The 144,179-nt window shown below is 39.0% G+C and overlaps 2 protein-coding genes across 4 annotated transcripts; one reads left to right on the top strand and one right to left on the bottom strand.

The window, feature by feature from the left end:
• Positions 1–18,179: 18,179 nt before the first annotated feature.
• Positions 18,180–21,183, top strand: LOC131230908 (high-affinity nitrate transporter 2.1). Its single transcript, XM_058226930.1, has 3 exons — positions 18,180–19,310; positions 19,594–19,709; positions 20,145–21,183. The coding sequence occupies exons 1-3, from the start codon at positions 18,501–18,503 to the stop codon at positions 20,809–20,811; spliced, it is 1,593 nt and encodes a 530-aa protein (XP_058082913.1). The 5' UTR covers positions 18,180–18,500; the 3' UTR covers positions 20,812–21,183.
• Positions 21,184–29,111: 7,928 nt separating this feature from the next.
• Positions 29,112–94,846, bottom strand: LOC131231036 (SNF1-related protein kinase regulatory subunit beta-3). Of its 3 annotated transcripts, none has more exons than XM_058227115.1 (4): positions 94,752–94,846; positions 45,602–45,636; positions 29,644–29,730; positions 29,112–29,561 (listed from the first exon to the last, which is right to left on the bottom strand). In XM_058227115.1, exons 3-4 carry the CDS (start codon positions 29,668–29,670, stop codon positions 29,241–29,243), a joined length of 348 nt encoding a protein of 115 aa, XP_058083098.1. In that variant the 5' UTR covers positions 29,671–29,730; positions 45,602–45,636; positions 94,752–94,846; the 3' UTR covers positions 29,112–29,240. The 3 variants fall into 3 exon arrangements, with proteins under 3 accessions (XP_058083098.1, XP_058083096.1, XP_058083097.1); XM_058227113.1 differs by lacking the exon at positions 94,752–94,846 and adding an exon at positions 46,077–46,322; XM_058227114.1 differs by lacking the exon at positions 94,752–94,846 and adding an exon at positions 45,921–46,012.
• Positions 94,847–144,179: the final 49,333 nt, after the last annotated feature.

Here is a 144,179-nt window from a genome sequence, read left to right on the forward strand (position 1 = left end):
GGTTGAACTGTCGGCCTACGCTGGGGTGACGAGCCTCCCCCTAGTGACCAGTGAACAATCCAGACTCGTGAGCCGATTATGGTGGTATGGGATACTATATTCGTGCTGTCGGTCTACATTGATTGGTGACGAGCCCTTTGTAGTGACCTCGAGCATACCTTGATACTGCATTGAGGCGACGAGCCTTATTGTAGTAACTAAGGTATGATTAGGCATGCATTGATTGGTGACGAGCTCTTTGCAGCGACTTAGAACCATAATATCGTATGAGATTGTCTAAGACTGACGACACTAAAATAGATCACCGTTTGGGAATTGATATAAGGAAGGTACCTTAGCTTCCCAATCCTGCTGTATGAAAAGGACTAATAACAACTTGGTAATTATGTTCATGCACCGCATTGCATGTGCCTTGGCGTTGTGGAGCACTGCGGGAGGTTGTCATGTGTACTGTAAGATGAAGACACTGAGGGAGTGCAGGCGAGGGCATGCATCATTTCTACATATATCATTGCATTAACAAGAGTAATTAGGATATGTTTAATTGTATTGTCTTATCATTATTGCTTGATTGAATTGATCATGTTAACTTTCACTGTATAGTTCCACTGAGTTGATCACTCACTCCCACGTTCTGGGACGGTGTTTAAACACCAATCAGACTCTGTCTTAGATGCAGATGATGATGCAACCCATGAGGCAGAGCAGGAGTATGAGGATGACGAGGAGGCGTTCTCCGTTATGCAGTTCTCAGGCGGGTTCATGTGAGCCGTGTCCTGAGCTACGGGGATTCAGGGTTATTGTTGAAATAGTGTATTTCATTTTGATACTTGTATTTTGAAACAAACACTTGTAATTACGACCTGACAGAGCATACATATCTTAAGGACTTATATGTAAGACCCGTGTCCTAATCCTTACTGTTCCGTTGGCTTCCGCGTCCTTCCGGTCAAATTCCGTCAACCTTCGTACCATATCCGGTGTTTGCACACGATCCTAGGCCAGGTTCCGCGCACCGATGACGGCTTGATCTGAAAGTGGTATCATAGCGACCGCTCCGTCGCTGCGGTTCCAACGCCGCGTCTTGTGCGTCAAACCGACGCTTAGATCATAAGTTGGGGACTATGCATTATAATGGCCGTGGACCGCGTATTGCGGGGCCCACCTATTCCATGTGGCACTAATCTCTAGGAAATTATGAGAATGATGACATCACCCTACCCTAGCTATAGCCACCCTACCCTAACTATAGCCACCCTACCTACCCCTATCCCTTCTTACAAGCATTTAATGCTAGCCACCCTCTCTTACAAGTCATTATTACCTACCTAAGCTACTCTCCCTCTCTCTTATCTCTCCCTCTCTCCTTTATTTTTTTCATTCCTTCTTTTTTTTTTTCAAAACAACAAACCCATACGTATGAGACCCTCTCCCATTTCTCCCAAGCTACTTGTGTGGCCCACCTTTCCTACCCCTTCATCTCTCATCTCAACCATCCATTTTTCATCTTCCTCCATCAAAGAGTAGCACAAGGAGCTAAGGAAGCCAAGGGAGCAAGAAGATCAAGTGGTGGGTGTCTTGATAGGGTAGATTTCGATATTCTTAAGATGGGCCAAGTGAGGCCAACCGATCAATGGTTTGGATCTCACTTTGGACCCTAAGATGTGGCCAATGGCCCACTTGGATCATCATGATCATTCCATGATGGGGCCATTCTCCATGGACCCCATCATGATGTTTATTTCTTTACATGCTTAGGGTCATCTAGACCATCTAATTTAGTGGAGAAGGGATCTCCACCGTTGGATCAAATTTTAATAGACCCACATGTAATGGGACCCACTTGATGTATGATTTAGTGCAAGGGAGGGCCCATAGTGCCGGGGTCCCTCCATCACACGGTCTCACTCTCCATCTCTCTCCCTTTTATCTTATTTATTTTTATTTATTTATTTTATTTTTGTAATAATCAGATTATGTGGCCCACTAGAATGGACCCCACCATGAGGTAGACATTTTATCCAAATCATTTAAAAGTGGGGCCCACTTTCTATGTGTAAGTACCCTGCCATCCATCCCCTGGTGGCCCACCTAAGCAGGGCCCACCTCCTAAGTACATGAAAAGTCCAGCGTCCTTGGACGCTGGACGTTGCTGGAAGGAAATGTAAATAGCATTTCTTCTCTTTTCTTTCCAAACCTTGGAGTGGTCCATTCATGTAGGCCCCACCTTAATGTATGTATTAAATCCACGCCGTCCATTCCGTTCTAAGCCTTAGGTTAGGCGTTGAACCAAAATATGGTGTCAATCCGAGGTCCTGGTGGGCCATACCGTGGCAAATGGAGGTTTGCACCATTGAAACCTTTCCTAACCCTTTTATACGTCGAAACAGGCCCAATATTGGGCTTGTTTTGATTGTCAGAAGCTATGGAAGGCCGTTGGACGGAATAGATCGGCTCGATGTCGACACCTCCTGCAAAAACCACTGAAAAACAAAAAAAAAAAACAAAAAAAAATATAATAGCAGCAGCTGCTGCTGCTGCTGCGTCAGACTGGCCGCCGTACAGCCCAGCACGGCTGTAGCCGTGGGCCCCACCTTGATGTTTATATGCTATCCAAACCGTTCATATGGTGGGCCCCTATCTGACGTGGGCCCACCCCAAAAATCAGCTCGATCCAAGACCCAGGTGGCCCACACCGTATGGAATAGTGGGATTGAACCTCTACCTTTGAAACCCATTTGGGGTCCACAGAAGTTTTGGATCAGGGTGAAAATTTCTCCCACCCTCTATTTAGGCCCATTGGCCTTATCAATGGGTTGGATGGCATAGAAACATTTCGGTGGGCCCCACATGGAGCCCACATTGATGTATGTGTTTCATTCCCACCGTCCGCCTGGACGGTGGACGTGGAGCCACTGTGATGAGTGTGTGGGCCCACTGTGATGAGTGTGTGGGCCCACTGTGATGTGTGTGTGTGTGTGTGTATATATATATATATATATAATATTATATTTCATATAATATTATATGTATTATGTGTATATATATTATATACTATATATATGTTATATACTATATTTTATGTATATATTTTTACCAATGTTGAGGCCCGTGATTGAGGCCCACCTTGATATATAGGTAAGGCCCACCTCAGTACTTGTGGCCCATGGTTGAGGCCCACTTTAATGTATATATAGAGCCCATGGGTCGAGGCCCATTTAATGTATTAGGGGCCCATGGGTCGAGGCCCATTGAGATGTAATGTGGTTAATGGGTTGAGACCCATTTGATGCATGTATGGGGCCTAACTGGCGAGGCCCATTTGATACATATAAGGCCATAAAATTAAGCCCATTTAATGTATTCTAAGGCCCACGGGTTATGGCCCATTGCAATGTACATAAGGCCCATTGGTGTGGCCCACTTAATGAATATAAGGCCCATGTGACTTGGCTAATTTGATGTATTTAAGGGCCCAATGGATGTACCTAAGGTCCATTGCAATGTGTGATCCCAAAATAACTTACGAAATGATATTTGTGGCAGTCGTGCCTTGGGAGCAATGTTGGTTTGACGTCCACATTGTAAGTGTAGTGTGGTTAAATGTCCGCATTATGACTTTCCCTTGGGCCCACTGTTAGGCCCATATGTGTAATGTGTAGGCCGTCTAGGCCCACCTTCGTTATGTACATCATCCATCCTATATAGCATGTTTAATTCCATGATTCATGATCATATGCATCATACGTATGCTTGATATGAGAAATGACTGATCATAGCATATGCCTTTGGGCAGATTGTTTAGGGGCTCCCGTACAGGGGGTGTTGCCCTACATGAGCGCATGATACGCACAGGATTGCTGTATGACTGGATAGTGTGATTCATGCATTCGCATTATGTGATATGGTTACTATACGCCCTAGCGACATCAGGGTCGTAGCCTCCACAGATGTATCGTGGTTGCGGGATTGAATACGAAATCGTTCTACATGGGGTGCGATAGATATCCTGGGTGAAAGTCCCTAAACCCTTATGGTACCGAGGAGGTTGCTCCAACGCCTAGCCGAGTGGGTGCATGAGCGCCGAGTGCCGATTACCGGATGGCTCCCTCCCTGTCGTGGTCGGTTGGAAGGGGGTGCGGCCTTACCCGCCAGAGTAGGGGGCATTGCTAGTCTTCTGACCGCTCGAGGAATGGGTCCGCATTGACCTGGAAGGCGGATAGTGAGGTCTTTTCCACTCACCTTATTGCGCGCGATGGGCGGCAATCGCTTGGAGTGTACTAGACCCTGATAATTCCAGATTTGAGCCGTATTGATATGTGGACTTAGATGAGAATTTGTATGCTTGACTTGCATTTCGCATTGCATGGCCTTGGTATGGCCGACATCATTCCTTTGCACCGCATAGCCTTGGTACGACTAGTGGGATTCTTAGCATTCATCAGCATGTTCCGCATTACTCTGATACTGCATAGCTACATTATCACCTTGAGCATACACTTTCACCACCCTCTAAGCTTTCTATAAGCTTATGCACGACCGTTGCGTGCAGGTGACGTTGGTTCGCAGCAGCGCTGAGGCTTGGGCGCGTAGCTGATCTTCTTTTGGAGCTTTTGGTCTATCTTCATTGTATTTCCCTTATGCTCATTATACTTGTAAAGTTTTTTTATTATAGTGGAAATGTGATGGAGTTTTTGGTTGTTGTTTGTGGGTTATCCCTTTGGTTATGCTTATTACGAAACAAACTGATGTTGAAAATCCTCCTTGTAGCATCCCAGGATCGGAACCTGGCGAATGGGCGCTGGGAGCCGAGAATGGGGTTCTACGGAGGCTGTCGGCGCCAGATTCGGCGATCGAGAATTTTGTGAGCCCGGTTTCCGAGTTTGGGGCGTGACATTATATATATATATATATATATATATATGTTTCTTCAGTCTTCACTTGTAATAGTCTCTTTAACCTTGCATATTTCACCTGTCCCTGGATTATGTTTGCAATTTGACTTAATCTACTCCATGTTTTATGCACTAATACAGACAACATACATTCATCATTACATATGTTGCATAAGTGATGTTTTGAAACTCGGGAGTTGAGTTATGCTCGACCCCCAAATTTCAGGGCGTTACATATGATTAGTGTCTTTTATGCTTTAAGGTGAAGCAGATGTTTGGTGGAGATCAGCTAAAATGATGGTCACAACTAACCATGTATGGACTTTGAGAGAATTTCAAGGCAAATTCAATGAGAAATACTTTCCTAAGGCCTTTAAAAAAAAAAAAAAAAAAACACACGCACACACACCCCACACACTCATGCTAGTGGAATTTCACCACCTATGGATGCTCGAACCCTTGACCGAGTGTTGAAACTCCTGAGAGTGTACCACCCGAGTAACAGTGAGGATCCTATGGAATTTCACCACCTATGAATACTTTCCTAAGGCCTATCGAAATCAAAATAGCAGGGATCGATGACAGTGGCACAGTATGAGGCGAAGTTCGTTAAACTATCAAGATATGTCCTGAAGATTATGAAAGATGAAAAATATAAGATCACAAAATTCGATGAAGGCCTTTGTCAAAATATTAAAACGAAGTTATGATGTAATGATATTAAAAAGTATTCTGAAATTGTTGACAAAGCACTTCGGCCTGAAAGAGATAGTGAGTAGTTATTGAAGTCACGAGTACAAATAAAAGAGATGGAAAGTTAGATCAGGACACTTTCATGGCCAAGATGGACCAGAGAAGGCCCAATTGGAGGCGGAAGTAATCAGGACCATCAGAACCTTAAAACAATCGTATCTTGCATACAAGAATGAGTTTTTCGATGTACCTTATAAGATTTTGGGGTAGGAGAAGCTACTTTAGCCAACCAAGCTGCTATTCTAGGTTGCCCAAGTCGGATTTGCAAGATTCCATCTGATCAACGGTCGAAAGTCCATTTTATGTCCATTTTTACTATAAATAGTATTTTTTTAATTCAATCATAACTTTTGATCCTTTAAGCTTTAAGAGTCGTGCTCAACATGAAAGGCTTCTAATTAAAGAATAACGTGGTTAGGGGAAATTGGACACATACTATTCTTAGTTGAAAACTAAGAAGTCTAGTAGGAATTATAATTGCCTATAAATAGTAAGTTTACTATTTATAGTTTGTCACATTTTTTAGGGACTTTGAGTCTGAAACTTTATCCTAGGTTTGAGTTATTATTTAAAGGATTGTCATTTCATTGTTTTTTATCATCAACCAATTTATTTCAAATTATTAGAAATTATTTCTATTTTCTTCCCTTGTGGATTCGAGGAATCTCTATGAGGAATCCAAAGAAGCTCCATGGATTCAGAGTAGCTATCCCTGAGGAAGACGGTGATCAACCTCATCACATCCTTCCTATGTCAATTAGTATCAAAGCGAGGACTCCCCTCGAATTGATGGCAACTAATGATGTTATGGACCAAAATCTTATGGACGGTGATTCAGGGATTCGTTATTTATTTAAAAGAATAAAATATTTCCACCGAGAGAGTCAGTTGACCATGCAAGGGCTGCAAACAACTCTTGACCGTATTGCAAATACGCTAACTCCACCTCGAGCCCAAGGCAATGCTCAACCGCTTGTATCACTGTATGACGCAACCCTAATTTTCTTAGAGCACTTTCGAGTGAATTGTATGGCTAGCCTAGATGCATCGAGCTTTAACGACTAGGACATCGATAGAAGTTTTGCCCAACGAACGGTCCGTGGAGGCGATCGGGTAGATCATGCTGAAAGAGACTATTGAGGTAAGGTTAAACTTTCCAGTTTTAATGGCTTATTGTGTATAGAAGATTTTCTTGATTGGTTAGCTGAAGTAAAATGATATTTTGATTACATGGACATGTCGAAACATAAAAAGGTGAAATTAGTAGCATTCAAATTAAAATTCGATACTTCTGCATGTTGGGAGCAATTACAACTCTCACGTACCCGACAGAACAACGCGCCCATCCAATCATGGCCACGGATGAGACACCTTTGATCACGATTCCTCCCCAATGATTAGAAGCGGGTATTGTTCTAGCAATTGGTAACGCAGAATGACTTGTCGGAGACCAAATTGCATATGGTAGCATGATGCATATGCGGTTTATGATTGATAATTCAGGACCAAGTTCAGATGCACCCAGTCGATACCGTGTATAAAGCGATTCAGTTGGCAGGTATGGTAGAAACACAGCTTGCAAGAGTCCCTACTCGGCCCTATCCTTTGACTCGGCCCCCCATAACGAGCCCCATGCAGGATTCAGTGTTGTCCAAAGGAATGAAACCAGTAGGAGGACATCCTCAACCTTTTACAACCGCAAACCGTGACATGAGGAGCGATCCGTTTAGGCCTCAAAGTGTAGCACCCACAACAAGGGGTCCAAGTAGGATTCCAAATCCTTATGGTCGACCACAAGCAAACAATTGTTACTGTTGTGGCCAATTGGGCCACTTATCAAATGCCTACCCACAACACCCTGCAACCCACTTCACCATTAACAAAAGGGGCACTGAAGGTGATGCAGTGGAAGAAGGCCCTTGATTTAATGAAGATGAATAAGATGCTGTGGAATGAGCTAGTAATGAAGAATGGTTGGTCAAGGATCATGGCGAATCCTTAGTTATGAGGTGATTATTGTACACTCCAAGGAAAGTAGTGCACCTGCAATGACACATTATATTCTGTATTTTATGTACCATCAACAACAAAGTTTGTGATATAATCATAGACATTAGGAGTAGCGAGAACATCATCCCAAAGGTGATGGTGGACAAGTTGTGACTACTTATGACAAAACATCCTTCCCCGTACTCGATTGGTTGGATAAAGAAGGTAAACAAGACCAAGTAACCGAACAATACACTGTCTCATTTTCAATTGGTAGGAATTATAAGGATCAAGTACTTTATGACGTGGTTGACATAGAAGCATGTCATATGTTACTCGATTGACAATGGCAATTGGACTGTGATGCGACCCACCGAAGACAAGACAACGTTTACCTCTTTGTTAAGGATGGTTGAAAGATGATCCTTGTCTCTATAGCACCAAAGAACCACCCCGAAGCTTCTAAAATATATACGAGCTCCCTCTTAACCATTCAGGATTTCGTGGATAAATCCAAGGAAATCGAAGAGGTGTACACCTTGGTGGCAAAGGGCGAGGAATCGAAACCCTTAGACATTCCTCCAAGTTTAAGGTCATTATTGAATGAATTCAAAGAAATATGGCTCGTACATTTACCCGATGGATTACTCCCCATGCGGAACATCCAACATCACATAGACCTCATCCCTGGGGCTAGCTTGTACAACCGCCCACACTATCGGATAAGTCCAAAATAGTGTGAGATACTTCAGGGGCAGGTGGAGGAATTGATCTATAAGAGTCTTCTGAGAGAGAGCATGAGCCCATGTGCCATACCAGTGTTGTTAATGCCTAAGAAAGATGGGAGTCGGTGCATATGTTTCAATAGCTGGGCAATTAACATGACTATCATTAAATATCAGTTCCCAATATCGCGGTGGGACGACATACTCGATATGATAAAAGGTATCAAGGTGTTCTTTAAACTAGATCTGATGAACGGGTATCATAAGATTCGTATCTGGCCCAATGATGAGTGGAAAATGGCATTCAAGACTAAGGAAGGATTGTATGAGTGGCTGGTCATGCCCTTCAGTCTATCGAACACACCAAACACTTTTATGCGTCTGATGAATCAAGTGTTGAAGTCATTCATTGGCTAGTTTGTGGTAGTATATTTTAATAACATCCTGATATATAGTTAGAGTGAGATGGAGCACATGGAACATCTCATGCAGATGCTACAGGTCTTGTAAGTTAACAAGTTGTAACCCTAATCTATAGCTCAAGTGGTAGACTGAGTGAAAGATACTTCGCTTCAACACTGAGGTCTTGGTATCGATTCCCTAGTGGGGGGTGGCTAACAGTAATGTGTGAACTGACAGTGGGGTGTACTAACTAGCTAACAAAAAGAAAATTAACAAGTTGTACCTCAACTTGAAGAAGTGTAATTTTTTAATGGACAGCCTGTTGTTCTTAGGATTTGTTATAGCGTCCACGGGCATCCGTGTGGACGATGAAAAGGTACGAGCCATCAGGGAATGGACGGTCCCGATAAACATTCATGAAGTGAGGAGTTTCCATGGGTTGGCGACATTTTATCATCGATTTGTGCAGAATTTCAACACTATAGTCGCACCAATTACAGATTTCATGAAAAAATGCCCGTTTCAGTAGACCAATAAGGCTAACAAGAGCTTTACTAAAATGAAGTATCAATTGTCCACAACATTGGTCTTGATTTTTCCTAGTTTCGATAAGTTGTTTGAGGTTAAGTGTGAAGCTTCATGCGTCGGAATTAGAGGAGTCTTATCACAAGAAGACAGGCCGGTAGACTTCTATAGCAAGAAGCTCAGTGAAGCCCTACAAAAGTGGTCGACATATTAGCTTCAGTTATACGCAATTGTTCAAGTGTTGCGGCATTGGCGGCATTATATGGTTCAAAGAGAGTTTGTTCTCTACACTGACCATCAAGCCTTAAAGTTTATTAATAGTCAGGCTAATATGAATCATGTGCATGCTAGATGAGTTGCATTTTTATAAGAATTCATGTTCATTTTGAAGCACAAGTTAGGGCATCAGAATAAGGTGGCTGATACACGCCATCGTGCATCACTACTTGTTAAGATGAGCAATGAGGTGGTTGACTTCGATTGTCTCAGGAGCTGTATGCTAATGGATGAGGTGCCAAGAAGGTCATCCCAATGACCTACATATGTAAGATGATTCTCTTCAAAGAAAATTGACTTTGCATCCCCAAAAGTTCTCTGAGGGAGCAAATTATTCAAGAGCTACATGGAGGTGGCCTTGGTGGACACCCTAGGTGAGACAAGATGTAGTCTCTTATTGAGTAACAGTATTACTAGCCTCAATTGGTACGTGAGGTGGGTAAAGCAATACAGCACTGTCATGTTTGTCAGACCTCCAAAAGGTAGTCTCAGAATACAGGTCTCTACACTCCGTTACCTGTGCCTGATGGCCCTTGGGAGGACTTATCTATACACTTCGTGCTTGGTCTCCCATGAACACAATGCAGCATGGATTCAATATTCGTGGTGGTAGAACGTTTTTTAAATATGGCATACTTTATCCCAAGTAAGAAAACCCTCGATGCAACACACATGGCAAATCTATTCTTCAGAAAGGTTATGCGGCTATACGGGGTTCATAAGACCATTACTTATGACTGTGACATAGAGTTCATTAGGGCCTGTTTGATTTTCTAGCTCAAGTGTAATTACCACGTAAATGGGTAATAATTATTTACCTAGGTAATTACCACATCTTTCTCAATGCAGATGTGACAACCTACTTTTTTAACACTTTAATCGAGAAATTTACAACATTAATGTGGGGCCCATCGTGATGTATGTTACTTATCCACACCGCTCATTTGTTATGCCAACCTAAGTTATGGCACGAGGAAAAAAATGAGGCAGATCCAAAGGTTAAGTGGACCACACCATAGGAAACAACGGGAATCGAACGCCTACCATTAAAATCTTCTTGGGGCCCTTAAAAGTTTTGGATCAAGCTAATATTTGTGTTTTCCCCTTATCCACTCCTATGTGACCCTATGAACGGCTTAGATGATGAAAAAACCTCAATGTGGGCCCAGTGAAGAAAATAACTTTCAATGGTGCCACTGTTTCCTTTCGTGTGGGTCATTTGAGTGTTGGATCTGCTTCATTTTTCGGTTCGTGTTCCAAAATGTTCTAATAAAATAGATGGAGGGTGTGGATATATTATATACATTACAGTGGGGTCCACATATTTAAGTCAACACTTTTGTTTCGATTTTCGGGGTGAAATTACTCTCATATTTTCAAACATGGTGAAAAAGTAATAATTACTTGTTTACCGTGATTTACATGTATCATGGAAAATCAAACAGGCCCTAGCCACTTCTGGCGGAATTTGTGGAATCAATTCAGTACACAACTTCAGTTTAACAGCGCTTACCACCCATAGACCGATGGGCAGAGTGAAGTTGTGAATCGCACGTTGCGAAACTTTCTTTGGTATATTTCAGATGACAAACAAAAGTAGTGGGATTTGACCTTGTTTCAAGCGGAGTTTGTATTCAACAACATGGTAAACCATTCAACAGGAAAGTTCTCGTTATAGATTTTTTTAGTCGAGTGTCCCACCACACACTTGACTTGGTCCCTTTGCCCAAGCTCTCGGGCATAGGCATTGCAACATAACATATGGCAGACTGAATCATGAGAATTCATGCGGATGTGCAAGCCAAGTTACATACTACGAACTACAAGTAAAAGAAGCAACCTAACAAGCATCGGTGACAAAAGCTGTTCGAGGTGGGCAACCATGTTATGGTCTATCTACACAATGAGAGATTTCTGAATGGGACTTAAAGCAAGTTAAAGACAGAGAATATTGGACCGGTACCAATCCTCTGAAAGATCAACGACAATGCTTACGTTGTTGATCTTCCGGATGATATAGAGATCTCGTGTACTTTTAACGTCGTGAATCTGATCGAGTATGATGAACCGAAGCGTGGCGCAGGGATGAACGTGATGAGGATAACTACTCTGAATCCATGGAGCTTCTCTGGACTCCTCACAGAGACTTCTCGAATCCACAAGGAAAGAAAGCAGAAAATAGAAATAAATTCTAAGAAATTCGAAATTGATTAATTGATGAATAAAAACGAGTTCACAACCCTTTAAATAGGGGTACCAAGCAATGGGAAAGAAATCAAAATCAAACTACAACTCAAACTCCTAGAATTCGCGACTTACTATAAATAGTAAACTTACTATTTATAGATGGTCGTGATGTCTACTAGTGCGCAAGGTTTTCGGCCAAAAATAGTAAGCGTCCTATTTGGCTTCACCAAACCGTTCTCCTAATTATTTTAAGCTCTTCTCACGTTGGGTACAACTCCTAAAGCCCTACGGATGAAGGGTTATAATCAAACTAAAACTTACTATTTATAGTAAAAACGAAATTAAAACAGGGAAACAACCGTCGATCTAGGGGTTTTTCACAATTCCAGGCTACACAACCCGGCGTAGCAGGGTTGGTTGGCTTCAGTAGCTCGTTCTACCCCAAAATCATATATTTTACGTCAGATAACTCATTCCAGATTGCAAGATACGCCCGATTTAAGGTTCGATGGTCTGGATCACTTCTGTCGTCGACCGGGCCTTTTCTGATCCATCTTGGCCATGTAACTGTCCGCAACCCGCTCTACATCAAAGCGGGACGAGAACTTAATGACGAGTTCTTTTAAAATGGAGGGGACTGATGTAGAGCAAGTCACGGACACTTTCATGGCCAAGATGGACCAGAGAAGGCCTGATCAGAGGCGAAAGTGTTCAGGACCATTAGAACCTTAAAACAATCGTATCTCACAAACTGGAATGGGATTTTCAACGTACCATATATGATTTTGGAGTAGGAGAAGCTACTTTAGCCGACCAACTCGCTATGCCAGGTTTCCATGCTGGATTTCTGAGATTTAATCAGATCGATAGTCGAAAGTCCATTTTATTTCTGTTTTTACTATAAATAGTAAGTTTTAATTCAGTCATAACTTTTGATGCTTTGAGTTTTAGGAGTCGTGCCTAACATGAAAAGGGCTTATAAAAATTAGGAGAATAACGTGGTTAGGCTAAATTAGGCACTACTATTTTTGGCCAAAAACGAAGAAGTCTAGTAAGAAACATGACTGTCTATAAATAGTAAGTTTACTATTAAAAGTAAGTCACTCTTTTTAGGGAGTTTGAGTCTGAAACTCTATCCTAGGTTTAAGTTCACTATTTAAAGGATTGTAATTTCATTTATCATTAATCAATTTATTTGAATTATTAAAATTATTTCTATTTTCTTCCAAACATCTGTGAGGAATGTGGGGAAGCTCCATGGATTCGGAGTAGTTATCCCTGACGAAGACGGTGATCAACCTCATCACGTCCTTCCCTGTGTAGTGAATTTAACTATCACTTTTTTGTCACTTATGTGTGGTACACATGATAAGTCGCCTAGCCTCATATTCGAGGGTCCTGTTGAATGGCCCACATCTCTCACAAATGTGCCAAACTCTTGCATATATGCTTGGCATATCCTAGGAACGCCTCTATATTAGCAAACTCAATTACCATAACTTTGGGATTTAGACAACAAGAGAAGAAACAAACAACAATAAAATCCCTACTCAACGACTCTCTTCGTCTTTATCCTTATAACTTACGCGTGTGTATACCGTCTGATATAGACAAGGCCCCTATGCAAGTTCCCATATAATAAGAGGAGATAAAGGGGCCATTCCAAAATTCCAACCGTTGAATTTTCAAATCCCACCAAATCCCAACACTAATAATCTATGTATTGTTGTGTGCAGCGTGTACAATGTTTCGGGGCCCTTTGGCCACAATCTAAGACACCCAAAAAAAAAAACCTTCGGAATATGCGAAAAGGTAACATAGGCAATATGAAAATGGTTGTGTCACAATCTCCAATTGGGAATAAGGAGATCGGAGTTCATTTCTACGTATTGGATCACTTATTTTGACTTTGCATGCATTCAATTATTGTTGGATTTAAATTAAATAGTGATAATAATGAGATGGAAGTGTGGTGAAGAGTCGTTTGATAAGTTATTGTTTTAAAATATCTTGAAAGCAATTGGTCATGTCGGCCCTGCGGGTCTAACGGGTCCCACCCGATTCTCACCGGAGTGGCTGCCAAGCTAAATGGGTAGTAGGTGGGGCTCGGGTCAGAAAATGAGGTTGATTTGGGTAAACAGCATCAATGGGTTTAGGTCAGATGACTAGATTGATCTACTTGAAATGCAAATAACATATGTATATTGAGTTTTGATAATTAAAAAAATAAATAAATAAAAATTCAAAGGTTGCAGTACTTATTGCTTCAACAGGAGGAAGTGTTGCAAATGCTTAATTCATTTTTTTATTGGACTAATAAACCAAAGAACTAATGGATGAATATGAATACATCTTTCATTTGAACAAGTGGGGCCTATGGTTTTGGAATCCAAACCATTGGTCCACCACTCCTCTTGTGGATGGACCAGGATCATACTCCTAAAGGGAGTCCTAGTTAGGATTTTCGGATCTGGGTATTCTTGCCCAAGCCTATATATCCAACTGGACGGTTTAGATTGATGATGACACCTTTTTCTCTTGTAAATAATTGGATAAGAATACACTTCAAGGTGGACATACCTTTAATCCCATAGTGTATTTGTAAACTTGGGTTGGGTCTGGTCGGATCAGTTGGACCCAACTGAAATTGGACAGAGGTCAAGTGGGTTACAGGTCATGCCTTTTGGAGTGATGGGTCTTGTGTGGTAGTAGGTGATGTAGAGCGGGTCGCGGACAGTTACATGGCCAAGATGGATCAGAAAAGGCCCGGTCGACGACAAAAGTGATCCAGACCATCGAACCTTAAATCGGGCGTATCTTGCAATCCGGAATGAGTTATCTGACGTAAAATATATGATTTTGGGGTAGAACGAGCTACTGAAGCCAACCAACCCCGCTACACCGGGTTGCATAGCCCAGAATTGCGAAAAACCCTTGAATTGATGGTCGTTTTCCTATTTTAATTTCGTTTTTACTATAAATAGTAAGTTTTAGTTTGATTATAACTCTTCGTCCGTCGGGCTTTAGGAGTTGCGCCCAACGTGAAAAGAGCTTAGAATAATTAGGAGAACAGTTTGGTGAAGCCAAATAGGACACTTACTATTTTTGGCCGAACACCTTGCGCACTAGTAGACATCACGACCGTTTATAAATAGTAAGTTTACTATTTATAGTAAGTCACGGATTCTAGAAGTTTGAGTTGTAGTTTGATTCTAATTTCTTTCCCATTGCTTGGTACCCCTATTTAAAGGGTTGTGAACTCGTTTTTATTCATTAATTAATTAATTTCGAATTTATTAGAATTTATTTATATTTTCTGCTTTCTTTCCTCGTGGATTCGAGAAGTCTCTGTGAGGAGTCCAGAGAAGCTCTGTGGATTCGGAGTAGTTATCCTCATCATGTTCATCCCTGCGTCAGTAGGTAGGGCTGATAGTGGGGATTGGGTCAGGTTGGTGCTCAACCCTAACCCAACCCAAGGTTCCTATACCTCAACTCTAACCCAAGCCAACCCAACCTTAGGTTGGGAATTCTCAACCCAAGCAGGCCTAGTCAGATGGATACATGCTAATATTTTTGTCATTACATTACATTATTATATTTCAATACACGTCTTATTTTTTTATAGCTATGATTGGATTAATTTTATATATATATATATATATATATATAGTTATTTATCATAAAGAATTTCATTTTTTCTAAACAAACAAGCTAAAATATAGGACTACTTTAAAAGTCATATTGTGTAGCACACAATCTATTTGGGAGAGAAATCTGGCATATTTTGTTAGCTTGAGTCATCGGAAATGGCACTAGAATTTTTTGTGCCTTCAACGTAGACGATCCACACACTCAATTATATTTTAGAACTTATATATCAATCAGGTTCGGGCTAGGTTGGATAACCCAAGACCTCAACCCAAGCCCAACCCAACTTTTATCGGGTTGGTGTTTATATAGCCCAAGCGTGAGACCAAACCTGATACATCATACCCAAGCCCAACCTAACGCCGGGTCGGTCGTTTTGAACCCGCCTAACTTTCAGCCCTGTTAGTAGATGTATCTTTCAGTATCTCAGGTACATCTTGTGTGCACGGTATTAGAGTTACAGTTACGGTATACGACATAATTATTCTACCACTACCCTTTATTCCTATCTAACTGTTGTTCCTCACCTGAAATCCATGCATCACTGACTCCCCAGCTTCCTTGCTCCCGAAGGACAATCATTTTCCTCGGATCCAGTCCCAATAACCAGATCCTATATCTGTGGATGAATATCTTATACGATAACATACTCTAAAGATGGGTTAAACATATACCAGCATTCTTACCTGTTTGTAATGGGTTGGGCTGACACCAACCATAGACTGTATGTGACATTCATATGCAACTCAGCTCATATAGCTATTTCTGGGAAGCGGATTGGCTGGTATATCACGCATCAGCTATCTGGCTGGTGTGGGTACGTGTCGTGCGAGGACGAGCGCTGACGCTCCTCGATCTCCGAGTTGTACGAACGGTTGAAAGGAGAACAAAGTTACATGGGACCCACAATGATGTATTTATTATATCCGCACCGTTCATCCATTTGGAGAGATCATTTTAGAGTATTATTCAAAAAATGAGTCGTATTCAAAGCTCAAATGGAACACACAAAAATATCAGTGGGACAATAATTCTCACCGTTAAAACATTCGTAGGGCCCACCGTAACGTTTACTTTCCGTCCATTCTATTCATAATGCCAAGCAGACCTGATGAAGTGGAAAAACAAATATCATATTGATCCACGGCTTCTGTGACCCCCAAAAGGATATCAATGGTAGAAGTTCATTCTCCCACTGCTTTTTGCAGTGTGGTCCACTTGATCTTTGGATCTGTTTTATTTTTTGGCTCAAGACTTACGACGAGCTCTCCGAATGAACGGACAGTTTGGATATAACACATACCTCATGATGGGAGCCACAGAACTCGGTGACATCAACACACTTGCCAGATCGATCGTTGGTGTGTGCTACACCAGCCAATCCGCTTCCCTATTTCTGTAGCATGTGGGACATTGAACATGAATAAGGTGAGATCCACAAGAAGACGATCGCCTGTTCAATGGATCTGATCTTGGCATGAACTCGCTACATTAGCATATATGTGCACTTGCACAACACAAGGGTATCACACCAGGAGATGATCAGCTTCTTGTGAAAAGATTTACATACAACTACAAGCATCCTACTTCAACTGTTCATGTGTTGAAAACTCAGCGACGCTTAGTCCGGGTCAGGACTCAGCCGAGTTGAGGGTGGCTCGTCTGTCTTGGGCTGATTGGGTGTATTTTCAACACGACTGGTGGGTGCTTAATAGGGGTGCACATGGAACCGGTAGAACCGGTAAACTGGACCGAACCGACCAAACCGCATGGTTTGGTTCGGTTTTGAGGTGCACCGGTTCTGAAAATCCAAAAACCAATAAGTTTGGTTTAGTTCTCAGTGTGGGGTTATGTAGAACTGGACCGAACCATGAACTGAACCTTGGAACCGAACCTGAAATCAAACTTGAAATTGGACCATCCTAAGCAATAAATATTTGAAAAAAAAAAAAAACATAATTTCTTAATTCTCTTCACGTCGCCCCTGCTGCCCCCATTCCATTCTCATCTCTCTCTCTCTCTCACAAGATAGCCACCGGCTGCCCACCGCCTGACGCTCCACCTCACCCAGTCAACAGCCACACACACACTCTCTCTCTCTCTCTCTCTCTCTCTCTCTCTCAATTGGGTTGAATTATAAAAAGCCCAAAACCGTAGAATCGATCTAGAACCAAACCGGTTTTTAGGGTCCGGTTCCGGTTCAGTTCTAGGGTGAAAAAGGTCCGATTCCGGTTCCAATTTTTCTGGAACCGTTAGGAACGGTTCAGTTTTGGTTTCACCCTAGAACCAGACCGAACCGACCCGTGTGCACCCCTAGAACTGCTTAATGGTATCAGAGTCGATCAAAACTGAGTTGACTTGGCGAGTCGCATCCAAATAGATAAGTCGGCAATCCGTGGTTCCACCATGCCCTTGGATCAGGAGATCAGAGCCATGCAAAATAGAAGCCACACCATTTTCATCACCTGTGTGACTCGGACCCGGTTGGATGATTAGAAACCACCAGTCCCCTGACACGGGCAACTCGGGCTGATTCAGCCCCAACTCAGGCGAGTCCCAACTTGACTCAGACCGAACGAGTCGATTCGAGTAGCTTGAGTGTTTTAACCATGGTTACAAGGAATACAAAAGTCATTTAAGTACACACAAACAGAGAGATATTTTAGTAAATAATCAGATGCGTGGGCCATGCAACTCCAGCTTTATATCATCCTTTCGTAGATGCAATGAGTCCCCATCTCTTATATCACGAGATGCGGCGCCAAGGTCATCCTACTTTTTTCCAAAAACAACCGTTGGAGATCTCCTTTGGCTATTCAAATGTCAACGGCTACCTAATATAAATACACATCCCAATCCCACCCCTTTAACCCACAAAACCGTTCCCTCTCAAATCTTCTCATTTTCTTCAATCTCTTATAATCCCAACATCTTTTTATTCCTTCTACAATTTGGGTTTCTTTCCATCTTACATACAATCTCTTTTCCTTCTCAATCTCTTCTCTTGATTTCTAAATCTCTTTGAGTTCTTGCATTCATCTAAAAAACCCAAATATATATTCACTCTCTCCTCCTTAGACTTCATAGAGAGAGAGAGAGAATGGGAGAGGAAATAGGCACACCAGGAAGCTCCATGCATGGAGTCACAGGCAGAGAACAGTCCTTCGCCTTCTCAGTCGCCTCTCTGGTGGTCCCCACCGACACCACGGCCAAATTCGCTCTCCCCGTCGACTCCGAACACAAGGCCAAGGTCTTCAAGCTCTTCTCCTTCGCCAACCCCCACATGCGTACCTTCCACCTCTCTTGGATGTCCTTCTTCACATGCTTCATCTCCACCTTCGCCGCTGCTCCACTAATCCCTATCATCCGCGACAACCTCAATCTCAAGAAAAGCGATGTCGGCAATGCCGGCATCGCCTCTGTCTCTGGCAGCATCTTCTCCAGACTTGCCATGGGGGCCATCTGTGACCTCCTGGGCCCACGCTATGGTTGCGCCTTCCTCATCATGCTCTCAGCTCCCACTGTCTTCTGCATGTCCCTCGTGTCATCGGCCAGTGGATACATAACAGTCCGCTTCATGATCGGCTTCTCTCTTGCAACGTTCGTCTCATGCCAGTACTGGATGAGCACCATGTTCAATAGCAAGATCATAGGGCTGGTTAATGGCACTGCTGCTGGGTGGGGCAATATGGGTGGTGGGGCCACCCAGCTGTTGATGCCGTTGCTCTACGATATAATCCGGCGAGCTGGAGCCACGCCGTTCACCGCCTGGCGTATTTCCTTCTTCATCCCTGGGTCGCTGCATGTGATCATGGGAATCTTGGTCTTGACACTAGGCCAAGATCTTCCTGATGGAAATCTGGCTAGTCTTCAGAAGAAGGGAGATGTAACCAAGGACCAGTTCTCTAAGGTCAGTTCCTTATTTCTCTCTTCCTAAATAGAGGTGTAAAATGAGATGGCCCACCTAATCGATGCCCCACAAGTGTTGGAAGATTTCAACCCTTCCCCTTCAATCAGTGGTCATGAAAGGATCTTTCAGTATGGAAGATTTGTGGGTCATCCTTTGTTTGCTGGGGAGATCTAAGATCAACAGCTTGGATTAAACATGGGCCCACCTTCTTATCATCCACAATTTCTGTATGCACCAAAGTAACATTTTTTTGTTTTGTGGCCCAATTTTTTCTATGGTGAAGGTGCTGTGGTACGCTGTAACAAACTACAGGACATGGATATTTGCACTTCTATATGGCTATTCAATGGGCGTTGAGCTTACTACTGATAATGTCATTGCTGAATACTTCTATGACAGGTTCTTTTTTTCATCCTCTTTTTCTTCTTGGTTGGTGCGTTTGGATGCCTAATTGAAATGAATTACAATTCATCCTATTTGTTGTATGAGAATGTGACCACTATTGGGGTGGCACCATTTTACTCCATATGGATGGTCAAAATCAAATCCCTGATTGCAAATTTGAATTTGGGACAAATTGCAATTCAAATCAATAGAGTCTGGATTACAGATGGGATTTTCTTGCATTTGTTGCATTTTGATTGGGCCACATCATCACAGACTGCATTTAATGTAGCAGTACTAACAATGTCAGTGACGACATGGACAATTACAATGCGGAAAAAATTTTCTATTTGTGGCAAGTAGAGGATCGTTTCAATTAAGCATCCAATTCCTCAGTTTTCAAAGTTAAAAACACAAAAGAAACTTACACCAATCATTGTGGGCAAACAGGTTCAATCTCAAACTACACACGGCAGGCGTCATCGCAGCCACATTCGGGATGGCAAACATCGTGGCCCGCCCGTTCGGAGGCTACCTATCCGACCTCGGAGCCCGTAGGTTCGGCATGCGGGCCCGGCTCTGGAACGTTTGGATCCTCCAAACCATGGGTGGGGCATTCTGCATCTGGCTAGGTCGCGCCAACACCCTCCCGATCTCCGTCTTCGCCATGATATGCTTCTCAGTCTGTGCACAAGCCGCATGTGGGGCCACCTTTGGAATCATACCATTCATTTCACGCCGATCCTTGGGCATCATATCGGGCTTGACAGGGGCAGGTGGGAACTTTGGATCAGGCCTCACACAGCTATTGTTCTTCACAAGCTCAAAGTACTCAACTGCAACTGGTATATCTCTAATGGGGGTGATGATCATGGCATGCACATTGCCAGTGTGCTTGGTCCACTTCCCACAGTGGGGTAGCATGTTCTTGCCTCCGTCGAGCGACGTAACAAAATCGAACGAGGAATACTATTACGGATCTGAATGGAATGAGGAGGAGAGACAGAAGGGATTGCACCAAGGAAGCCTCAAGTTCGCCGAGAACAGCCGATCAGAGCGGGGCAGGCGCATTGCGTCGGCCCCAACACCGCCGAATTCAACACCGGCCCATGTGTAGAACAAGGACAGCTACAAAGGGGGTGGAATAAGGGCTGTTGTAATAGCAAATTAGTGTAGTTTTGGAGTTCGGATGGCTCATGTTAGCTTGAGCTATTGCATGCATGTTAGTACGCATAGATGAAAACTCGGAAACTTGGACTCAGTCTCTAGCTGGGTCGGGTCTACCCTATCGGGTCTTCACTTCACCCGACTAAGTATTTAATAATTATAGCTTGAATGTACCCAAATTGAGCAATGATCTTGTAGGATATGAGCATCTGGTTGCATTTGGACTTGTCGCGGTTCGCGTTGCCGATCTGGACCGTCCATTAGATATTTGTAGTGTACTTTTCTTTTATTAATGTTAAAAAAACAACACCAATCAAACGTTCCTACGTATTTGTGACTTCGACCTATCTTTAATGAACAATCTTGTCAATTAATCTACGCAAGCCACTGATAGGACGGTTTGGATCAATCCATTTTTTCAATCAAGAGCTTTAGTGGACTTAATGGATGGTGCAATAGCTGACCTGGCTGGTGTCGGGAAGACGAGCTCTGACGCTCCTCGAGCCGAGCTGTACGAACGGTTCAAAGGAGATCAAAGTTACATGGCCCCACAATGATGTATTTATTATATCCACACCGTTCATCCGTTTGGAGAGATTATTATAGATCATGAGCCTAAAAATAGTCACATCCAGAGCTTAAGGGGTCGTTTGTCAACGTGGATTTGGGGGATTTCAAATCGCCTGGTTACTTGGCAGCGTAGCTGGGGTTTCAAATCCAGGGAGTTTCAAATCTCCTCAAAGAAGGGTTTCAAATCCAGGGTGAGAGCTTGAATTACACCGAAAATCTTCTCAATAATTATATGTGTAGTATGTGTGTCACAATACTATTATTCTTGTTGATGCAGGTTTAATCTGGTTAGCTTTTCTTGTACCTTCGGATGACTACATAATGGACGGACAAAGGAAGCCTTGGCTAGCATAGGGGACAATTCAATGCCTAAGTTAGATAGGAAATCTAAGTCTAGTTGAATAAGAGGTTTTGGGCTAAAGATCGTGCGTACCCTTCACCATTGGAGGGACTCCTATTTATAGGTGAGAATGGGCGGTGGCATGGAGGAAATCTTCCTATTTACTAGGACATGCTGTAAAGGGATTCGGATCCCGAATGCGCGAGAAAACCTCCGAGATCCTTTGTAAGATGGGGCACGACCCAAAAATCACATTATACGGACAATTCTATCCGGTCGAATATTAATTGAAATGGAAAATATTCAATGATCTGAATTCAACCAACAAATGTCCATCCAGGCATGGCCCATCTCAGTGGGACCCAGTATTTGATGGTTTGGATTCTGGTCTATGTAGATCACCGTGCACAATAGCCTATTAGATTCAAATTGTCTGACATCAGAGCTGCTCATCAGGTAGATGCCGAACGTGTGTCCAAAATATGTCTGATGTGATCATCAGATAGGTAATGCTTGTACAAAATAAATGATGGCTTAAGTAAAAGTAACCGATGGCCCAAATTCGATCTATATGTAGGGCCCATCTAATGATCTGATTTGTATGAATTTTCAGATATGGAATCTATGCACTGCAAATCGTCTGATGAGTGGCTCCGATCTGGCAAACAGATTCTTAGTTTCTATGTATGGAGTGAGTGCACTTATCATTTCTCCCTCTTGTTCACACGCACTCACTTACCCAAAAGACACGTGGTAAGAATGTGTATGAAAACCTTCCTATACACCTATTTGCATTTGGACTTGTTAGCATCCACATAACCTATCTTGACCGTCCATTAAGTCCAGTCAGTTCTTCTTTGCACTTGTGCTCCAAAAAAAAAAACTGTAATCTGGTCGTCAATGACTCGACCTATCTTCAGCCAATGATCTTGTCCATTCAATTTTTCATGTTGTTTACTAGACAGTTGGTAATGATGGTCTGAATGGCATGATTTTTGCAAGGAAGCCTATGATGAGAAATGGACGGTCCAGATTAGTGATATGGGTTGTCCACATGTCCAGGGGCAACTAGTTGAATTGTATGGTTTCCATGCACTTGGTCTGGTGGTCAGGATGCCTACCATAGGTTTTTGTGTGGGGCCTACATCATGATGTACATCGTTCATCAATTCCTTTAATCAGGTGTAACTCACCGGTATGAAGTGAAGATACAAAAATCATCCTGATCCACAGCCCAGATGGGCCACCCTAGTTTTAGGAGCAATTTAAGATTGTTTCGATTGGTGTGGCACATCAGAATTTTTTTTAATCAAGCTTATATTTTGTATCTACGGTTCAAATAAGGGTGTCCACCTGATGGACGGAGTGGATTTCCATATACAACATGGTAGGCCCAACAGAATTTGGGTTTTTCGAAGCTGTCCAAAACAGGTGTTATGGATTAATCTGGTTCGTTCATGCCGGTTTAAGCCAGTTTTAGAGCTTTTCTAAAACTCGATTTTTTTAAAAAAAGTCTCCAGACACATGGTTCATATCATACACGTGTCGAGTAGGCCCACCCATCAGATGTTTCCACATCCAAGATTCCGTTGACAAAATCATAAAGATCTTTTCCAACCATTGGTTGATCTCACACACATGTGAACGACCCAGTAAACAGACCGTCCTGATTTTTGGGCTACGACATGCTTGTGGCGGACCACAATTGATGAACGGGCAGGATCTGCCATTACATATAAGTTTATGCAGATCGAAACCTACTTAGCCGTTGGTTTTTTTCCTTCTAGTATTCGAATAAAGACGTTCATATAAGGTACGTTGCCTCCATGCACCTCCATGCATGGATGTGATCGTAACCATCCATTTGCCTAATGGGCCATAGACCAAAAATCACACTGTATGGATGATCCTTACCGTATAAAACGGGGGCATCCACGTGGAAGAAACAAGATCAGCAACAACTGACGTAGTGTGAGAAAAAAAAAAAAAACTAAAAAAAAAAAAAAAAACACAGATGGCCAGGATGATCTGATCAAAGCAATTTTCGGTCAGTGACCGGTCAATGGCGGAAGCTGCAGGATGCACAGATGGGATCATCATACACACGTACCATATGTACGGTACATGATATGAGCACCAATTTTCAATGTACATGCATGCATTACATGGTACACATGCAAAAGATCCAGACCTTCTATTCGGCACTATGGTCAATGTGACATGGCCCCAAAATTTGTATTGTCCGGATGATCCTAGCCACTGAATTGATGACTCTCGTACAATACAAATGAACGGTTAGTTGGGCCAGTTTGGGAGCGTGGATTTGGAACCCCGGGATTTGAAACCCTTGGATTTGAAATCCTCCCAGTGTGTTTGACACCCTTAGAGTGTAAATCAACTTTTATCCAAAAAGTACCGATGCATGGTTTGAATTTAATTACTAAATCAACTTTAATATCTCTAATTAGTAAGATATGTAATTTTTTACACAATGGTTGGGATAAGCCCGATGAAATATATGCTTTGCCCGAATGATGAAATTTCAACTCTTGGATGGGCCACAAGCACAAGATCATGTCTGAGTGACTAACCAACGATTTTTAATTGTTGATTTACATGGACAATGTTTGGACGGTGCTGATTTACATGGACAATGTTTGCACAGTGCTGATCATCATTAGTGGGTCATGTACCCAATAAAATGATAGTGTATAGTAACATACATGTTACACCCGCAACTATTGAAATGATTTTGGGTGTAATCCAAGCTCTCACCATAGATTTGAAACACCTTCAAATTCCCTCCAATCCACGGTGCCAAACGACCCTAGGATCTTCCCATAAGAGTGATTTTACAGCATGAGAGTTCAAAGTGAAAACGACATTATGGACGGTCTAGATCAATGAACTGACCCTAGTACAAGCATTATGGTCCATTCATTTCCTTACCTATTTGTGGATCACTACAAACTTTGCTCATATGCGAAACATCTAATCCATTCATTAACTTAGCCATATAATATATATTTTATATTTGAGAGTGGTAGTTGATCAGGTAATAAAGTGGGCCACACTAGTTATTTTAATTTGGACAGTTTTTTAAAAATAAACCGTGCACCACGCATGATTTCCAACTTGTGAGCCATCTTTCTAAAACTCAGTGACTTGACTCAAAATCCATCACATTGACAGCCCCAAACAGACTGAATTCTTGATCTGATAAATGGGCCCTATGGTTCCACGATCAATTAAATGGCTGGTTTTCTACTTCTTTTTAACCGTCTATTTTTAAGCCAAGAAATAAAAAAGTTAGGATGGTCCGATAAAGGAGATTTTCAAGACATGGCCAACAGACCAAGGATCTGGATCACCTAGAATGGGCCTCTTTCTCATAACTGAGAACTCCAAATACATTTCGCAATGCCTCGTGAGCTGTACACGAACCAAGTTAGTTTGGTTAACTTGACTCAACTCAAAAAGCTCAACTCCACTCGGCTTGAAATTGAGTTCAAGCTGAGTTGAGTTGATTTTTTTTAGCTTGAAAAAATTTAGACGCGAGTCCGAACTAGACCGAACTCAACTCGAAACTTGAGATTCAACTTGGATCGAGTTCACTTTATATATATATATATATATTAAAATCTTAAAACCTAAACTTAAACTCATCTTGTAGACTTGATCTCGGCTCAAAAAATCCAGCTCAAGTTCAGCACAAGCTCTCCCAAGCTGCTGACTGAGCCAAGTCAAGCTGAGCTGGCCAGACAGGCTCAAGGACCGAGCTGAGCTGAGTTCAAGCTAGGATAGCCTGCTGGCCAAGCTCATCTCGGTTGTATGCTGCTATACTCGTACCAAGGGTCCTATAATTCCTCTTTTCCACATTGCCCACATTGTACCACCAAATGATCCTAGCCATTTGATCAATAGGCTTTGTGGATACTTTAGCCCCAAACCCTTTGTATAAAAGTATATAATTTAGGTTGTTAGCCTGTCTGAGAGATGAATGATGGGTTGGATGGTCTAGATTGACTGGTGTATGGAGCAATTTGTTAGAAAGAGGGGGACCGGAATCTTCAAAAACACTCATTTTGTGATCCTCAACAATGATAAATTTCTGCAATCATCATGTTGCCTTTGTGACATCCACTTCGTCCATCAAGTGAGCTTCTCCATGCTAGACCCTGTGGCCAAAATTTTATCCATATATACAACTCAAGTGGGCTGCACCACATTATCACATCTATATCTTCAAAAAATCTAGCCAGTTTTCTAATTTTTTTGTGATGTTATGGTGATATTAATGCAAATTTTATTTGTATATTCAAGTTATTGATTATATTCATGCATTAATAATTTAAAAATATTTATTAATGAGAAATGCTCCAGTGCTCTTAGAGTAGTACTCCTAGTTGCATTGGTCCACTTGGACAGTCCAATTGATTGATCTGAATTGTCTATTAGGTCCAAAACATATTTTATGGACTAACAAAATTCATACTCCACACCACCACCACCACCCCCCCCCCCCCCCCCCCCCCTCAAAGGGAGTAAGAGCCAGAGAGAGATGAAAATTTTGAGGATGTATTCCTATCCAATCCATCCATTCCATCCCAACCGTCAATCCTAGTCAATACATTTATTCAAGCCGTCTTATCTTGTCCGAGTCAGGTCAAGATTTGAGATTCACAATCTTCTCTAAGTAGTGTCGTAGCTCTCATTACTCCTCTCAAATTTTCCACATGCATAAGCATTTTTTAACCATTTATTTACTTGTCACACAACTCCTTTCTCATACAAATGATGATCATCTATGAACAAATCTTTCAAGCATATCCTTTGTATTAATCAACTTTGTATTTTTCTTTAAATAATTCTCCTTAGCTATCGCAGTCTCCTAGGTGGTGATCAAAGTTACGCATCAGGTTTAAATTCAAAAATCTCCAAATTTCCAAAATTACACAAAGTAAAGACCACACACAAGTGTGGGCAGAGAAGGATGCCTGTCCTTTTCCTTCTTCATCACCGAGATCCTTACTCAGAATTTCTAGCTGCTTTGATTCCTCAATCCATTTGATTCTACAATGTCTAACAGACCACATTCTAAGATCAAAGGCCGGTGGCGACGGTTAATGCGCACGCTTATCCACATAAGCAGTCCATGATGGGCCCTAACAAATATGTGGATCGAATTATTGATTGGACCTATTTTGTCTAAAGGATCTTGACCAACCATATTAAAGGCCATCAATCAATGGTTAATATTTGTTGGGTTGGTGTAACATTTGCACGATAACCCACGAAATGTGTTGGACATAATGATTAGTTTAGGTTAGTGAATTGGACCGTAATTTATTATGCTCTAAGAGCATTAAAGCATCTCTCTTTATTAATAAATAATAAATATTTTATTTCCAGCAAGATTTCCAAGACAATGAAACAAATATTTAAAAAATCTCTCGAGAAAATCGAGAGCCAATAAATTACCAGTGGTCCTAGACCGTGTTCCAAATATTGATGATATCATCAGTATCCCTAGATCAGGGATATCAAAACTGTTGGAAGTATGAAAATTTTCAAATATTACTGATAATATCAGCAATATTTATCGATATCAGCAAAACTTTGAGAAAATTCTCTTATAAAAATTTCTTGACATCGGTGATACCATCAACAATATCCTAATACCAGCGATAATATCCTAGATACCAGAGAAACATCCAAAAAAATAAAAAGACAGAAAATTAGAAATTTTTTTGAAAGCCCACAAGCAAAATCTTTAGATTTTAAGGTTTCTTTTTTGTTTTTTGTTTTTTTTTTTAAAGAATTTTGGTCCTTAAATGATTTTCACTTTTCTTGTTTTTTTATTGAATAAAAATTTAGATTTGGGAAAAAAAAAAAAATCTCAACCCAAAATGAGGCTGGACTAGAATTCAAAGATGGACCAAAAATCCATAAAAATTCATTTTTTTAAAATGTCAACATGAATTGTAATGAAAATCCATGTCTATTAATTCTCATGAATCGACATGGATACGTGCCAAAAAATTAACAGTTAAATGAAAAATATGGGAAATTGAAATAATCCTAATTTTTTCATTTTTATATTGGATTATGTGTTCTTCACTGTTAATTAATGCGAAAATTTTATAAATTCATAAATTCATGTGTTGGCCATTCTATTGATTGATTATAAATTTTGCATATTTATTTTATACTGATTCTTTCGACAACACATATTTAAGCCCCTATAAAATGAAGCTACAGTAAAAAATTACTTTTTCCCAATGTTTCCCACAAACAACCATATTTTTACGAGCAACAGTAATAATATCCGCAATACCGACATATGTTTCCATATCCCCGGTCATCGATACATGTAACGATACCGGTACTCTGAACATGAAACGATATCGATGCTCTGAACATGTAACGATATCGATGCTCTGAACATTAGTCCTAGCCCATGGATGTGTTAATGTGAACAAGACTTCAATGCCCACAGTGAGCATGAAGAGTGAGTGCACCCATTCTCTCCAAACCAAAAAAAGAAAAAGATAGTTGGAAAGAATTCAACAATCATTTCAAAATGCAAATTTTCAAACAACCATTTTAAAATCCCTAGATTCCCGCACACCATCAGCGGCTGGTGATAGAGATGTGCTGCACACCTTTATGCATGTTAGGAAGGCTTCATGCACTATCCATGCCTACAGTCCTGCTGACAGCACTCACACAAGTTAGAGAGAGAAGGGACCTCGCAGGCACATGATCCTAGCCTTCATCAGGCAAAGCTCACAGGTCCAGTCCGCAGTCCGCTCATTGGGTGGGCCACACTTGTACGAGAATATCCATGCATACATGACGCTAACGAACATCCACATTCGCTTGTACTAATTGCCTCTAAGCCCTGACATGGCCCAGTGAAAAGGCGCCACCTCTGCATGCAAAATGGGAGATTTCCTGCAAAAAATCACAATTTTGCCCTTTTTACTGTCCCACATCTGACACGCACAGGTGGCACCAGTTCATTGGGCCACATCAAGGCTTACAAAATTCGCGTCCACACACAACGGATCCCACCTGATGAACGGCGCAGACCTCACACGCCATAAAGGTGTGGCAAGCACTTTTAATTTCACACACTCACACTCCCCATTTACATACGGCCGAGTTCGAAAAATACAAACATCATCGAGACCTCTACAACGCCAATCTTATACCCTCATCAACGACTGAAAAACCAAGAAAAATATAAAACCGGCAAGAACTAAAAACCCCAAGAAAACCAACTCACAGCCATTCAAACCATATCCAAGATCAGTATGAGCCAGCGACTATCAGACACTAAAACCTTTTTTTAACTGCATTTTCCTAAGTGGGTCAACCGAACCCCAGCGTTCCATCACAAGAGTTATGGATATCATTTCCTACATTAAACCAAACACATGAGAAAGGGAAGAATGCACACCTCTTCAAGTTCCCCCCCTGGGGATCGGTTTATAAAGCACAACAGTAACAAACTTCGAGCGGAAGCGATGAGTGATCCCGAGGGCCACTACCGATCGTGGGGCCTCCCTGTTCTCTATGTATAGATGGTTGAGGACCACGTTCTGAGGTAAAGGAAGGTCACCCGAGGAAGCCTCTCTGATCGGCGGGAAGCTCAGCAGCGTGTGTTGCAGGTGGGGTGGGACAGTCGGTGGATCCCGCCCTTCGTCTTCGATTCCCGGGAACGGGTTGTTGTAGCTTGAGTCAGGCGACCTCGGGACTTCAAATCCCATGATGTTTACTTCATCCTGCACAGTGCACACGGATTTCTTTTACATTCAGACAGGCGCATGGAAATAGGCATATGGACTTTGGGGGATTATGGCTTACATGATCCTCACTGTATGGATTGTCCATGGTTTTGCAAAGTGAAACCGTCTAAGAGTGGAAAATCATCAAAAGCGGACACTCCAAAACCTGGAAAAAAAGAGTTCCATTGAGATCAGGATACTGGTTTCACTTTTGTAGGCATCCAAGGATTATGAAAAAATAGAAGAAAATGCCATGCAAGTTATCGACCATAGATATTATACAGCAGGCAGTTATCAGATCGGATTGCTTGATGGCCCATCTTCCGTTGGTTTGTACCTTCTTCTTTTTTTTCATACATTCCATTTCTAGTAATAGAGGATCAAGAAGAATTTGTGGTCATCAGCAATGGGACAGTAGACGGTTCTTCATTCTTATAAGCTGGTTCACATGGGCCACAAGCATTGGGCAGATTTCAACCAATTTATACAGTACCTGGTTAGTTAATGACCCAAGACAATTGGTCGTTGGTCACTGTAAGTTTTGCTGGCTACATGCATGCACGAATGGTGCTTGTTTTTGTTGCCAGTAGACTAAGGCTGCATGTGGAAGTACCTACCAGTATACGGTTGAATTTATCAGTGGGCCACTTCGTTCCCGAAAACAAAGCCTGATTAGGCAGGTGATGAGTTTTCCAGTTCTCTGTCCGGAAATAACAATTTTTCCCATTTCGAGGAGTCCTACTTGAAATAAACAAGATATTAGTTTGTGGAGAGTGGTTCTTGCCCGCCCATGAAACCTGTACGTACTCCCAAAGATACCTCCCCAAATCATGCCATTCTTGACTACTTGCTGCATGTAATGTTTATAAATGCAGAACCAAAACAAGATATTTTTCTTTTTCTTTTTCTTTTTCTTTTCTTTTCTTCTTCGTTTTTTATTTTATTTTATTTTATTTTCTGAAAGGTATCAAGAACTTTATTGAAAAGGAGAGATACTTGATACTCTCGTCTGCATAGGGCGGTTGATACGCAGGCACTTAGAAAGGGTACACATGGCATATTTTATCTCAATAACTATCGCCAAGTTACAGCCCAAAATTCCAATTGGTTGAATAATCCTAACCTCTGATTTGTGGACAATTGTTCATTGAAATAAGACCATTGAATATTTTTCATTTTTAACTGTCCAATAAATGTTAACCAATCTGATAGCCAGATAATCAAATAAGCGTAGTTTTTAGTCCACAATACATCTAAAGCAGTGAATATAATTGGACAGTTTAAGTCAAATTACTTGCGTGACAGGTGTACAATTTTAAAGTAATTTCTAAGTGTCTGCATATCATCCATCACACTCTGCAGAGCATCAAAGACTCTATCCAAAAAAAAACAAAAAAACAAAATGGCAATACATCAACAGCAGCGGAGGGGAGCCAATTCTGAGTTAGCCTCTCATCACACCTTTCGGCAAGAGAATCAGCCAAACTGTTTGCAATCCTAGGACAATCCTAGGAACACATTCTAAAACAACCCTCCTATGGGCCAAAATGGATCTGATTCAAGAGAAAACAACGATATTTCCAAGGACCATTATCCTTGGCCATTCTATTGATTGACTACAAATTTTGCATATTTATTTTATACTGATTCTTTCGACAACACATATTTAGGTCCCTATAAAATGAAGCGACAGGGAAAAAATTTACCTTTTTCCCACAAACAACGATATTTTTACAAGCATCGGTAATAATATCCGCAATACCAATATATGTTTCCATATACCCAGTCATCAATACATGTAACAATACCGATACTCTGAACATGTAACAATATCGATGCTCTGAACATTAGTCCTAGCCCATGGATGTGTTAATATGGACAAGACCACATTGCGCATGAAGAGCGAGTGCACCCATTCTCTCCAAACCATAAAAAGAAAAAGATAGTTGGCAAGAATTCAACAATCATTTCAAAATGCAATTTTTCAAACACCCATTTTAAAATGTCTCTAGATTCCCGCACACCATCATCAGATGGCGGTAGAGATGTGCTGCACACCTTTCTGCATGTTAGAAAGGCTTCATTCACTATCCATGCCTACAGTCCTGCTGACAGCACTCACAAAAGTTAGAGAGAGAAGGGACCTCGCTGCACATGATCCTAGCCTTCATCAGGCAAGGCTCACAGGTCCAGTCCACTCATCAGGAGGGGAAATATTGGAAATATTGGAAAAATGATGGATTTTTTCAATGAAACTATAGGAGGTGTTAAAAGAGATGATTACACACTTACAACTCAAAATATTGCTAAAAGACAACAATGCATAATAAGTTTCCATTGTATATGGTTCCTAAACTATGTGTTGTCTGACAAAAGTAATGCACCTATTATCCAAAAAGAGTTCATATAATCAGTGTTTTAAATATCGACGATATCGGCCAACATATCCCACGATATTTCTTGTATCCCACCTGTGCGATACAAAACGCATAAGTAATGGGATATATCCCACATGTTCAATTCAGTGAGCAATTTTTTATTTTCGATCCTTTTTTTCTGTAAATCATGTTAAATCAGTGTCAAATTGTTACAAATCCATGATTTTTTCGATTTTGAGATTTGGAAGACGCAAGTTGCGGAAAATTATTAAAAAGAAAAAAACAAAAAAATAAAAAAAAACAAAAAAACAAAAACAAAAACAAAAACAAAATTTTCCCAATTTCTCGCAAATCGGTTGCAACCTTTGTGTCCAAACATAAAATCAAACATGTATGTAACCTGATTTAGGAATTCTTCTTTTGCTTTTGAATGTATTGCTTGTGTTTCCACACGTCTTCTTACATTTATAAATTATATGAATATACTTGCATCAATTTAGTTAGACAACACATAGATTAGGACCCCATACAAAGAAAACATATTATGTGTACTTGTTTTTTTGTAATATTTTAATTTGTAAATGTGTATTGATGTTTTTTTAACAATCACTAAAATTTTATTGAAAAATTCGACCGATTTCCAATGTTTCCCCATGTTTCCAACATCAGCGATACATTACGTGATACAACCGATATATCCAATGCGATAACCCATACGTATCCATATCCCAAGGGTGCGACACGTAACACGATACCGATATTTCGAACACTGCATATAATTCATAAATCATACAATATACATACCAAAACACGAACAATACATCCAAAAAATATATTTTTTCTTGCTATTTTTTAAATAATTTTTTTCAAAAATTCAAGAAACCGTCTCCAATCTGTAGATCAGCCTACGAGTAGTGTCCATTGAGTTTTTGAGACCCTACTAGCAATTTAAATGGGTAAAAACGGAAGATTTTTGAATTTTGTCTAAAATCTTTCGTCTTCTCCAAATTCGAAAATTGAAGCTTCAAATCCATGATTTTGCATGAAAAATATGCATAATCATGATTTAGTAACTTATTTCTACCCAACATTTTAAATAGCGAATAGTGTGCAGCATAACATTCAACCCTCTGAGGCATTACACTTAAGCTACTACGCGTGTAGCGTAAGCTACACACTACTTCTAGATTTTTAATTAAGGTCGTGTTTGATTGTGCCAAACAATGTTTCAAATATCACTCGTAGTGTAGCAGTAGCATACACTATATAGCGTAGCATAGCCATAGCACTGCGGAGTGTAGCCAAATAGTGTAAATCCCATATAGCATACACTATAGGGGTCGTAGTGTGTAGCGTTTGTAGCGTACACTATAGTGTTTTTTTTTTTTTAATTGTTTTGTTTCCTAAAAATGGTGTAAAACTCATGTTATAAAAAAACTTAAAATGTAAAGTTAAAACCAAAGGTTTCCTTGTTTACTTTAACTTAAAATGGTGGTGATCCTTTATTAAAGTTGGTGTCAAACACATATGCTAAAAACCTTTAAAACTAAACTTAAAAGAAAAATGATTTCGAAATAGGGTTTTCAAAAAACCCCTCTTTGTATAGATGACATTTGTATTGTACTCAATCAAGGTGTTTTGTAACAGTAACGTTGGTCGTAATGGCCACCACCGTTACCGTTATGACACCGGTTTTTTTATTTTTTGAAAAATGTTCTTCCTGGACCGTTACGGGTCTGTTACGGGACCGTTACGGCCCGTTTTTTTGTAATGGCCATTACGGCCGTTTCAACCCCGTAACGCGTAACGGTTATGACCGTTACCGTTACGTAACCGATTTTGAATACCATGTACTTAATACTCTAACTTATGGGATTTTTATTTCTTTTCATACTTGTGAGTTGTAACTTGTGGTTTCAATTAGACATTATTAATTAAAGTGGTTTGCTTAGAAAGTTGTTGATGTGATAATTATTTGATTTGGTTTATGACTTTATATGTGTATTGGCTTTTGATAAGTGATAATTAATAACTTATTTGAACATGCTTATACTTGAAAAAATGAATCATCTTTTAGGCATTTTTTATATTTCTTTTTTCTTTTTTCCTTAATATTTATCATATTTTTTTAAATTAAAAAATAGAAGTATCGTGTAGCTTACACTACACGCTCCGCTATTTACGCTATATGCTATGGAGGGATGAACGCTACACTATTTACACCACACGCTATAGAGGAATGAACGCTACGAAACAGCTATCGCTATTTAAAACACCGGTGCTAAATATCAAAAAAAATTATGATATTTTGCACCAAATTAGTCTGATTAATAATGAAATTTAATGACATTTAGTACAACCAAACCAGCCTAAAACATGAGGAAAAATGGGCAAAGATTAAGTGTAAAGGTAAAAAAAGAGCAACCTAAGCAATTTAATAGTATTACTTATATGATTTTACTAAAATTATTGAAAAGATTAACTAATTTTATTTAAAAAATTAAAAAATGTAATAAATCATTGAAAACATTAATTGATTTTAATGTTTTAGTGAAAAATAACTTATAGTGTTAGCTACATAGTGTATACCATAGGCTATGTAGCGTGCAACATATGCAAAATTAGCATGTAGCGTAGGGTACATGTGACTTAAGGCGTTAAGTCCAAGTTACACTACGTAGCGTAAGCTACACACTACATAGTGAAGCCATTTAAAACATTATTTCTATCAAATTTGAGCAAAAGAGTTAAATAAAAACAACAAAATCACAAAAATCTTACGGGGGGGGGGGGGGATCCTAAATAAAGATTTATTTCATAATTTTTTAGATTTTCAGAAGAGGGGTCACTGTCTTGATATCATCGATACGTATCGCATGTATTGACGTTATCAAAGATATTTGTAAAGCAACAATGTGATATTTTGCGATATATCCATGCATCGATGATACATGCGATATTTATGTCAATACAAGGGAATTTTACAAATCCCCCTATGTTTTGTATTGGGCCCATGCAATAGGCCAATACGTTGGTTGATACTATCAATACTGCAAAGACTACCTAGGACTAATTGTAGGGGTAAATTTCTCCAAAGGCTACTCGCATTATATTTAGTAGAGATGAAATCAATAAACAAGAGAATAACCAACCAGCCCAAACGAAGAAAAGAACCCAAGTAGTCTACCAAGCTAAGAACCATGTGACCACATGGATTTTTGCCTATTCAGTCTTCCCTTGGGCGTTGTATGATTGTTAACCTATTCAATCTAACTTACAAAGAAACTTAACAATGTTTGCCTGGGTAAATTCCCAAATCTTAGGTATAGATGCCTCCTTACCTTAACCTAAGATTGTCGGTTGATAGCCTAAGGGGTACGTTTTTGCGCCACTCGCAATCAAAGTGTAGAAGTGGGCCCCATTTCTAAAAAATCAGCAAATGATGTAAATGAGAGGCAACCAAAGGGCATGATGATGCGACAACTCAAGGAGAAGCTCCATTTTCAAGAAGCCCCCCTACAACTCTTAAACGCATGTACTCTACAACTTCAAATTATAGAATAAACTAATCTCTTGTAAATGCTAGTTGACTTTTGGAGGAGCACAATCAGCTTACGATGCCTAGGCCAAAAGTTTGCATACTACCACTTGGGTTTTCAATTTGTACAGGTCAGACACATGGTTGGGTGATCCAAACCGTTGTCCATGGACCAAAACACCTCCCAGATGGAATATACAAATCATTCGATTGGTGGTTATGGAAGAAAATACAACAACAGTTTACATTCAACAAACAAAAGGAAAAATATTGTGTTAGCTAGGATCTTTAAATCTGGGGGAATTTTGGTGCATGGGCCATCCATAGTGAGGCGCATTATACCAACAGTTTGGATCACTAAACTATGAACCACACTCGAACAAACTGAAAACCCAAACATACTGCACAAGCTCTCACCTTAGCATTGTTGAATATACCTTATTCTAGTTAACTCTAGCGGTGCAACTACATAAAATCACCATGTCAAAAATCAGGAGTCCCATGTTGAGCTGCAGAGCTGCACTACAATGGGGGGCCAAAAAAAAAAGACACTTACAATATAGTGATAGGGGTATCCTAAGAACCTTCGCAATAGTATTAAATCAAATTAGCTTTAGCGAACCTGAAAACTTTTTTCAGACTACTGAAAAGTCATTGATCCTTTTTTAAACCAAATGAAGATTATCTTTTCAATTGGAAGCTTGTCTATGGGGTTTGGATATTGAATCTCAGAATCATTTCCAACCACTTGACTTTGAACTGGCTATTGAACGTCTTTCTATCTATTGAATGCTCAAAAAATCCTTCTAAACCAAAATGAACATGGTATTTTAGTTAAGTTGTGTATTTCGGGTTAAGAAATTGAATCTAAGAATTCTATCCAACTGCTTGATTTTCAATTGATGATTGAATGTTCCTTTTTATGTAGTGTAAAACAATCTTCTTGTTACAATAGCGCAGTAATGTAGCAGTTCACTATAGCACAGTATTGTAGCAGGCACTGTAGCAAGTGAAAGAAGAGAAGAAAAAGAGCAGAGAAAAACCCATTAACATAAACAAAAAATAATAAGAGAATAAGAGCTGTGTAGGCCTAGGTGGCCTATATCCACTTCCATTAACACTCCCCCTCAAGTTGGATCATAGATGTTGTCAATGCAAGCTTGAAGAATATGCGTGTTAACTGAGTATGACCAAGAGCCTCGGTGAATACATAAGGAAATTGACCCTCGACCGGATATACGGTGTAGAGATTTTACCATTGAAGACCTTCTCACATATGAAGTGACAATAAACTTCAATATGTTTAGTTCTCTCATGATAAGCTGGATTATTTGCAATATGGGATGCAGTCTGATTATCACACAACGATTGCATCGGTAGCTTCACTGCAATCCCCATCTCCTGTAATAATTTCTTGATCCACATTAACTGACACATAGTATAAGCCATTGCTCTATATTTTGCTTCCACTCTTGATCGCGCCACAACACTCTGCTTTTTACTCTTCCACAGCTAGATTTCCCCCTACAAACGTCCAGCACCGGCTGATTCATGCACTGAATCGGTGAACCAACGATTCATGATTCTGGCTTTTTTTTAAGACAGAAAATGAAACGATTGATTCCTCCACCATACTAGGATCAAATAAGTTGTGGTGTCTGACCCGCACACGTACCAGAACTTAGCATCCAAATTATGGAACCCATTGAAGTTGGAACTTGGAACAGCCTCAAATTTGCATTGATCCAAATGATGTTGACCGCTTGATTTAGCTTGTTCCAATGATCAATGATTTCAAATATCTGAATTCACTCATTCAATTTTGATCTTTGATTATTTTAATTTTACCCCTCCATTTGAATAGTACAACATACCTAACGTCAATTAATTGGGATAAGGCTTAGATGATGATGATGCTGATGACGATGACTTGATAAGCACCAATCGCATGGTTAGCTTGATGTAGAGTGTGACTTTCGGACTGCGCTTCATCTATAGAAGACCCTCAAATAGGGGTGTCTCAATTGACATGCATGTATGCCACGCATAAAGAATAAGCCAACTGTATTTACTATCACATGAGATGATGTCAAGATGGGAAGATCATATCTAGGAAATATTATATTGTACTTATGCGAACCGTGATGATACCTACAATAGCACTTCACCAATGCTACCTCCCTTCCTATGGTTTTTGAGCACCAGTTGTATTTTTCAATGAATGCAGTCATTGCATAAATTTCCTTTATCAATACAGGATTTCATTAAAAAGAAATGCCCAAAACAGCCAACCAAAACAAACTCTCATAATATACGAACACTAAAACTACCACATTACAATATAAAGTCCTCTCTCCCCATTAAATCATCTTTCCTATAACCCAAAAGCCCCTTAAGAACAAGAACCCAAAAAAGAAACCCTGCCCTTCACTCTATCAATCCCCTGCTTTGGACTTTCACTTTTGCTAATTTAGAACATTTGTTAGAGAGTCTTTGGATAGCAGGAATCCAAGGGAAAGAAAAATAGCTTTCCCTTGACAAGATAGATGGGGTTGTTTAGATAGTAAGAAGACCCAAAATTCCAAAAAGATAACCATTACACTTATCCACCCTGGCACAAGATATGAGGTGACTTTTGTCTAATGAAATTGAGATTTCCACTTGTATCCAAACAGGACCCCTATTTCTGGAATCCTAATTTCTACAATAATGATGGAAACAATCATTGCATAATTATTACAATTTCCTAATCCACACCTTGGATTCCTTGTATATAAACACGCCCTTAGTCCGTCAAACAGTTAGGAAAGAAAAAACAATATATGGGTCATTCATCTATTATATAGAAGAAAGCAGTAGAAGGAATTGAGAGATCTCTCTAATGGTGTTAAAAGTACATCTAAAAATCATCGTCGTTGTCATCATCATCATCTAAGCCTTATCCCAATTAATTGGGGTAGGCTAAATAAATCCTATTCTGCCATGCCACTTCTATTAAGGGTCATAACTTCAATTGGACCATAGGTCATCAAGTCCTTCCTTGTTGGGCCTTTCCCTTTTGTCCTTTCATAGCCTTCAACTCGTACCAACTCACTCCTAACCCATGCACTTCTTGGTCTCCGTTCCACATGACCAAACCATCTAAGTCTACTTTCCCCCATCTTATTACCTGTTATTGATACTCCTAAGTTCCCTCACAAGCATTCATTTCTAATTCTATCCTTCCTCATCTTGCCACTCATACATCTCAACATCCTCATTTCAGCTACACTCATACTATGAACACGTCATTCCTAACCAACCCAACATTCTATTCCATAAAGCATGGCTGGTCTTATAGGTACCCTATAAAATTTCTTTCAGATTGAGTGGTAAATGGCAATCACATAAAACCCTAGAAGCACATCTCCATTCCTTCCACTCAGCTTGAATTCTATAGGCAACATCATTCTCAAACTCTCCACTCATGAATTATCTACCCAAGATACTGAAAGTGGTCATTTTGTGATTCTTGGTCGGCAACTTAACTAATTCCTCGTTTCCACTTCTACTATAGCTAAAATTGCACTTCATATACTTTTTAAAATATGGCAACAATTTCATTAAAACAAAAGGTGAAACAGGAAAACAATTGAGAAGCATGACTGACGCAGGACATGAAAAATTAAATATAATATGCAAGATTTCAAGCTTAGATCCTACCAATTCAGAAACAATCACACAAATTCCACATCCCACATGAAAATCCAAACATTCAATTAAAAAGGAGAATCTATGCGGGTCCAAGCCGACACAGGCTAGGACTAGACCAATAAAAATTATAAACTAAACAATGTCAAATGGAAATAAAATCAACTACTCATGCATAAAAATCAATCCCTAATCCAAGGGATTCCCTAATTTCAATTCAAGGAACCCTAAGGTGATAAAAATGGGCAAATCAATTAGGGATCATGTAATATAGGGTTAGGATTCATGAAAAACGGCTATGAGAGGATAAAAACTTGAGCCAAAAGATGATCCCGCGTGTGGACAGCAACAATGGGCCAGACGGACGTGCGTGTGATCTCGGCCGCACATGTGTGGGGCCCACTATTCAGAAAAAAGCCACCTTGGCCCTGGTCGGCCAGAGATGGACTCCAAAACCCCCAAATCTCAGCTCGATCCAATGTACGGTTTGTGCGTGGTGTTCCGCCGAAGTTTCAGCTCGCCTGCGAGCCGAAATCTGGAAACCTGCTGTAATGAAGAAATCTGATGCAACAAAAGGACAAATTTGAAGTACGGATGGTGGGGGAAGATGGAAAAAAAGACGATGGAAGATGGGGGTGAATTGGGATCGATGTGGCTTCGCACCACGGTAGTTAGCCCTTCGAAAAGGGAGGGCTTCGCACCCACTTTTGAATTCTTCTACAACTCACGAAGAGAGCAGAAAAATAAAGCAGGAATTTTTTTTATAAACTTCAATGAATGAAAAGAACTACAAGGGGTGCCTATTTATAGGAAAACCCTATACCCAAAACTCGCACAATGTGCGCAACCTATTACTTGCCGATGAAGTAAACTAAAATAAAAACCAAACAAAGAAATCTAAAGCGTTCACGATGTTCTAAATAATAACAATAAGCAAAACCTAAAATATGAAATCAATCCGACTAGCGGGCCATAATCATGAGATCCCATGATGGGCTTTTCTTAATTATCGGGCCCATTTTTTTGAACAAAAACTCTGTTTCTAGCATGGGGGGCCTCCTTGGATATCGTCATCGATTCAGATCGACGTTTGGGCCCTCCTTCATGTGTACATGCGTAAGGGGCGGCGTGCGTGCGCGTGATGTCCCCATCAATGACCCTATCATCAATTCATAGTGCCAGCTAAAAGAAAAAGGCAAGCAGCAAAAAAACATTGGCCCAGAAACATTATCCTCGAAGGATATTTGCCTCTGCTCTTAAGGAGGGAAGAGATGACCCTGAAAATTCCAGGAGGGCAAGGGCCCACCCCAGGACCAAGGAGACGATGCAGAAGGACAAGGACTTGATGGGTAGAGCTGTCTTCAAATATTCTTGCACTCCTCTCAGTCCAAATCCCCCAAATAATGGCAAATGGGAACATAGTCTAGATACATTTACCTTGATTTGAGCACAGACCACAGTCCCAACCTGCAATAATGTTAGCCAAAGACCTCTCCAAAGCCCAGCACACCCTAAAAGCTTAAAGAATTGATCCCAAATAACTGTGGCAGCCTGGCAATGAAGGAAAAGATGATCAACAGATTCCCATCTCCTGCAAATGATACACATATTGGTCATTGCAATATTCGGCTACCCACATGAATGCTTGAACCCAATGAGGAAATAGAGCTTTCCAAATTTAAGCACATGGGTAGGGAGGGTTGGCCAGATTCATTAAGATTCCCAAACACGAATCTGAAAGAGAATTGTCAATCGGTCGCCCACTTCCAATACTTGGTATCATCACTCAAAAGTATCAATGTTAGCCTCATAAAGGATAGTCATAAGGGCAGCAAAATCCCTTTATTCATTGTCATTCAAGTTTCTTCGGAGAGCAATGTTCCAAACCCTAGAACCCCCCAAAAGTTCATAGCAATCCTCCACTTTTGAATCTTTGTCCAACGCAAGGGAGAATAAGGGAAGGAGTTGGCCAGAGGCGACTCCCCAAACCACACATCCTTCCAAAATCTTATTCTAGAACCTCTTCCTGCAGTAAATTTACAGCCCTCTTCAATCAACATGCCCACTTTTTTGGGACGCTTGCACCAGTCTTTTACCAACACGACTAATTTCCCTCCAAACAAAGGATCTGACGGGATTCACCACCCTATTAGGAAACCAGCCACCACTCCCCGCTTCACCATATTTTTGAAGAATAACCTCTTCCCACAATGCATTTGTGTCATCTCCAAAGCTCCACCATCATTTTGCAAGGAGAGCCCAATTTTTCCCTTCAACCTCACCATCCCCAAGCATCCTTCTTTGATCTTTGAACCACCTCCCAATTGACAAGATGGGACTTCCAGCGATCTTGGTTGCACCAAACATCATGCAAGTTTGTTAAATTTCATTATTAATCGGTATAATTTGGTTTAGAATATCATGAAATTGGTGTAACCAAGCACAACCTTGAATAAAAATCTTGTAGTGCGTAGCATAATGTAGCTAACGCTACACGCTATGTAGCTTACACCTCATGCTTCAAAGTAGTGAGCGCTATGCTACACGCTATTTGTTATTTAAAACATTACTCTCAACTGGTGGTCCTCACATTTGTGGTTGCTTCCTCATACATATCCTTAATCATGTCAATATATACCCTTGAAACTCATTTCTTGCCCAACACCCACCAAATTAACTCTCTAGGGACCCTATCTTATGCTTTCTCTAAGGGCCTATTTGGTTTTCCAATTACAATGGTAAATGGTTGTAAATGGGTAAAATGATTATTTACTCTTGTACTCGTGTGGTGACATCACTTACATTTGACTGAAATGATGATTTTGATACACTGTCTGTTTCCCTCGGAAATCACTATAAAGATGGTGTGAAAATGTAATGATTACAATTTACTTTACCTAGTTCCTTGAGAAGTGTATTTGATTCTCGATTTATGAGCCATAATTCCTATTTAAACAAACACTTGGAAATGATAATGATAACTCATTTACTTTGCATTCCATAGGAAATTAGAAAACCGAACAAGCACTAAGCCAATAAAGCCCATGTGGAGATCCTTCCTCCTCTCCCTATATTTTTCCATCAATTGTCTAAATAGAAAAACAACTTCAAAGATATACCTCCCTAGCATGAAACCAACTGATTTTCTAATAAATTTGTCTCATGCCTTGGTCTTTGCTTAATCACTCTCTCCCAAAGTTTCATAGTACGGCACATAAATTTAGTCCCACAATAGTTAGTGCAGCTTTGTTTATCTCATTTATTCCTATAATAGGCACCATGGTACTTTTCCTCCATTGGTTTGTATGTCTCCTTTATTCTTATAAATAGGCACCAAAATAACCCAGTATCTCCCATACACTTCTAAAGCTCTATTGGCATACCATTTGGTTTGAGGACAAAGCATAACTTCCACCTATGAATGATAAGTAACATCAAAAACGATAAGTAACATCAAAATAGCTCATTGTATTTCATCTACATCAACAAGTAACAATGGAGTCTAATTCAAACTCGACCGTTGGCAATCCGAACCATGAGACCTTATTGTTGTTGCATCCAGTCCTTTAGAAAGTTCTGCCATGCAACCTTATTAAATCAGTACGAGTTCCTATATCTGCTAGATCAACAGCACTCTACCAATCTGAAGTTATAGATACAGAGCAAAATACCAGTATACTACAAGTTGTTGTAAACCCGTTGGACCAAGTAATCTTTGAGACCAACCATGTGCCACCCAATTGATGATCTCACCAGTTCGTGCAATCCCTATTCACCTCCAGCATACACTATCTCAAAACCCATAGCAAACCACTCTTAAACCACAATAGCCAACCCAAGTGAACAATGATTCCTCATTAGGTCCAGTTGAATTTATGTGAAAAATATTATGACAACAGCTACATTCACAAGGAACCTGCTCCAACAAAGGGGCATTAATTCATATGTCCCACTGAGGTCATTTGTATGATTGTATCTACTCACCCACCACCCTAATCTGATTCTAGCACTCTTTAAGTCTTAACCAAATCGAAGCCCACTCGGGCATCAAACATCACAAGGCCACACATCAGCTTATTACATCATTAAAGAGGAAGGGCATTAAGGTCAAGGTTCAAAATATCAAAATCAATGCACGTCCCAGCCAACACAAAAGCTGGTACAAATCAGTGCATATCGATCATATTGATGCCCATATCAGCCGAATGAATGGCTGTGAATTTTTTTAAGCAAAAGAATATCAAAAATAGCAAATACATCCAAAAAAATGATAAATGATTTTTTATCTCTATTTTGTTCTTCAGGATATTTTATGCATGCCTTGGTCCACTTTATGGTATGTACATATGACCATGGCTGTTTGCCTTTCCAATGTTGAATGTTGAGTTTTATGTTTTTCAACAATCCTATCGACTTTGGTTTTAAAGTTCTAATGTATTTGATAGTTTGTAACTCAGCTAATGCAAATAACATTGTGTAAGTATATGTAAAGGTGAAGCACATAACGTAAACATAATACAAGTCTATAACTCTACAAGATTACGTATACGACTATAGAAGTCTAAGTCTATAGCCAATAGATCATTAGAAGGATAGTTAGATGAACCATATTAATGATATTGGTTGATCACTAATAAGTATAATATAAGATTGGTAGTTAGTTACATGAATCTAAGCTTAACTACGTAGATATGCATATAATATAATTAGGTGTATAAGAGCTTTGCTAAGTGCACACACGTGCACGGTAAAGCTCGTTTGCACACCACATGTGCCAGCAGCATGGCACAAAGGTGCAAGATCTGATCCATCTATCAGGTTGGTCTGACATTCTACACATTTTCACACAAATAAATCTGGTCCACTCAGCATGTGGGCCATAATATTGGCAACAAGTGGATGGAAACAAGTGGATGGGTTACAAAACTTCAGCCAAGTTTCTTGGAGCTGTACATTTGTTTTGCAAACTGTGGCCCACTTGACCAGTGGACCAACCTAATTCTTGGGCTAGGTCATCATATAGTGGTGCCTTTCTAATGAATGGATTGGATCTTGGAGCTATCATGCCATGTTGGTACATGCGTGGCGTGTGCATGAGTTTTATTGCACACATGTGTGGGCTTAGCAAAGCTCATCCATCAGTAGCTCCAAGAAGTCCTCACAAGATCCAATTATCCTTACACCATTTCCCTTCCAGCTGCTAATCTTTAAAGGTGGGTCTTCATATTACTACATTTGCTTTGAGTGGAATGGCTATCGTGCTCACTTCAGCCACTAGCCACATTGATTTCACTGGCCATTATGATCCAGTTTGACAGCTTGTCTCCGATGGGCGGAAAGAGGAATGCCGTTTCCAAGGTTTCCAAACAAAAAGCCTAATTATAAATCCAACGCGGCGACATTTAAACTTTAAATAACACCAATGCGTATTTGTGCTCTTTCCAAAATCAGCCAAAGTTTATGATAGTTGTATGTGAGGCATGATCACTAGAAGTGTGGGGATGGTTACAGGTAAAATAGATGCAGAAGTATGAAGAGAAGGGAACCTCAAGGACATTTGCACTCTGAGACTTACAACTACAAAAAGAAATCATGGAATGGAATATAAATATGTAAATGTCAATTATCCCATTGCCGTTAATCCTTGTGGACCTAAAGTATGTGATCATAATAAATTCCCTAACCATAGAATATTTGACAGTCCAATAATATTAATTTCTTTATTTCCTATCAATAACAAAAACAATCAAATAAGCCTTATAGAATATTTATTTCATTGAACAAAATCTTTTTATTATTTCAATCGATGTTCCTCATCAGAAGGGAATAAAACAAGGCCAAGAGCCACAACAACCCACCATCTGCACTTCACCGAGAACCAGATTCCCAAGTTTACGGCCTATAAATAATTTGTTGGGTTTCAATAATCAGAGAAAAGATAGAAAAAGTAAATTACCAAAATCATACTCATTCTAACCCAAAAGCACAACAAGGACATATACAGTGTTTGATCAGAATTTGGATGTACAGACAACCTTTCAATGATCCAAACCGTCCATATAATGGATTGCATGGTGGATGGGAGATACCCAAAAATATCTCCCCACCAGATGATTTGAACCATCCAATTGCCCCCTTCAATCCACCCCACCAATATTACTGCATGTCCCAACCCATCGTGTGGCCCACCACATTAACAATTTACCCCACATGCACCATTGCTGGATCAAACAAACAAACTCCATTTCTCTCAATCAAGCATCACAAGCATATAATATGACCAAAATTTCAAGGTTTTTGTGGCTTTCAACTGATAATGAACATTGAAAAACATGTGATTGATTGAATTTATCAAAAGATTCCACAAAGCGAAAAGAATTCTAATAAGTCAGATAATCGCTCTTCTGATAAGAAAGAGGGGAAAAACATACCTGATTAGCTCTCAGCTCTAATCCTCCACAAACTCCTAAAAACCAAAAAGAAAATTAAAAAAATTAATTAAAAAAAAAAAAAAGAAAGAAAAGAAGCCCATGTCAGAATCTTGTCTGCAGATATCATCCAATCAAAAATTTTAAAAAATAATAATAAGAAGAAAAAAGAAATAAACCCCAAAAACATAACAAAACAAAAAAAATACTCACCCAAAAAAAAAAAAAAAAAAACATTTCAAAGAAAACCCACAAAACAAAACTCAAACAAATAACAGAAATAACAAAACCAGGAAAAAAGAAAACCAATATTCCCACCCACCCTATTGATTTCCCAAACACCCATTTCAATTTTCTGGTTTGGGATTAGTACAAAGTGAAAATGGGAGCATGCAAAAATCAATCAGGGAAGCTGCCCTAATTTAAAAAAAAAAAAAACCAAATGCAGAGCTAATGAAAAAAAACAAAGAAAACCCACCAAAATATGTCCTTGGAGAATCCAAACACCAAAATCTCTGTAGAAACAATATCGAATCTGACAAAGATAACTCCCTCCAAAACCCCCCTTTTTCTTTTCTCTCTTTTTTTTTTTTTTTTTTCTCTTCTTCTCTTCAAAAAATAAAAATAAAAATCCCAGAAAAGGGAAGAAATCAAGAGCAAAAAGGAGATTTGCGGAGTTTCAAAATCATTGGTTTCCTGAGAGTGGGACAAATCACAGGCGGGGATTGAAAAACCAACGATGCCTTTCTCTTGTATCCCGCGTACTACTGAAAATGAATCCGTAGTCCGCTAGTTAAGCAACACGTGTGAGTGATCTGAACCGTTCACAAGTTGCTCTTCCTACTTATGGGTCATTTTGAAACTGTAATATCTATAATCGATCCTTTCATTTTAATCTATGGACAGACATTAGAAGCTTTTGACGGTTTAAATTCAACTCCATTTTTTAAGATGCTAGGATCATTATTTTAGAGAGGAATCGGACCGTTAGTGGCATATCCATGATGGGCCCTACCGCATGAAGTGGGTTTTCCAATCATCTGAACGGCCCAGATGGAGGACTATGATTTTAATTCAGTAGTCCGCGGACTACGTAGATTTTACCTAAAAACAACACCCCTCCTGTAAGGGGAAAACCGATAGTCTCCTAATCATTTCTTTCGTTGTAAAACTTAAATGACTATTTTAACCTTATCTTTTGTAACAATGACTTGATGAACTCTGAATGGGGTTTGGTGGGATATGTTATCTTTATTAGAAAGAAAAGGGTATTTTGGGTTTTAAAATCTTTTTCCTTTCGCCCGGAGCACCTGATGGGAGACGAGAAAGTAGAGTATGGTAGAGCTTTACCTGTACACGAGCAGTCTTACTCTGGTCCTCACTAAACTTGGAATTACTCCACTCGACATGAGCTTGTTACTCGTTTTGATTATAAGCAGAGTATGATTTAGGAAATACTCATATGGTGTTAATTTATTATTATTAGTTTTTATATAAATTGTTAATATATTTCATAAATTGATATCATATATTATTGATATATGTCAGAAATTATTAATATATATTAATATAGTTAATATATGTTAATATATAAATTATTAATATGTTAATATAGAAATTTTTAATATGTTAATATATGTCAAAAATTGTTAATATGTTAATATATGTTAATATAGCTAATATATGTTAAAATTGTTAATATATGTTAATATAACTAATATATGTTAAATTTGTTATTCAAAAACTCTACTCGAATTGAGCTCAAATTCGGATTCAGAGTTGAACTTGACTCAAAAACTCAGACTCGACTCGCATCGATTTTTGCTCGTGCTCGGACGAGTAGAGCACAAGCAGAGAATCCATGCTCGATGTCCGAGTAAAGCCGAATACGAGTATGACTTGGGTAGTGCGAGCCAAGCATGAGCTGAGCAATACTCGTTTCGGCTCGACTCATGTACAGCTCTAGGTAAAGCGATAGCTTTTGATAGCGAATATGTCATATTATTTTGGACTGTCAATTTAGTTTCCTCTTAATGGATTGAAAATGGCTCAAAATACAAACAGATGAAATGATCCTATCCATTGGATCAGTTTACTTCAAAGAGACGGTAGAAAATACATGCTATAATAGTTGGAAGTTAGTGAGGGTATTGAAGAAAATTGAGTGTTTTAAAGAAATGATCCATCCATTGTAGGATCCACTTGGTGGACGGTTACGTATTGATTCACCATCATCTTGCCTTTATTTCCTCAAATTAGACCAATAAACGGTGGGCCCCACTTAGTCAGGTAACTACCAAATAGTACATGTTGCTACCTGACGCATTAGTGGACATCCAGTGACATCCAGCGGGTTGTTGAGTTGAAAAAAATCCAACGGTCAATATTGAATAAACAACAATATGAGGTTTGAATGAAGGAGGCGGTTTGTCTGCTGACCCCAGCACCAACCAGCTATCTGGTGTCAAAGCTCTTTAGGTCACACCATGATGTATGTACTTTATCCACACCGTCTATCCATTTTCCCATACCATTTCAGGCCATGAGCCTAAAAATGAGGTAGATCCAAACTTAAAATGGTTCACATCACAGTAAATAGAAGAGATTGAACGCTTACTTTAGAACCGGAGGCCACAGAAGATTTAGATCAAAATGATAGTTGTATTTTCCTTTCATCGAAGGTTGTGTGACAGGTTAAAAGGCAAATAAACATTACTGTGGGGCCTCAAGAAGTTTTCAACGGTCAGCGTTCAATCTCCACTATTTCCTATGGTATGGATCACTTGAGCTTTGGATCCGTTTCGATTTCGGGCTCATGGCTTAAAACGAACTGGCGAAATAGATGTACAGCGTGGATAAAACAGGATCCGGAGAGCTTTTACATGAGCTAGCTGGCTGGTGTTTGGGTCATCAGCCAAACCGCACATACGGATGCCTTGGGAACGATCACCGAGCGCATGAGTATGACTCTCGTACTCCTGCAGCCTATGGAATTTAAATCTTTTTAAATGGTCACTGTCCACCTGCCATGCATGTAACCTCAATCCAAACCGTCTAAATAATGGAACCCACTGATATGGGTTGTCTACTAAAAGTCCAGATCCACTGGACGATCCTAACATGTTATTAATTGATATTTATGTGTTCGATTCGGGACTAGCTACTAATTTCAAATCTGACCGTCCATTAATGGCCATTTGTTGGACGTTTATAACTATCCTTACATGTGAAATTTTTTTCTGTGACCTATCTATGTCGGGAGTGAATATTTGAACAGCTTGGATTGAGTTACATGAATGCTAATTGTACTTTTCCAAGGAGCCTGAGTATGGATGGTGACACTCTGCCAGTATAATAAAAAATAATAAATAAATAAATCGTCATCTGATAAACCTGCGGTTCTGAGCATTCTGACGGTCACGGGAACTTTTCGGCCGGACTTGAGAATAATGAGAAAAAACTTTAATACTCTGACAGACGTGAAGTTGATACTCAGGCACTACAAAATTGGATAAGTAGCATGCAAATAATTCTAAATAAACCATCCAATTTTGGTCCCACCATGAAGATGTACAGTAAAGAAAAATGTATAGTGATTTGATTATCCAAGTAGCCGATTGATGGAGATGAATTCAGCAAAGATAACTCCACTAATCAGAGGTTTTGATTGTTGAAGCACTATGATTCTCGGATGATGACCTATTCAGAGTGGGTCCCACAAATTGGACGGTTTAAATTGCTTAATTTATAACATGTTTAAATTTTTTAGTGTGTGCGTATCAACCTTGATACTCTGCTAGGGTGTACGCAAGCAGAGATGACGACCATACCCAATCACAAAAAATCTGTATTAGTGGCATATATGTAAGACAATCCAAACCGTCCAAACATTTTAACCAGATTTTCAATTAATATTGAATCAAATTAGCTTTTAAAAACCAAAACTATTTTGACTGTCCAATTAATGGCCACAAAAATGTCAGCTAAAATGAGAAAATTTTAATGGTCCTGTTTCAAAATTAGTGTCAGTTTATAGGAGATCAGACTCGTCCAGTATACCCGATTTCCAGAGTAACAGGTTTAATAGATTGGAGTCATGGATTAATGTATATATATGTGCCACGTGTAAACAGATGTGTGCATGCATATGGACAATCACTCTTCCAGAGTATCAACTTTCCTCTTGTCTAGTTTCCATGAAATTTCAAAAATAGAAAAAGTTAGCACCGTAACGCTCACCTTTTATGCAGTACGGAGAAACTGTTTTTGATGAAAATACACCTGCTTTTTAGATAAAAGCAGCTAAAAAAAAAAAAAAAAAAGTATTTTCTTCTTTTTTATTTGTCCTTATGAGTAGGAGTTTAAATTAGTGAGGTAGGTTATATCTGAGTCAAGAAAAAAAAAGGTGTATAAAAGATCACGTGTACAGTAAAAAATTACCCTGGAAAAAATGTAAATAGCTTGCCCAACTTTTAAGAGGAAGTTACATGATACTCAGGTAGCGTATGACGATAATACGCAGCCGCTTAAAAATTGTACACGTGGATGTTGAAAAAGGACCGTTGGTCTTTTTTTTTTCTTAATCATTTTCAACCGTCCTGTAGTCAGTTAATCATATAAGTGTAATTTATGATTCAGATGCATCTACACTGGGAACCACGAATTGGACAATTCGTTTTTTGACTAGGCATATGCAACTTATAAGTAATTTCAAAATGCCTGTGTATCATCTATCACACTCTGCCAGAGTATCAGATTTTTTTTCATTTTTATAATGGTTGTAAGTCATCTACTACACCCGTGGTACACATGCGATGATCTAGACCGTCCAAATCAAGTGGCAGATTATAAATGGAGTATAGTCCAAAATTATATATGATCACTGTCCATTTGGTGGCTATCAAAGGACATGCATTAGGTCGCTATCATTGAGTGTGAATCAAATAGTCAAGTTCATATTATCAGTTTGATTTTTAGACCATAATCCTTCTAAACGGGGCCAGAATCATGGTGACAAATCTCATTCCGGGCAATTTCTCATAAGATTTTTAAATTTTAAAGTTTAACTCTAGATATTATAGGGAAAATCTGGCTGAAAGTAAAAATATTTAAATTTACTTATTTTAGAAATATTTTTTACACATTTTTTTTTTTGGTTCACTTGTTAGTACACCCCACTGTCAATTCATACGTCACTGTTAGCCACCCCCACTGGGGAATCAATACCAAGGCCTTAGTGTTGAAACAAGGTATCTTTCACTCAATCTACCACTTGAGTACAATCTCAAAGACTCCAAATTTAATGTGGAAAAACCCTTGTGAGAAAAACTTATTTTAGAAATATTTTTTAATATATATATTTTTTCTTGTTAGCTTAGTACACCCCACTGTCAGTTCACACATCACTATTAGCCACCCCCACTAGCGAATCGATACCAAGACCTCAGTGTTGAAACGAGGTGTATCTTTCACTTAGTCTACCACTTGAGTACAATCTCAAAGACTCCGAAATTAACATAAAAAAACCCTTGTGAGAAAAAATTATGGCTCAAAGTAATAGTAATGCACATAAAAGTAGAAATTACAAGAAAACAAGATAATACCTGATTCAAACAAGCCTCGAATCTCCCCTTACAAGCCCATTGAAAATCCTAAAAATGAATTAGAAAGCTCTGAGATACACCCCAATCCTGATTACACTCCTCTATATAGCCTTAGAAAGAATCACAATTGAAAATGAAAACAAATCACACAGATATGCAAATCTGCATAATTCTGTGAATTTCGATGTCATTGACAAACTATCGATGGCATCGAACCCACTTCAATGGCATCAAACTAATACAAAAACACTCTAGTGATAAATCATGGATTTTTTGAATTTTTTCAATAACATCGAGCAAGCTTTTGATGTCATCGAAACTAACTTCGATCGCATCGAGTAGGACACCGAAGTGTCCAGCGACTAACATGGAAAATTTTAAAAATTCCTTATGGCATCAAGCAGGACTTCAATGTCATCAAAGTTTGTTCGATGGCATCAAACTAGCATGTTAAATTACAGATTTAAGACATCAATCAATAAAAAGCACCTCTCAGTAATTTCAAATCATAAAGACATTATTTACTCATTTTAAATTAACAAGAATTTGATATAAAAAATCTTAATTAATAAATATTTTAATTTTAAATATTTTTATATAACAAATTATTTAAGTTTTTTAGTATTTTTATAATAATTTACAACAAAAGTGCAGTTAAAATTTGCCAATATTTTGAAATCTAGTGATAATATTATTTTAGTATACTTTATACAATGTTATTAAAACAACTTTAAAATTTCCGTAATATTTATTACATTGCTTCAAATGTTATGTATGAACCTCATCACTTTAAGGGTTCGTTTGGATCATAAGTCATTTTGTTTTAGCTACTTATGTTCAAATAATTAATATCGATATCTACTGATTCAACAGATAAATATATATGGTAAATAGTATACTTATTAACCAATCTCTTAGTCTAAATCTCTATTTCCCATCTATATCTCTCTTACTCGCTACAGTGTTAACCACTAGTGATGCAAAAAAAAAACCCCAACGTTAAGAATAAATAAATAAAATGGTCTTAAATATAAACTTACGTAACTTAGAATAAACAATCAGCATTATGGGTTCATGATGAATAAAAAACTATAGGTTTAAAACTCCAAATTTAAAATAAATAAATAAAATCATTTACTTATCTCATTTTGCTCCTCAAGGACCTAATTAGCAGGTCCACTAAATAGGGGGTGAATCAAGAGATGGAAGAGAAGATTGTTAAGGTTTGAGAGGGTTATCATGGCTATAGTGATAATGCCCATGGCTCCCACTACTGTGGTGCTCCTGATGATGGCAACAAGGTTGTTGGTGTCATGGTTGTAGCAGGTGTGGTGGCGATGGTTGTCATTGCCATGATTAGTGCTCATGTCATTAGCAGAGAAGAAAAGGAGAGGAAAGAAAGAAAGAGAGAGAGAGTGAGAGTAGAAGGATAAAGAGAGAAGGAGAAAGATGCAGATTTTCCAGGGGGTAAATTGTAAACAAAAAAAAAAGTTAGGGGTAAACTATAACGCCCTAAAATTTTGGCAACTTATGAGTGGGATGTCATTGGGCATTACCTTTGATTTCTTAAATTGTGTGCATATCTGTGCATATATTCACATGTTTTTAAGACCATAAGGAATGATTTTATGTCCACTAAAACTGCTCGACCGAGGAAAAGTTAGGAGTTTTGGAAAACATTGACAGACCCTCGCAGTGCCATAGTGAAATCCATGGTGCCACCGTAAAAATTGAGGTTTTTGGGGCAGTGAGGCACGGTACCACCGTAAAAAAAAATGATTATTTTGTTAGTAATAGTCGGCGGTGCCACTGTGCAACCTACAGTGCCACTGTCACTCTTTATTCAGCAATGGACAACAACATGCAGTTTCAGTTTGTTAACTTATGAAATTCTTATCTTATTCAATACAACTCCGATTGAGATGATTGAAAAGTCAGATTGAAGCTTAATGAGTCTAGTTTTATAATAATAATAAATAAATAAAATAATGTTGATTTTAGGATGTCTTGAAAATTATGCAGAAAATCATTTATTTCAAACAACCGGTAATTTTAGAATTTTTATAGAACTTGAAATGAATAAAATTTGGTAAGTCTAAATTAGACTTGATGATGAACTATAAAAAATATATAAAAATAATTCAATAACTAAAAGTGTTAAAAACGTTATAAGCAATAAACTTATTAAAATTGAAATTTTCTACAAAATGTAAGTTCTTGATAGACTGGACGTATCTTTTTCATCTTAGAGTTTCAATATGTAGTATCTTCGTAAGAATTGCTTCAATCATGTCAAGAATCATCCAGTGTGATTAAATTATACTTTTCTATTTTTTATAAAAAATTTTACCATTCTTGATAATTTACAGTTTAGTTGAATCGTCATTTCTGCTAGTTATGAAAAGTACATGTTGTGAACTTAGCTAATCCAAACCCTACTTACTGCACACAAAAAATTTCACAACCTAATTCATTCCAGAAATACTTTGATCAACCAAACTAACTTTAAGCCTCTCATTAGTGAGTCAATAGACTCGAAACTATAGGAAGATGTTCATGTTTTTATATTTCCAAATAAATTCCCTATTTGGCCTTGAAATTATGTTTCCCCCCCCCTTTAATCCGTTTCCGGCCAAAGGGTAAGACCAAATTAGGTTCGTTGAAAAAACAGGTTTGCAAACCCAAGGAAAATAATAAATCCCATCAACCCATCACCAAGAAATATAATGTAAAGTAAACCCCATAACAACCCCAAAGTCAAATCTCTTTCATAAATACCCCTACTCCTTAAGGGGCGTCATTCATGGCCAATATTCCAAAGGTTGAACAGGCAAATAGATTAAAAAGCTTTGGGCCCATTACCCCATTAACCAAAATATTAAATTAAAAACATCCTTCTTTGTCCAGGGGAAAAGGTCCAAACTAAGGGGGTGATTTTAGGTTTTTTGGATTTTGGTTTGAGGGACATTTGGGCCCATTTGATATGGATTGTTCAAAACCCTATGGGGGCCCTCCATACCACCAGTTTTCTTTTTTAATTTTCCTTTTCTTTTCTTTGTTAAGTGGCCCAACAAAAACAAAGGGGGGAAAAAAAAAGAAGGAGGTTGGGGGAGGGGGGCCCCCGGTATTTTTAAACCCGGGTTTAGGGGAATACCCAGCCTATGATTGGTTTCCCAGGGCTATTGGGGCTATTTTTTGGGTATCGGGGTAAACACGGGAGCCTTGGTATTGGCCACTTGGGGCCCCACCCCGGGAGGTTATTTCCCCCATTACCGGCGGGTTGGATTTGGGCCCACCGGTAAATTTTATTGGCCATTTGGAGGTTCCATATTGATTTATTTTGGCGGCGGACTGGGGCCTTTGGTGGGGAACCCAACTCCTTTTCAGATGGCCCAAACCAGGGATTTCCCTAAATTATTTTTATATCCAAATTGAGCAGTGGAAACCTAGTCCAGTTTAATAAAAATGTGATTTAAGGGGGGGGAATTTTTTTTTCCCCACCATTTAATTAAATTGATGATTTTGTGCCCTGGTTAAGGACCTAATATTATCTCCTTAATGTACCCTTAATTAGGTTAACTTTAATGGGACCCACATGTATTTTTGTATAACCCCCTTCACTGGGAGGTCTTGTGAACCCTTTGAGAAGGGCTTTTGGGGCGTTTCACAAAGGGTTTAATTTATTCCCATAAAACAACCGGAAATTGTTGTATGTCTTTCCAGTGGGAAGTACGTGTGTTTAATCCAACCCTTTACTGGGACCCATTAATTTTTTCCCCCCAAAAGGGCCCCAATTCCCATTTGTGGGGAACCCAAATAAATTGTTATTTGGGCGGTGGGGTTTCCTCATGGGCATCGGGGAAAATTGGGTTAAAATTTAAATTTTAAATTTTGGGGGGTATTCTTGATCCAAATCATTTGGCAAAATGATTATTTCTCTTTTGACTCATTCTCGCTTGCTAACTCTAATTAAAATTAATAATTAAATATAAAATATTAAATAATGTTAGTTTTTATGTTGGGCCCCATGGGACCCATTTGGGGATTTGATTTCCAGGTTAGGCGACCCACCATCCTTTGTATTCGGTGGGCCCTAATGGGCCCAACCCCAAAGGGGTTTTATAGTAATTTCCTGGTTTGGGGTCTTCATTTAATTCCTGATTACTATAAATCCCAATTTTTTTTTCCCCCAACAATTTTGATGTAAATTATGGGAAAGAGAAAAAGGAAAATGATAGGGGAAGTTGGAAAAGTTTGGGAAGGTCTTTGGTTTTAAGGAAGTTGATCTTTTCCTCAAATTTGGGCCACAACCCCTAATTGGAATGGGAAAACTTGTTTAACCTTCAAGTATTAAAATTTTATTGGTAAACCATTTTAACCTTTGGTAGGAATAGGATGGATTTTTCCCATGGCAGCCCATAAGATGTATTGACCTTGGGAAATAATTTTTTGTTTTACTTGTGAAATTGTAATTGGGTTTTTGGTTTAGGAAACAATGGGTTAAATACCCATTTACAAATTGTTGGTTAAATTTATTTACTTTTTAGGCCTTGTTAGGCCCATTCTCATATTTCTCTGAGTAGGTTGATTTGGATGTGCACCCCATGTTTGGGTTTTCAGTTCGGATAAATGGGGATCTTTATTATTATTATGTTAAATATTGGATTTATTTATATGGTTTATCCTCCATTGGATTAGGGTTTTTATTTGATGAATTTTTTTAGGATAGGTAATTAAATTTCCCCGTTGGATTTAAGATAGGTTTTATTTGGATTTTATTGCTTAGAGTTTAATTTCCCCATTTGGATTAGCACAGGTTTATTTGACGATGGTTAACATGGTTATTTGGCATTTTGATTTGCCATCAAGGTAATTTTCCTTGAGGTTCTTGGTAGCGATCGATTACCTTATCTTGAATTTCTATTTGATGAGTTTATTTAAACCATGATTGGGATCCACCTTTATTTGGGATTCATTAAGGTTGGTTTAACTTACGATTAAACAACATTTGAAATGGTTTGAGTCAAATTATCTTGGCGTGGGTCAACGAAAATTGGTTACAGCCCTTAATTAGAAAAGGTTATTGGCCTCCCTTAAGCCATCAAGCCCTAAATGCGTCCATTAGGATAAATTTATCTGCCCCACCGATAGGGTTAGGGTATTTTGCCATTTGATTTTCTTTGAATACGATAAGCTGATTATGTTTAAAAATGGAATATATGTGTAAAAGTGCTATGTATTCATGAAATGTTTAAGTTGAACCTTATAAATAAAAATTCTTCTTCAATTTATATGCTTGATTCATATGATGCTTGATATGTTAGACTAGGACATATTAGTTTCTATAATATGTATAACATTTCTAGTATTAATCTAATTTCCAAGTATATAAAACCTAACGATAAATGCATTATATGTGTACAATTCAAAATAACTAGGAAATCATTTTTTAATGTGGCAAGAGAATCACAATTATTAAACCTAGTTCATAGTGACATATGTGATATAAGCGTTATAATCATAAGAGGGAAAAATAAATATCTTATAACTTTTATAAATAATTTCTTACGGTTTACCCATTGAGGAATAAAGATGAGACATTAGAAAAGTTCAAGATATATAAGTCAAAAGTAGAGAACCAGTTAAGCTGAAAGATTAAAATCTTAAAGTTGGACAAGAGAAGAGAATTTCTATCCGTAGAATTCTTAGAGTTTTGCAAAACTAATAATATAATTCACTAAGTTATGACTTGTTATTCATCCTCAACAAAATGAGGTACCAGAACATAAAAATATGTCTCTTATAAACATAGTAAACTCTATGCTAAATAATACAAGTTTAAATTCAAAATTTTAGAAAAAAACCTTATTGAATACTTATCATATCTTAAATAAGATACATCACTCTAAGACACGTAAGACTTCATAAATTATGCAAGAATATGACTCTAAACCTCTAGTACTTAAAGGTATGAGACTGTTGTGTAAGACCCGACCCGAGTTTGCATATGTGCATGTATGTGTGAGTATGCATTTCATTTCTTGTGGTCCCGCGGTCCTACCGGTCGAATTCTGATGACCCACGACCCTCGGATTGTGTTTACGGTCATCCTTAAGTCCGGTGACGTAAACCTAACTCGGATTGAACCGAGACCTATGCCATCTTGTCCGCTTCGTCGTTGTGGTTCCAACGCCATGTCTTGTGCGTCCATCCGACGTGTAGATCATAATATATAGGCTTTTTATTTCTAGCCCTTGATTATGATCATGTGGCCTACCTAGTGTGGAGGGCACATTTTTCAAGATGGCCACGCACTTTTATACAAATTTCAACACACACCACCCACACATTACCTAAACCCCATCCTCTACACCACCCACTACCCACACACTACCCAGCCCTACCCCAAGCCTATGAGTCTATGAGCATTGTTTATATCACCCTAGTTTCATGATGGATTTTCCTATCCTAGGAGAGAGAACTCATGATGACTCTCTCTCTCTCTTTTCTAGCAATTTCTCTTCTCTCCCTCTTTTTTCTCTTTTCTCTTAGCAACACCTCCACATGTCCCCACCTTCTCCTTCTATCCAGCCCCTTCTCCCTCTAATTCCCTCCCATTTAACCTTCAACAATACATCTCACCCATTGAAACATGTCCCTTGGAGCATGAAGAGTAGATTGATGTAACTTTAGAGTAGGATCCATTAAGGTGGGTGCTTCTTCTTCTTTCCTTTCTCCCTTTTCTTTTTCTATATGTATGGAAGCATGTAGGACCCACCAATCCATGGTAGAGGTCCTACATGGCTCCATGGAGGCCATGAGCCTAGATCTTACTCATTCCTTCCATGGTGGGCCATTCTCCATAGACCCACTATGATATACTTTCTCTTCATTCTAGTATCTCATAGGCCATTTAGGTTTTTGCATGCATAGTAGGGAAAGGGGTCCCCACCCTCCAACAACTTTTCTTGATGAATAATAGCTTGCATGTAATATATGAACAAGTGGATGACATGGATTGTAGTATGGAAGGTCCATTAGTGGCGAGACCTTCCACCAATGGCCGGATTTTTCTCCTTCTCTCTCACCTTCTCTCATTTTTCTTCTATTTATTTCTGATGTGTTGTGGCCCACTAAGAAGGTCAGCAATATCTCAGATCTATCAGGGAGATGGGACGTCCAAGCCCACCTTGTTGGATGTCCAGGCCCACCATGCATGTATGGGTTGTGTGGCCTCCAAACTTGATTTTTCATGGAGATTTTAATGCACTAATGGATCTGAAATTTTGCTAACCCATCAAGGTGGACCCCACTCAATGGATCAGGGTATTAAACCCTTGGATTTATTTATATGGGCCAAAATATGGACAACATATGTTGCTTTTCATAATTCAGACCTAGTTGGAACATGACTTTTGAGCTAATGTTTGGATCTGTTTGTATGCCCTTTTTTTCAAAATTTTCTTGAAAATTTTGTAGTGTATGGACCCCACTTTGATGTGGAATGGGGCCCACACCATTTCCCCCATGATTGAGACCCATGGGATGGGCTAAAGTGGGCTAACTGTCCAGAAATTTCTGGACAGTTCAGCAACACTATAAGTTGGAAATGAGTATTTTTACCTAAGTTTCTGGAATAAGTGGGCCACCCCAGTGGACCTCACTTGTTGTCCAGATGTAGGGCTATCTTTTTCCCAATTTTTCAAGGGTTTGGGTGGGTCCAGGCCCACCCCATATGGTCCCAAACATAGGGACAGTCACATTTCCAGTAATATTTTTTTAGCAGTAGATTTCTTCAGGAATACCTATCTGTCCATAAATTGCAGGAGTTAAATAAAATATTTTTACTATACCAATTTTTTTTTAATTTTGCAGGGGAGTGTCCCACCCATGATAGGACCTACCTGAAAAATTTTAAAGCCAATAGACCCCATTTGGGCATCCAAAAGGGTGGGCCAACATACTGTACTGCCAAAATTTCTGTTGTGCAGTCCAGCATCATAGTCACATGAAAAATAAAGTTTTAAAAATACTTTCTAAAAAGGTGGGCCATATTTCTAGGTCCTACCTTGTTGTAGGCTTGATGAAGGACCTTAGGTCCAAATTTTAGGAATTTTGGAGGCCCAGAACCCACCCATTCCCAAATTCAGAACAGTTATATTCCAGGAATATTCCACCCTAGACAGATTGTCTTCTTCAAATTCATTAAAATACTTTTGGGTATCCTAAAATCATAAAAATTTATAAAGAGGTGGTCCACCCATGGTGAGACCCACCTACCAATTTTTGGGGCTAATGTATACCTATGTACACCGTGGCAAGGGCCGGACTGGCCCACCACGTTAGGACGTCCAGGTCTGTCCGAGTTTTTGGACAGATTGTTTTATTTAGATTAATTAAAATACTTTTAGTTATCTAAAAATCATGAAATTTTTTAAAAGTGTGGCCAACCCATGGAAAGACCACCCTACAAATTTTCAAGGCTAACGGGCCCCTGTACTAACCGTGCTGCGGCCTGTAATTTAGGTCAGTTTTGGGCGAAATACCTAGGCCCGTAGGACTAACCACCATGGGACGCCCCTACCTTGGGCTGTTGTTGGGCCTGTATTTCAGCAGCATGACCCACTTATAGTGTGTGTTATGAATTTCCCTCTCATCTGGTAGGACCTACAGTGATGTATATGGGTCATCAGAAAATAAATACTATAAATTAATTTATTTGTTGGACTCTAACAAACATAGAAAGCGGGTGGGCTGAAAATTCAGCAATTGGCCCAATGTTGCCTCCCCATAAATGTCTGTTTTGGGGCAGTATGGCCTACTAGATTTGTGGAAGATTTAAGTCAGTTATCTTACAATTTTAATTTTATTTTTGGGCATAATTAGTGTATGATTAAAGGCCTATTCCAATTGGATTATTCTCGGGCTAGTTTTCTAGTTAATGAGCCTTATAGCCTTGGTTGGGCTAGAACTTTTGATAGGCCCGTTGGGTCCTTAGGTCCTGTATTTACCTCGCCATTGTGATGGGTCTTATGGGCCAAATACTCAAGTAGTTGGGCTTTTGCTTGCCCATTATAATAAATCCATACTTGGGCTGAGATGTGAGGCCCAACTTACTTTTATTAAATATAAGGATTTCCCATATATTAGGAAAATGGGCTGTCTATTGGGCCCACCACAATGAGTGAACCCATGATCCTTATGATTGAGCCCAAACTTCACTTGAGGGCCCACTTCATGGCCTATGATTTGGACTTGGGGTATGGCCCACTAGACTATACATTGCTTATACTTTAGATCTCTTATCATATGCGTAGCGAGCTACCTTTTTGGGACCCGGTTGAGGTTGGATGTCCTCCTTGGTGGCCCTAAGGTAGGCCTATAGACGCCTTTATATGTGGTTAAAGGCCCACCTTGGGTTGGCTAGGACTGTCCCTCTTTAGGGCCATGACTCTCTCTTAGCATGTGTGTCATCCCAAGTTACTGGGCCCCCACTAGAGGATTTCTCTTCTTCTTAGAATACCTGTTTACGTGCCTAGACTTTGACCCTCCTTAGGATAGAAGATTCCATAATTTCCACAGGTAGCCCACTTACATTTCGTGACCCATGTGCATCATCTATATGAATTGATTGCATTGTGTGGTGGTCATTGAGGGATGAAGTTTCTCCCCTCGTGCACATTGTGTGCCTGTGGCTAGTGTATGATTTATGTGTGTGACTCGTGTATTGCCATCGCATTTCATGATGATACCACCCTTGCTTCATCAGGGCCTTGCCTCCATAGGGACGTTCGTGGATGGCCGTATGTGTAGATACCGAAAATATTATTTGAGTATACCGGGTGCATAGGATTTCATGGGTGAAATTTCTAAAACTTTCATGGTACTAAGGATCTGCTCCGACGCCGTGACCTGGTGAAATATATGAGCACACGAGGACCTTATACCATTAGGCCACGACTCCCACTGTCGTGTAGTCCGTTGGATAAGGGTATGGCCTTACCTGCCTGGTGTGATGAGGCATTGCTAGGCTGAGTCTGACCAACTCATAAATGGGTCTGCTACCGTTGGGCCTTGTTGGTGATTGGTTGTCCACAGGCGGGTAGTGAGGTCTCTTACGCTTGTTTGACTGTGCGGGGTCTGTAGAGCGGCAATCATTCAGTAGTGTATTGGACCCCGGTGATTTCCTTATGATTAGAAATGTACTTGATATGTGGTCTAGATATGAGTACTGGTATTACTTGCATCACATTAGCATTGGCTGTGTAAGCCCCTTCATGCATTGCCTTGGTATGGCGTCCAGTACTCATTGCATGGTATTCATGATAAGCCTTGGTAAGGCTAGTGATATTCTCATTAAGCACGTTCTTTCTTTGTACCTCCTGTTATTCTTTTGTGTACCATTGACTCATACTTTCACCACCCTCTAAGCTTCTATAAGCTTATGTACGATTGATGTATACAGGTGATCCTATACAGGCGTCGTAGAGGCAAAGCATGGAATAGAGTTGAGCTTGAGGACTCCAGTGTTGCTGATTTCTCTCTCTTTTTCGATTATCTGATGTATGTCCTTTTGGGTCTGATGTAAACTTGTAAAAGTTCAATTTCTTAATGAATTTTGTGATGTGTGCCCTTTGTTATTATCAAATATACTTGCTGTGATCTTGGGTATGCTCGTATTGGAATGATTATATTGTTACGAAAATCCTCCTTATAGGATCCCAAGATCGGAACCTGCCTCAGGAGTCGAGAATGGGGTACTATGGAGGTTGTTGCATCCAGAACCGGCCATCGAGTTTCTTATGAGTTCGGTTACCGAGTCTGAGACGTGACATGTTGAACTTTAGTTAGACTTATGGAGCTTAGAAGACCCAAGACGGGTTAAGATATTTTACGTACATGTTTATAAGATATGCAAAAAATAATAAAGCCTATAAGTTTTTAGTCGTAGTATCTAATAGCGCGATTCTGTTAAACACTGTAACAAAATATAAAGATGTTGAGTTCTATAAAAACTTATTCTCTTATACAATTAAAAAAAGAATCAAGATCTCAAAATTCTAATATAAGTAATAGCTCTTAGATATCTTAAGACATAATTAGTCCCAATAAATATGATATAAAACCTAAAAGAACTAAGATGATCTTGACAAGTACATCATTCAAATCCAACTTCTACTTTTTACCAATAGAAGAAGACATATAAAATATAAAAGGAAGAATCATGTTACTATGTAGTATAAAAAAACGATCATCTGACAATATATGATGCCTTAGATATCATAATGCTTCATTTTGAAAAGAAGTTATAAATGATAAGATGAATTCTATATTATAAAATGAGACATAAAAACTAGTGAATCTGCCTTAAAGATCAAAACCAATAAACTATAAATAAATATTCAAAAGAAAATTAAGGTCGATGATATTACAAAAATGCTTAAAGCTAGATTATTAGCCAAAAAATTTATTCAAAGAGAATGTGTCGATTTCTTCAATACTCATGATCTAGTTGTAAGGATATCAACTATCCAAATTTTAGTTGCTATAATATCTATCTATAAGTTAAAAATCCATCATATATATATATGTAAAAACAACTTTTCTAAATGGTGATATTGATCAAGAGGTGTAAATGGAGCAACTAGAAGGTACTATAATTTTGAAACAAGAAAATAAAGTGAGTGAATTGATTAAATCATTATACTTACATAATATAGGTACCTAACCAATGACATAAAAAATTTGATAAAGTCGTCATCGCATATGGCTTTAATATTAATAAATATGATAGATGTGTGTATTTAAAATTATCTAGTAATAAATGAGTAATTATATATTTATATGTAAATGATATTTAATCTTTGGTGTATGTGTAGAGGTTATAAATGACAATAAAATATTCTTATCATCTAGTTTTTATATGAAGGATATGGGTAAATCTAGTATCAAGCTAATAAAAAAAAAAGAATGCTATAAATCTATCTCAATTACATTAAAAATATAATTAGAAAGTTTAATCATTATGATAAAAATTCAATTTCTACTCCATTTGATTCTAATATCAAGTTAGTTATAAATGAAGGCCGTAGTAGTATATATCAGTTAAAGTATTCCAAGGTAATTGGTAGTTTTATATATGCTATGATTTTATACTTGACCTGATATTACTTTTACAGTAGATAAATTGAGTATGTTTACCAGTAAAACAAGTTTAAATAATCAAAATGTTGTTTTTAAAGTATTTAAATATTTGAAAAAAATAATTTTCAAAACACATGGCATTTGCATGTGGCATGTGTGGTTGTATCACATAGAATGCTTAGTTCAAGACCAAGGTCATTAAGGATTCTAATGCAACTTTAGTTTATCTACACCAAACAAATGTTGAAGTTCACAATACACTTTTTTCTATGCATATATCTTTTTTACATACACTAACCTTTTTATTTTGAAAATTAGCGGAGAATTGTTGAGTCTTTTTCAAAATAAAGAAAATAAGAAAATTTTATTGGGTTCTCATATATAAAAGGAAAAAAATGAAAAAATTTGTTGATTTTAGTATTTGTTGGTAACCATTAAATTGTAAATGGTGGTATCTCTTAATAAATGAAGCATCCTTTAGTTTTGAAATAATGATGGAAGGATACCATTAATGAAGAGGCATTTCCTTGAAAAGTCATGAAAATATGAAATGAACTCTTTAATGTCCCTTGAAGGTCTGTAAAAATTCATTTTTTGATCATTTTGATTTATGAAAACTCGAACAATCTTTTCTTCTTCTTCTTTTTCTCATTTTGGATCATTTTTAGAAAAGTTGAAGAAATTATAGAATTTTCAGGAGTAAACTACAAACAATAAAAAATTTAAGGGGTAAAGTGTAATAATAAAAAAGTTAGGGGTGTAGTTGAAAAAGTATATTTGGGGTATAATTTTCGATTTTACAGCCTAAAGTCCATATTTATTTGGTTTAGGAGAGGAGGCATATTGTATTCTGGAGGCGAATTTGCTAAAACCCATGTAAATATCACCTTAAAGATAATAACATTGTAACGTGCTTTAAGCATATCTTTAAGTGTTTGTTTCTTTTCTTTTCACCTCCTCTCTTTCAAAAGAGTGGGTGGTAGCCATGGTGGTTGCTGTTGTTATTGTTATTGGCTGATCTCTCTCTCTCTCTCTCTCCCCCCCCCCCCCCCTTAGCAAAAGTAAAAGAATTAATATTTTTTTCTTAAGCCATGAGCAATCTTAAAGCCTTCGACAACTATTAAATGGTATTTTACTAAACTAACTTTTGTCACATAAATTATTGATTTACTCCTGTTAGCTAAATAAGTAGCTTATTAACGTGTATTCAAACATGACCTAAAAGTGGTGGTAGACCATCTGATGAGTTTAGTCATGCATAAACTACATCGAGGATGCATGTCATGGGTCAGGTAGTTGTAGATTGTTTGATCATTATAGTTTTTGAAATGTTGGTAATGGCCACAAGATGAATGACCCCTACTCATCTTCGCTTCTGTTTGGGTTATAATTAGATGTACATAATATTATTAAATGATTCTAAGCTCATTATGAATATTTTTTTAATCCATCAGAGTATCATACACATAATTTTAAGAGTCCATGACTTGAATTTGGGCCTTGAGTCAAGTCATGACTTGCCAACGCCAAGGATGACTTGGTTGGGTCCAACGCAGTCACTGTTAGACAAGAAACGTGTCTTGTATAGCTAATTTCCATGTTAGATAGGCCACATGCCTTATATAGCTAATTTCCATATATAGATTCTGTTTTTATCATTTACCTTATATAGATGATCGTAAATCTCTATATATTTAACCCTTTAGGGTTGTCTTAAATACAATGAAACCAAAGGAGGATTGTCTTCTCTTTGTTTACATGGTATCAGAGCGATATCGATCTCTAGCAATCTAACCCTGCTCTTGCACGTCCTAATTCGGCACCTCCTTCGTCACCGGCACCACCTCCTGACAGATCCGGCCCCTCCTACATCAGCAAAACATTGTTCTGGCAACCCTTCTGCGTCCCTGCTGCGTCACCTAGCCCTCTTGCGTCAGCAAAACCTTGTTCTAGCACCACCCCCGTGCAGATTTGACCACCCTTGCACAGATCCGACCACTCCTGCACCCCTCCGACCACCCCTGTTGCATCAACCAGCCCCGTTCGACCACCCCCAACCCATCCGCATGCCACCTAGATCTGTCCGACCCTCCAAACCCATCCGCATGCCAACCCTAACCCCCTTTTTTTGTTATTGCTGTTGCTGCAACCAGATCATCTCCCAACCCTTTTGTTGCAACCAGGTCTTTTGCTGCAAGGTACATCCTTCCTTAGCATGGTTTACATCACTTCAGATCTATGGACAAAGACTCCTCCCGTACAGAGGCCCCACGATATGGTTTTGATGGTACCAACTATAATCTATAAGCCATCCACTTTCAGAGTTTCTTTAAGGGTCGTGGTTTATGGGGACTAATTGATGGATCTGTTACTGTCCCCACTTCCACAGATGCCGAAAAAATAGCTGAGTGAGAAATAAAAATGGACAGATTATTACCTGGATTCTCAATTCGGTCAATGGGTCAATTGTTGTTGGCCTCACGCCACATCACATTGCTAAGGTAATGTGGGAGCATCTCCAGACAATTTATTAACAGAGTAATGCGGCTTGGTTATAACGCTTGGAACAAGATCCGGTTCACCTTACTTAGGGTGATATGAGTATTTAAACATTCTACTCTACAATTGTTGAAATTTAGACAGAGATGGCTATGATAGATCCAGAATTTCCTCATGACTTTAAGATATTCCAAACAATGCGTGATAGTGTGCAAGTTCGACAATTTCTTATGAAGCTGCGTCTGGAATTTGAGCATTGTCGAGCTGCTCTCCTGAACCGTAGCCCAACTCTTTCATTAAATTTGGTTATTAATGATTTATTAGCTAAGGAACAACAACTGAAAGTTCTCTCCTACGTCCCCAACTCAAGGACAATCTGATTTGGTACTCGATGTATCCACCTCTGCAACAAACCGTGGTTCCACTCCTTTAACTTGTCGCAACTACAATGAAGTAGGACATGTCGTCGCTCATTGCAAAGATTGGTGTGCTTATTATAGACGGACTAGTCATGGTATTTAGGACTGCCGTTCACGTGCCTATGCATCCTCTTTCGGTCGTGGACGTGGTGGCTGAGGTCGTGGTGATAGTCATGCTCTTTCTGCTACTTCTGCCACTATTTCTTCCGCGCCTTCTGTTAGTGATACTGCATCTATTGTTTCTGCTGGAGGACTTTCCTCACCTTTGACTCTTGAGATGCTCAAGCAGATCGTGCAGGCCCTTTCTGCTGCCGGTATGTTAGGTATATCCTCATCTTCTACATGGTTCTTCAACTCGGGTGCTTCCAATCATATGACTGGTGACGTCTCACATCTTCACGACATTCGTCCCTACACTGGTAATTAGGCTATTTCTACTGCGGATGACACTAGATTACCCATTCAGTTCGTTGGTTCTTTGACTTTCTCTCATTCTGCCCATCGCCAGTTCACCCTTTGTGATATGTTTCATGTTCCTAAACTCTCCTCTAATTTAATTTCTATTGGTCAACTTATATCTAATAACTGCTTAGTCATATTTCTTCCAAACTATTATTTTGTGCAATATCTGGCTACGGGGAAGGTACTTGGGAGGGATAGGCGGCATGGTCGTCTGTACGTTTTGGACTTTGACCCATATGTCACTCCGGCTTATTGTTTCTTTTCTCCATCTTCCTCAGATATTTGTTCGATAAATAAAATGTGAAAACTCTGGTACTTTCGCCTAAGTCATCCACATTCCGATCGGTGGATTCAGTTATTTTCTTCTGGCATGTTAGAGAATATTTCTCTTAATAAAAGTAATTTGGATTATTCTTGTTCTTCCTATTGTCTTTCAAAAAATAAGTGTATTCTCTTTCCTCTAAGTACTACAAAATGATCATATATATTTGAGTTAGTGCATACGGATGTCTGGGGTCCTTTACCAATTATGTCACTCTCTGGATTATGATACTATGTTATATTCATTGATGATTTCACACGTTACACTTAGATTTACTTTCTGCACTCTAAGTCATAGGTTTTTGAAAAATTCAAGATATTTCACTCTATTGTGGATACTCAATTTCAAGTAAAAATTCAAACTCTCTACTCTAACTCAGGGGGAGAGTATCTCCCCATAGATTTTCATACATATCTTCATGGTCATGAGATTATTCATCAGACCAACTGTTCTGATACTCTACAACAAAATGGAGTGGCTGAACGAAAAAATCACCATATTGTTGAAACTGCCAACACCCTGATGACAACTATGAGTGTTCCTCGTTCTTTTTGGGCATGAGCTATATTATATTTAGTCTACTTGATTAACCGAATGCCAACCAAAGTTCTGAACAGTCAATCTCCTTACTTTATTCTCACCGGTTTACTTCCTACATATACCACATTTCATGTTTTTGGTTGTGTATGTTATGTTCACTTGGCATCACGTGAACGTAACAAACTCTCCTCAAAATCAGTCAAATGTATGTATTTGAGATTTGGAGAAACTCAGAAGGGTTTTCGATGTTATGATATTGTCTCTCGTCATGTTCGGGTGTCAAGATATGTTATTTTTTTAGCATATTGCCTTTCATTCATCTATTCCTCCTCTGCACTCACCAAACTCTCTTGGTCTTATTGCTTTTCCTGATATCCCTCTTGCCTCGAGTACACTCCCTCATCCGTTGCAGGTTTACTCACGACGACCATATATAGATCCACTACCTATTACTCTCCCTACTATATCTGGTGCCGATCCAGAACCCACCTTGTTACATCGTTCTGATCGTGTACATCAACAACTTGATTGCTTGATATACTCTATGTCTGTCATGAATGTTACTCTTGATACTGTATCTATTCCTACTTCATACTCTCAGGCAGTCACTCATGATTGTTGGAAGAAGGCTATGACAGAAGAACTTGAAGCATTGGATGATGACCATACGTGGGACATTATCACTCGACCTACTGACCAACAATTAATTGATAGTAAATAGATTTATTTTGTAAAGCTAAAGTCTGACGGATCATTGGATCGATACAAGGCTCGGCTTGTCGTTCATGGATACAAACAGGAACACGGAATTGATTATGATGAGACATTCACTCCTGTGGCCAAGATGAAAACTATTTGTACTCTTCTAAGAATATCTTCCGTTTGTTCTTGGCCACTTGCTCAAATGGATGTAAAAAATACTTTTTTTTTTCATGGAGACCTCCAAGAAACAGTATATTTGAAACCTCATCCTAGCTCTTTAATCCCTGCCAATAAGGTATGTTACCTTAAGAAAGCTCTGCATGGCCTCAAATAGGTACCACGGGTATAGTTTCAATGCTTTCATGATGTTGTTATGGGTGCTTGCTTTTACGATGTTGTTACGGGTGGTCATAAACCATCCTTATTTTTGCGCACCACTGATCGCAGAATTTTTATTGTTCTTGTATATGTTAATGACCTACTTCTGACTGGTGGTGATGCTATTGACATCTCGGTATTAAAGGAAGTTCTGAAATCATCATTCAAGATGAAGGACCTTGGTCATCTAACATACTTTCTTGAGCTTGAATTTTCACGTTCTAAATGTGGGATACTAGTCAGCTAGCGTAAATATACTAAGGATCTTCTCGCCTTGGTCTCATTGATGGATCAAAAGACAGTTCAGACTCTCTTAGAACTTAATGTTCAATATGGTCGTGACGATTGTGATCTTCTTGTGCAACCCACATTATACCACCGCTTGGTTGGGAGTTTGGTTTACTTAACAATGACTCACCTTGATATTGCCTATGCTGTTCAACTAGTTAGCTAGTTTGTATCTGTTCTTCGGACTTTTCATATGACTGCGGTGTTGCGCATCCTATAGTACCTACGTGGAACTCTGAATCAATCACTGTTCTTCTCCTCCACAACAACTCTAGACCTTCGTGATTATTCAGATGCTGACTGGGCCGGTTGCGCTCTCACACGAAGATCTATCACTGGCTACTGTGTTTTTCTTGCTACTTCTCTCATCTCTTGAAAGTGTAAAAAGCATGCTAATGTTTCCAAATCAAGCACGGAAGCAGAGTATCGAGCGATGTCGAATGCTTGTAATGAAATTATTTAGTTACATGGACTTCTTTTCGACTTGGGCGTTCATCTACAGACTCCTACTCCACTCCATGTAGATAATCTCAGTGCCAATCAAATTACCTCTAACCCTATTTTTCATGAACAGACAAAGCATATTGAGGTTGACTGTCACTTCATCCGAGAGAAGTTTCAGTCTAGGCTCATTTCTCTTCTACATGTCGCATCCCATGATCAGATTGCAGACATTCTCATGAATGTCCCTCACTTCTGCACGTCACTCATTTCTAATTGGTAAACTATTACTTATCGATGACTAGCATTAGTTTGGGGGGGGGGGGGAGAGAGAGAGAGAGAGAGGGTTCTAATTTCCATGTTAGATAGGCTACATGCCTTGTATAGATTCTATTTTTATCACTTACCTTTTATAGATGATTGTAAATCTCTATATATTCAACCCTTTAGGGTTGTCTCAAATACAATGAAATTAAATGAGGAATGTCTTCTCTTTGTTTATAGTCACTCTTATTGAGGGGTTAGGTAAACCAAAACCTGATTGACCCAACCAAAGTTCAAGTTGCGTTACCATGGTTCGGGTTAGGCTACTAGGTGGGCAAGTTAGGGTAAGGTTTGAAAACTCCAACCTAACATGAAATATGAGGTTTGGATAGGCTAGGTTATGTTGAGTTGAAAATAATCACATGTATTCGGATTTGGTTGTAAGTGAGTTTAGAGTTGAGCACATAAAAATTTAAGTTGGCATTCATTTAGTTCAAGTTGCGAGTTGGGTGGAATTAGTGAAGTTGTGAGTTGGTTCCTCTTGAAGTTGGGTCGGGCTCAGGTTGACTATCAACCCAACCCAACCGGCCCAAGTCGTGTCCGTACTTTTTAATTCTTACTATCAACATAACCCAAGTTCAAGTTGCGTTACCATGGTTCGGGTTAGGCTACTAGGTGGGCAAGTTAGGGTAAGGTTTGAAAACTCCAACCTAACATGAAATATGAAGTTTGGATAGGCTAGGTTATGTTGAGTTGAAAATAATCACATGTATTCGGATTTGGTTGTAAGTGAGTTTAGAGTTAAGCACATAAAAATTTAAGTTGGCATTCATTTAGTTCAAGTTGCGAGTTGGGTGGAATTAGTGAAGTTGTGAGTTGGTTCCTCTTGAAGTTGAGTCGGGCTCAGGTTGACTATCAACCCAACCCAACCGGCCCAAGTCGTGTCCCTACTTTTTAATTCTTACTATCAATGTCAACACAAATCGGAGATGACCGAGTGCTAGTCAAACCAAACAAGCTCTACATAACCCATCAAATCGTTGATCTTTCATTTTCTAACATTTTAAACCAAAAAATGTAGGCAACATAAAACATGATTTTAAAATTTCCAAAAGAAATAGGACGTTTAAAACTTAATTTATAAAACTTGTGCATCAAAGTTATTTTCATTAATGAATTTATCAGATAATCTTATTTAAGAAAAATCTAAAAAACATTAATTTTTTAACCTCTAAAAGAAATAGGATGATTAAAAGCCTAAATAATAAAACACACACACACACACACATTTATATATTACTTTCATCATTGAATTTACTGCATAATTAAAGTTAAGGGTTATAAAATAGTGATGAAATTACTTTTTTAAAATAATAATAATAGTTAAGGGTGTGCTTGGATACATAAAATATTTTAAAATTTCATTATATTTGATACAAACAAATATACTTTAAACACTAGTTTGAATAAATTGATTCCATTTAAATTTTATGAATAAAATAATGGTTACCATTCATAATTTTTGCAGTGATGGTAGAGAGTGGTATATTAAAATTGGATACTTATTTGACAACAATACTTAAATTTATTGAACAAGTATTACCTTATTCATTATGTCAAATAATTCTAATTATGAATTAAGGTTTTGATTAGACTTGAAATCCAGATGTCCAAACAATTGTCTTGTCACGACAAATATTTTTTATTTAAAGGAGGTATTTATAAATAAATAAAAAGACTAGACTCTTATGATAATCCTGCACCATTTAAAATAACGGTGACTCTTCAAAAGTACATACGGCAAGTTAGACCGCTCAAATCATTAACCTAGTTTTGGATGGAGCATAATTGAAAGTTCGCATTAACCATCTGATTTTTTTCTTTTGAATTTAGATCACTTACTATTTTACTTTCATCCATCCATTGGATATCTATTAGTTGGATGGTTGGGATTGCTTGATATTATATTGTTTAGAGATATGTTCCATCTGTAATAGACCTTTGAGTGGTCTGGATGGATGTTGTTGATGCAGAAATCTGGTTGATCCTCTTTATACCTTTGAATACTTGCATAAGAAGATGACAAAAGAGACCCTGGTTAGAGCAGGGGACCCTCCAATGCCTAAGTTAGATAGGAAATCTAGTTTTCCTTTGCACTAAGGGATCCACATTGTAGATAGCGTGATCCAAGTAGCGTTACTAATTTGTGGTCCGACCTCTTCTTTAAGGATCAGACAATTGGTGATGACTGTTTTTTCCCTTACATTAAGGGAAGTCCTCGGTAGGCCATGTGGTAGAATCAATTAATGGTTTGACCTCTTCTCTAAGGGTTGGACGATTGGTGAGAAGATTGTTTTCCCTTGCACCAAGAGAGATCCTCAGTAGTTCGTGTAGCTCGGATCGTGGAAAAAGATATTTTCTTCTCGATCTGGTGAAGCTCTTCCATAGTAGAATTCATGGTAGAAGATTTTTTTTTTTTCGTTGCACTAAAAGAAGTCCTCTTAGTTAATTTTATAGCTCGGATAGTTGAAAATTCGAAAGAAGTTCTCTTCCCTTGACTGGGAGAAGTTCTTTTATTATAGAAATTATCGAACAGTAGAAAAGGGTAGGTCGTACCGACTTGTTAAGTAGAGTAGTTATGTCGACACGAATTCTGTCTGAAGGACTTCTTGACTCTTCTCATCAAGTACCATGTAGATTCTCGACCGGACCGTGCCTTATACATTTCATGGGTGAGGAGCAGTCCCCCATGTCTTCGAACTCTGATATGTCCTTAGTACCGAATGTCGAGATCGAAATATGTTCGATGGAGCCTTGGTCCATCTCTTATTATTAAGTCCGAAGGTGATCTTGCTACGCCCTGTACTAGTAGGTGACGACTATCTCCTTAGTAGATAATCTGAGAGAATCGAGGATCTCCTCTCAAATTTGTCATGCGGCGTGGGGTCATACGTCAGGGGCTCTTACTAAGAGATGTTTCAAGCTTCTGCTCAGAAATGGATGAGACTATGGAGGAGCTCGAGGTCGTTCAGTGAAGTACAACAGAGTGCTCTTCCTTGACTGTTGAGGAGCTCCTTGGTCATGACCAACACTGGGCGACCTTGTGCCCTGCAAAGATGTTTGAGCTGACCTCTGCTCCTTAGCCAATCTATTTTTACCTAACAAGCCTAATTTTCGAGCTCGGTTGATTGGTTTAGCTCGGTTATTGGGTTTCCTTTCTTAGTCTGGCTTCCTGCAGTACCTTCTCCAGCTTGGTGTTCAGGAGAGTGTATCGATGGAAGAGACTTTCTAGATGTCGGTTAGTATGCTAGTATCGATCTTGGTTGTCCTCTTATTTCCTTTTGGAGTTGATAGCAAAATTCTCCCCTTTTTTCCTTTACTTTCTATCCTTAGCCAAGTTATTTTCTCTTCGAGTAGCTCTTCGTGAACTAAAGAGCCCTTCGCTATTAGAATATTTTTTAGCTCGGTTAAGGAGGTCAGAGAGGGTAGTCGAGGGGTTCTTACCAATAAAGAAGAGGAACTTTCCTTATTTGAGGCTGGCTATTATGGCGGTTAGAGTTATCTGGTTGGAATAATTGTCAACCTAGACAGCTTCTGGTGATGACTGTTTTTTCCCTTACATTAAGGGAAGTCCTCGGTAGGCCATGTGGTAGAATCAATTAATGGTTTGACCTCTTCTCTAAGGGTTGGACGATTGGTGAGAAGATTGTTTTCCCTTGCACCAAGAGAGATCCTCAGTAGTTCGTGTAGCTCGGATCGTGGAAAAAGATATTTTCTTCTCGATCTGGTGAAGCTCTTCCATAGTAGAATTCATGGTAGAAGATTTTTTTTTTTTCGTTGCACTAAAAGAAGTCCTCTTAGTTAATTTTATAGCTCGGATAGTTGAAAATTCGAAAGAAGTTCTCTTCCCTTGACTGGGAGAAGTTCTTTTATTATAGAAATTATCGAACAGTAGAAAAGGGAGGTCGCCCTTGTCGAGTAGGTTAGTTAGTCGACGCGCTCCTAGTTGGAGGACTTCTTGAGTCCTCATGAATAGTAGATCTTCAAGTGTTTAGCATTTCATGGGTGAGGTAAGAGTCCCCCCCCCCCCCAATGTCTTCAAGTTGATATGTCTCTCAATACCTGATGCCGAGGTCGGGATTGTTCAATGAGCTATGGGCCTTCCCTTATTATTAAGTAGAAGGCCAACCTTCCGACCTACACTTGTACATAGTAGGTGATCAATCTATCTCCCTTAGTAGAAATTGAGAGAATCGAGGATCTCCTCTCAAATTTGTCATGCGGCGTGGGGTCATACGTCAGGGGCTCTTACTAAGAGATGTTTCAAGCTTCTGCTCAGAAATGGATGAGACTATGGAGGAGCTCGAGGTCGTTCAGTGAAGTACAACAGAGTGCTCTTCCTTGACTGTTGAGGAGCTCCTTGGTCATGACCAACACTGGGCGACCTTGTGCCCTGCAAAGATGTTTGAGCTGACCTCTGCTCCTTAGCCAATCTATTTTTACCTAACAAGCCTAATTTTCGAGCTCGGTTGATTGGTTTAGCTCGGTTATTGGGTTTCCTTTCTTAGTCTGGCTTCCTGCAGTACCTTCTCCAGCTTGGTGTTCAGGAGAGTGTATCGATGGAAGAGACTTTCTAGATGTCGGTTAGTATGCTAGTATCGATCTTGGTTGTCCTCTTATTTCCTTTTGGAGTTGATAGCAAAATTCTCCCCTTTTTTCCTTTACTTTCTATCCTTAGCCAAGTTATTTTCTCTTCGAGTAGCTCTTCGTGAACTAAAGAGCCCTTCGCTATTAGAATATTTTTTAGCTCGGTTAAGGAGGTCAGAGAGGGTAGTCGAGGGGTTCTTACCAATAAAGAAGAGGAACTTTCCTTATTTGAGGCTGGCTATTATGGCGGTTAGAGTTATCTGGTTGGAATAATTGTCAACCTAGACAGCTTCAACGTTGAAACAGATGGGGTAGTCTCTTAATAGATCATTCTCTCGTTGATTAATCGTGAGAAGATGAGTTGCTAGCTTTCTTTTGTCTATTCCACTGATGAATTGTGTGAGGAAGGCTTTGCTGAGCTGTGAGAAGAACTGATGGACTTCGGCTTTAGCTGCCTGAACCACTGTCGAGCAGCTCTTGATAAGGTCAGGGAGAATGCTTGACACATCATGGGGCCCAAGGCGCCATGAAGCTCCATCCAGGCTCTGAAGGACTCGAGGTGCTCGGCTGGGTCTATGGTTCCAAAATAGGGGGTCATTTGTGGCATCTAGAACTTATGTGGAAGCGGAGATGCTATAATGTCGTCGGTGAATAGTGACTCGATTTCTCCTAACGTGGCCTCTATCGAGGTCGGCACTTGGGCGCGGTAGGCTTGTCTGATATCACCGATCTGCCCTCGAATCTCCCTAAGCTCTGTCTCCCAACGGCCCTTGTTCTCTGCCACTATTTCGGGGGGCTTTTCCACGTCTCTTCCTCTCTAGCGTGGGGTGCAGGTTGGAGTCCGCAAGCCTGGATGCTTTCGAAGTGTGGGAAAGAGCCTGAGCCGACAGCTAAGGAGGTTGCTTGTTTCTCTGTAAGTTGACTAATGCTTGAGGTGGTTGGGACTGTGCAGTGACAACACCCTCCTCTTCATCACGACTAAGGGGTGGATTCTGTCTTTCTAGGAGTTGCATGAGTCGATCCATGTTTTTATTCAAGGCTTCAACTCGGTTTTTCAAGGAGATTAATCGACTACCCCGAGTGCAGGATTAAGGAGTTAGTGCTGTGTGAGCAGAGTCAGCAGGGTTGGCCTACTACTGGTAGGGTTGGGCACCCTGCTCAGTTGATAATTCAGGAAGAGCTGGGATGACAATAACAATGGTAGTTGGAGCTTTCTTTTTTTCCTTTTGCCATCGTGATTTTTTTTTGTAAAGCATGGACGACTTTGATGTCGTTCTCACAGACAACACCAAATTGTTGATGTAGAAATTTGGTTGACCATCTTTAGACCTTTGAACACCTGCACAGGAAGAAGACAAAGGAAACCCTGGCTAGAGCAGGGGGTCCTCCGATGCCTAAGTCAGACAGGAAATCTAGGTTTAGTAAAGTGTAGGGTTCAATAGCATGTACCTTTCACCATCAGGGGTGCTCCTATTTATAGTTGAGGAGAGGCAGTAGTGTAGAGAAGATTTCCGTATTGTAGAGGGATTCAGATCTCTAATGTCTAGGGACGATCTCCTGAAATTCTCGAGGAAGATTCCTAGAGATCTACATCCCGAGCATGTCGCGGATGTCTCTCGAGATCTTAAGAGAAGATCCCGGGTGGATCTTTCTCATATAAGGTCTAATTATTTAAAATCAACGGAGATGTGTGGTAGGAGGCTGAGACCAAGGCGGTCTTGGCCAACCTAGCGAGGGGTAGTTTACCGACCTGATCGGGGGGTAGTATGCCAACCTAGATTCTCTGGTGAGCCCCGACTCTTCTCTCAGTGTCGTGTAGATTCCTGACCTGCCCTCATACTTCATGTTAGGGCATTGAGGCCGAGCTATTTTCCTTATTATAATTCAAATGAAATATGTTGAGGAGGTTCGAACTCAAGAGTTCGAGTTGGTCTTGGACGACCTGGGTACTCGGATGAGCTTTAGGCCTCCCCCATCATTGGGTACATAGTCGACTTGCCAGCCTGCTTTCCTATGTAGTAGGTGACCGATCTTTCTTCCTTAGTCGTTGAGGATCTCCTTAATCATGACCAGCGCTGGCCAACCTCATAACCTGTAAAGATGTTTGAGTTTACCTCTTCTTATTAGCCAGTCCACTTTTACCCATAATAGATGTAAATCACTGTCAAATGGAAGGATTGTTTGGGCAAGCAATTGTACTTGCCCACCACACGATCTGGTGATCCAACCATACATAGTGGCCCCATGGTACCCAAAAATCTTCCCTCCTAATGATCCTAACCATCTGATTTGTTCCCTACTAAATTTCAACCGTTAAATGTAATTGTCTGCTTTCATCCTATAGTTAGGATTCATTCAGAGAAAGGGATGACCGTGACCACTGCCCATCTAGTAACGTTGGACCCACCTATATCAGCACAATACATAGAAAATGCACCACAGGCGCCCCACGACCCAAGAGGAGATCCAGTCCATTCATGCGGTGGACTGACGGTGATCAAAAGGCAGACTGGTCCACAAGTGTGTTGGGCCACACGTGTAAGGCAAAGGATCGGTTAAAATATGATGACCAATCAACGGTCCACATTCAACGTACATTTGTTGCCATCTTGGTGAGTGACCGACCTATTTCTTGTACTTAGTCACATTGACATTCCTAATGAACGGTCCACATCACTCCACCTTTACCACTTTGCCACATGTAGGGTGCTTGCACATTATGATATGCTTGGGTTCCTTTCTACAAACGGGGCCATTGATCCGGTGATCAAAATCGTTGATATGAATGGCCCAATGATGGATTGACCATGGCCCAATAATTTCCTCAATGGGACCATCTCAACCTTACATAAGATGGTATCCAAAATGGACGGTTATGACAAGAAACATGACAATTGTACATATTCAACTGAAAAAGATCAAAGTGGTTTCCATAAGAGCAACTGTATAAAATAATGAGAAGAAAGTACGATATAAGCAGAAAGAAACAAAGGCCCTATACATACCGATTTGGCACACGTGCAATAATCTGGATCGTTCATCAGGTGGGAACTTCAGTAAAATCATCAATCATCTTTCTCCTAGCCGTCCATTTTCTTATACCCATGTGACTAATTGGGGAGTGGACCACTCAGTGTGAGGCTATGTCTCAGATCTGACGACATAACGAACGCTTTTTAACGTGTGGCTTAAAATACATTCCACAAAAGGGCATCATTTCTTCGTGGGTCGTAGGTGGGCCATGATTAAGATATTCCCCAAAGGACTTGCCAATTTGGGCCGGGCCGGCCCACTTGCAGACCCATGGGCCGGGCCCAGCATGGCCTATTAAAGCTGGCCAATCCGCATGGTTTGGCCACCTGGGGTCGAGCTATGTGGGCCCCACCATGATGTGTGAAGAATATCCATCCCATCAATCAGATGCACCCTTCTGTTTTGGAATATGGGCCTAAATATCAAGTCAATCCATGAAGTAGGTGGGCCACACCACAGACAGCAGTTGAGAATGGATGCCTACCCATTAAAATCTTCCTGATTGTATATAGGGCCTATTGAGATTTTTTTAGACATCCAGACCATCCATTATGTGTGTCCCACTTCGATGAGGGTTCACAGAAATTTCAGGCCATTATAAAACTCAGGTAGGCCCCACCTATTGCTTTTAGATATATTTATTGTGATTTTCCATGGTTTCAGATGGTGTGCCCCACCTGAGTTCTGGATACGGTTGATGTTTTTCAAATCCCATAAACTAGAGGAGACTAACCAAATGCAAGGCGTGGATGTCCACCACACATCACTGTGGGCCTACAAAGCTCGACATCGTAGTACCAATGCTACACACATAATGTATACTTAGAAAAGAACTCACCTAATGGATGGATTGAATTTCACATGAACAATACGTGGGTCCCAGCTTTAGTGTGTACGTATGGTACATGGTACGTACATGTGCATCTGAGCTAATCTCAACATTTAAAAAGAAGGGTGACTCATCTACACCCTTCTTTTTTTAATGCCGCCCGTTTGGACGGCCCAGATGCCAGTGGTTTGACATTTTGGCCTGCAACCTTTTAAGCCCCATCAATCGCCATTGATGAAGGCTATGTAAAGGGTGGAATGATCCCAACCCAATGATGAAGGCTAGGATCGAGATCAACATGAGCTTGACCTGGGCCCACTGTTCTGAGCCTGACCTGGGCTGATTAAAATTCATTAGGTTACACCTAACCCGCATACAATTCTTATAGGTATATTAATCATATGTAATAAACTTATAGACGCAACCACGGCTAAGTATATGTAACTAATCTCAAGGAGGGTTAGTGGGCAGGTGCAGGGTACATGAACACAGGGAAAGAAAGAGACACCTCAATTGGTTTGAAGGGTTTACTACGGCTCACGTGGTAAAATGAGTAACTGTGACGGATGATAGATTGGATGCTACAAAGACATCATGGTAAATTTCATAAATATATTTTTTTACTATTCATAAATAGAGATAGAACAAATCAATATTTTATTTTAAAATCTTCTCAATTAGGGGTGTAACTTGGTTGAGTTGGGTTGGGTTGTGGTTAACCCGAGCTTAATTGAAATAAAGTAAGCCCATGCGTAACACGACCTACCTAGAGGTGCCAACCTGAATTCCTCTGTACTAGACCTTGATGTGACCCAACTTGGCTCAACCTAACTCAATCCAAGTCTAATTTTTGCCAACCTGACCTAACCCAACACAAATTTGGCCAAACCAAAGCCAACCTGATTTTAAATGGGGTTGGAGTTTGTCAGCCCTAGCTTGACCCGTGGACCTAACTACCAGACCCGACCTTACTTGAAGTCAGGTTGGGTAGGTTGGGTTTGGGTTAACCCAGACCCAAGTTGTAACCCCCCTCTCAATGACTAATTAAGGGGGTAAAATTGAGCAAACGCTTCTCACTTTATATATACTAGGGTATACATGCTGACCATGTGGCACATGGAGAGAAAGGAAGAGTGATCTAAGAGGGAAAGTCACCTAACAATAGGTACCTATTGGGTTTCTTTCACTAACATAAGGTTAAAATACTAAACAGGGTGAGATTCGAGGTTTTTCGAACCGGGTAAGTCCTCTCTCTTTGTAATTGATGCTTTCATAGTAGAATTCTGTCGCTTTGTGCCGTGGTTTTTTTTTCAAAAGGATTTTTCACGTTAAATCTGTGTGTTCTCTTTTGTTTGCTTGGTGCCATTATATTACTATCCTAGATCTAGATCTGTGTGATTCCACAGGCCAAAATCTCAACAAGTAGTATCAGAGCAATCGTTGGGGCACAGATCTGCATATGAGGGATTAGTAATAATGGGAAGCACTAGGTATGAGATTGAAAAGTACTCAGGAAAAAATAAATTTGAATTATGGAAGATCAAGATGATGAGTTCATTAATCAATAAAGGTGAAGATGGTGCTCTTGAATAGTGAAAGTTTACTATTACTGATGATGATTGGAATACTCTTGATAAGAAAGCTTTATCATCGATCCGTTTATATTTCACAGATGAGGCTCTCTACAATGTCATGAGGGAGAAAACTGCGGCTAAGTTATGGGCGAAGTTAGATGATGTCTATGCGAAAAAATCCTCTGAAAATCGCCTACACTTGAAGCGGCACTGGTATAACTTTAAGATGGCAGAGGGTAGAGATCTGGAGGCTCACATCAGCAACTTTAATAAATTAGTTTGCAAATTGCTGGATATGATGAAAATAATGAAAGATAAAGAACAAGCATGTATGTTGTTGAATTCTCTTCCGGCGTCGTATGAGTCATTTAAGGACTCTATGTGCAGTACGAATAAAAGCCTGAGTGTCGACACCGTTATCTCGGCCCTTCAAGGGAAAGCTATGAGAAAACTTAACGTCGACATGGGAATATCTTCTAAGGCACTGCTTACAAGGGGTAGGAATTCTAAATAAGGTACAGGTTCTTCAGGCTCTAGTCTAAATCCAAGGGCAAGGGCAAAGGAAAGGTAAAGTCTTGGAACTGTGGGAAGGAAGGGCATGTGAAGAAGGATTGTGAAAATCCTAAATCGAAAAGAGAAGATTCCGAGGCTTCATACAGGGAGGCCAACTGTCACGTCAGATGGATCAAGTAGATGTGATGGTAATGTTTTATCGTGTCACCTCAGACGGCCATACGATGATCGTAAGGACGAGTTGATGCTAGACACGGGGCATCTTTCACATGACTCCTCATCGGAGTTGGTTCACGGCTACGAGGAGTGCGATGGTGGGCAGTATTTATGGGCAATGAACCTGCTGTAATGTTATGGCTGTTGGTTCGTTGCGCATCAAGATGTTTGATGGGGTGGAGCGTACCTTGAGTGATGTAGGCACGTTTCTGATTTGAAGCAGAATCCGATTTCTCTTGGTGTACTTGAGGCAAAAGGATGCAAGTACATGGGTATTTATAGATGATGCTCTTAAGGTATCTAAGGGGGCACATGTAATCATGAAAGCGCAACGACTTGGTAACATGTATAGGTTGGTCGGAGCACTTCAAAAGGTGGAGGCTGCAATGGATGTAGCGGATTTCACCTATGAATGTGTGTGGCATGTTGGGCATGGCCACATGAGCGGATAGGGCAGGGAAGGATGTGATGCGTGGACAAGGATACAGAGCGGTGGAGTAGCTACCTGTGAGAAGAATCACACGGCATGATCGCGGATATCGGCGAGGTACATGGACGACTCCTAATATCGCAAGAGATTTATCTTCTATTCAGAATGGTTCTAAGTGAGCTTGGTGTTGAGAAGTGAAAGGTAACTATGGGCGATGTGATGGATTCGTTGAATCAAACCGACATATGGGAGTGAGTGGAGCTTCCAGGTGGGCCGAAGAGTGGTTGGATGCGGTGAATATTTTTTAAAAAAACGCATAGATACAGGGCGAGGTTAGTAGCAAAGGGTTATGCTCGGAGAGAAGAGATCGGCTTCTTAGAGATATTCGCGCCGACGGTATAGCAAGTGTCTATTAGATCCGTGATTGGCGTTGGTTGGCCAATGTGATCTTGAGCTGGAAGGATGGATGTGGAGTCTGCACTTCTGTAAGGGAAAGTGAAGAACAGATCTACATGAAGCAACCAGAGCAGTTCAAAGTTAAAGGGACTGAGAAAAGACTTTATAGGAGGTCGCGGTTCAACTTGTCGCCTAGGCAGTGATTTGATTCCTTCATGGTGAGTCAAGAATTAATGACATGTAGATCGCCAATTATGACATGTCTGAAATCAATGTACTGAAGACTCGGTTAAGTGGGACATTCAGGATGAAGGATCGGGGGGCTGCAAAGATGGTTCTCGGCATTGAGACTGAAGGAGTAGGCTTTGGTAATCACATGAGGAATACCTAGTGTGTAGGTATTGATCAAAGATGTGATGAGTCAGCTAAAGCCGGAGAACGTTCCCTACGCGTCTCTCCTCAAGTTTTCCTCAGGACATGTCCCAAAACAGATGAGGAAAAGCAAGATATCTTATGAGCCTTATTCGAATGTGGTTGGCAGTATATGCCATGGTTTGGATTAGACCGGTTATTTCACAAGCTGTCAGTGTTGTGAGCAAGTACCCCGGCAAGCAATATTGGGTAACGGTGAGATGGTAAGAAGACTACGTCTTTCCTTTTGAGAAGACAGGAGCAAAGATGGTTGGGCATGTGGATTCTAATCCAATGGACATGCTCTCCTAGATCGTTCCTGTAGAGAAGTTCAAGGTCTGTAAAACTTCTCTAGGCTTGACGATGGTGTAAAAGGAAGACGGAGTGTACAAGAGAAGCTATGATGTAATGCAGAAATAAGAGAAGCCTTCGACCAGTCGAGGGTTACGTAGATGCTACGCGAATTTTGCGCGGACTACGTAAATTTGATACAGTTTCAGACAGGTGCATAAGTGGAGTTTCCTAAACTATAAATGAGGGTCCCTAGGGCCTTTCTAAGGCATTTTAAGGCTTCCTAAAAGTATTCCAAGGGTTTCTAAAAAGGTTCTAGGGTTATTAAAGGGTATAACAAGGGTGAGATTCGAGGTTGTTCGAATCGGGTAAATCCTCTCTCTTTGTAATTTCTATTTTCATAGTAAAGATCAGTCGCTTTGTGCCGTGGTTTTTCCCCGCAAGGGTTTTCCACGTAAAATCGTTGTGTTCTCTTGTGGTTGTAACCCCCCTCTCAATGACTAATTAAGGGGGTAAAATTGAGCAAACGCTTCTCACTTTATATATACTAGGGTATACATGCTGACCATGTGGCACATGGAGAGAAAGGAAGAGTGATCTAAGAGGGAAAGTCACCTAACAATAGGTACCTATTGGGTTTCTTTCACTAACATAAGGTTAAAATACTAAACATGCACAAAACCTCTACCGTCCATAGGGTAAATCATACCTCATGTGGCCTTGATTCGAAAAACCAAGCTGATTCAACCCTCAAGTATACCACCCTGTGAAGTTATACCTAAAACCTTTAAATTTATGTGGTATAGCCCACCCAAGTCTTCAATTAATGTAACTTTTGAATAATTATTTTATCATAATGAGGTGCAATAGTTGAATGGATTGGATGGCATATAAACACCACGTACTAGTCGTGTCACACATGATGTAGATAGACTTCAAGAGGAGTTATGAGATGTGCACATTTAAGATTATTAAATGCTGGGAGAAGTTCTTTTATTATAGAAATTATCGAACAGTAGAAAAGGGAGGTCGCCCTTGTCGAGTAGGTTAGTTAGTCGACGCGCTCCTAGTTGGAGGACTTCTTGAGTCCTCATGAATAGTAGATCTTCAAGTGTTTAGCATTTCATGGGTGAGGTAAGAGTCCCCCAATGTCTTCAAGTTGATATGTCTCTCAATACCTGATGCCGAGGTCGGGATTGTTCAATGAGCTATGGGCCTTCCCTTATTATTAAGTAGAAGGCCAACCTTCCGACCTACCCTTGTACATAGTAGGTGATCAATCTATCTCCCTTAGTAGAAATTGAGAGAATCGAGGATCTCCTCTCAAATTTGTCATGCGGCGTGGGGTCATACGTCAGGGGCTCTTACTAAGAGATGTTTCAAGCTTCTGCTCAGAAATGGATGAGACTATGGAGGAGCTCGAGGTCGTTCAGTGAAGTACAACAGAGTGCTCTTCCTTGACTGTTGAGGAGCTCCTTGGTCATGACCAACACTGGGCGACCTTGTGCCCTGCAAAGATGTTTGAGCTGACCTCTGCTCCTTAGCCAATCTATTTTTACCTAACAAGCCTAATTTTCGAGCTCGGTTGATTGGTTTAGCTCGGTTATTGGGTTTCCTTTCTTAGTCTGGCTTCCTGCAGTACCTTCTCCAGCTTGGTGTTCAGGAGAGTGTATCGATGGAAGAGACTTTCTAGATGTCGGTTAGTATGCTAGTATCGATCTTGGTTGTCCTCTTATTTCCTTTTGGAGTTGATAGCAAAATTCTCCCCTTTTTTCCTTTACTTTCTATCCTTAGCCAAGTTATTTTCTCTTCGAGTAGCTCTTCGTGAACTAAAGAGCCCTTCGCTATTAGAATATTTTTTAGCTCGGTTAAGGAGGTCAGAGAGGGTAGTCGAGGGGTTCTTACCAATAAAGAAGAGGAACTTTCCTTATTTGAGGCTGGCTATTATGGCGGTTAGAGTTATCTGGTTGGAATAATTGTCAACCTAGACAGCTTCAACGTTGAAACAGATGGGGTAGTCTCTTAATAGATCATTCTCTCGTTGATTAATCGTGAGAAGATGAGTTGCTAGCTTTCTTTTGTCTATTCCACTGATGAATTGTGTGAGGAAGGCTTTTTTAAGCTGCGAGAAAGAATTGATGAACCTCGGCTTAAGTTGCCTGAACCACTGCCGACCAGCTCCTGATAAGTTCAGGGAGAATGCTCGGCACATCATGAGGGCCAAGGCGCCAAGAAGCTCCATCCAGGCTCTGAAGGACTTGAGGTGCTCAACTAGGTCAGCGATTCCAGAATAGGGGGTTATCTGCGGCATTCAGAACCTGAGTGGAAGCAGAGACGCCATAATGTCGTCGGTGAATAGTGACTCGATTTCTCCTAACGTGGCCTCTATCGAGGTCGGCACTTGGGCGCGGTAGGCTTGTCTGATATCACCGATCTGCCCTCGAATCTCCCTAAGCTCTGTCTCCCAACGGCCCTTGTTCTCTGCCACTATTTCGGGGGGCTTTTCCACGTCTCTTCCTCTCTAGCGTGGGGTGCAGGTTGGAGTCCGCAAGCCTGGATGCTTTCGAAGTGTGGGAAAGAGCCTGAGCCGACAGCTAAGGAGGTTGCTTGTTTCTCTGTAAGTTGACTAATGCTTGAGGTGGTTGGGACTGTGCAGTGACAACACCCTCCTCTTCATCACGACTAAGGGGTGGATTCTGTCTTTCTAGGAGTTGCATGAGTCGATCCATGTTTTTATTCAAGGCTTCAACTCGGTTTTTCAAGGAGATTAATCGACTACCCCGAGTGCAGGATTAAGGAGTTAGTGCTGTGTGAGCAGAGTCAGCAGGGTTGGCCTACTACTGGTAGGGTTGGGCACCCTGCTCAGTTGATAATTCAGGAAGAGCTGGGATGACAATAACAATGGTAGTTGGAGCTTTCTTTTTTTCCTTTTGCCATCGTGATTTTTTTTTGTAAAGCATGGACGACTTTGATGTCGTTCTCACAGACAACACCAAATTGTTGATGTAGAAATTTGGTTGACCATCTTTATACCTTTGAATACTTGCATAAGAAGATGACAAAAGAGACCCTGGTTAGAGCAGGGGACCCTCCAATGCCTAAGTTAGATAGGAAATCTAGGTCTAGTAAAGTATAGGATTCAATTGTGTGTACCTTTCACCATTAGGGGTGCTCCTATTTATAGTTGAAGAGAGGTGATAGTGTACAGAAGATTTTTGTATTGTAGAGGGATTTGGATCCCAGATGTGTAGGGACGATCTTCCGAAATTCTCAGGGAAGATTCCTGGAGATCCACATCCCGAGCATGTCGCGGATGTCCCCAGAGATCTTATGAGAAGATCCCGGGTGGATTTTTCTCAGATAAGGTTTGATTATTCAAAATCAGCGGAGATGTGTAGTAGGAGGCCGAGGTGGTCTTGGCCGACCTAGCGAGGGGTAGTCTACTGACCTGACTGGAGAGTAATATGCCGAACTGAATTCTTCGGTAAGCCTTGACTCTTCTCTCAATACCATGTAGATTCTCGACCTGCTGACCTGGCCTTATACTTTGTGTTAGGGCAGTTAGGCCGAACTCTTTTCCTTAGTAGAATTCGGATGAAATATGTTATGGAGGGTCGAACTCAAGAGTCCGAGGTGATCTTGGCCGACTTGGGTACTCGGATAATCTTCGAGCCTCCCCTCATCATTGGATACATGGTTGACCTGTCGGCCTGCTTTCCTACGTAGTAGGTGACCGACCTCTCTTCCTTAGTCGTTGAGGATCTCCTTAATCATGACCAGCGCTGGCCAACCTCATAACCTGTAAAGATGTTTGAGTTTACCTCTTCTTATTAGCCAGTCCACTTTTACCCATAATAGATGTAAATCACTGTCAAATGGAAGGATTGTTTGGGCAAGCAATTGTACTTGCCCACCACACGATCTGGTGATCCAACCATACATAGTGGCCCCATGGTACCCAAAAATCTTCCCTCCTAATGATCCTAACCATCTGATTTGTTCCCTACTAAATTTCAACCGTTAAATGTAATTGTCTGCTTTCATCCTATAGTTAGGATTCATTCAGAGAAAGGGATGACCGTGACCACTGCCCATCTAGTAACGTTGGACCCACCTATATCAGCACAATACATAGAAAATGCACCACAGGCGCCCCACGACCCAAGAGGAGATCCAGTCCATTCATGCGGTGGACTGACGGTGATCAAAAGGCAGACTGGTCCACAAGTGTGTTGGGCCACACGTGTAAGGCAAAGGATCGGTTAAAATATGATGACCAATCAACGGTCCACATTCAACGTACATTTGTTGCCATCTTGGTGAGTGACCGACCTATTTCTTGTACTTAGTCACATTGACATTCCTAATGAACGGTCCACATCACTCCACCTTTACCACTTTGCCACATGTAGGGTGCTTGCACATTATGATATGCTTGGGTTCCTTTCTACAAACGGGGCCATTGATCCGGTGATCAAAATCGTTGATATGAATGGCCCAATGATGGATTGACCATGGCCCAATAATTTCCTCAATGGGACCATCTCAACCTTACATAAGATGGTATCCAAAATGGACGGTTATGACAAGAAACATGACAATTGTACATATTCAACTGAAAAAGATCAAAGTGGTTTCCATAAGAGCAACTGTATAAAATAATGAGAAGAAAGTACGATATAAGCAGAAAGAAACAAAGGCCCTATACATACCGATTTGGCACACGTGCAATAATCTGGATCGTTCATCAGGTGGGAACTTCAGTAAAATCATCAATCATCTTTCTCCTAGCCGTCCATTTTCTTATACCCATGTGACTAATTGGGGAGTGGACCACTCAGTGTGAGGCTATGTCTCAGATCTGACGACATAACGAACGCTTTTTAACGTGTGGCTTAAAATACATTCCACAAAAGGGCATCATTTCTTCGTGGGTCGTAGGTGGGCCATGATTAAGATATTCCCCAAAGGACTTGCCAATTTGGGCCGGGCCGGCCCACTTGCAGACCCATGGGCCGGGCCCAGCATGGCCTATTAAAGCTGGCCAATCCGCATGGTTTGGCCACCTGGGGTCGAGCTATGTGGGCCCCACCATGATGTGTGAAGAATATCCATCCCATCAATCAGATGCACCCTTCTGTTTTGGAATATGGGCCTAAATATCAAGTCAATCCATGAAGTAGGTGGGCCACACCACAGACAGCAGTTGAGAATGGATGCCTACCCATTAAAATCTTCCTGATTGTATATAGGGCCTATTGAGATTTTTTTAGACATCCAGACCATCCATTATGTGTGTCCCACTTCGATGAGGGTTCACAGAAATTTCAGGCCATTATAAAACTCAGGTAGGCCCCACCTATTGCTTTTAGATATATTTATTGTGATTTTCCATGGTTTCAGATGGTGTGCCCCACCTGAGTTCTGGATACGGTTGATGTTTTTCAAATCCCATAAACTAGAGGAGACTAACCAAATGCAAGGCGTGGATGTCCACCACACATCACTGTGGGCCTACAAAGCTCGACATCGTAGTACCAATGCTACACACATAATGTATACTTAGAAAAGAACTCACCTAATGGATGGATTGAATTTCACATGAACAATACGTGGGTCCCAGCTTTAGTGTGTACGTATGGTACATGGTACGTACATGTGCATCTGAGCTAATCTCAACATTTAAAAAGAAGGGTGACTCATCTACACCCTTCTTTTTTTAATGCCGCCCGTTTGGACGGCCCAGATGCCAGTGGTTTGACATTTTGGCCTGCAACCTTTTAAGCCCCATCAATCGCCATTGATGAAGGCTATGTAAAGGGTGGAATGATCCCAACCCAATGATGAAGGCTAGGATCGAGATCAACATGAGCTTGACCTGGGCCCACTGTTCTGAGCCTGACCTGGGCTGATTAAAATTCATTAGGTTACACCTAACCCGCATACAATTCTTATAGGTATATTAATCATATGTAATAAACTTATAGACGCAACCACGGCTAAGTATATGTAACTAATCTCAAGGAGGGTTAGTGGGCAGGTGCAGGGTACATGAACACAGGGAAAGAAAGAGACACCTCAATTGGTTTGAAGGGTTTACTACGGCTCACGTGGTAAAATGAGTAACTGTGACGGATGATAGATTGGATGCTACAAAGACATCATGGTAAATTTCATAAATATATTTTTTTACTATTCATAAATAGAGATAGAACAAATCAATATTTTATTTTAAAATCTTCTCAATTAGGGGTGTAACTTGGTTGAGTTGGGTTGGGTTGTGGTTAACCCGAGCTTAATTGAAATAAAGTAAGCCCATGCGTAACACGACCTACCTAGAGGTGCCAACCTGAATTCCTCTGTACTAGACCTTGATGTGACCCAACTTGGCTCAACCTAACTCAATCCAAGTCTAATTTTTGCCAACCTGACCTAACCCAACACAAATTTGGCCAAACCAAAGCCAACCTGATTTTAAATGGGGTTGGAGTTTGTCAGCCCTAGCTTGACCCGTGGACCTAACTACCAGACCCGACCTTACTTGAAGTCAGGTTGGGTAGGTTGGGTTTGGGTTAACCCAGACCCAAGTTGTAACCCCCCTCTCAATGACTAATTAAGGGGGTAAAATTGAGCAAACGCTTCTCACTTTATATATACTAGGGTATACATGCTGACCATGTGGCACATGGAGAGAAAGGAAGAGTGATCTAAGAGGGAAAGTCACCTAACAATAGGTACCTATTGGGTTTCTTTCACTAACATAAGGTTAAAATACTAAACATGCACAAAACCTCTACCGTCCATAGGGTAAATCATACCTCATGTGGCCTTGATTCGAAAAACCAAGCTGATTCAACCCTCAAGTATACCACCCTGTGAAGTTATACCTAAAACCTTTAAATTTATGTGGTATAGCCCACCCAAGTCTTCAATTAATGTAACTTTTGAATAATTATTTTATCATAATGAGGTGCAATAGTTGAATGGATTGGATGGCATATAAACACCACGTACTAGTCGTGTCACACATGATGTAGATAGACTTCAAGAGGAGTTATGAGATGTGCACATTTAAGAGTATTAAATGCTAGAGTTCTATCAAAAGTAATTCTTTGTAAAGAATCACATCAAAGCAAGTCTCTTTGTAAGTATTATATGATAGAGTCCTGTAAAAAAATAACTCAGCAAAAGGAAAGAGTCTAGTCACGTTAAGACTCTAATAAAGTTTTCTATAGATGTTGCTCGACCGAAATGGCAAGGGGTGTTATAATCTTTTATACACATGGCATGATACAATTGACTACACTTAAGTGAAGAATCAATGAGATTTACATGATTGATTATCCAAATGTATCACAATATAAAAACTTACACACAACCGCCACCCTTTCCAACCTATATAAGGATCTAACGATGAAGAGCTTGAGGCAACCAACCGAGCCATCACACAACTCATCACACAGTGCAACGCTGTCTTTTTTAGTTTTAACTTTATTTCCTTCACTTTTGTCCAACCCTGCCGCAGAAAGTCCAAAGTTTATTGTAGTTTAGATCACTATTGTTCAATCGTACCGTTGCAAGACACTTAGGAGTAGTGTAAATATTCACGACCCACCGTTGTTGGATCTTGATCAACGGAGTCTATGCTTGAAAAATACATGGGTCACATCTTGCTAACCATCTACCTCAATTGCTTGTCCACATAGGCTATTACAGGTGCTTATCTTTTATTTTTCTCTACTTATTTTATATTCTCATCAATTGTATTGATCCTTATTATAAATCAATAAAATTAATGATTAATCTTTATTTTTAATTCTTTTAATTCATTATAAGGACTTGATCACCATTAAAAGCAAGGTCCTTGCTCAAGGCGCAAATAAATCTATCGACATACTAATCCTCATATTTCAAATCACTTGATCGCTGCACATTGGTGGTTGGAGAGTCAGGTTAGCCTTTACATATCTATCATACATCTGATTTGGTGCCTGATGTTGTAATCGTTAAATTAAGAGTACAACTCTAATATGCCCAACACTATCCTAATCGTGAACATTTGACTGGATATTGGGTGTTCATTAACATGTGTAGTCTCGTTCTTGATTGAACTACAATAGTTCCTTCCCAGATATTTCCTATTATATGTCCTACTCAAGTTTTGGATGATCATGATTTTTGAGTTCAATGGTTAGAATGACGCAGTATGTCCAATAGACGAGGTTGATCTCATGAAAGTTTCACCTGTGTATCTTTTTGTTTGTGAAAAACAACTTGGGTAGTTAGGTAGGCAGGTGATAGGGAAATCAGGCTTTGGTGACAGGGAAGGGCTCTCACCTTATTCTTTTTCTATCTCTATTTATTTTAAATAAATAGTTGAATGACATTTGCAGGTGAGAAATCTTAACCTCACATTGTTAATCATGTACATTTTTTAATTATCAAAATGCCCGTAATTTAAAAAAAAAAAAAAAAAAAAAATCTCCCCTACCATTTGGGTTAAAATACAGATAGTAACAATATAATAAACATAATGGATGGTTAAAATATATGTTATTAATGTCTTGATTTGGCCCACAACCCAACTAAAATAACTAACGAACTTTCAATGCCATGAGTACTTTTTTTTGAACTTGTCACTTGTGTAGAACATCTGAGCAGTAGAAAAATTGGGCTGCACCATAAAGATCACATGGGCCAAAAAACAGGATGGTCCACTCATCAGGCAGGCTACACCATTGAATTTAATGGAAAACCAACCATCTAAGTCAATGCATAGGTGCCCATTTAATGAGTGGACAGCTCTGACTTCTGCACCAGGCAATCAGTATAGCTTGGCCCACTTTTTGAACGGCTTGGATATTCTATCAAAATGATGAAAAAATTTATAGGTTTGCCATGAAATTTATGGTCAAAACTACCATTAGCTCTTGGTTGTACCTTAAAAGATTCATATAACACAAATATATGAAAATAATGAAGCATGAAAGGGGATGCACATAAAGTCATGGACATTGATCTCCAACCACTAAAAATGGTCAGCAGGAATCTCTCATGCATTTTAAAATGGAGAAGGGCTCATGTCCAACAAGTTGACCACCACCAATTAGGGTGGCAATGGGTTGGGTTTGGGTTTGGGTTGGGTCATGGTCAGCCCAAGCCTAACCCATTTACTAAATGGACTAAAAATTCTGGCCCAAATATGACCGTTGACCTATTACATTGTGGCCTGATTGGGACCACTTAAAATTCATTGACCCAAGTCAGCCCAACCCAACCCGACCCGACCCATTTAATTGTAAACCAACTTGACCCAACCCAACACAACCAACTTGGGTTTAAGATAGGAATACGGGGGACAAGCGCATGTAGCAAGACCCAATTAGTGAATAATTAAAAACGTACATACATACACTAATTATATGCATGTATCTATCATTGTCTATTAGTTTGTTTTGGGTATTGGGTCCCGTCGGGTCAAGTCGTGTGGCTCAACCCATTAATAAACATATGGGTGGGTTGGGTTCAACTCGAGCCCTACTTGTTTACCTAAATAGGCCACATTTTTTTAAAACCTGAACCCAACCCACTACCCATTTAAGTTTGCCCAAACCCACCTCACAAGCGACTCAGGTCAGTTGCCCTATGGGTAGACCTTAACTTATAGTTTAATTGGTTGGACTTGAGATCACTTTAAAATGCTTGGTAAGATTTCTGGCCCCCATTTATATTTATGGATGGTTTGAGATGCATGCATGTGGACTTTCAAAGTGCTTTACGAGGCCTTAGATTTGAAAAATGCCTCCCTTTCTTTAATATTTAAAATGACATGATCTAGTTAGAGCTGGACACGAGCCAAGCCAGCTCGAAAGCTTGGCTTGGATTGTTTGAAAAAGATGGGCTTGATTTGGTTCCGATCGAAGTTCAAATTAAACTAAATCTTCTAGTCAAGCTAGCTTGTTTAAAAAACAAACCAGGTGGTACTAGCTCTGCTCGACTTGATTCAACTCGGTTTGATTTGGCTTGATTTGGCTCATAGATTTGATACACATTGTTTCTTGTGGTGTCATACATTTGAGCTTTGGATATAATTCAATTTTAGGATCATGTCCTAAAATGATATTTAAAATTAAATGGATGGCATGGATAATACATATACATAACGATGTGAATAATACATTATACACATACATGAATGCACACTATTTCCTGTGGTTTGGTCCACTTGAGCTTTGGTTATGATTCAATTTGGGATCATGTCCTAAAATAATATGTAAAAATTGATGGACGGCGTGGATAATACATATACATGATGGTGAGCTCACAAAGTTTACTCAGTATCGTGGGATTCAAATTGGCTAGTGACCTCAACACCGGTCACGTAGCTTGTGTCAAAGCTTTATGGGCCCCACCATGATATATATGTTTTATCCAACCGTCCATCAAAATTTTCACGTAGTGTTATTTTTGTATAAAAAAGTTTATATTATATACATTGTTTATTCTAAAAAAGAAAAAAAAAGACCTAATCCTATTGTAACTTGACTTGGTTCGGCTTAGATTCAAGCTCCTATAATTTGGACCAAACCAACTCAAACAATAGGGATAGGCTCGAAACTCGGGTAATGTAAACCTTAAACGGAGGTGTCACATAAGCAAGCTAAATCAAACTTGGGTCAAACTAGATTTGGCTCGGCTCATGTATAACTCTAGCTTCCGCTCTTTCATAGCACTAAACTATGGTGCTCCTAGTTACATCGGGACACTTGAACAATCCAAGCCGTTGATCTAGACTGCTGTTCATTAAGTCCCATGCATGTTTCGTGAGCTACCATGAAAACATCATACTAATTTGATACAAAAAATAACCATTTGATAAATGACATCAGATACTGAAAATCAGGATCATTTACACAAAATAAGTCCAGTCAACAATCTAATCCATCTATTTGCTAGGAGCCATCATGGATTGCTTATGATTATAAAGAATTGTTTTTATTACGCAATCTTAACCACTCCATTCATGGCTTGGAAAAAGGATGGTTAATGAAAAGAAGGCCAAATTGAGGAAGGATTAGATAATTCGATCATTGAAACTTTTCATTGTAGCTTACGAAATTTGTTCTTAACTTAATGGATAGTTCAGATCAATTGATTGTACTGTCCAACTGAACTGGTGCAACTAGGAGCACTGGAACTTGTAGTACTCTCAGAGCACCGGAGCATTTCTCAATTTAAATACCACATAACAGATCACCTACAACCAGCTGGGTTAACTTCACCTTTGATCCATTTTACAAGCATTTTTCTCTAAAATATATAAAAAAATAAAATATTTAAAAGGCACTGACAATGAATTTAGTCACTATCTAAAACTTTGGTCCCTAAATTTAATAGAAGAGTAGTAAGTACTTGAAATTTAGGCATGTGTTAGGACTATATCAGGCCATCTCATTGGCCAGGTCCAACCATGAAGTGGTAACTATTATATAAGATGAATAGGCGATTAAATAAGACACCTGTAAGGTCCTATTCTAGTAAATGTGTAGTTCAATGCTCCTGGGTCATGTGATCAAAGCCATTAATATCTCTAAATTTGTAATAGATGGAAGGAATACCCTTTATTTCTTAAATATGGACCATGTCAAAACTTCGATTATTTTGGTCTTTTCTTTGAAGGGCTACACCCAGCCCTGTAAGGCCAGGGCTAAGGTACACGGTTTGGCTAGTGACCTCAACATCATCCAGCTAGCCGGTGTTAAAGCTCCGTGGGGTCTACCATGATGTATATATTTTATCCATACTGTCCATCTATTTTTTTAGCTTATTTTAGTGCTTGAGCCCAAAAATCAGGCAAATCCAAATCTCAGGTGGACCACACCACAGGAAGATTGTTGATTGAACATCAACCATTAAAAGCTTCCTAGGGCCCACTGTAATGTTTATGTTCCATCTAACCTGTTGATAAGGTCACATAGAACTGGTTGGAGGGAAAACACAAATATCGGTTTGATACAAAATTTCTGTGGCCCCCAAAAAGTTTTCAACGGTGAGCATTCAATCGCCACGGTGTCCTATAGTGTGGTCCATATAAGACTTAAATCTGCCTCATTTTTGAGATCATACCCTAAAATGATTTGACAAAATGAATAGACGGCATGGATATAACACATACATCCTGATGAGACCTACATAGCTTTGACATCAGCTAGTTGGTTGATGTGGGGTCACTAACCAAACCCCTGCAGGGCAATGCCTTTTTAGCCCAAGCAGGGAGAAGGCCGAGGCCTTTTTAGTCCAATTAGGACTAAGGTCAGGCCTTAAAGGAGTAGGGCCAGCTAGGCCCGACCCAAAATAGAAAGGAGAGAAATTTCCCCTTGGTCAACCGATTCCTCTCCAACATCAATCTATCATGCATGGCCTCTAAAACTCCTTAGCTCTATGGGCCCATTGTATTGTCCACGTGAGATCTAATCCGCTCATTAGGTTTGTCTTCTCATGTTCAGCATACAATCCAAAAATCATGTAACCTAAAAGTTGGGTGGGCCTCACCATAATGAACTTAGGCAAATCTCTCTCTCTCTCTCTCTCTCTCTCTCTCTCTCTCTCTCTCTCTCTCTCCAAAAAGAACGATGAAATAAGTAGTGCATGTAAAAAATGTATCACATTTTAGCTCAAGTTCTACATACCTACTAAAATTTAAATGAAACAATATTTGTCTGTAATTAGGTAGATGATAAGTGAAACTCACCAGACGAAACTACTCTGGTGGGCCGCACCGCTTCCCACATGATCTTTGACACCGCACGCACTATATTTAGTACATGCGCATATGGTACATCGCTCCTCTTTCTCTTTCTCCTTCTTACCTTGATGAACTACGCCCTTCATAGAAGAGAGCATGCATTGCATTTAAACCCTATCGGGCGAAGATTCTTTTAGTCCTTGGAACACGTTGCGCCGCTCCCTTGTCATTTCTGGCCGTAGATGGAAAGGACCTTAATGACCCTCGGTCGGCGATGGCATGCCACTTTGGAAACCAGAAGGGTCTACTGAAGGCGCCCCTTCAAAAAAATAATCCATGCGTGGCCCTTTCGCATGTAACCATTTCACATATATTGATTAAATTTATGGTTTTCTTTAAAAATCTTAGATTGGATAACCTCCAACCTTCAATTGTCGTAGCATGATCTAATATCCAATTGAACAATGATCCATTAGATTCGTGGACTCATGAGTTTGTGTGATGTATCACATTTTACTTAGGGGTGTAAATAACTGATTTGGGCAGAGCATGGGTTTATTCAAGCTGATTTGCGAGCTAAATACCATGGTCCAGTCCAACAAGCGGTCCAAGTTCATCCCCCATAATTTTGAATAAATCGGCCTAGTCGGTTGTCCTGTTGGGCTTGTAAGATGACCATAGCCCAGGCGTAGCCCGATTTTATTTTTGGGCACTGAAATTTTCATACCTAGGCCTAAACCATGGGCCTTTAGACTCAGTGAAAACACGGGCCCGCCTAGGCCCACTCAAGATTGTCCCCCCTAATTTGAATTTATTTCAAAAGCTCTTGCTTAATAGAACTTCCTTCTTAGCTGGTCCATCTGTTTGTGTTTGATCAGATCAGAATATCATTTCTTCATAGGTCTAAAAGTACAACACTAGTTCCTTTTTTTGGGGGGGAGTTATTTGATACTCTGCAGTGTGATTCGCAGGCACTCATGTATTGTTCACGTGGTATACATTAGTTCAAATTAACTAAATTGTAAAACCATTGCCTCTAAGTTGCAGCCCAAAATCAGATTGGTTAAAATAGGTCTATTGATATTTTTCATTTTTTATTGTTCAATAAATGTCCATCAATCCATTAATCAGATAATCAAACGTGTATAAATTTTGCTTCTTGATACATCTAAAACATATGACCTCATGTCTGCAATTTCTAAGTGCCAGGTATAGTGCTTTAAAGTGGTATCAAAGCGGAATGTCTTGTGTTCGAGATTAATGTAAGGGGTTTTTTTACGCCGGACTCGAGTAGGGTGGCTTGTGAGATGCAGGGGCACACTCAGGGTGGGCAGGACATGTGAGGTGGGTGGCTTGTGTGAAATGGGTGGCTCATGTGAAGTGGAATGCATGTGAAGTGGGACCCATGAGGGGGTTTGGTTGAGGTCCTAACCCATGTGATGTGATGTGGGATTGGACTATGAGACAAATGAATTAATTTCGCCATGTTCTATCAATTCAAACTTTGAAAGCAAATGGTTAATTGTCCTGCATCGAATTCACCATGTTCTCCTTGATGAGGGGTTTTATCCATCGATCCTTGGTTTGCATATGTTCTTCCTGATGAGGGTCCCTTATACAACGGTCATCACACCTGCTAGCCAGGAAATTTTGTGGGACCATCAGACCGTTGCATACGGTGGCCCTCAGTGAAGGTGAATATAGGCAGAAATGAGAATGGTCCACTGGTTGAGCGTTACCACGAATGTTCATTGAATTTGTAACCCTGACAATTTTCTAAACCGTCCATTCCTTATTTATTTATTTATTTATTTATTTTTATTTGGGGGTGGACCACCTGCTGGAGGGACCTTTCTTGTTTTTGCATTTATTCATCTTCAAGAGGGGACCATCTTATGTACGGCTTAGATGTTAAAATATTTTTAAGATTTAGATTCAAATCAGTAAAGTTGCTGGTATAGGTAGAGGTGATAGTTCATCACTATTTTCTAGATTGTGGTGTCTCATCCGCCATAAATGTAGCACATTTATATGTCAATCCAAACCGTCCAATGGTGGACCACATTCTTAATGGAGCATACTGTGAAATCAGATCTTTACTTAATGATCCTGATCATCTGATTTCAGTCTTTGTGATTAAACTGTAGACCATTTTATTCTAACCATTCTTTTCATAGCCATCGTTTGGGTGGTTCGGATCGTTGGACCACTTTGATCTTTTTGCTCTGCTCCATCTGTCATAGGCCCTAAGTTTGAACGGTCCAGATGCCTCATGGAGTGCTATTGCAAAGATAAGTTATTGAGAAAATTTTGTTGGTAGACTTCATTTTTATTTTTTTAGTCAGAGTAAAACTCCATTATTTTATTTTTCATTGCTAAATTACATCTTTACTTTCATTTTTTTTTTTTTGGAAAGAAAATGCTCTTAAGTTCAAGAGTCTCTACTCCGCCGATCATCCCCAATGCTGCCCCCATAGCTAATTAATAAAAGGATCAAACTGTTGATTGGGCTTATTTTTGCATAGGTAATCTTGACCACCTATATTAAATACAATTGGTCAAATGGTTCATATTTGTCGGATTGGTGTGGCATTTCCATGGTAGCCCATGAAATGTGAGCTGAACCTAATGAACAGTCTAGATCAATGGATTGGATTGTCTAAGTCTCCAATGCAACTAAGAGCACTGCAATTAGGGCTGTCAATGGGATGGTTGTGGATTGACTCTGGACCAGCCCAAGCCCAAACCCATTGACACCATTGGATGTGTCCATGTAAAGTTGCCACTGGGCCAGGCCCACTGGGCTGAAACTTGTTTTGGCCTAGGCCATCAAGTAAGGATATGGGCCTTGGTCTACCATGGTGTATTAGAAAACTGTATGGCCCAAAACTTACTGAAATTTAGAGCTATACACGAACCGAGTTAGCTCGGTTAGCTCGCTCGACTTGACTCAAAAAAGCTCGATTCGACTCGCTTCGAAATTGAGTTTGAGCCAAGTTGTGCTGATATTTTGAGCTCGAAAAAATTTCGAGTCGAGTTCGAGCTTGCCTGTGCTCGACTCGACTCGGATCGAACCCCAACTTTAATCGAACTTGGATCGAACCAGTTTAGTGTCTCGGTTATTTTGATATTGATGTTGCTCAACAAGTGTTTGATGAAATGACTCAATAAAGCGTCGGCTGGTGGCGAGGAAGGTATGGATATGAAACAAATACCCATGTATCTTGATTTTTATGTTGCCTATTGAGTGTTTGATGAAATACTTGTAAACTGATGCTGCTACTTTACATTCTATGAGAAATTGAAGGTACATTCCATGTGCTTGAGAAAATGCTGCGGATGCTCAATCTTGGCTCGAACTTTACTCAAACTGGCCTGTTAACTGAACTGAGCCGAGCTGGCTAGTCAGGCTTGAGGACCGAGCCGAGCCGAGTTCAAGCTGGGGTTAGCTAGTGGCCGAGCCGAGTCGAGTTGTGCCAAGCTTGACTCGGTTCGACTTGTGTACACTTCTATTGAAATTCCATTCATGGCTGGCCACAATCAACCTGGTTTCACTCGGTCTAATAGCTTTTCAAGGTATTCCTTACAACACAAGCTGGCTCATGGCTCATTTTAAAGAAGTTTTGAGAGTGTATCAACCATATAGAAAGAGTCCATGTGGGACTGTATCATATCCCACTCCAAAACCTTTAGGGCCCATTTGGACATGTACGGTCTCAAAAACCTGGGTTCGGTGATGAAACCTTATTTCAATAAGAAATGTGGGTTTTGCGTCCTATTTCGAACCCACCCTCAATCTTTTGTGTGGGACTCAATGGCCCACCCCGGCAACCCAGCCCTGTAGGGCCAGGGCTAGAGCCCCTTAACTTGGCCCGAGGGCTGGGCTCCAGCTAAAAATCTAAGCCCAGTGTCCAGGTCAGGTTGGGCCAGGGTCAATAATGAATGCCCCAGTCTATCCTGTTGGCTAGGTCAGACAATCAAGTAGGTCACTGTTATTAAAAAGGTGGACCATTTACAGATAGTACTTATGGGCCCATTCAACTTTCGTGTATAGCTTCAAGGCACTATTTTGATCCATGATCATGTTTTTTATCATTAAAATCATTTACACGATGGAATTGGAGGATGGAGGGAATATTGTAAAAGATTTTTAAATTTAGACTATCTCAATCCTTTGATCATATCACTCTTTTACTCACAGGGTCATGGCTGAGGCCTTTTTTAAAAATCTTGATTAGGACCAGATAGGGACTGGACAGCCTCGGCCTCATGCTATAGCTGGCCCATTGCTTCCCATGCAACCAGACAAGGCTCCAAAATCAATCCAATTGATTTTTGAGGAAATGCTCATTGTAGTACCAATGGTCAGATAATTGACATTCCTTCCAAATGGGCCCTTAAGATGTGCGAGACAACATTTGAAACCATAACATAACATAGTTGTCACTCAAGTTGAATATATGCACCTCCCATCTAGCAAGAATGGCCAGCCAAGTAAATTATCACTCTGGTATCATCCTAACAATTCAAGGTGTTTGTTTTCAAGAAGTCTAAGGACATTATAGCTGTGCAACCAAGGTTCATCACCCAGGACCTACCCAATAATTGCTTTCAGCTAAGAAATTCTTATTTAAGATCTTTCTGGCAATCTTACTAGATTTGAGAGTAGTTTTTTTTTTTTTTTTTTTCTAATCAGTGTCATAAGTCATACTTGTGAAATTAAAATTTTAAATAACTAAAAAGTATGAGAAAATACTTCTAAAGAAGTTATGTTAAGTTGGGAGTAACTCGGATAGATAACTCTTCACGTGTGACCCAAGATGGAAGCCCACTCTTTACACGACCACAATCACATGGTTTTAGATGGTATGGTCCACTTAAGTTCCGTATACGATTGATTTTTGGAATATCCTATAACTTAAAGGGGACTCATAAAGTGCACGGTGTAGATGTTCAACACATATCACAGTGGGGTCCCCATAGCTCTCATGGAGAGTTCCCATGAGGTTGATCTCATAATACCATTTCACACACACACACACACACACACACACACACGAATGCTCAGCTACCTACTAGTTCGCCCTAAACTCTTGCGAACTTTTTTGAGAACTCATAATATGTGATGTGACTCTAAAATCTAAACGGTCCACGTGAGGAAGCACCTCATGAAACCCTCTGAGCCAAAACTTTGGTGGGTCCTGAAAATTGAAAATAGTTTTTTTCCTTGATTTGAATTTCTCTTTGCTATGGCCCATCAGAATTTTAGATCAGGGTGAAATTTTTTTCCCTTAAGCTTTCATGGGATTCTGCATCACATGGACTGTTCGGATTAGTGCGCACGTGCATAGGTGCGCCCGGTGAGCATATATATATATATATATATATATATAAGGTTGCTCCAATGGTTATTGTACATGTATGAAAATGTAAGTAGAATTGTTAAGAATAACTCGTGTGCTGAAAATGTTACCAAACTCACCCTGAAGCCAGAGGGTTCTTTGAGGGGTGGCAATGTGTCGGGTTCGGGCAGGGTCAACCCAAGACCAATATACCCGATGGATAAACAATGTTCGAATCGTCCATCAAAATATTGTGGCCCACGTGCACACATGTGTTTTTGGTTTTCTTCATATAAAAGATGGGTTTATACTAAATCCAACATCCATTGTCCTTGATGGGCTAATACTTTAGAGGGAAAGCAGAATATTGATTCTTGGTTTTATGAAAGGTTATAAATTATTCAGCAGATCCTTGGCCTTCTAACCATGCTCTAAATCGTGTAGGGCTTCCGTACGTGCAGAGAGAGAGAGAGAGAGAGAGAGAGAGAGAGAGAGAGAGAGAGAGAGAGAGAGAGAGAGAGAGAGAGAGAGCCACATATATCCACGTCGTGGGATGTGTAGAGCTAGATCGGAGCCGTTCATCATCAAGCTCGATCACCTAAAATTGTTCTATGCTTCATCCATCCGCATAGCTTAAGATATGTGACTGTTACGTTATCCAATATGTGGTTTTCTAGTTGATAATATTATGCCATCCTCAAATATGGAATCATAACTGTTCATCCAATTTCATGATAGTTCAATAAAGAATTTTAACCTAAACCCAATCCAAGATTCATTACCCTCTGAGACAACCTAACCCACTTAAAAACTCATCAAGCCCATCTTGATCTGACCTACCCATTTACTTGTAAATGGGTTGTGCCCACACACAGATAGAAAAAAAATAAAATCATCCATACTTTAATTCTTTATCACGTTTCATGTTTTGGGCTTAGTTGGGTCATTTTTCTCAACACATATTAATAACCTATATCGATGGGTTTGGTCGGGTCGGGTAGGGTTCAACAAAAGCTTGACCCACTCACTCTCACTATTTTCAAACACCCGGATTTTCAGAAGTTTAATGGGGATGAGTCGCCAGAAGAACATTTGATGTAAATGTGTCTCATTTCTAACTCAAGCCCAACCAGCTGCTACCCATTTATGTTGACCCTAACCCAACTTAAAATCAGGAGCCCAACAAATGCCACCCTTAGTTTTAGTCATGGAGAGAGAGAGAGAGAGAGAGAGAGAGAGAGAGAGAGAGAGAGAGAGAGAGAGAGAGAGATGAGATGAGATGACTCCTCTTACTCATTAGTGGAGAAAAGGTTCACACCACTGGGACCACTCTTACAAATTAGTGGACAAAAGGGTCCCACCAAAGGGACCACTAGGATTCCCTTACACATCATCCATCCTCTCAAGTGGTTCATTGAGCCAAAACTTTGGCTTTCATGGGTTGTTCTCAATCCACCATCATTACTTTCCTTCTCCGTTTTATAACAATATTATATTTTTATTCAACGGATCTAACACAACCCATGACCTTCCTAAACCCAAAAGGACACTACATCATTTGAATCATAGAGAAGAAAGGAATCATTACTAAAGACAAGAATATATATATATTTATTTTAAAATAAAAAATGGATCGAATATGAAGGCCACCATAGTTATATAACATGTACTAGGTTGTTGGCCATGAATGGGACACTTGTGCCCCTGTAATAGTTAGTTGAGCATGACCCATATACTTTTGTCCTCTTCTTTAAATTTAAAATGCTACATATTCTCTATAGACGTTTGTACAATAGATTTTCCTACAACTCTTATTTACCTTCATGTAATGGTTTTAAATTGCATTCAACTCATTACTTATGTGAAATGTTATTTGAATGTTAGTGTAGGGCATATCATGTTCTGTGTAACTAAGAATTAAGTAAGTCCCACTATGATGATGAGATGCCTATAAAAAATTAGGTGGACCACTTCATAAAAACCAATGGCCACTAAAAAATCTCCTGGCAGTTGATTTGGCCTTTTTCGAACATGAATTGTAGTAGGCCCCACAGGTATGGTTGTAGAACAAGCATTTGTGACTAAGTTTATAGGGAATACTGCCTTTTTAATGAGTTTACCTAACACCTTCTTCAATATATTTTCATATTAATAAATTACAGGCTAGAAGTCTCCGCCATTTGATGTATAAACACACACGATGAACACTCTTGAAGGCCCAAAGTAACGCATTTAGAAGAGAGAGATTCTTCAAAGGTCTAAGTCATACATTTACAAATAAGAGAGGAAGAGAGAGAGAGAGAGAATCTTCAAAGGCCCAATTTATGCATTCACATGGAGAGGGAGATCAAAATACTAGGCAAGAGTAGGATGATTGCTAATACGATGTTATATATTAGGTACTTTGATCTATTATTTTTCTACTAAAGTAAAATAATTTTATTAAAGTTGTGTTGACATAAAAAAAATCCCCAAGTGTAGTGCGTAAATAATTTTTCCTAACTCATGCGCAACTTTTCAATACTATTCATGTTGGGAGATGGCGGAAGCACACAGAGATGAATCAAGTGGACTAATCCAATCACACCAAACAAGCACAACGCAAATACAACGATTTTAACGTGGAAAAGCCCTTGTGGGAAAAAACCACAGCACAAAGTGACGGTAAACACTATGAAAGCAAAAAATTACAAGAGATAGAGAGAATACCCGATTCGAATAAGCCTCGAATCTCCCTTACAAGCCCTTAAAACCCTAGGAACGAAATAGAAAGCCTTAGGTACCTCCCAATCCTGATTACACCCAAATATATAGCCTTTGGAAGAATCTCAATCAAAATCGAAAACAAATCCTGCAAATTCGCAAATCTGCGTAATTCCACGTTACACTCGATGACACCTTTGATGGGATTTCGATGACATCGAACTAAACCTTTGATGTCATCGAGCCCACTTCAATGTCATCGGAATAACACCAAAATGTTCCAGCGACCAAACATGAAAATCTGGATTTTACCGATGACATTGACGAGGCCTTTGATGACATCGGAAAGAGCACCTAAAGTGTCCAACAACTAATTCGATTTATTCTAAAAAATCTCAATGGCATCAAGCCGACTTTGATGGCATCGAAGCTCACTCGATGACATCGAACTCGTCATTGACAGCTTGTTAAATTATAGATTTAAGACATCTGTCATTAATCTCCACCATGTCTTTAATTGCTGTCTTTCAAAGCTCCTTTTCCTCTTTCTCTAATCCTGCCTTGTATCATAACTCCATCATCTCTTGTCGTGCACACTCCGTCCTTCTTTTACGCCTTCGCCAAGTTCGGAGAAGTTGCGCAAAACATAAACTTCTCTATAGGAACCACCTTAGTGAGCATGTCAGCCGGATTCACGCTCGTGTGAATCTTTTCTAGAGCTACGCCTCATTCCTTAAGCACCTGTTGGATAAAATGGAGACAGACATCAATATATTTAGACGTGAGTAATAAACATAATTCTTACCCAAATTGATAGTGCTTTCTCTATTACAATTAACCAACACGACCTCCTGTTGATGCCCCAACTGATTTATTATCCCTCTCAACTAAACACCCCCTTGAATGCCTCTGTCACTGTCATATACTTCACTTCGATTGTGGAAAGAGCCACCACAGACTGAAGCTTTAACATCCAACTGATTGCTCCACCTGCTAGCATAAACGAGTACCATGAAGTTGACTTTCTGGAATTCATACTGTCTGTGTAATCTGAATCAACACACTCGACTAACTTAGCCCCTATCTTCTCAAATGTTTAGATGTAGTCTTTTGTACCTCGAATGTATCAAAGTAGTCATTTCAACGCTTTCTAGTGTTGCTAACTAGGGTTTGACATATATCTACTCTCATACAGACCATGACATACATTAAACTGCCCACAACATTCGAATAAGGCACACAAGACATATCCTGATTTTTCTCATTTGATTCACGATATTGTTCTGAGGAAAGCTTGAAGTGAGTCGTATGGAGAATGCTAATCGGCTTTGTCTTGTCTATCCCATACTTGATCAACACCTTCTCAAGGTATTCTGCTTGAGATAATCAAAGGCTGCTCCTCTTCTTGTCTCTATGAATAATTATCCCAAGAACTCTCTTTGCAGCCCTTTGATCTTTCATTTCGAATGTCCCTGATAACTAAGTCTTCAGTACATCAATTTCAGACGTGTTATGACTAGTGATCAACACATCATTAATATACAATGCTAAGATGATAAACTTGCTATCACCTAGTGTCTTGTAATAGACACAATGATCGTATTCACTCCCAGTAAATTTCTGACTTAACAAGAAAGAATCAAACTTTTTGTACCAGTACTGCCTAGTAGACCATTTTAGGCAGTACAACAACCTTTTTAACTTGCAAACCTTGTTCTTTATCCTTTATATTTTGTAACCCTCTGTTGTTTCATGTAGATCTACTCTTCCAATTTCCTGTACAGGAATGCAGTCTTCACTTCCATCTGTTCCAACTTGAGATTGTATTGGGCAACCAGTGCTAACACAAATCTGATAGATACTTGCTTTATAACTGGCTCGAATGTCTTTGTAAAGTCGATTCCTTTTCTTTAAGCATAACCCTTCGCTACTAACCTTGCTTTGTATATATCTAGTTTCTTCTTAAAGATCCACTTGCACTTGATCCTTTTTTGGCCCATTAGAAGCTCCAGCAGCTTCCATGTCTCATTTTTGTAAAATGAGTCTATTTTATCGTCCATTGTCGCCTTTTACTTTTCCGCATCAGGCTCATCAAGAGCCTCCTGAAGAGTAAAAGGAACCCCCTCATCTGTAATAAGGACATATATGATATTAGAGTCATCCTTGTATCTCGCTGGTATTATACGATTTCGAGGCGGATTCCTTCTCACAGGTGGTTGCTCCACCTCTTCTTGTACCTCTGTCTGTGCTTCTGTCTCAGCCTGAGTGTCACCTAAGTCAACCTGAACGTCTATGACCAACCTTTCCAGTTCCTTTTGCTCATCCTGATCATTTTTTTGGAATACGGAGCCTTGGTTGAATTTGACATCACGACTAATGATGATTTTTCATGTGATCGGATCATATAGCTTATAGCCCTTTACACCATCACCATAGCCAACAAAGATGTATTTTTTGGAACTTTAGTCTAGCTTATTTCTCTTAACTAATGGTACATGAGAATAAGCCTGACAACCAAATATACACAATCCTTAATAATCTACTTTCTAACACTCTATACTTCCTCTGGAATTTTACAATCAATCGTTGTAGAAGGGGACTGATTCATCAAATAGTTAGCCATGTTGAAGGCTTCAGTCCATAGATCCTTGCCTAGCCCAACATTACTAATTAATCATGCATCGGGTTCTCTCTAAGAGAGTCCAATTCATCTGCTCAGCCACACCATTTTGCTCAGGTGTGTAGCACACTGTGTTGCGCCTTATGATCCCTTCTTCCTTACAAAATTGATTAAATTTAGTAGAAGTAAATTCACCAATGTTATCAATCCTTAAAACTTTCTCCTTTTGCCCTGTTTGCTTTTCCACAATGGCCTTCCATTATTTAAAATTGGTGAAAACATCGGATTTATGTTTCATGTAATAAACTCAAGCTTTCTGGGAGTAGTGGTCAATGAATGTGTTAAACCATGACGATTCTCCAACAAAAACCATGAGCGATGACCCCCATACATCAGAATTCACATAATCAAGTGCTCCTTTACATACATATTTTTTGGATTTAAAAGACAATATAAATTGTTTACCATATATACGATGCTCGCTTATATATAAATTAAGACATTTAAAACTTAAAATTAAGCATCGATAAAAAGTACCTTTGTTCCCCGCTCGCTCATGTGGCCCAGACATGCATGCCACATACGTGCAGACGTGAAATTCTCTAAGCTACTGTAACTCTACATGTTAAAGTGCTCTCGATTAACCTGTAAAGGTTCCCACTCCTATGTGCTTTCATGACCACGAGTGCCCCTTTTGAAACCTTAAGGAAACTATTAAAATCGGTGAATTGCACCCAATTGCCTTGAGTGCACTGAGAGATATCAAACTTTTCTTCATGTTAGGAACGTGCCTCACCTCAGTGAAGGTGCGCTCCATTATCACCCTCAATATTATAGGCGTTATCATTGCCTATAAATACTTGTCCACCATCGCACTCCTTGTAGCTGGCGAACCAACTCTAATGAGGAGTTATGTGATATGAAGCCCTTGTGTCCAGTATCCACTAATCTCTATGATCATCATATAATGTCCGATCATATACATTAACAACACATCACTACTGCTTGTTCCTTCATCAGATGTAGTAGTGTTGGCCTCCCTTGAAGAAGCCTTTGAGTTTTTTTCTTTGCTTTAGGATTTATATAATCATTCTTCATGTGTCCTGACATCCCACAATTCCAACACTGTAACTTTCCCTTGCCCTTGCCCTTGGATTTGGATCTTGATCGAGAATATCCTGTGTCTCGTTAAGAATTATGCCCCCTTGTAAACAATGCATTGGTGGAGGCCCCCATGCTATCATTTTTTTCTCATCGCCTTTCCCTAAAGGATTGAGATGATGGTATCGACACTAAAGGATAGGTTACCAGTGCACAAAGTGTCTTTAAAAGACTCATACGAAGCTGTGAATAAATTCAATAAGATACAAGCCTAATCTTCATCCCTAATCACTTCCTCCATTTCGAGCAATTTGCAGATCATCCTGTTAAAATTGCCAATGTAGGTCTCAACATCTCCTCCCCCTACCATCTTGAAGTTGAACAACTGCAGTTTCAAGTATAGACAATTTTCAAGGGACTTCTTCACACAGATGTCCTTTAACTTTGCTCACAAATCTACTATGGTTTTTTCCCTCATGACATTGTAGAGAACCCCATCCGTTAAACACAATTGAATTGAGGATTTTACTTTCTTATCCAATTTCTTCCATTCATCATCTTCCATAGTTTCCGTTTACTTCTCAAGGACCTAATCCAATCCTTGCTGAAATAATAGGTAAATCATCTTGACCTTTCATAATTTAAAGTTATTTTTTCCCGGAGTATTTCTCAACATCAAACTTAGGATTGAAAACCATTGTTACTCACTTTCAGATTCAAGCTTGCGCCCTAAAGTTTTTCTCTGATACCACTTGTTGGGGGACAGCGGAAGCACACAAAGATGAATCAAGTGGAGTAATCCAATTGCACCAAACAAGCACAACGCAAACACAATAGTTTTAATGTGGAAAAACCATTGTGAGAAAAATCCATGGCACAAAGAGACAGTAAACACTATGAAAGCAGAAAATTACAAGAGATAGAGAGAATACCCGATTCGAATAAGCCTTGAATCTCCCTTATAAGCCCTTAAAACCTTAGGAATGAATTAAAAAGCCTTAGATACCTCCCAATCCCGATTACACCCAAATATATAGCATTTGGAAGAATCCTAATTAAAATCGAAAACAAATCACGCAAATTCGCAAATCTACGTAACTGTGCGTTATGCTCGATGACACCTTTGATAGGACTTCGATGACATCGAACTAAACCTTTGATGTTATGGAACCCACTTCGATGTCATCAGAATAACATTAAAACATTCCAGTGATCAAAAATGAAAATTCGGATTTTTCCAATGACATCGAACAACCTTCGATGACATCAAACGACCTTTGATGGCATAAAAAAGAGCACCTTTACAACCAATTTGATTTATTCCAAAAAATCTTAATGGCATTGAGTTGACTTCGATGGCATCAAAACCTACTCGATGACATCGTCATCGACAGATTGTTGAATTACAGATTTAAGACATCTATCAACAATTCAGAGTGAGTGGGACACCATCTTAACACAAGTATGAAGAAGACGAAAATCAGCTCGCACATTTTGTAAAGAGGGTAGAAAATAAATTTGAACAGAAACGAACTTATGTTATATAGAACCTCCAACTTGTTCAGATGATTGTAAAAGCTGAAAAGGTATTTAGGTTTTCTATTGGGGCAAGGTGTGAACATAGTCATTGTTTTATTGAAGAGTTTTTGAAGATCATATACGCTAGAGTGAATTAACCCAATTAACTCGAAATTACATTTTACATAAAGAAATGAATTTTTAGTTATCTCATATTATGAATAAGATTTACACTTCTCAAATTAATTGTTTTCTAAACTAAGAATTATACTACAGGCAGTCACATTTCTAATGGATTTAACAATCACATGATCTAGTTTACCATACCACAACGAGATAGTGCACACTATGTAAGTAAAAGAAGTTTTATTCAGTCCAACATTCAATTTAAACATGTTTGGTTCATGATCTGTATGACCCTTTCCAATAAAAGATCCATTCTTTAAAATAATAAATTTGATTTGACTTCTAAATCTGTTTCCAACTTGCCTTGTAATATCCTTCCTTAAGGTGAATGAGTTCTACTTTTCCCTATTCAACCACGTTCACAATGGAAGCGTTGCCCATTTGAACCTTCCTATGGGCTATAACCTCTTTATAGGTCTTAAACCAATTTCGATCATAACACACATGTGTATTGGAAACTTTGTCTATCGATCATCTATTACATGGTTTTATACAGTCATTCTAAACTTCATGACTATATTCACAATTTGAGGCTCTTTGGCTAGATTTGTTTGTGGCAACACCTGTTTAGATTCATTTGAGGCACATGTGTTGGTTGCTTCTTTTTATGATTCAGATATTCTCAGTGACCGGGTTTGCCAAATGCAAAACTCCTAGCAGATTTGTCTTGACTACTTAGTTTCTTGTTCTTAGGCTTCTTTTTGAACTAATGTTCTTATTTGGTATTACGTTATTACGTTTTCTCAGGGCTTTTTCATTCAAGAGGTTGACCTTTAGAAATTTTCTCGATTATTTTCTCATTTTTATTATGATGCCTTGCCTTTTCTTTGATACGAAGGCGCACTATGAGGATTTTCATGAAAAGCTATTTGATTTTATGATGAAGTGAGTTATTAAAATCTTTTCAGGATAGAGGTAATTTTTCTACAGTCACTAGGAAGAGTTTATCCGATTCAGTCCCCTCAAAAATGTTCTCATGGGTTATCAATTTATATTTTTGTTTGTCGAACTACCGATTTATCATTTGTCATTTTGATATTGAAACTACCTACTTATTATGTATTTTTTCATGCATGATTCTTCTATTTTGTATTTCATTTTAAGGGTAGTATAGTTATAGAATATATTATATGGTTGGTTCAATAGTGTACTGCGTATGTAAGTTTTGCACAGGTAGTCATCTTCATCTCACTATTAACAAAGAACGGATATCTTTGGTTCATGTAGATTTCAGGACTTAAGTTGATTTATCACATTAGACACATGAACTCATGTGAGGTAGAAGAACATGTTTAGCCTCCGACTCTTATAGTCTTGTCCATCAAAGGTTTCTGGATGAATTGATTTATTATTATTTGAGAAAATTTTCAAGGTGAAAGGGGCCGTATATATCAAACTTTTTGTAACTAATTTAGAAAATAAATTCAAAAAAAAAACTTATGTTATTTGAAACTTTACATCTGTTAAGATGGTTGTGAAAGTGGAAAAAGTATTTAAGTCTCTTGCTGGGGCATAGTGTAGACATAGTTGCTGTTTTTAAGATAGTTCTTGCCCCTCAGTTGGTACGACTAGTGTAGTAGGTTCATGACACCTACCCTTAGGATACAATGCTTAGTGTACAATTATTTCTAGCATTTGTAGATCTTATATATATATATGTATAAATATAAATATAAAGAGAGAGAGAGAGAGAGAGAGAGAGAGAGAGAGAGATGTTGCTATTGTTGTTGTGTTAAAGAACTAGGACAAGACCCTTTTTATAGACCTAGAAAATGAGGTATTTTCATATGGACTTCATGAATGGTCATGCATTTTTTAAAAATAAATAAATTATTTCTAACCGTTGTGGTGCGTCTGGCCATTATGAGACACATTCTTCATAATGAAGCAGTTTAGTCATAGTGGGCCCCATCAAAATGATAAGAATAATGGTAAGAAATGTTTAAATGTTATAAAATAATTTTAATTAAACAATAATTAAAAGACATTCAATGAAAAATAAGTATTTGTAAAACTAAATTCCATTAAGACCCCTAAAACAAGCGTACTAGGGTCGGATTTGCACCCCCCTTAGCATGCACTCGATTAACTTATTTCCATGCCAGTTTTCCTCTTGAGTTGGTCTCATGTATGTGTACGGTCGTGAGCATAAAGGAGCATATTTCACAACGAGCCAGGGTGAAAAATGCTTTATAATCACTTATTCCCTTTTCTTTTTTTTTTTTTTTAATTTGATGTGGGAGTAAAGGTTTTGCATTAAAAAAGACAAAAATAATGGTTTTTAATTTTCTTGTTGGTTTTTTCTTTTCTTTATTTTCATTTCATTATTTATTTTATTTTATTTGGAAATACATCCAACAACACATACTATTCATAAGCATGAAACTGCTACTAGGTGTAACATGAACCTTCTTAGAAGAAAAATCACCTTGCACAGATTGCTTGCAGCTAGTACAAGGTTAATTTCAAAATTAGCATGAGAGAATAAGTCACTCGGTGCTTAGGTTCTTGCTTTAATGAAAATTTATGACTCATCCACATGTGTCCCAAAGCATCATTTGAATAGAAAATAACCGCTTAAAAATCTTTTTAGAGAAAAAAATGATTAGAAGATTCCTCTAAAGGCCAATAAATATCCCATAAGGTCCTTATTTTTACTCTCTTTGAAATTTCTCATCCTTCATACTATTTTCTCTACTCCATGCTCTGTGTAAAAATAGTTTGAGAATGCTCCTACCTCTTTCTCCTAATTACTTGCAATTAAGATAAGATGAGCACAAATGAATATATGAACTCATTTTCTTTAGATTGTGTACTCTAATTATTTAAGCAAAATCATGGGTTTTACGCCAACTATCTGTAATGGATTTGTGATGTAGAATAAGTGAAAAATGGCTTTATAGATGGCTAGGATAAAAAGAAATTGGGTTTAAAAGCTCGAATTGGAGCTAAAATGGTCTAAATGTGCACTCTACTTTCCAACGACCATAAGTTAGTGACTAGTTATTTGTTTTGTGGGTATAATATATTGTTAAAAGCTATCAGCGAGCTCTACATCTTCATTTATTAGACTTAAATGGTTTTACAAAATTTAATTGTTTTAGAGGTTAAATTGAGGTTTTAAACTTACTATTTTAAATTATTTTTGGTCTTTAAGAGTTTGCTTGTAGTCCAGTCTTTGTTTTACTCATCTGAGGATTGTTTACGAGTTTTGATAGGATCTAGATGTCCTTTAACTATTTTTGGTAAATTATACTATTTTAGGAAAGTTTCCTATTTTGAGTCAAATTAGGGTCTAAAGTTTCTTTGACTTATACAAGAACATCAAATATTGTGGATTCTCTCACCACATAAGTGGTCATTGCTTTTACTTTTGTTGGATTTATTTCACAGATGAGGTGTATTGTTGACTCAAATGTAACAACATGTTTGATTTTCGAATTCTATTAGCCTAATAAAGCTCATATTCTATAGTCGGCTAGAAACCATATAATTGCTTATGGGTCAGGGAATTATGAATTTTTTTGAATCAAGTAACTCCTATAGTTGATCTACTACTATCAATTCTGAGTAAGGGTCTCTATGACAGAAAAGGAAGGGGTTAGACACTCTCTTCTGGCCACATAATGTGCAGTCTTTACTCTACGGGTTATATGACTTTCAAGAAAATTTTATTTCTCTAGTGGTGTTATGTATCTAGCCATGCTTCGTGTAGTCCCTTAAGGGGACCGGTCATGCAAAATATACAAAGAATTCTAGTTCAACTTCTCAGGATCAAGCCACCTTGGGTAGGTAAACATAATAAAGAAAATGGTGTAGAAAATAGAAAAAAACAAGAACACAAGGAATGATAATGATATATTCAGGATGTGTGGAGCAGAATGTGTTTGAGCTTGACTGAGATGTGAGAAAGAAAGAGGAAAATTAGACACCTTTTTTTTATTATATGAAAGGGATGGTCAGACGTCCCTGATTATGTCCCTACTCCTAATTTGGGTGGCTTCTTCTGATGGGTTGACTTTTCGAGGACTGGTGTTTCGAGTTGGGTAGGGCATCGATGTCGAATCGGTACTTTCTCAGTATTCTCAGAAAAGGAGACCCACCCTGAGCTAATCTCTCTAGCTCACCTTACCCTTCTTTCTCTCTCTTCCCTCCCTCGGTCCTTTTACAGACTGATGGAGTCAATTTACAAAGTGATACCGTCGGCTTGCGGTGAGCCAACGGTGGACACTTGTCATTTTTTCACTGTTGTAAGATCTGTAAGAAGAGATCTACATCTTGAGTTGGTGAAAACATTCCAGGTGGCCGTCGGTGTGTGGCAGGCCGACAACCTGCTTCCATCCTTCTTTCTTTTTAGGGGTATGCTTCTTGGCTTACCCAAGTTTACAAGGTCTATGGTCACATGATTAGAGCCACTCACTGTCACTTAGTGGCGCTCAAGTCCTAATCTCTCCTCTTAGGTTGTCTTCTAACATTTTTTTGGGTGTATAGATGTAGTTTTATTGAAGTGATTTATGGGTGTGTGTTCTAGCGAGTGCAAATTATCGGCTCTAATCCTGAGTCTGTGGGTTAGAAATCCTTTGATTAGGCCCGATGGCTGTATTCATGATGAGCCAAGGGCACTTCCTCTCTATTTTATTAAACCTTTAGCAGTTATAGAGGGGTAGATGAGAAATTTTATCAAAGCACAATCAACGATTTAGGTGTAGTATTTCATAATTTAGGTAGGGTATCTACAAAGACATTGTAAGCAACACTTCTCGTCAACAATATTAATTTTTTACTCTATTTTTTAGATATTTCTTTCTTGTTGTAAATTCAATGGCTACTCTTGAGAAGAAAATGGTGACCACTTATCTTTATCTGCACACCAGCTATATATATTACCTTGGATATGTTTACGTCGCACAAGGTGGCTTCACGCTAACTTTTGAGCTTGCACATGTTGGTCTTACACTAACCATTTACTTTCCTCCTTAAATGGTAAGATGTTGAGGGTTCGCACTAATCATCTAATTAATGTGATCTTTGCATCATGGCTTCCTAGTTTTGGTGTGGAATGAATGGACGTTCTAGATCAATGACTATGCTATCTCATTTGTCATTTAAAATCATGAGACAATGCTTAGTGTGCCTTAGAGATGGATGCACTATATTTATCCTTCATTGCGTACTAACAAACATAAGAAGGGAAGAGTGGAGATGGACATGACACAAATTTATTATAAGTTATTTAAATTCCCTATAAGAAGGGAAGAGGAGATGGACATGACACAAATTCATTATAAGTTATTTAAATTCCCTTTTGATTGCTTGAAAATTATTTTCATGTTGTTTAATATATTGCACCTTTATAACAAGTGTTATGAAAATGATTTTTGTTATATATATATATATAAATAATAGTGTTGGTATAAGAAAACTTAGTTTTTCGCCTTTGGGAATAGTCCCATATTGGATAGGAGAGAAGAAAAAAATTCTGTTTATAAGTAGGGTGTTGATTACCTTAATATTTGCTTGGTAAGATAGAGGTATAATGAGGCTTGTGTGTTTCAGTCATGGGTGCATGCATAGGCATGGGCACCTTCATGGTTTCAGTGCGGCGGCGTGGGTATGTGAGGTAGTGTGCCTGTAAAGGCGCTAGTGGCGTACTTTGTAGTAATGAACGACCGTGTAGAAATTGCTGCATGTGGCTTGCCCAATAGTTAGATGTGGCTAGCATGCAGCTACTCTCCCACATGCAAAATGGTCAGAAAATGCTAAAAAATGGTTAGTTTCTTACAAATAGTAAAAAACGGTCGATTGTATTTATGACCCTGGACCAAAATGACCAACTACCATTGCCTATATAAACAGAGTTTGGCTGGTTCATTTTCAACAACACAAGCAAATCGATTCATTCTCTCATCTGAAACAGCAAGCTCCAACTGTTCTTTAATCAAGCTGGCAAGTTCAATATGAATCTGAGACTTCCGGGACTATTAGGTCTGTAAGAAACTACCATTGCCTATATAAACAGAGCTTGGTTGGTTCATTTTCAACAACACAAGCAAATCGATTTATTCTCTCATCTGAACCAGTAAGCTCCAACTATTCTTTAATCAAGCTGGCAAGTTCAATACGAATCTGAGACTTCCGGGACTATTAGGTCTGTAAGAACAAGACCAATGCAGTGGTTGAAGCTAGAAAAGCTAATCCTCGTTTTTCTATCTCTTTTTTCATTTGGAAATTTTCTTTTTAGTTTTCATCTACCAGTAAAACTGTGTTTGAGTTACACTAGTGGTTCCTTCATGCTTGTTGAACGCATAACCACATATTGCATCCTAGAAGCTATTGGCCTGCAACATATCAACAGTCTCAATTACTTCGAGAAGGGGTGAATAACACTTTAAGGACATCATGATCTCATGTGTTTCAACATGTCCTTAATATTGTATTTTGTATTTTTTCATTTCTAATTTCCTTTTATTTCATAGTAATTATAAATCTATAATTTGAGATTAAAAAATTTCAACATTCCTAAAGCGTTATTGTAATGGAAACCAAAGGTATATCCTCCATCAAACCGATGAATCAGGATCTGATTTGTTTGGATCGGTTCAACACTTCACTATGTGGAAAGACAAGATAAAGTTTTTGCTGACCGAATTGAAGATTTACTACATCTTGGATCCAAACCTTCTGCAACTACCTGAAGCAAGTAACAAGGACACACCTAAACAAGTTATTGCACTTAAAAAACAAGTTGATGATGAATTACTGTGTGTGGACACATTTGAAAAGTGCTATTTGACCGTTTGTACAATATTTACACCCAAACTACGTCTGAAAAAGAAATTAGGACCGCCATAGAGTTTTAATACAAGGCTGAAGAAGAAGGTACCAATAAGTTCTTAATAGCCAGGTACTTCAATTTTAACATGGTAGATAATAAACCACTACTGCCCCAAATCTAAGAATTGTAGCTAATTGTAAATAAAATTAAGGCCCTTCGAATTGATCTCCCTGAATCATTCCAAGCCGGAGCTATAATTGTAAGATTACCCTTGATGTAGAAAGACTACAGGAATAAATTACCATATAAGACCGATGACTACACACTAGAACAAATTCAGAAATATTTGAGAATTAAGGAAGAATCCTGCAACCGTGATAAGAAAGTTGAAAATGAGAATTCATCGTCTAAGGTACAAGTAATAGAAAGGACCCAAAATAAGAATCCCGAGAAGGACGATTCCCTAAACCCCAATAGAGAAAAATTTAAGAAATCACAGAAGAAGAGTGGAAAGTTCAAAGGCCCTTACCATGTTCGTGGAAAACTGGGTATTATGCTCGAGTATATTAACTTTGCAAATCGAAGAAAAAAGCAAGTACAATTGAGGATGAGATAATTGCCATGATCACCGAGGTTAACATGATCCAAGGAAAAGTCCCTGGTTGGTGGTATAATATGGCCGCCACAGTCCATGTATGCTATAACAAGTTAGCCCTCAGAACCTATAAAGATGTGACCAATGGTCAAGAAGTTTAAATGGGTAATAAAGTTTGATCGAAGGGCGTGGGAAAATGAACCATGAAACTGGTGCTTATCTCTGGTAAGAAGGTGATCTTGACTAACGTGCTGCACGTCGCAAACATGAGATAAAACTTAGTTTCTGGCAATCTTGTAGGAAAACTTAGGATACAGGTAGTGTATGAATCGGGCAAGCTGATTTTGTCAAAGAATGAGAACTTTGTTAGAAATGGATATGCTTATAACAACATGATTAAGTTTTCTTTGAATGAAAGTAACACTTCTACGTATATGGTTGAATCTGTAGCATTATGACATGATAAACTAGCACATATAGGTTATAGTACCTTAGAATTCATGGCTAAGAGTGGCTTGATCTCATATACTAAAAATGAGAATGATAAATATGAAGTGTGCATACAGTCTAAAATGATAAAGAAACTGTTTCCAAGTGTTGAAAGATTATCTCAAGTATTGGATCTTGTGTACACTAATATCTATGAGTTGAATGACTTTCTTACCCGTGGACGCAGAATGTACTTTATAACCTTTATTGATGATTGCTCTAAATACGTGTATGTATACTTACTAAGGAACATAGATGAAGCACTGAGTATGTTCAAGATATATAAAGCCGAAGTAGAAAATTAATTAAATAAGAAAATAAAGATTCTCCATAGTCATAAAGGAGGAGAATACTTCTCAAGTGAATTCTCCAACTTCTGTGAAGAACGTGGCTTAGTACACCAATGCACTGCTCTATACACACCACAACAGAATGATGTAGTAGAAAGGAAGAACATGACCTTAGTAAAGATGATCAACTCAATGCTAATATAAATAAAGTTGCCACTAAGTTTATGAGGTGAAGCACTACTGACAATGTCTCACATCTTAAATAGGATCCTATCTAAGAAAACCAAAACCTCACCATATGAGCTATGAAAATGTAAGAAACTTAACCCTGGGTATCTTAAAGTGCAGAGGTTTCTCCCGTATTAGAGGAAACCTGATCCCAAAAGAACCAAGTTAGTACCTAGAGCTATCAAGTGCGCCTTTGTAAGGTATGTACAAAATAATAAAGCTTACTGACTCCTAGACTTAGAGTCTAAAACTATCATAGAATTTAAAAATGTTGAATTTTTTTTGTTAACTCACTATCCTTAGAGTTAAAGGATAATGAAATTCAAACTCTTAGAAGTAAACCAATGAGTAAACCTCAACAAGAGGTTGAAGCTCCAAGTGAATCTCATAAGAGTCAGAGAGTAAATGTAGAAAAGAGTTTTGACTCTGAACAAATAAACTCTCAACATATCTTCTTTCATCTTGTAGAAGGTGATGGGGAGAATATTATTAGGAAAATGCCTATAGTAATGATGAAAATGATCCTAAAACCTTTAGTGAGGCTATATCTTGTAGAGACTTAGTTTTTTGGAAGGAAGCCATTGATGATGAGATGGACTCAATAATGTCAAATCAAACATGAGAACTGGTGGACTTACCTCCAGGTTTTAAACTCATAGGATGTAAATGGGTATTTAAGAAGAAATACCACATTGATGGGATTATCAAAACCTTTAAAGCTAAATTAGTAGCTAAGTGGTACAGATAAAAAGAATGGATGGATTATTTTGACACATTTTTCAGTAACTAAAATAACATCCATTAGGATTTTATTTGTGCTAGTATTCATACATCATCTTCACATCCACCAATTGTATGTAAATACAACTTTCCTAAATGGTGACCTTAATGCGGAGGTATACATGGAACAACCCGAAGGGTTCATTCTGCTGGGAAATGAGAAGAAAGTTTGTAAACTAATTAAATCATTGTATAGAATAAAACAAGCACTCAAACAGTGGTATGAGAAGTTTGATTCCAAAATACTATCTCATAGTTTCTCATAGTTTCATGCATAATGTAGCTGACAAATGCATATATTCCAAAGTTAGTGGTAACTGTATAACTATTTTTTCTTTATATGTTGATGACATGTTAATAATAAGTAATAAAATGGAAGGTGTAACTGAAACAAAAAAGTTTCTGTCTTCCGTATTCAAAATAAAGAATGTTAGACAAGTGGATATCATCCTAGGTATCAAAGTTAAAAAACATAGTGGGGGTTATGTGCTGTGTTAGTCTCACTACATTGAGAAGATATTAAACAAGTTTAACTATCTAAAAATAAAAGAGGCAAAAACCTCATTTAATTCAAGTATCAAGTTAACTGAGAATAACAGAAGAGCAGTTGCACAACTTAAATATGCAAGTGCTATAGGCAATATAATGTATACTATGTAGTGCACTAGATCAAATGTTGCATATGCTGTGGGTAAATTCAGTAGGTTTACTATCAACGCTTGTATGGAACATTGAATGCAATTAATAGAATTCTTAATTACTTGATAACAACCAAAGACTTATGATTATTTATTCAGAGTTTCTAGCCATATTAAAAGGATATAGCAATGTGAGTTGGATATCAAGTGTAAGGGACAACAAGTCCACTATAAGAGTGAGTCTTCACCCTAGGAGGTGCAACTATGTCTTGGGGATTCAAGAAACAAACCCGCATAACTGACTTGACTATGAAGTTTGAGTTTATAGCCTTGACTGCGACAGACAAAGAGGTTAAGTGGCTTAAGCATCTTTTATTAGAAGTTTCGTTCTATGCAAAGCCTATACCGACTATTTCACTACATTGTGATAGTGAAGCCACATTGCTAGAACCCACATCGGCATTTATAATGAAAATTCTAGACATATAAGCCTATGATATGATTATGTGAGACAATTAATTCAAGATGGAATAATTGTGATTTCCTATGTGAAATAAAGTAATAACTTGGATGATCCTTTTACTAAACCTCTAACGAGAAAGGTAGTAAGGGTAACGTCTAAATGGATGTGATTGAAACTTTTCAACCAAAGTTCTACTAGTAATGAAGACCCAACCCAAAATTAGAAAATCTCTAAGTTTGGGTTCAATGGGTAAAAATAAGTTACTGATATGTGGAAAGTTTCAGCATTAAAATCATGGATAAGTTCATCTAGGATAAGTAGTGCCGGTTGTTACAAATAAAGGGTTTAGTCTTAGAGCTCTTAATGAAATCCAGTCTAAAAGTCAAGTGTCTTAATAGTAATGAATATACCGGAAGAATTTCACCTATGTGAACATAGAGGTGGTGCCACCTCTCATGAGAGTTAGAGTTTCTCTTGGGATCGTCCATAAAACAGGATAAGCATATGATCATTAAATGTGCTGAGCAAGATTTGTGGGAACTCAAATAACATAAAGTAAGTATGTGTTTGGTATCTTTGGATCTGTCATACAGGAATAACTAGTTCAAAGCCGCGGTTATTAGGAATTTTGATAGAACTTTGAGATACTTACAATAAGAAAAGATTCAAATCGAAATATATCTTTATTTATGCATATAAGTTGTATTTAGTTTGCCAGATGTCTTTTCTTAAAAAAATTATTTCCAACCAAGTGGGGGATTGTTATGAAAATGATTTTGGTTAAAAATATTTTAAATAAAAATAGTATGTGTGTGTGTATATATATATATATATATATATATATATATATATATATATATATATATATATATATATATATATATAAATCAGTGTTGATTTAAAAAAACATGAGTTTTCACTTTTGGGAATAGTCCTATATTGGATAGGAGAGAAGAAAAAATCATCTTTATAAGTAGGGTGTTGAGTATCTTAATATTTTCTTGGTAAGATAAAGGTATACCAAGGCTTTTGTGTTTTATGGAACACACACTTGCACGCAAAGGCACACACAGAGGCTTGGGCACAGGCACAATCTTGGTCTTGGTGTGAGGGCGTGGGCATGTGAGGCAGTGTGGCTGTAGAGGCGCTAGTGACGCACTTTGCACTTCACATGTATGCATTGTGTCGCAGATGGGTCGCTCCCTCGAGCACCTTACCCGAATTGGCTTGAGGTAGGTGTGAGTCGCAGTGTGACAATGGTTAAGTGAGATAGGTTAGGTGGTTGGGCTTGAAGTTGAGGAGTATTGTGGGGAAGAGATCTGGGAGAGACCTCTCAACATTATATAGGAGTTGTGGAAGCCATCTAAGAGGCCTGGTGTAACTGCTCATGCAATGATGAATCAAACCAAAAACTGTTGCATGTGGCTAGCCTAATTGTTAGAAACGGCTAGCCATTGTGTCTAAACGGCTAGCATATAACTAGTCTCTCCCACATGAAAAATGGTATGAAACTGCTAACAAATGGCTAGTTTCTCACCACTAGTCATAAACAATCCATTGTATTTATGACCCTGGACCAAAACAGCCAACCACCCTTATATAAACAAAACTTGACTGGTTTATTCGAACAATATAAGCAAATCAATTCATTCTCTCTTCTGAACCCATAAACTCCAACTGTTCTTTGATCAAGCTAGCAGGTTTAATACAAATCTGAGACTACCAGAACCAATAGGTCCATAAGAACAAGACCAATGCAGTAGTTTAAGCTAGTAGAGCTAATCCTCATTTTTCTCTCTTTTCACTTAGGAATTTTCTTTTTAGTTTTCATCTGCCAATAAAACTGTTTACAGAATTCCACTAGTGGTGCCTTCATGCTTGATGATTGCAAAACCAAATACAGACTTGTCGTATCCTAAAGGTTATTTGCTTGTAACTTGTAGTAGTGTTAATTACTTTGAGAATGTGTGAATAACACTTTTAAAGAGGGAATGATCTCACATGCTTTAGCCTATCCTTAATATTATAATTTATATTTTTTGGTTTCTGGCTTTCTTTTATTTTACGATAATTATAAATTTACAATTGAGATTAACAAATCTCAACAACAAATAATAAAAAGCAGTTTACAAGTTGTAGAGAGAGGGGTCAGAAGGAGTGGAGATGGTCATGGCACAACTTCATCCTAAATTACTTAAATACCTTTTGATTGCTTAAAAATCCTTCTTATATTCTTTATCATGTCTTTTGTATATTAAAATTTTAATTATTTTAAATAACTAATCATTTGTAACTTTTACCATATAAAAATATGAAAATTTCATCCATTGGTCAGATGAACCTGGCCGGGCGTATCTATCAGTCCTTTAAGAAGACACCTGCCCAAGTCCAGGACAGCCTAGTCCATTTTTTTAACATCTTGCAAAGAGCATCTTGGTTTATTTAACCAAGTTGCATATAATATGAAATTTTCTACTATTGGGCCGCATCCTATGATTCCTCATTTATTTATATTGTCAAAACCCAAAGACTTAACTCAACCCTCAGGTGAGTCAGCTCAACCCAACTCAGCTAAATTTTAGTATGACTCAGTAGGAAATCCACTCTAGCATGACTATGTTAAACTCGAACTGAGTCACGCGACAGGAAAACAGTTAAAAGGAAAATGCAGAAAGTAAGAGTCAGACCTGCCACCCAAAGCAAAAGGGCAATGATTTCCAACCAGTGACCCAAAACACTTGTGTAAATTTTGTTTTGTTTTGTTTTGTTTTTTTTTTGCTCTCCGATGCGGCAATAGGAAATCCACTCTAGCATGACTATGTTAAACTCGAACTGAGTTACACGACCAGAAAACAGTTAAAAGGAAAATGCAGAAAGTAAGAGACAGACCCGCGACCCAAGGCAAAAGGGCTTTGGGTAAATTTAGGTTTTTTTTTTTTAAAATATTTATTTATCTATTTAAATATTTTTAAAATATTGTAACTAAATTTTTTTTTTTTAAATTTAATTATTACACATCAAGTCGAGTCAAATAAAGACTCAGTCAAGCCTTCGAGTCAACTCAACTCAACTAGGTACTGAGTCTGGGTCCAGTTTTTTAGCTTTTGAACTATGATTTTGTCTAATTAGAGCTTTTAAATATGACCTGCCATCCATGTTACAAATATGGCGATATTTTCGCATACTTAGACGGTATCAACACGATATATTCAATTCTCAACTGATTTGAATTTATCATGATTTAATCATGAAATTACCGTGATTTAATGTAAAAATTGTTTAAGAGCTAAGATAATTCATTCATCCTATGAAAATTTTACAAATGTTGTGAATATTTTAGTAATTTATTTTTCTACAAAAAAGTCAAAAATCTTAAAATCTCCTGAGAAATTGTCAAGAAGGAGATTTAATTTATCATAAGAAGAAAGGGTATTTTGGTAATTTTATAAGTCACATGCAATCCTCCTAATAAAATTACCATTGTCAGAGAATAATTGTATGGTTTGAAAGAAAGGAGAATGATTCATATGGAATCAATCAGAATTTTGAGTCTATGATATTGCAAACATACTCGTCTTGTATTGATTAGATCACATGCATGACCACCAACCAACCAGATGTGGGACCCACCACAATAAGCAGGTGATGGTCCCTATACCACTATGAAATTGGATGCAAGCGATTCCACGTATCATTTCTTGCTTCCCTAACTACCACTAAGACAGAGAAAATTGAAACACTGTTGTACAAACCTGTGATAAAAAACAAATAATAAAACATAATAATAAAAGGACAAGGCCACGGGCTTTGATTTTTGGTACTTGCGAGAGTATGATTCATTTATACTCCTCCCAACTGGGCCATCCACCGTAGAACAAAATCAGGGCCATTCAATCATATCATGTGGTGGGTAGAAATGTGCGTCGAATACAAAACCGTTGGTTAATTTATTTAAACTTTTGTTCATTTTTGTATGGTCCACTTGACTAGAAGGGCCTGATTTTTGGACTATAATACATACATAATGTGGCCCACCAGAGGAAATGTCGCTTGATGATGTATTACCATATATGTGGGGCCCACCGTGACGTATGGGCCTTACATCAACTATGTCCATCCGTTTTGACAGCTCATTTTAGGGCATGATACTGGAAATGAAATAGTTTAAAATCTCATGTAGACCACAGCACAGTAAGGAAACAGTGGTGATTGACTATTAAAATCTTCTTGGAGGCCCAAAATTTTTGGATTAAGCTGATATTTGTGTGGTCATTTTTTTTTTTAATACCTTATCAACTAGTTGAATGACAAATAAACATTCTCGTGGTCCCCAAGAGGTTTTTATCGGTTGGTATTCAATCATCACTGTTTCGTGTATGTGGTCCAACTAACATTTGTATCCCTTCGTCTTTTTGGATCATTTACTAAAATGAGCTTCCAAAACGGATGGACGGTGCGGATGCAATGCACATACATCAGAGTGGGTCCCACAGTTAGGGATCCACGGAAGCCCCAACCATATGTGGGGAAGGTAGGATTCGAACTTGGATTATTGTATAGCATTTCTCCCAACAGGTTTGCCTGGGGAGCAGATTAGGTGTTACCCGGGTAACACCTTAGTGGGTGTTACCCTTACTGTGGGGCCCACCTTGATGATGTTTTTGTATATCCAAGCCGTCCATCCGTTTCTCCAGATCATTTTAGGATGTAGTACCAAATTTTACGTAGATCAAAATGTCAAATGGACCACAACACTGGAAATAGTGGTGTTTGAGTGCCTCATCATTAAAAATTCCAAAGGGCCCATAGTGAGGTTTTCTTAGTGTTTATTTTCGAACCAACCTGTTGATAATATCAGGAAGACTTGGATGAAGGAAAAGTACAAAGCTTGATCCAAAAATTTTGTGGCCCACAGAAAGATTTTAACGGTCATTCATCATTGTTTCTAGTGGTGTGTTCCACCTGAGATTTGGATCTTCTTAATATTGGGATTGCGTTCTGAACTGAGATGAAAAACCAGATGGACGGCGTGGATATACAAAATATACATCAAGATGGTCCCCACACGTAACATCTAGATATATTGCAATGGCGTGCGTCGGACTTTCACCGTGAATGACCTAAACCATTCATACGATGTGGGCCACATCGAAGAACTCCCAAATTAAAATATTTCAAGCCCTTTGATTATTTCAAGGTTAAGCAGACTAGATTAGGTTCGATCTATTCCAGCTCCGAAGAGACATGGTTTTTAGAAAGGACCCCAAATCCTTCTTGAATGAAAGAACACAAGCTTCTTAAATGAAAGAACAAGGGAAGCCAGGAGAGTTGGTTTGAGGCATCTGATCTAAATCTAGCTCATTGTCGAAAAAGATCAAATGATAATCAAAGGGCTACAACGATCCAACTGTGGAGACCATTCTACGGACAGCACAGATCATTGAAAGATCATCCCAAATCAAAAACATAAAGTTCCTGTGTATCCAAAATGTAGGCCCCACCATGAAGATTACTAATGAAAAAATCAGGCTGATTCACTCATTATATATTCTACAACTATATGTTGAGCCAGACATTTGGTTCTTCTTTGATTAAAATCAGGCGGTTTTTACTGATTTTTGTTCCAAGTGATCTGTATGATCGTCACTATACTGATTTCTTATAGAAGTGGCATTTTGTGGATGAAAGATAGGTATGATTCTCTGCTTGCCACAAACAGAAAATTTTATTTTTCTACGTTATGATTGGTCTACATTGTTATTAAGGTTGTTGGCACTCACTGCTGCATTAAATGCATCATCATGGACGTTGTCAGCACGGCACCGCTGCATTAGATGCAGTGTGATGGTGGGGTCCACTCAGATTACAAGAAACAAAGAATTCCTGTTTGTGGTAAGCAGAAAATCCTGCTTGGTCTGCCTAATAAATTCTTTCAACCAATAATGCTTGAAAATAAAAATAGAAAAAGGTACACACCGTTCAATATGTGAAAAGCCGTAGATGAAGGGTCAAAACCTCATCAATTAGATAATGGAGTATTGTGTCACAGAATTGCCAAATGCCGGGCTTTCTTGTCTATGATGCACTCATCAATGACTCATGATACCGTCGGATCATCTTTCATGTGAAAAATCGACTTACCTTTCGGTAAGTAGAGAATATTACATCCCTGATGAGTGAAATGGATGGTGTAGATTTTGCCACATGGCCCTATGTAATAATCAATGAGTCCATTCTTCTTCTGGTTGTTCTGGATATTTGGCTGAAATGTCAGAGTACCTTTATTAAAAGTTTAGATAATTGCAGTCTTCTACACTACCATTGTATTGAGACGTTGTTAGCTATATTCGATCCTCTAATGACTTATTGCGGCTGATCCACTTTAACGCTTTGTAAGATTTGTTTTACTTATAAAGCTTCTTATCGGCCCACCATGATGTTTTCATGATGTCTAATCCATCTATCTTGTGTGTCTTCTCATATTTTTCTTGGCTCCAACAAATCAATCTGATTTAAAACTTGGGTGGGAAAATGTTGTTGTCCACCTGAGTATTGGAATGGATTGATTTTGAGGTGTCCATTCATGATAGTTGGGATCATCCTAAGGATGGATTGGATGGGACACACAAAATAGATTTAAATTGTGTAGTGTAGAACTTAGTTTTATGTTGACATGGCAAAGTTTTATAGGCCCCACCTCAATGCATGTGTTGTATCCACATTGTCCATTCATTTTGCCATATCATTTTTGGGCTAAATGAATATCTAACGCGCAAACGAACCAAATCGCAGAAAGCGAGTGGTGACAATGATGTCCATTGTTGAAACCTTCTTAGGCCTTAGGGTGATGTTTATTTGCCATCTAACATGTTCATAAGGTCACCCAAGGGAAAACACAAATATTAGCTTGATCCAATACTTCTGTAGCTCCCGCGTAGTTTTCAATAGTAGCCATTCAATCTCCACCGTTTCTTGTGTCGTGGTCCACCTAGGCTTTGCATTTGCCTCAATTTTGATTTCATGTAATAAAATGATTTAGCAAAATGGATGGAATGTGGATATAACACATACATCATGGTGGGGCCCATAGAGCTTTGCTATGCCAACACATTTCCAACCTTGGTGGTGCGTTTTGCACTACACAATCCGAGTCTATACAAAATGGGGTCCGCTCCACATACCATATGGAAGGTTTTTAGCAGTGGGGCATCCCCATCCCAACTGTTTCCCATGGTGAGATCCACCTGAGTTTGGATCACCATGATTTTTTGGCAACAAGGAGAACATTAGGGAGTGCACATGATGGACATATTAGATATGATTTACACATCACAGTGGTCACAACAAATAGTTTTGTTGGTCAAGCTTAACCTATGAAGCTTTTAGTGGATCCCACCTCCTAATTGATGTATGGTGAATAGGTACATTATTAGTTATAAGAGCATATTAGATATAAGTTTTGTTTAGTTCCATTTATTTTTTAAAAATATCATAGTCACTGGTGCTTTGTAGACACCCCCCTCGGGCCAATAAGCTTAATTGAAAATAAACCCTAATCCATACCCTTAACCTCTATCCAAACCTTAAAACCCTTGGAACCAGCCTTAAAACAAGAAAGTTGAAAAGGCCGAGCTATACGTAAATTATAAAATAAATTATAAAATAAATGCAGAATTTAAAGAATGATAGCACAATTCAAATAATAATAAAGCACAAGTAACCTCAAATGTACTAGTATTGAGAGGTTGATACAAACTTAGTTCTAAGGACAACCTAACACTAAAAACCAAAGGCTTATGGTAGAACAACCTTACTAGAACTTTTGTAAGTATCAAAAACCCAAACCAATAAAGAGGCAAATGAAATAGCAAACAAATAATCTAAGTTATTACAACATTCCCTCAAGTGCATAAAATAAATTACACCATTCACCACAAATGCTTAAAGAAAATTACAACATTCACACATAGGCACATTCAATCATTCACCACAACACCTGAAATTATAGTGGTTCGCTTGTGTGTACACCAATTGTTAGAAAACAGCCACACAACTACTCCACTCCTAATATCCACTCCCTTGGGATATTAACGTTCACTATGAAAAAGGTTTTCCAAGGTTCACCTTAAAACCTTCACAATTGTGTCTTTGATTGGGCCTACACAATTCTAAAAACCCCATACTCTGAGATTTTCTGGATCACCTCAGACAAAACTAAATAGAGATTTTTCTGGCACAACCTCAAAAACCAAAAAGAGATATATAAAACGTAAATGTACTTATCTGGAAATTCTCCTATAAAGAACCTCGATAGAATCGATCCGATGTAGACGAAGATGTTCAATGTCCAGTCTCACAGATGAAAATGTTCTAATTCTAAATGATTTTAAAATTAAATCAACCTGGGCTAGTTTGATTTGATTTTGATATCAAAAAGAGGAAAACGCAAATCTCTTCTCAAAGTAAGATTGGAATAGAGATCTCAAAATCAAATAACAAAAGTTAATTAAAGAGAATATTAAATGAGCACAATATAGCTTAAAAATATTACAAACTTATCTCTTAGAGTGGTGTCATGATTTTGCTTTTTTGAATGAATAAACTCTGAAATTCGTGTTATATTTATAAGTGAAAATACTGTTCACTCGACTGGTCTAAGGGTCGGTTCGACTGGTCGAAGGACCAATAAAATTTCAAAATTTCTAGCGCGATAAGATAAGACCGTTACTCGACTGGTCGAGTGGCTTGCTCGATTGGTTGAGTGACCTGTTCGATTGGTCGAACAATGCACTAGTCGAGTGGGACCAGAAAAGCTTGCTGGACTTTGAGTCGAGCCTGTACGACCGGTCAAGCACTGTTCAGTCAACTGGTCGACTAGTCTCCAGGACTGGTCGAGAGTATAACAGAAAATTTTAAAAATTAACAACAAATCTTGGACTATTCGAGAAAACTCTTAGACTGGTCGAGCCAATACTTGGACTAGTCGAACAAGGTCTAAAACTATTCGAGAAAATGACCTATAAACATATGAAATGACCCACATATAATATGCAATGAGTATGACACAATCTAAGGTCAATCTAGGGTCATCCAAACCTGTTTGTGAGTAGGAATAAATGAAACATCATTCGCTTCCAAATCTTGATATCTTTTGATACTTGAAGCTTGAATTCTATCTCTTGAACTTGAGCTTGAGTTACGCTTTTGTTCTTGAGTCTTTAACGTATAGGAGTTGAACTTCAAACTTGAACTTGAGTTCTTGAATTTTAGCTTGAAACCATGAATTTTAACACTCTTCACTTCAACTTGAAGATGTAGGCAAGTTCGATGAAGATCCAGAGAACTTTGAAATGTTCGAACCTGAGCACTTCAACTCAAAGCATGATACAAATACTGAATGATTTGACACAACAAAATTTGACAATACAACAGGTGCTAGATTTACAAAATAGCATTTACAAAAGTCAGCATGACGACATCTAAAGAACATCAGTACTTGCTTGTGACAATCGACTACTTCGCAAAGTGGATGAAGGTAACATTCTAGTCTCACGTGATGACATTCCTGAAGAATAATATCATTAGGAGCTATAGGATCCCACATGCCTCTCATGAATCAAAGGATGAACGAGTTCTTTGAGAAAAATTAAAATCAGAAGACATTGTATGGTATGCATAGCTACGAACGAAACACTTTATAAGCTAATTGGTGAAATGGAAGATACAAGTTTAAGTCAAAATCCTGTCAACACAAGTGTTGATAGAGAGTGAAGTCGAGAAAAGGAAAGCTAGATTAAGTTCATGACAAGTTTCGCCGCATCAATCAGACTCAATGTGTAAGTTCAAAGCTCACATGCGTTGGCCCAGAGTTCTTTCAGGAGGTGCCCTCTGACTCACCAACCTAAGATGTGGATATTCTAAATCCCATCAAACTTTGATGACGTGAAATAATTTCATAGGTAAACTGAAGTTAAGAGATCAAAGTTGGTCATCTTGAGAATCACTCCCTCCCACCTTCAAATAATTTATTCGATAGAAAGGGTCCAAGAGCAAAAAAAAAAAAAAAAAAAAAAAAAAGACAAAATAAGAGTACTTAGTCCAAGAAAAAAAAAGAGAAAAGGAAAATGAGAGAAAAAAGATCAACCCGATAAGAAGCACAACTGCTCCCAACTCACATCCCATTAGGATGATTTTAGCTCAAGACAACAGATTTGCTATTATGCAAAAGACAAGGCTCGAAAAGCAAGCTAATCGCCACTAAGGATGGAAATCAAAGCCCTCAACCGCTATAGATAATCAAAGAAAAATACAAAAAGAAAGAAAGATATAACTAAACAAAAGGGTAGAGTGAAAACCCGAAACGGTGCTTTGAGTAAAAATAGTGGGCATATAACATACTTAGTGAAAACCTGAGAGGGCATCAAGGGTAAAACAACGAAGTTGCCAAGAGGCAGGTAAGATCAAAGCACCCATGACATTGTGAAAAACCCAAAAAGGTTCTAAGAGCAAAAATGACGGGTAAGTCGGATGCAGTGAAACTCAAAAGGGTATTGTGGGTAAAATGACCATAGAAAAGAAACAAAAAAGAAAGTAGGTACATGGAAAGTCCGGGCAACACAAAGATTCAACAACGCAAAGATGGCAGCCATGAATCAAGAATTCTTTTAAGCTCTCCCCAAATCTTAGGCAGGACACCATTGCGCATTACCTTAAGGAGATTGGGACCCTTAATGCATAATTAGAAAATTAGTTATGGCTTTTGGTTGAGTCAAACATTCTGATTCCTATGGGCACAATAAGTCTAAACCACAGTCACACAAACAGATGAGCACTTGGCATAAATTTTCATTTCCCTCCATCTCATCTCATGCATAATTTGCATGCCTAATTTTTTGAAGGACAATAAAAAAAATTTGTTTTCCCTCATCCATGCATACAATGAAAAATAATCATAGAAGGCTAAAAAAAAATCCTCAAATTCTTTAGTCAACTCGCAAGGGCCTCAGGTGAGCGCCTTTCTCCTGTCATCTTCTCCAAAAGATAACTATATCTCCCCATATTCCAATTCTTCAATCCTTTTCCTAAATTTTTCTTTCTTCTCATAGGTATTGAAGCTCCATCGACCATCTGGATATCAAAGCCACCTCTGAAGATCACCCGCACAATGAAGAATTTGGGTTGATCCAACTATCAAGGAAGGCATTTGAACCAATAAGAGTGGCTAGATGTGCATTTGAGCATACATAAGCTAAATCTAAACCTCTAAAAACATCCCAGTGGCCTTAATCGATGAATTAAAGGCTGGATCCATCCTAATCATTTCATCTAGGGTAAAAAAAAGACATCCAACCGCCATCTAAGCCATCTAATAGGGGCATTCAAGGCAACCTTAACAACCACATTTAAGCTCTCATCTATAGCTCTCTCTAAGAACCCATTAAATGTCTCACCTTGGCCATCAAGGGGAGGGTTATTGACTCCAAGAGAATCCATGGGAATCACTGATGATAATGGCCCACCTAACCTAACCAAAAGGCCCCTCCAATCATCACCATCCATAACAAAGAAATGGAGAAGTAAAGAAGAAGGTAAAAGAGAGCGCCATAAGGGAGAAAATGGGTCAAATCGAAAGATTCGAGAATTTGGAGAAAAGGGCGGGGGGTCAACAGAATGAATGTTCGAACTATCCAAACCAGAGTAGACCCAAGGAACAGTTGAGTGGAGAGACGAGTGGCCCCTAGGGTGCAACTCATCCTTAGTCACTACCCCTGTCACTTGAGATTGGCTCATGGGCCCGGGGTAGGTATAATTGTAGAGCTGAGTCAGCAGACGATGTCACGCCCCAAACTTGGGAAAATGGGCTCACAAAATTCTCGATCACCGAATCCGGCACCGACAGCCTCCGTAGTGCCCCATTCTTGGATTCCGGCACTCACATGCCAGATTCTAATCCCGGGATTCTATAAGGAGGATTTTCAGTATGAATTTTTTTTTTTTTTGTAATGAAGCATAACCACAAGCATAACCAAGTCACAAAACAACATCACCACATATCCACTATATCAAAAACTTTTAAGTACAAATGCGGAAAGGGAAATACAAGGTGATCAAAAACTCCAAAATGAACTGATGTGCACTGCTGCCTCAGCGCTGCTGCAATCCAATGCCACCTGCACGCAACGGTCAAGCATAAGTTTACAAAAGCTTAGAGGGTGGTGTAAGTGTGTGGGCAAGGCAAGCACTAAGTGTACAATATCAGAGTAATGTGTAAATTCTGTTAAGTCCATGAATACAACCAGCCGTACCACGGCTATGTGATGCAAGGCATGAATGCTATCGGCCATACCAAGGCCATGTGATGCGGGACATGAATGCTATCGGCCATACTGATGTAATGCGAGGCCTACGTAGCCGAATGTCATATGCGAGATGCAATCCAAGCAAGCTAGTACTCATCAAGTACACATATCAATACAGTTCCTCTCTGGATATTACCGGGCTCTAATACACCTCACACTGACTGCCTCCTCCCTAGCTGCACAGTCAAGCAAGTGGAAGAGACCACACTATCTGCCTGACTAGTAGTCTGCCAATACCTACCCGGCTTGTTGATCGCGGACTCATTTGCGAGTTGGTCAAACTCAGCCTAGCTTATAGCCCCCTCACTCGGGCGGATAAGGCCACACTCCCTTCCAACTGACCACGACACAGTGAGAGATGCTGCTTACTGGTATTCGACACTCGGGCGCTCATGTATCCACTCGGTCTAGACATTGGAGCATCTCCTGGTACCAAAAAGGTTTTGAAATTTTCACCCAAGGACATCCTAAGTGCCCACAATGCTAGAGCCAATATTTTCGGTATCCAATATGACCATCCACGATGTGTCTATGGAGGTCACGACCCTAATGTCGCTAGGGCGTGCAGTGATCAAGTCATACATATGCGAGATGCATGGGTCACACCGTACAATCATGCAGCAATCCTACACGTACCATGCGATCATGTGGGGCACTCCGTCTTATAAAGAGTCCCGTAAATGTTTCAGCCCAACGGCTTATGCTATGGTCATACATTCCTCATATCAAGCATACATATGATGCGTATGGGCATTAATCATGGAATTATACTAAGCATGTTATAAAGTTGTGAACTATCCTTACAATGCAGATGGGCCTAGACGGCCTACACACAACAAGTTTGGGCCTATCAGTGGGCCTTAAGGAGAGTTATAATGCAGACATTTAACTAACATTGTACTCACAATGTGGGCATCAAACCATCATTGTTCCCTAGGCACGGCCCGCCATAAATATCATTACATAAACCAAGGTGGAATCACACATTGCAATGGACCTTAGGTACATCCCATTGGGCCTTAAATACATCAAATGGGCCATATCACATGGGCCTTATATTCATCAAGTAGGTCACATCAATGGGCCGCACCAATGGGCCTTATATACATTGCAATGGGCCATAACCCATGGGCCTTATAATACATCAAAGTGGGCCTAATCACATGGGCCTTACATTCATAACAAGGTGGGCCTCAACAACGGCCTCATACACATCAAGGTGGGCATCAACAACGGGCCATAAATATGACAAGTGAGCCACATCACATGGGCCATATGTGTATACCAAGGTGGGGTCCACTTGAACTATAGATCTGTCTTAGTTTTAGCCTCAAGCCCTAAAACAAGCTTTCAAAATGGTTGGACAGATTGGATGTAACACATGCATCATGGTGGGGTTCCACATGAAGGCCCACCATCATGTATATATTATATATAATATAATATATAATCTATATATAATATATATAATATATACAATATAATATAATGTGTATATATATATATGTGTGTGTGTGTGTGTGTGTGTGTGTGTGTGTGTACACACACACACACTACAGTCCCATATGTGGGGGTGGGTCCCACCGTCTAGTGTGGACGGTGCGGATAGAACACATAAATCATGGTGGGTTCCACCGTCCACGGTCAGTGGACGGTGTGAATGAAACACATACATCACTGTGGGTCCCATGTGGGGCCCACCATAATGCTTATTTGCAATCCAACTCGTTGATAAGGTCGTATGGACCTAACTGAATAGGAAAAACAAATTTCATATTGATTTAAAACTTCTGTGAACCCAAAAATGGGTTTTAATGGCAGACGGCTCAACCCCACTGTTTCCTATGACGTGGGCGACCTGAGCTTTGGATGTCGCTGATTTTTTTGGAGGGGGCCTGTTTCAGGAAGGGGCCCACCTAATGAACGGGTTGGATGACTAACAAACATCATGGTGGGGCCCACGGCTGGGACCGTGGGTCCTTGTCCGGCCATCCGTCAGTAGGTAGCAGGCATTGCCTGCGCCCTCTGCTGCTTAATTTTTTTTTTAAATCATGTTTTATCATGGTTTTTCATAAGTGGGGCCCGTATCAAGTGAATCCACCCTAACTAATGGATTCTACAGTCCATGACCCATCCATCAAGCCCAATATTGGGCATCTTTCAGCGTGTAGAAAAATTAAGATAAGTTTAAATGGTGAAAATCACTGTTTTCAAAGGTATGGCCCGCCAGAAAGTTGGATTGGCCCTATTTTTCGGCTCAACGCCTAAAATGAGCTAGGGAAAGGGATGAATGAGTTGGATTAGAAACATACACCAAGGTACATGAGCAGTGCACCAAAAATTTTAAATCAAACTGATATTTCTGTTTTCCTTTCACGTCCAGCGTCCTTGGACGCTGGACAGTTTGGGCGCACACGTGAGTTAAGGTGGGCCCTGCTCAGGTGGGCCACCAAATGGTGGATGGTGTGGGTACAATACATATATAGAGTGGGCCCCACCTACAGATGGCTTGGATGAAAAATATGCTTCATGGTGGGTTCCATCCGGGTGGGCCACAAGGCCACATCATCACATGAAAAGAAATGAAAAAGAGAGGGAGAGAGAGAGAGAGAGAGAGAGAGAGAGAGAGAGAGAGAGTGGGACACGTGTGATGGAGGGCTCTGCCACTATGAGCCCTCCCTTGCAAGCAATCATACATCAAGTGGGTCCCATTACACGTGGGCCCATCAAATCAAAAATCAACGGTGGAGATCCTTTCTCCACCAAATGTAAGGTCTAGATGACCTTATCTATTCAAGGAAAATAAACATCATGATGGGGTCTATGGAGAATGGCCCCATCATGCAATGATTATGAGGATCAAGGTGGGCCATCAGCCACATCTTAGGGTCCAAAGTGAGATCCATACCATCGATCGGTAGGCCTCACTTGGCCCATCATAAAAACATGAAACTAGCCTATAGAAGCATCCACCGTTCGATCTTCTTGATCTGTTGGAAAGCCGATCTCCTTGTGCTTCACTTTGATGGAGGTGATGAGAGTTGAATGGCTAGGATGAAGGTTTTTGGGTTGGGAAAGGTGGGCCACACAAAGTCATTTTTCTCTCTTGGAATGTATGGACGTGTGGTTTTTAGTTGTTTGGGGGGTTTTGAGAAATGAGAGAGAGAGGGGATGGGATGATATGGTGGTTGTAAGGAAAGGAGATGGATGAGTAGGGTTTGGTTTGAAAATTGGTAAAAGAGGGATGGGTAGGGGAGAGACTGTTGACTTATGGAAAAGAGAGATGGGTTGCATGTACTTGAGTTATGGAGTATACTTGATTGATTGATTGATTGATGGGACATATTGTAGAGATTCCCTCGAAATTCACAACACGCGGCGTTTTCTTCGAATTGAACGCGGGCCCACATCTTCTGACTTGGGTATTGGTTCGGTGCGTAAGTCATGGTGTTAGAACCGCGGCGACGGTGTGGTCGCTAAGGTAGAAGTTTTGAATCAAGCCAATGTTGGTATGTGGGACCTGGCTTAGGATCGTGTGCAAACGTCGGATATGGGTCGAGGATTGCCGGAATTCGACCGGAAGGACCGCAGAAGCCTACGGAACGGTACGAACTAGAATATGGTTTTACAAACGACCCCTAGGAGTCGCTAGCACCTCTAATGGCCTTAAACTTTGGCCCGAATTCAATATGGATCATCAAGAACCTTCTTAAGAGATCAGATAGTGAAAAACAAAGTCTAGAGTGGGGCAGTCAAGCACAGAAATAGTCAACCATTTATGGATGGCACAATTTGTGATCCAATCCATGAAAAACATGATCTAAGACATTCAGGACCTCCATGGGACATCAAATCTCTAAAAAAATGCTTATAACAGACACATCAAGCGTAAGAGTCCAATCATTAATCAAAAGCACCTTAGGAGCCAATCACAACATGGTAAGTCTGTCCATTTCAATAAAAACCAACATCGATCGTGACTATCAATTTTACAATCTGATGGACTAGATCATTTTCAAAATCTCTAAAAGATTTCAATAAAAATTAGCATTGATTACGACCGTTGATTTTGTGATCTAATGGACTGGATCATTTAAAAAAATCTTGAAAAAGATGTCAAGAAACACCAGCATCGATCGTGATTGTCGATTTTGCAATCCGATTGACTAGATCATCTTCAAAAATCTCATATATATATATATTTATATATATATATATAATAAAAGTCGGCACTGATCACAACCATCAACTCACAATTCAATGAATTGGATTATCTCGCGAAACTACAAAAAAAAACTTCTAATCCCCAAAGAGTCTAGCGAGACAATGGACCCAATTCGTCGTAGATTGGAATCTTGACTGCCAATGATGGAAAGATCTACATCCTTTATAATAAAAGTTAGAGTTGATCACAACCAGTGATCCAGATTAGCCGAAAAACAATCAAGTCGGATTACCCGATGAAACGATGGACCCAATCAACTATCTTTGATAAATCAGATTCTTGATCACAACCACTGATCGGACTTGTGCTTAATGAACCATCATCAATAAATCTTAGCCCTGATTACAACAACCAAAATCCAAGCAATAAAAGTACAAAATCCTAAAAATCCATAATCCATAGCCAAGGCAATTCAAATCACAACTATCATATGCACGAGTCCCTTACATATTTTCAATAAAACTTTCTTATTTGAAGTCCCATAAGCATCCCCAATGGAGAAGACCAGTAAGTTGGAGACATTTTAAAATTATTTTACAATAAAAACCCCCACGAAATATCACACCCTAATGTGGGGTAACTTTTATACGAAAACTTCAAAAAGAGCGCCAGGCTTCCGAGACACTAAAAGATCTCCATATCTCTAGGTGGGGGCCAGTGCAAAAGTAAATAAGATTTGACAACTTTCGATTTCCTTGCACCATTAGATTTTCATGTGCACAAAGTACAGTTGGTTTGAACGTAGAGAGACAACGATCATATTAAATGATAATGCTATGGATGAATGATAGGCTAAGTCGTAGTAAAAAAACCATTCAAAAAGGTGAAAATGATAAATTGTAACCCGAGCATGAAAACCAGCAGACTGCGTGAAAGAGGATTACATGCACATACCTAGCCCTGGATATCTGTGTACCTTAATTGAGTCCAATTCGGCATAGTGAGATCCCTATAAGGCTATAGAAAGCACATGGCAAGCTTATCATTTTGACGATTAAATGAACCAAGTATTCCTAAGGTGATCTGGTAAGCAATGAACATTCCAATTCCAGATAGTATCATCTTAAGGCTGCAGAAAGTGCATGGGCTCTACTATACTGAGTTTTTTCGATGTTAGTATCAATCAAGAACAAAAAGGTTGTGATTGGTCGTAAAGGCACAAAAAGCGCAGGGATAATCACAACATTTTTCCTAAACCCCCATTTACTTTTGAACAATTAATTGACTCAGATATAAAGGCAAGTAACAAGTCTAGACTACATTTTAATCTGAGTATGGATGGTGGGGTGTCCACTAACTTTGACACTCAATTGCACACAAGCTCTACCAATGAGGGGCATTTGTAGGTACCCCATCTCGGGCCGATAAGCTTAATTCAATAGAAACCCTAATCCATACCCTTAACCCCAATTCAAACCCTAAAAACCCTAAAACCCTAGGAACTAACCCTAAAACCCAGTTAATTTAATCACTGTAACCCAACAAAATCCTAAACTTGGTCTTGAACCCAAATCTAGCCTACAGAGTCAACCCTTGAGTCAACCCGCTAAGTCAACTCACCTAGTAAGCCCACATAGCCTACTTAGTCAACTCACCTTGTCAAACTAAGTTCATAAACCTATTTTTGGCCTAAGCTCATTTTAATGCCCAACTTAGAAAAAGGGGAGACAACAAGATAACCTTGGAGGACTAAACATGTCCATGTGTACAGGGGGTGCCTCCCTCTGAAGTCGAAGCAAAAAGGAAGGACGAGTAGCACCCAGGTGTTGAGTGTGAAATATTGCTTATTTTTTCCTATTTATACCTTGGTTTTATAAACATGATAGTGTTTAATTGATCTAATTATGCATGTTTTCTCTGCGAGGTGATTTCGAGAGCTTAAGGTGAAATCGATGCCAAAAGGAAGATTTATGCTCAAAAGATTACTAAATGAAGATTTTGAGATTTGAAAGTCATTAATGAAGAATTCACATGCCAAAGATCCAAGGAAATTGAGTGAGGAATGAAGAGAACAAAGATTTGAAGTGAATAAAAGGAGTCCTGAAGTTGACTTGAAAAAGTGTACTCTGAAGTTGTGAAGTTTATTTTAAGAAACTCTAGTCCAAAAAATGAAAGTTCTGATAGTCTATTTTGGGAACTGCATAGAGTGCATAAATTTGAGGTGGTTTCCTAATTTTTCCAACTCAGTGCGAAAGTTGGAATTCCACAACTATAAATAGGAGTCCCTAAGATGTTCCAAAACATCTTCTAGGGTTTAGAAAGGAAGAGAAGGCCTAAGCGGAACGCTAACAACATTCTTCCACTTCGATTTCTTTATGAATTCTAGTATATCTTTTACTTTTTCTTTTATTTTTGAGTTAGCTATGACTAGCTAATTTCTTAGCTAGGGCTAAGAGGTGAAGTTATAGTTTATTTCAATGCTTCATTTGCTTTGATTCTTGTTTATGTTGAACATCATTGATTTCTAGTTTGAATTTAAGGAATATTTTCAGTTTTTTATAATTTATTGTGATTCAAATTACAATAGATGTTGTGATAGCTTTGAATATCTTCTTTTCCTATTTTGAGATTGTGAGATTGGTAAAACTCATGATTCACCATCGTCTCCTGGGCATGGTGGATGCATGAATTCCCTTCCAATCATCACAATATTCCTTCATTAAGGACTAGATCAATGAAAAGTTCAGAGATTTAATTTAATTACTTCATCTTCCAATTGGATAGGATAAGACTCCGATTCTAGTTGTGTTTGTTGAATAAGTAAGGTAACATCCTGATAGCTACAAGTGGATCCTTAGTACTCTAGTTTGCTTTTGATTATTGATACTTTATTCACAATTCCTCTCAACTATTCTAGAGTTTAATTTAGATCCTTTTCTAGTTCTAGTTTTAGTTATCTTCAGATTATGTACCAGTTTAGTCCCTGTGGATTCGACCTCAGTCTCACCGAGTTATTACTACATTACGACCTTGCACTTGGGGTTGTGAACAAGTTGTTGGTGCCGTTGTCGGGGATTACGATTACATTTTTTCTGAGATTAATTGGTATTAGAATTAGGTTAAGATTAGGATTTTTTTTTAAATTATTTTTATAAACTAACATTGTTTTCTATTTTGTAGGATCTTAACATAGCAACTACAATGCGATGTCCTCTTTCCAATTTTCTTTTTCTTTTTTATATTTCTTATTTGCTTTAGTTTTCTTTCTTCTAGGTTTTAATTGTTTGGTGCTTGAGGGCTGTGCATGTTTCATGCCCAATTGGGTTCGTGATAACACTCTCCGTCTCTTGAGTGAACGAGTATTAGTTGAAGGGTTGCCTATCCATCAAAGGATTAGACACCATTTGCGATCCTCTCAGTTAATTGAAGTAATGGCTGCAAATCAACCTCAACTTCCAGTTGAGGAGGTTCAAGATGAGAATGAGGTGCATAATGCTCTCCCGCCTCGTACTTTGTGAGATTATTTACATCTGGCATGAGTGCATACACCTTCTTACATGGTGTTTCCACTTAATGTAGGAAACGTGGATGTTAAACCTGGAGTGATATAACTCCTTCCTAAATTCCATGGACTAGACTTTGAAAGTTCATACTTACACATCAAAGAGTTTGATGAGATAATTGCCACATGACACTTTCCAAATGTGTCTGAGGACATAGTACGACTCAAATTGTTCCCTTTTTCACTAAAGGAGAAGGCTAAGATGTGGATGCACACGATCAATTGACACATGGGCTAAGATGACCCGAGAATTTCTCAAAAAGTTTTTTCCGTTTCATAAAACTAACACTTTAACGAAGGCAATCATAAACTTCACCCAAAAAGAGGAAGAGACTTTCTTAAAATGTTGGGAAAAGTTCAAAGATCTCGCAAATTCATGTCCACATCATGGCTATGAAATTTAATGGACAATAAGCTTTTTCTATAATGGATTAACTTCGCCAATGTGCCAATTTGTAGAGATGATGTGTAATGGTGAATTTATGAACAAGGAGGCCAATGATGCGTGGGATTACCTTGATCAATTGGCAGAAAACACACAATCATGGGACATCACCTGAAGACCCACTACTTCTAAGCCTACTCAATCAAAGTAAAGGGGAGGAATGCATGCCTTAAAAGAAGAAAATAACATCAATGCAAGGGTGACCAATTGTAACATCTTGAATTTTTACGGCCAAAGTTTATACTCGTGTCTGAGAAAACAAGGTGTTAATAATGTATAAACTGGATGCTTTAAAATCGCACCCTATTTTTTCTCCATTTAGATCACATCCAGGTACATTCACAAGAATAAAATCAATTGTATTGATTATATCATCAGAGTAACATAATTTGGTAAATAATCAAATGCCTTCTCAATGAAAGCTTATTACATTAATTGAGTTTGCAGCGGAAGTATAAAACTAAATCATGAATCTATCTTCTTATTCCTTCAGCAAAATCTTCCATAGGGAGATGGTCCTCTAGGTCTTTAATCTGTACATCACCTGCATCATTTGTACCGTTGGAGAGGGTCAACGCCCTACTCATAGTGATGGTTGTCCTCTAAGATTAACAATAATTTAGGAGATTCATAAAAGAAATATAAGGGTTTTGATACGTCCTGTACTCCATTATTATGAAGGTATTAACATACGCAAACAACCTGCATGAGATGCACGCCTAGTAAAGTGTGTGCGGCTTATCATACATTGTGATCATCACAATGTGGAATATAATTCATAGAAAACTCAGATCGCCCTACATTCTCACACTATAGAGATTTACCGGCATGTCCGACGCTACCGTGGATTTACGTGAACACCTCAAGGTGTACAACACATAAGTCGGATGAATTACGTAATACGATTTGTTCATGGAGCGACTATTTGCAACATCAAATCCCAGAAGTGATGTAATACTCATTGCGAATTACTTACATCGATTTGTGCACCACTACCCAAAAACCCATAGAATTATATGACGACCAAGAGGGTCTCTATGCAGAGCGCATTATGTCCATGATATAATAATTGAATCACTCATTGTGATACCTCTTAACACATCACTTGCACTTATAGAAAACATAAGCCGAATCATGGGAGTTCTAGAATGTCAAGACATATGTTCGAGCCTCAAAGGTAAATAACACAAGGCTAGTAAAGTAAGAGACAGAGTAGCAATGGCTAACTCATAAAGAGGAGAGTGACAATGGTCAACTCAATAATAAAAGGAGAGTAACAATGGCTAACTCAACAAATAAAAGAGTGGCAATGGCCAACTCACTATCAAGGAGAGTAGCAATGACCAACTCAATAAAGAGAAGAGTAGTAAGAGCTAACTCTGCAAATTGATAAAGGCAAGGGCAAGGCCTGTATCCATCGCTCCACAAAAATTCATAAAGATCACTGGTAATAACCATCATATCATAATTCCCAAAAGGGTGAATAATTGATGTTGGTAATTTAAACAATTGCAAAGAATATCACAGTGTCATGAAAGCTTGTAAATGGTAGGATAATAATTTCTTAAATCAAGTAAACTTAAAGGATAAAACCCTCACCTCTTAAATTGAATCGTCCTCACTCGAGGCTAGATGTCCATGTATACACCTTAACATCAAACTATATCCTAAATCACATGGCTTGAATGATTATGTTTTATCTAAGGTTCGGTTTATGTTGATGTTAGAATTTGATTTAATAGTTTTAAAACGCAACCCTTCTAATTAAAAAAATGGGAATCTTACCTTTATTTGAACTTGACTATGACTTAAGAAGTCATAACACAATGCCTCCTCTCTCTCTCTCTCTCTCTCTCTTTTCTTCTTCTTTTCTTTTCTTTTCTTTCTCTTTCTCTTTCTCTTTCTTTTCTTTTCTTCTCTTCTCTTTCTCTTTTCTTTTCTTTTGTTTTCTTTCTTTCTCTTCCTCTTTCTTTTTCTCTTTCTTGTTGTGCCCCTCTAGCGTCAGGGCATGCTTATTTATACTAACCCGGTGTGTCCAAAATGTTCTTGTGTACTTTGTACGCGGAGGAAATCTCGCGCGAACGCGTTGCGCAACTGTAAGTTGTAAAATAAACTTCCTCTTCTCTCCTCCTTTCTTTCCTGTCTAAGTTGGATCGGCTTTGGGTGGCTCACCATCTGAACGTCTCAGATCTCTCCATTGTGCTAGTTCCTGCCACCTAGGACTTCTGGTTTTTCACATGCTACCGTAACAAGATTCGCTTGGAGCGGCGATCCAGCATGTGTGATACTCCCTGATTTTTTCTGACTTTTAAGATTGGATCGGAACTCCATTCCTTAGCTTTTGGATGGCTTGGATTGGATTCTTGCCTCGAGTTTCGGTTGTCCTACGTAGCAAAAGTCTGTCCGTTTTTCCCACTATTTGTGAAAGAACTGATTCCGGTTTCCCTGTTGTAGTTGGTGGGGTCCACTTACGATGATCTTTTGGGAGATCAGCTTCGTTCATCTGCTTAGTAGGGTCGAGTTAGGCCATGAGCTAAAACCTGAATTGGATCCGGGTTTTGGGTGGCCACTCCACTAGTTCATGTGTTGCTATATTCCCCGGTCGCTCTGAGCTCGTGAGTATGCATGGTTGCACATGGAGAGCAAGGTTTTGGTTGAATCCATCCTTTGGAGGCTATGGACGGCTCAGATCATCCATGCGGATTATGCTGGTGGCCCAATACCGTCATAATGGACGATCGTTCGTTGATACGCAGAAGAAATTGGTTTCCTTCTTCTTTTGCGAGATTCGTTGGTTTAACCCAACTTCATGTTCGGTGCATAGCGGGTCTGCACCTACTGTGTGCATGCACTCCATAGGGTGGGGTCCACCATGATGATTTTGATAGATCTGCCCCATTCATCAAGTTCAGTGGGTCCTATTAGGACATCCGACCAAAGATGGGCCAGATCCGAAGCTTAGGTGGACCATACTCAAGTGAATATCCATTTTAGCCATTGATTTAACTGATCCAATGGCTGAAATTTACTATGTATAGTTTATTTATGATAATTAGGCCTGATATAAGGTTTCGCATGAAATGGATCATGAGAACCTTTTGATTTAGAATTTAAGTTCTGAGTTAATGACATTTTTGTAATTAGTGCTAATCTTAAAGTTTTGTGCAATTTAATGGTTTTACATGGTTGTATGCGCCTTTCTAAATGATTCTTACAAAAGGACTTTCATCTATATCATTACAAATTGGGAGTTATTCGCTAATTCATTCAAGGGAAGACACCTACGTCAAATCACATGATAGATGATCTTATCTTAAAATCAATGGTCAGATGGCTTGATCTATTGAATTGAGATCATTTTCAATGGTTTGATTCACGTAAGGGTATAGATGTAAGGTTAGGATAGTTGGATTGTTATCGTACACATGTACATATCATGTTAAATTTTATGGTGACACTCGAGAACTTTCAATACTCGGGTATTGAAAAGTTCGGGGTGTTACACCAATCTCACAAGAAAAGTCGAGGCCATGGAACTTAAGAAGGTGGAAGCTATCAAACCAAGGGAAGTCGTGGAAGTTGTTTGTAGTATTTGTGCTAGCAACATACATGCGACGTAGGATTGTCCCACAATCTATTCTTTTCAAGATTTATTGAATGAGCAATCAAATACCGTAAATACTTACTAACAACCATTCAGCGGACCCACCTCAAACGCATATAATTCTAATTGGAGGAACCATCCAACTTCAGTTGGAGGAACGGACAAACGGCCAATCCTCAAGAGGCCCTTACTCAACTTCTAAATCAAAGGAAACCTCAAGAGGATCCAGTTCAAAAATTCATGCAAAACCAAAAGCTCTTCAACTATAACACAGTGCAAGCATTCTAAGATCTCAAAACAACAATGGGAATGTTTGCATCATCAATTTAAAGGATCGAGTCACACTTAACGACTAGAGGAAATTGACTTTTCTAGCCCAACCTCTCCCCAATCCAAAGCCACAATGTGATATCAGTGACCCAAGCTCTTCTAATCAACATGTGGAACAAGCTCAGTCTATCATCACTTCTAGAAATGGAAAGACAATTGACAAAACCATTCCGGCGAGGGCTGAAAAGCTTAAAGACTCGGAAGAAGTTAAGAATGATGGACTTAGCGACATCCCCCATGAGATGAAACTGAAATCTCAAAACAAGCTGATTGTGCCATTCCCCCAATGGTTGATTGCACTAAAACCTCAATCTAACTCTCAAGATATTCTAGAGGTGCTTAAGCAAGTTGTTCACAACCTTAAGTGTAGGGTCACGATATATTAATAACTTGGTAAGACTAAGGTCGAATCCACATGGACTAAACTTGTACGTATTCTAAAAATAACTAGAACTAGAACTAGAAAAAAATCTAAATTGAAATCTAAATAATTGAAAGTAATGGTGAATAATGTTGATTAAAACTTATGAATTTAAAGGTGGGAACTAGGGTGCCAAGGATCTGTTCACAACCCTAAGTGTAGGGTCGCGATGTAGTAATAATCTCGGTGATACCGAGGTCGAATCCATAGGGACTAATATTGTGTGTTTTCTGAAAGCAACTAGAAGAAGAACTAGAAAAAGATGAAAACCTAAATCTAAAATATTAGAGAGTAATTATGAGAGATTCAATGAAAAACTTAAGAAATTCAAAGGTGAAAAATTAGAGTTTTCAAGGATCCACTTTAGAGATCAGGGAGATCTATGCTTGATTTAAGTCACACGATTGGAATCAGAGTCCCATCTTATCCAATTGGAAGATATCTCAGTAAAATCAAATCTGAACTTCCTTTGACGTAATTCTTAATGGATGAGAGGTGTGAGAATTGGAAGTGATTCCATCACAAAACCATGCCCAGGAGACAAGGCAAACAACAGGAATTACCAATCCCACAACCAACTTGGGAGAATTGTGGAAGTTAGGAAGGATTTCATCATCCAATCATGCCTAAGGGACGATGGAGAACAATAGAGTTTCCTAATTTCATAATCTCGATATATGAAAAGAACATACTCAAAGTTATTGTAGATCTATTGCAATTTGAGTCACAACAAACCATTAAAAATTGAAAGTATTCCTTATACTCAAACTAGAATAAAAGAGAGTTTAATATAAACATGCATCAAAGTAATAGAAACATC

Source organism: Magnolia sinica, chromosome 17, assembly GCF_029962835.1.
Source record: "Magnolia sinica isolate HGM2019 chromosome 17, MsV1, whole genome shotgun sequence".
NCBI classification, from domain to species: Eukaryota; Viridiplantae; Streptophyta; class Magnoliopsida; order Magnoliales; family Magnoliaceae; genus Magnolia; species Magnolia sinica.

Excerpts from the sequence above, each read along its gene's own strand:
- LOC131231036 (XM_058227115.1), bottom strand. The coding sequence starts at position 29,670 with ATGGACAATCCATACAGTGAGGATCAT. Across the intron at positions 29,562-29,643 it reads ATCCATACAGTGAGGATCAT|GATGAAGTAAACATCATGGG; the intron begins GTAAGCCATAAT and ends TGCACTGTGCAG.
- LOC131230908 (XM_058226930.1), top strand. The coding sequence starts at position 18,501 with ATGGGAGAGGAAATAGGCACACCAGGAAGCTCCATGCATGGAGTCACA. Across the intron at positions 19,311-19,593 it reads CCAAGGACCAGTTCTCTAAG|GTGCTGTGGTACGCTGTAAC; the intron begins GTCAGTTCCTTA and ends TCTATGGTGAAG. Across the intron at positions 19,710-20,144 it reads GCTGAATACTTCTATGACAG|GTTCAATCTCAAACTACACA; the intron begins GTTCTTTTTTTC and ends GTGGGCAAACAG.